The sequence below is a fragment of the Pelophylax lessonae genome (assembly GCF_965119305.1).
Source record: "Pelophylax lessonae genome assembly, chromosome: 12".
Lineage (NCBI taxonomy): Eukaryota > Metazoa > Chordata > Amphibia > Anura > Ranidae > Pelophylax > Pelophylax lessonae.
In genome coordinates this window covers 58,214,801-58,344,004 of record NC_138779.1, presented here as the reverse complement: position 1 = coordinate 58,344,004, position 129,204 = coordinate 58,214,801, and the positions used below count along the sequence as shown (strand labels likewise).

General features: G+C 45.2%; 2 protein-coding genes across 2 annotated transcripts; one reads left to right on the top strand and one right to left on the bottom strand.

Moving 5' to 3' along the window:
* Positions 1–17,802: 17,802 nt before the first annotated feature.
* On the top strand, positions 17,803–99,232 carry CLCN6 (chloride voltage-gated channel 6). Its single transcript, XM_082273550.1, has 23 exons — positions 17,803–17,915; positions 45,785–45,844; positions 45,998–46,063; positions 47,991–48,056; positions 57,892–57,958; positions 60,312–60,418; positions 60,872–60,998; positions 62,891–62,958; positions 64,038–64,096; positions 64,199–64,331; positions 69,745–69,858; positions 72,939–73,105; positions 74,587–74,713; positions 76,067–76,193; positions 76,285–76,438; positions 76,516–76,675; positions 88,738–88,844; positions 89,038–89,224; positions 93,976–94,133; positions 96,803–96,959; positions 97,942–98,049; positions 98,304–98,429; positions 98,802–99,232. The coding sequence occupies exons 1-23, from the start codon at positions 17,838–17,840 to the stop codon at positions 98,880–98,882; spliced, it is 2,604 nt and encodes an 867-aa protein (XP_082129676.1). The 5' UTR covers positions 17,803–17,837; the 3' UTR covers positions 98,883–99,232.
* An 11,972-nt stretch (positions 99,233–111,204) lies between these two features.
* On the bottom strand, positions 111,205–123,890 carry NPPA (natriuretic peptide A). Its single transcript, XM_082274227.1, has 3 exons — positions 123,733–123,890; positions 114,274–114,588; positions 111,205–111,483 (listed from the first exon to the last, which is right to left on the bottom strand). The coding sequence occupies exons 1-3, from the start codon at positions 123,847–123,849 to the stop codon at positions 111,478–111,480; spliced, it is 438 nt and encodes a 145-aa protein (XP_082130353.1). The 5' UTR covers positions 123,850–123,890; the 3' UTR covers positions 111,205–111,477.
* Between the last annotated feature and the right edge of the window lie 5,314 nt (positions 123,891–129,204).

Genomic DNA, 129,204 nt, shown 5'->3' with positions numbered 1-129,204 from the left:
TTCCCGAGCACTCTGCCCTATATTTCTCAATGTATTATAAAGACCGTATGCTGACAGTTTGCACAGGTTAGTGGAGTTAAAGGTACAGTTCAGTCCAACATGGATTGTGCATTTACAGCTGGAGGCCCTTTCATTGAATTGCAAAGAAAAACCCCCCTGGTAGGGAACGGGACTTTTAAGGCCAAAAATAACACCACAAATATAACATAAAATCAATGTAATAGTAGAGATAAATACATATATCACAATATAAAGTTGTAAAAACTTGTCATGGTGGGACAAGGAAAATGGTGGAGCATAGCTTTCCAATGGGCACCGAACACCTACGCGTTGCGGGAATACCCTTCATCAGGGGTGTAAGCAATGGAATTCAATATGCATACAGTATATACATTTGTTTCCTGAAAAGATGACCAAGTCAAGATGGAAAAAGGATCCAAAAGAGATGGATGAGAAGAGGAGTAAGTGGGAAGGAACGTCAAAAGTAGAGATGAGGAGATGGCCGGAAAAATGTCTCCAACACAGGTCCCCTGTATAGGGAAGTTGTTTGTGCTGGATTCTCAAGAGAACTCCATGTGAACTTGTAAGTAGTTCATTTGTAAAATGTCCTTATTAAAGCCCAAATATAGGTGGTGCTATTGGATCTTAGCACTAGTCAATTATTCAGGAAAAACATACAATCCAATCCTGAAAGCCCCAGGTGATGAGTAATGAGCTTTCACAATGAGGATAATAGAAAACTGCCTTCTGAGTCAGTGAGTGACTGGTCTCACAGACCCAGACGACAGTTTTCTATTATCCTCATCGTGAAAGCTCATTTAATTTATATTTGTGGTGTTATTTTCGGCCTTAAAAGTCCCGTTCCCTACCAGGGGGGTTTTTCTTTGCAATGTATTTGGGATGTTGGCCATATAACACCTCGCTCTACCTAGATGAGTGCCCCTTATTTCATTGAATTGGATGGAGGTGATGCCACTTATACACGTATCTCCCAACTTTCTGAGATTAGAAAGAAAAACACCCTTTTACCATAATTACCACACCCCCCGCCTGCTCTCCATTAGATCCAAAAGAATCAATATGCAAAAAATGATTGGGTAAACCCACAAGTCTTTTTTTGTCACTCCTACTTTTACTTTACACTAGCTTTTCCAAAAAATAAGTGCAATAATTTAGAGACTTCAGTAACCTTTTACTGCCACCGACATATGTCATATGTTGGTGGCAGAGGGGTTTTTACACACACTTCCAGATGCTAAAGCAGCCAGGGGTGTGTGTAAATCGTATAGGCCAAGTGTTGGCTTTCCGGTAGAAAGGGATCTGGCAGCTGTTCTGCTTCCACAGACCTGGTATATATGCCCCCCCCCCCCACCATGTTTCCCAAGCTTTGCTATTCTACCTGTGACCTGGCAGATGGCGTGGGTGTTACCAGGTAGAGGGGAGGGAGAGGCCAACATATGTCTGGTACATGCTGTCGATCTGCACTTCATTAGTTTTGGTGAAATGCAGGGGAGACATCAGGGGCTAATAGAAGCCTAATGTTTTCTTACAGTGAAGGTGTCCCATTAACAAACAGGGGGACATTGGTCCTTTATGTACAATGCCTTGAAAAAGTATTCATAACCCTTAAAAATTTCCACATTCTGTCATGTTACAACCAAAAACATAAGTTATTATTATATAGTATTTATATAGCGCCGACAGTTTACGCAGCGCTTTACAACTTGAAGGTAGACAGTACAAATACAATACACTTTAATACAGTAGGAATCAGAGGGCCCTGCTCGTTAGAGCTTACAATCTAAGAGGGACAGTCAAGAGATACAAGAGGTAATAACTGTGGGGGATGGGCTGATGGAGAAAATATGAGTACAGTTGTTAGGTGGTTGCCAGATAGGTTTCTCTGAAGAGATGTGTTTTCGGGGATCGTCTGAAAGTAGACAAAGTTGGAGATAGTCGGACAGATGGGGGTAGAGCATTCCAGAGGATGGGAGAAGCTCGGGAGAAGTCCTGGAGGCGAGTATGGGAAGTGGTTACAAGGGAGCTAGAGAGCAGGAGGTCCTGGGAGGAACGAAGAGAACGAGTTGGTTGGTATTTTGAGACCAGATTAGTGATGTAGCTGGGCGCCAAGTTATGGATGACTTTGTAGGTTATGGTTAGTAACTTGAATTTAATTTGTTGGTTGAGTGGCAGCCAATGGAGGGATTGGCAAAGAGGGGTAGCAGACACAGAGCGGTTTGCAAGGTGGATGAGCCTGGCAGCAGCGTTCATGATGGACTGAAGGGGGGATAGTCTTTTTAAAGGTAAGCCAATGAGAATGGAGTTGCAGTAATCGAGACGAGAGATGACCAGGGAGTGGATTAGAAGCTTTGTGGCATCATTGGTTAGGAAGGGACGTATCTTGGAGCTGTTGCAGAGGTTGAAGCAGCAAGCTTTGGACAGTGATTCAGCGGCTGAAAGGATAGTTCAGAGTCTAGGATTATACCTAGGACCTTGGCATGGGTGGACGGGTTGATAGTTGTGCCGTTGATGTTGACAGAGAAATCAGGGGAAGAGGACCGTGGGGGAGGAAATACCATGAGTTCGGTTTTGGCTACGTTGAGTTTGAGGAAGTGATATGACATCCAGGCTGATATGCCTGTTAGTAAGCTGGTGATGTGTGAGGAGACTGAGGCTCGGTTCACATATATGCGATGCGGGAAGGCTGCGAATTCGCAGCCTGTTCCCGCATCGCACACGCACCCCCGGCAGTTCACACTGCCATATGCGATACGCTGGGGGTGTCAATGTAATCTTAACGACACCCCCAGTTTGATCGCATATCGCAGTGCGATCGTGCAGCTCACACAGGATCGCACAAGTGTGAACCGCTGTGCGATCTGATCCTGATGCGGCTAGAAAAAAGGGTCCTGTGCGTGTTTGGTGCGGCTGCGGTGCGAATTTAGCCATACAAACTGTATGGCTAAACTCGCACCGCACAGCCGATCGCATGTAATGTCGGAGCAGTGCGCTCCGATATTACATGCGAACCCCGCACACGCACAAGTGTGAACCGGGGCTGAAGGAGTGAGCTGAGGGGTGGAGAGATAGATAAATGTATTTTATTGGGATTTTATGTGATAGACCAACACAATGTGGCACATAATTGTGAAGTGGAAGGAAAATGATAAATGGTTTTACAAATAAATATCTGAAAAGTGTGGCATGCATTTGCATTCAGCTCCTGAGTCAATACTTTGTAGCACCACCTCACTGCAATTACAGCTGCAGGTCCTGAACAACTGTAGAGGCCCACCGCTAAATCACCGCTCTGTAAGCTCCAAAAACATGGCTGCCGCTCTATTCAATAAGAAACTTCAAGAAAATGGCCACCGGACTACACAGACATGGCTGCCGACAGATACAGCAGCCATCCACGACAAAATGGCAAGTCCATGCGGCGCCCACGCAGCTCCCAGGACCCCCAGAAAAGAATAAGCAAGAAGTGGGGGCCCTGGCAGGAGCCCCCATCAGGACCCTCAAACTCATAAAAACGCGTCTGTAGCAGCCGGCAGTGCGCCCCCCACCCCTGGCGCTCATCACCTGCTCTCATTCCCAAAACAGCCAGGTCTGCATGGACACCTCTAGGAGGGAAAGAGGGGGAAGCTAGGTGTGGACAAATAGGGGGTGGTCCACATGGGGACCCCGATAAAAGAGGGGGGCGCTCTGTGTGAAGGACGGGAACCATAGGGTCCGACCATCCCAGGGAGGGGCCCATGAACACCCCATCGAGCCACCAATGAAAGGGGGGATGCTACTTATGGCACCATAGAAACTGGGTGGGCACCACTCCAGGCAGACCACCACAAGATCTTGGAATGGGGGTGCTGCGGGCAAGAGGTACGTTGCGACTCAGGCCGTGACCAGGTCTAATCGTCCTCGTGAGACGTTTAACTCACTGGCCAGCCCCCATCCTAGCGCGGAGCTGAGATCGGGTCACGCTCGCTGGCCAGACTGGAGAGACCAAAAGGATCTAGAATATCCAGTGCATTTCCCAGTCCAACAGTTGATTGTAGTTCTCACAGAAACAGAAAATAATAAAAGAGGAAAAAAAAAATCAGTTTAAAAAGGAAAAAATGCTAGGACCAGAGATCCCAGCAAGGAACTAGGTTCTTACTTCTGACTAGGCAGAAAAAACTGAGTGCCTATAGCAGGAAGTGGGAGCATACCCCCTGAGACTGCCCCTTAGGCGTGGTAAAGTTTTTTCCTGCCTAGTGTCCTACTCCTGTAGGGGACACATAACCCAATGATCAAGAAGATCTGGAGTTGTGTCCGTCAATGAACGAAAGAGAAAAAGTATTGAACATGCTAACTGAAATTTATTTGATACTTCATACAAAATCATTTGTTGGTAATAACAGCTTCAAGGAGCCTCCTGTATGGAGGAATTAGTCGCATACATTGCTCACATGTAGTTTTGGCCCATTCTTCCACACAAACAGTCCTAAAATCTTGAAGGTTCCGTGGGCCACTTCTATGAACTCTGATCTTTAGTTCTATTTCTTTATTCTTTATTTCAATTTATATTGGATTCAAGTCAGATTATTCTAGCAGCTTTATTTTCTTTTTCTGAAACCAGTTGAGAGTTTCCTTGGCTTTGTGTTTTGGATCATTGTCTTGCTGAAATATCTATTAGATCTGTAATCCATTTTTGCAAGCTTACAGGTAGATTTCTACCACAAACTACAATGAGGACAGCTCAACTCATGCAAGAAAAAGAATGCAAGAAAAAGTGATAGTATACATTTATATATGAGTGGAAGTCCCAGACTCTTTTCCAAAATTGTGCCGCACCAAACTGCATGGTGCTGCAGCACTATGTGGTTTAGCACGCACATAAACGCAGCATAACTGCAGATGCTTGGGGAGGCCACTAACAATTAATGGCACAGCCACGTGTGTGCTAAACAATTTTGTGCATGTTCCCAAAACGCAAAGGTTAGTCTGACTAACTGAGGCTCCAGAAGAGGATTGCAAAAAAACATCAGGGATACTAGCGAGTGTGGGAATGGAAGATTTCCTGGTTGCTGCGCTCAAATTACACTTTCTTGGAAGTAACATTCCTAGCACACTGCAGAGAGGCCTCGCTGCACAGCCAGGAAAGCTTCCAGATAGTAGTTCTAGGATACCAGAAAACTGCAAAAACTAATTAGCACAATCCAAAATGAATGTATGAGTGAGAAATGATCTATACAATATATTCCGGTGAGCAATTAGTGATAATGACACTACAGTTGACGACCAGCAAATAAGTGATTCCACAACACTTAGGTGTCCTTTTATGAACGGGTGAATTTTTTTCTCCATTGGCTTCTCTACAGTTCTCCGGGGAAAAAGATCACATCTGGCACCCATTTTATGAATCGGAGAACTTCAGTTCGCCCAGGGTGATCAGAGGAGAACGGTTTTCTCGGAGATCTGTGTAGAAGTCAATGGAGCGTCTGTAATCTCGTGAGACAAAGCGAGATTACAGTAGTATGAAAATCCCTCGCGCGCTTTAACAAGCAGAGATAAATTATCACTGCTGAGTACACGAGGTTATAAATAATAGTCCCCTTACATAAATATGTATATATATACACTGAATACACACACACATACATTGTATATATATATACACATTAAATATATATCTACATGTATGTGTGTATATATATATACATGTATATATATACATAAATATGGCAGGGGGACATGATTACTATGTTGGGGGGTCTGAACGAGGAAGAAGGAAGTCGATAATCTTCCTTCTTCCCCCTCAGTTCTCCCCCATTCTGTCTTCACTCCCCGCTTCACAAGCTCCAGGCTGGTGAACCCGCGAGTGTGAATTCTGACCCAGATCGCCAGTGAAGTGCGGGGATCGCAGCTTCATGACCTGGCTGTTTCTGTGTCAGTCAATGACAGATTCCCGTGTGAAGAGATGATCAGCGGAGAACATGTTCTCCCCCGATCATTTCTGTTTCATAAACTGAGAATGATCGGAAATGAGCTGTGATCAGCAGGTTCACTGGTCATCTCCGTTTCATAAAAGGACACCTTAGTGACTAAATATAAATACCAAAAACTAGTGCAGAGCAACTATGTGCAGTATGTATTTGTTTAGTTGTGCTGCACTCATTTTTGGCATTTATATTTATTGGTAGAATACCCTCCACCTAGAAAAGAACTACAAGTTTCAGCCTGTATGCACAGTGATTTGTAAGCAAACAAGCAAGAAATGCATGACATGTTAGTGGTGCCATTCATTGTTGATGGCACCCCAAACTCGGAGAGCGAGGCTTGCTGTTTTATGAGGATAAAAACTAGGATGCGCCGATATCGTTTTTTTACAGGCGAATATGAGTACTGATGCTTTCGGGCAATTACCCACCACTACCAAGTACTGATACCTTTGTAGTGCAATTTGAGCCCAAACAATGGGCTCAAATTGCACTGTAAAGAATTGCATTTGGTTTTCCTGCACCGCTCCTGTGTGAACCCAGGCTGAAGTCACTATGATAAGCCTGGGTTCACACAGGAGCGGTAGAGTAAACCGCATGCGATTCAGGCAGTATCTGCACTGCATTCCTGTTCAAATCACATGTGATTCTTTGCAGTGCGATTTGAGCCCATTACTTTTGTATGGGCTCAAATCGCACTGCAAAGGTATCAGTTTCAGGTATCAGGGCATTTACATGAGTACTCCTGCAAATGCTTAGTGTTGGCACAGATACCGGTATCGGTGCAACCCTAATAAAAACATCCAAAGCTCTAAGCTCAAAAAGATACTTGAGCTTCTTTGCTGCGTGCAGGTCACTGCATTGAAAAGAACTGGGTGCCCTATGCACAAAGTGCACCAACATGCAAAAACGCACCTCTGTGTGACGCATTTAATTGTGCCAAACCATTGATTCAGAAATACTGACAAGCAGTATATGGGCTCTTCCCCACACGGAGTCCGCCAGGTGGACTCTGTTTTTCTCAGCGGGGGATTGATCCGCCGATCCCCCGCTGAGCAGGTGGATAACAGTCGCGGAGACACAGCTGTCAGGTCCCCATTCATCTCTATGGGGAAATCGGATGGGAACGGACCGTCTGTCCATTCTCATCCGATCTGATCCGCCAGACGGATGGAAAATAGGGTTTCCATCCGTCCGTTTTTGACGGATCGGATTGGATGTCAGCTGACATGTCTCCACTGACATCCGATGCCCCATAGAGATGCATGGGGGGTCCGTTCAGATCCGCCACAAAAACTGACAGGCGGATCTGAATGGACTCCATGTGTGAAAGGGGCCTTACAGACAGTCAAGTAGCATTTTCAGAGGTAGGCTAGCAATATGAGTAATTCTGTAATTCATTCTTTACAGATAGCTTTGAATATAGTTAAAGTTACAGTTAAAGGGTAACTCCACATTTATGGGGGGAAAAAATAGCAATATAAATAAATAAATAATAATAATATAGCGTATACAATTGCGACTCAAGTCATATTGTAATTGAATATTTTTAAAAATTACCTTTCTTTTTCAATCTGCAGCATTGTAATTTTCTGTAAAATGCGATGCAATATGGCGTCCTGGAGGTGCTCTGTACACAGAATGCCCCCCCAGAAACATAATTTCCTGCTTGTGTGATTTTCCCAGAAGTCTTCACTAAGATACACAGGGCCGGCCCTACCATGGGTCCCACTGGGTCCACTGAACCCAGGCGGAGCTTTGAGAGGGGCGGCAAATTGACGCCCAAGATTTTTTTCTTTCAGCAGTTTTTTGTGTTATCAGATTGCGGCGCGTTACGGGTTGCATTTCTCCATTTCATACTGCCGCCGGTAGTGCAAACTGATGAGTAAGAGAAGGCTGAGCGTCTCCTTCTGGGAATGTCTCTCGCGTGATCATAGCGTGCGTAATGATATCAGCGCGCTCCATCTCACGCAGGGCAAGCTGGATCTTCTAGGACGGTGCTCACAGCAGATACAGTATTGAAAGGAGGACTGAGGAGAGACAGTGAGTGTTTGGTGGACTGGTCTGGTGGTGAGTTATGAAAGAAAACAGTATATATAATATTTTCTAAATTTTATATTTATATAAAATAATGGATGTGGGGATCTTTTGGTGAGCATGATTTTTTTTTTTGTTTTGGGGGGGGGGGGGGGGGGTTGGAGGGCAGCGTTTCATTCTTGGTCCCAGGCAGCACAATGTCTTGGGCCAGCCCTGAAGATAAAAGTCAGATATCAGGCATCTCCTGCAACAAAAATGTCATGTTTGGTGAGATAGAGTAGGAAATCACATCTAAAAGGTATACAGACCCTGCAATTTTCCTCATTGGAGCCTTGCAGGTGCAGCAGCTTATTGATAATTATGAAACCACTCCCATTAGATTCACTTTCCACAGGTCAGCCAGAGGGGAATGTTTTTTTTCTCAGCAAAAGTGGAGTTACCTTAAGGCCCCTTTCACATTTATGCGACTTAAAAGTCGCGCAATTTTACCACGATTTTGACTGGAATTGAAGCAATGCCTATGGTCCTCAAAAAGCATTAAAATCGGGCCAAAGTACTGCAGGGACTACTTTGAAGTAGTTGCGACTTGAAATCATACAGATATGAACAGCACTCATTGGAAATCATGGAGTACGACTTGTCATGCGACTTTGCAGTCCCAAATCGCAGGACACGTTGCCCAATTGTGAAAGGGGCCTAACTCCACTTTCTTGAAAAGAAAATAGCAATTAAAAGAAAATCATAGCATATGCAATTTCTACACAAGCTATATTGTAATTTCCTGTACAATCTGCAGCGGCTGTAATTTTCTGTAAAATTCTTTGCAATGTGGCAACCTGGAGATGTTTTGTCTGTTGGTCTATTGGTGTACAGAACGCTCCCAAAACAATCATTTCCTACTTCTGTGATTGGCCCACAGATTTTCCCAGAAGTCTGCAAAAAGATACAAGTCACTTTTCAGGCATCCTTGGCAACATAAATGTTATTTTTGGTGGGATACTCCCCAAGGGTTAATTACTTCAAAAGAAATTCAGATACTGCAACTACACTCATTAAAACACTGAGAGTGCACCAGGTATTTATAATAAAACCAGACCCTCCCAACAGCAATCCATTTCTTTAACCACTTGCCGACCGCCGCAAGTACATATACTGCGGCGGTCAGCCGCTCACAGGCAAAGTGACGTATGGGTACGTCGCTAGCATGTGAGGCTCTGGGGAGTGAGCGCGCGCCACCAGAGGCACGCTCACGCTCGCTCACGGACCCCCCCGCGTGTGTGCCCGGTGGACCCGATGTCCGCTGGGCACTTGCGATCGTCCGTTAGAGCGGGAGAAAGGCAGACGGCTAATGTAAACAAGCCGCCTGTCATTCTCCCCTGTGTAAGAACAGTGATCATACGGTTCTACTATGTAGGACCGTTGATCACTATTCCTACACATCAAGCCACAGCCAATCACAGTTAGAATCACACCCCTAGGGACACACATAACCCCTCCCTCTCAAAAAAAGTTAACCCCTTCACTACCAGTGTCATTTTACAGTAACAGTGCATATGTATAGCACTGATTACTGTAGTAATGTTACTGGTAACCCCAAAAGTGTCCGATCTGTCCGCCGCAATGTCGCAGTCCCGCAAAAAAAAAATCGCAGATCGCCGCCATTACGCGTTAAAAAAAAAACAACAAAAATGACAAAAATCTTTCCCTTTGTTAGTAAACGCAATAACTTTTGCGCAAACCAATCAAAATACGCTTTTTGCGATTTTTCTTTACCAAACATAGGTAGCATAGAACAAATTGGCAGAAAATGTTAAAACATTTTGATTTTTACATTTTTTTGGGGGGGAATTTCATATAAAAAAATGTGAAAAATATTGTTATTTTTGCAAAATTGAGGCTCTTTTTTTGTTTATAGCGCATGATCAAAAAATTGCACAGGTGATCAAATACCACCAAAAGAAAGCTCTGTTTGTGGGAAAAAAAGGACGTCAAATTCGTTTAGGTACAGCGTCGCACGACCGCGCAATTGTCCGTTAAAGTCACGCAGTGCCGAATCGCAAAATAGGCCCTGGTCAGGAAGGGGGTAAAATCTTCCGGGGCTTAAGTGGTTAATCATAGGTTCCAAAGACTAAAAACAAATGAATCACATCCAGCCGATAAACATTTGTCCTGCAAAGCGCACGCTGGATCCAGCTGCCTTGCATGCACTTTGCATGAGAAACGGATGCTGGCTAGATTTGTTTTAACTGTTTTTAGCCTTTGGAATCTATAATTAAAGAGTAATTCCAAGTATGGAAGCATTCAGAAGTACTGGAGCATTCAAAATCTGTTGCAACTCTGCATAGTAACCAATCAGCATCCAGGTTTTATTGTCAATGCTTAAATGAACAATCTGAAGCTAGAAACTGATTGGCTACCATGCACAGATGCACCAGATTCTGGGTGCTCCAGTTTTAGTAAAGATATGTCTTTTGGATAGGCCAAAATCCTTTGCTATCAAGATAAAAAGGTCTCGAGGAAGCGGTTAGATATGAAACGCGTCAACCTCTTGGAGTATATAGCTAAGACCTACTAATGTAGTCTGATTGTATGGCTTGGATCATCCAAGGAGAGCACCATTTTTCATGTTTTTTACTTATGTTTTAACTATATTTTGTAATAAACACTACCTTTTTATAACAAATCTGACTGTCTCTTTCTGGTACCAGTAAAGACCGCTAGTTTTTTCTAGTTTTTTTTCAGATTTTAATATAAAACTAATAAAATCTCACCCACATTATTTTATTGCAACACAGCACTATAAAGAACAGCATTTCAAAAGGTTCCCTGTGCTTGTGCCGGGCTTATGCTTACACTTTATGCTCAGAACAATCCTACTCCCTGCATAGACCTCTCCACCTTACTGTCCTCTGCCTCATTGCTTTTTGTCAGAAAACTTTGTGCCCTAATACAGTAGAGCCACTAAAATCAAGTGAATTTCCTGTAAGGCTCCATGTACACGGGACGTTGTAAATGGCCGTTTAGGAGCAGTTGGGCGTTTTTTTCAGAAGCCCCTGAACCCATCTACATTTTATCTTATCTGCCCATGTACACCAGGTCGTTTACAGTCATTTGCAGGCAGTTGCGTTCAGGGACTGTTTTTAGAACGCAATTATTTGCGTTCTAACGTGTGTTTCCCGGCGTTTTAAACGCACAAACGCGTCCGAACGCGTCTGAACGCGATGACCAGCGTTTAGCGTTCGCGTTTTTCCATTTTAAAGGGGAATCATTTTTTTGACCTCTAGGAATGCTTCTAAACGCAAACGCCCGCAAACGCTGCTAAACGCCCGCTAAACGCGGGTACAAACGTCCTAAAAATTCCAGCATTCAAAGGGACTTTTAACAACGTCCCGTGTACATGGAGCCTTATACTTACAGCTATCTAGTGGCTAAATGTGGTATTTTCCATTTTTAATCAATGAAAAACATTCAACCAGCACAGGAAATGGCCTAATTAAAATAAAAGTGATTGTAAAGCCAAAACATTTTATTTTTTAAAAACAACAAACATGTTATATTTACCTACTCTGTGTAATGGATTTGCACAGGCCAGCCCTGTTCCTCCTCTTCTTGGATCCCCTACTGGCACCTCCCCATGACACGTGCCCCCCATTGCAAGCCGCTTCCTCTGGGGACACTATTGTATGCTCGCTCCCAATAAGACACACAGAGAACTGCTTGGCCCCACCCCCTTCACTCCTTATTGGCTGTGATTTACAGCGGCAGGAGCCGATGGCCCCCACTACTGTGTCTGAGCCAGTGAGGAGAAAGACAGCTCCTGCTCTCGTGTACATCAATGGATCGAGATCAGGCTCAGGTAAGTATTAGGGGCTGGAGGGGGGGGGGGAGGGGGTTGAGAGGCTGAATACTGAAGGTTTTTTACCTTCATGCATTAAGTGCCGGTTCACACTAGGGCGACCTGTGAGGCGACCTGGTCGCCTCACAGGTCGCCTCCCATAGGGAAGCTGCGGACCCGTTCTAATAGGAGCGACACAAGTCGCTCCGACCTAGAAAAAGGGTCCGGAGCTTCTTTGGGGCGACCCGGAGGCGACCGCCATAGACTTCAATGTTATGACCTAAAGTAGCGTCGCGGTAGTGTGAACCGGCGCTAAAGGTTCAGCTTTAAAAGAAAAACAAACAAACAAACTAGCTTGTTATACTTACCTGCTCTGTGCAGTGGTTTTGCACAGAGCAGCCCCGATCTTCCTCTTCCAGGGTCCCCCGCCGCAACTTCTGGGTCCTCCCCCTTTATCAGTGCCCCCAAAAGCAAACCGCTTGCTCTGGGGGAACTAGTACTTGCTCATTCCTGAGCCCTGCTCTATGTGTCCATAAGACACTGTGGCTTGGCATCACCCCCAGCTCTCTTCTCACTGGCTATGACTGACAGCAGTGGGAGTCAATGTCTTCCGCTGCTGTCTCAGCCAACGAGAAGAGGGAGTCCTGGGAAAGCCAAGGCGCTCGTACACATTGCTGGATTGGGAGGGGGCTCAGGTGAGTGCTAGGGGGGAGCAGCACATGCAGAAGGTAAAAAACCTTCAGCCTTTACAACCACATTTTTGCCCCATTCACACAGAACATTTACATGCACTTTTACTTGGAGAATTGTATGCTAATATTTTTATTTATTTTTTATTCTTGATTGCTAACCACAACATTGCCAGTGTAGCCAAAGCCAGTGCAGCCAGCAAGTGCTCCTGATCACCACCAGCACAATGTCACCAGAGCCAGTGTAAGCCAGCATCAGTGTCCACCACCTCCGAAAGATGAAAGGGTTTCTACTAAGGGCTTGTTGACTCTTGTGGTTGGGGCAGTAAAACCCTGTGCTTAAGCCACATTTTTACAGCCCCTCAAACACTCTCCCTTTTGCTGCAGAGGCACGACATCCTGTGACCCCAGGTGTCAGTATATCCTTGCGCTGTGACCACTGCTGTATTTAGGTCTAGGCCGACAAGGCCTAGGCCTAGGGCGGCATTTTGTGGGGGGGAGGGGGGGGCGGCAAAAAAGCCACCCCCCCCTGCATGAAACCCCCCCCGATTCTGCCGCTGAAACCTGAAAGAAAAAAAAAATGGCCACGGCCGGCCAATCATGCGAGCTGCGCATGTGCCGCCGCTGCTCGGGAAAACCCGAACATGTTTGGCTATTCCCGGGCAGGCGGCGCGGTGACGTAATGGCGCCATTTTCAAATGGAAGGCGCCTCAAGGTAAGTGAGACTTGGACTCCCCCGCAGCAGATGCCGGTGCTGCTAGCATGGTACAGGAGATTCTCCTGTACCATGCCCGCAGCACCTGCATCGGCTGTACTATGCTTCCCACAGCCCTGCATCTTTTGTATTATGCTGCTCAGTCACAGTGCCCACAGCCCTACTGCATCTCCTGTACCATGCTGCCAGTGCCCACAGCCCTGCATCTCATGTACCATGCTGCCAGTGCCCACAGCCCTGCATCTCATGTACCATGCTGCCAGTGCCCAGTGCCCACAGCCCTGTATCTCATGTACCATGCTGCCAGTGACCACAGCCCTGCATCTCATGTACCATGCTGCCAGTGCCCCCAGCCCTGCATCTCATGTACCATGCTGCCAGTGCCCAGTGCCCACAGCCCTGCATCTCCTGTACCATGCTGCCCAGTGCCCACAGCCCTGTATCTCCTGTACCCTGCTGCCCACAGCCCTGAATCTCCTGTACCATGCCCGCAGCACCGCATCTCCATGTCTGCTGCCTCTGCACTATGCCCGCAACTACTGCATCTCCTGTACCATGTCCGCAGCCCCTGCACCATGCCAGCAACTACTGCATCTCCTGTACCATGTCCGCAGCCCCTGCACCATGCCAGAAACTACTGCATCTCCTGTACCATGTCTGCAGCTCCTGCACCATGCCAGCAACTACTGCATCTCCTGTACCATGTCTGCAGCCCCTGCACCATGCCAGCAACTACTGCATCTCCTGTACCATGTCCGCAGCCCCTGCACCATGCCAGCAAACCCCAGCATCTCCTGTACCATGTCTGCAGCCCCTGCACTATGCCTGCAGCCCTGGAAGATTTTCCCCCTTAATGACCAGGCCATTGCGATTCAGGACTGCATTACTTTAAAGGAAAATTGCGCGGTCGTGCAAAACTGTACCCTACAAAAATGAATGTCCTTTCTTTCCCACAAATAGAGCTTTCTTTTGGTGGTATTTGATCACCTCTGCGATTTTTATTTATTGCGTTATAAACAAAAAAAGATTGACAATTCGGGAAAAAAAAAAAAATATTGTTTTTCACATTCTGCTATATAACATTCCCCCATAAAAATTTAAAAATCAAATTTTGTCAGCCGATTTGTATTCCGCTACATATTTTTGGTAAAAAAAATCCCAATAAGTGTATATTGATTGGTTTGTGCAAAAGAAAGTTATTGCGTCTACAAACTAGGGGAAAGATTTATGTCATTTTTTTTTTTTACTAGTAATAACGTCAATCTGCGATTTTTTAGCGGGACTGCGACATTGCGGTAGACAAATCGGACCCCTAACTGACATTTTTGACACTTTTGGGGGGACCAGTAATCAGTGCTACAAATATGCCCTGTTACTGTAATAATGACACTGGCAGGGAAGGGGTTAACCCGGGGGTGATCAAAGGGTTAAGTGTGAGCCTAGGTGGTGTTTTCTAACTGCATGGGGGAGGGGCTTGTGAAATGACCATAGAGACCTGTGTTCCTATATAGAAGGATCACAGGCGCTCTGTGATAATTTCAGGGAGAACAACGGTCAGCTGTATTTACAACAGCAGGCCGTCGTTCTCTCTCATGGCTGAGCGATCGCGGGTGCCCGGCGGCAATTGCGGCCGCTGGCCCGTGGATTGACATCCCCGCTGCCTAGTGGGGGCCCCCAGGAGCGCTCCCACGAGCCAACGTACCCATACAAAACAACGAAATATACAAGTAGGCACTTTGTACCCACTTTTAATGTACAGAGAGGAAGAGGTGGAGCCTAAAGAGGAAGGGGTGTGGTTTACAGATGATAGGGCGGGTCTGAAACATGAAGGGGTGTGGCCTTGACAGGAAGGGGTGGGTCGTAGGTAAATTAGGGGGTGCACGAGTTTAGTCCGGCCTAGGGCAGCACAAAACCTAAATACACCACTGGCTGTGACCCCAGGTCTAATTATATCACTGTGCTGTGACCTCAGGTGTCAGTATATCACTGTGCTGTGACCTCAGGTGTCAGTATATCACTGTGCTGTGACCCCGGGTGTCAGTATATCATTGTGCTGTGACCCCGGGTGTCAGTATATCACTGTGCTGTGACCTCAGGTGTCAGTATATCACTGTGCTGTGACCTCAGGTGTCAGTATATCACTGTGCTGTGACCCCGGGTGTCAGTATATCACTGTGCTGTGACCCCGGGTGTCAGTATATCACTGTGCTGTGACCCCGGGTGTCCGGATATCACTGTGCTGTGACCCCGGGTGTCAGTATATCACTGTGCTGTGACCCCGGGTGTCTGTATATCACTGCGCTCTGACCCCAGGTGTCAGTATATCACTGCGCTGTGACCCCGGGTGTCCGGATATCACTGTGCTGTGACCCCGGGTGTCAGTATATCACTGTGCTGTGACCCCAGGTGTCTGTATATCACTGCGCTCTGACCCCAGGTGTCAGTATATCACTGTGCTGTGACCCCGGGTGTCTGTATATCACTGCGCTCTGACCCCAGGTGTCAGTATATCACTGTGCTGTGACCCCGGGTGTCAGTATATCACTGCGCTGTGACCCCGGGTGTCAGTATATCACTGCGCTGTGACCCCGGGTGTCAGTATATCACTGTGCTGTGACCCCGGGTGTCAGTATATCACTGTGCTGTGACCCCGGGTGTCAGTATATCACTGTGCTGTGACCTCAGGTGTCAGTATATCACTGTGCTGTGACCCCGGGTGTCAGTATATCACTGCGCTGTGACCCCAGGTGTCAGTATATCACTGTGCTGTGACCCCGGGTGTCAGTATATCACTGCGCTGTGACCCCGGGTGTCAGTATATCACTGTGCTGTGACCCCGGGTGTCAGTATATCACTGTGCTGTGACCCCGGGTGTCAGTATATCACTGTGCTGTGACCCCGGGTGTCTGTATATCACTGCCCTGTGACCCCAGGTGTCAGTATATCACTGTGCTGTGACCCCGGGTGTCAGTATATCACTGCGCTGTGACCCCAGGTGTCAGTATATCACTGTGCTGTGACCCCGGGTGTCAGTATATCACTGTGCTGTGACCCCAGGTGTCAGTATATCACTGTGCTGTGACCCCGGGTGTCAGTATATCACTGCGCTGTGACCCCGGGTGTCAGTATATCACTGTGCTGTGACCCCGGGTGTCAGTATATCACTGTGCTGTGACCCCGGGTGTCAGGATATCACTGTGCTGTGACCCCGGGTGTCAGGATATCACTGTGCTGTGACCCCGGGTGTCAGTATATCACTGTCCTGTGACCCCGGGTGTCAGTATATCACTGTGCTGTGACCTCAGGTGTCAGTATATCACTGTGCTGTGACCCCGGGTGTCAGTATATCACTGCGCTGTGACCCCAGGTGTCAGTATATCACTGTGCTGTGACCCCGGGTGTCAGTATATCACTGTGCTGTGACCCCGGGTGTCAGTATATCACTGCGCTGTGACCCCGGGTGTCAGTATATCACTGTGCTGTGACCCCGGGTGTCAGTATATCACTGTGCTGTGACCCCGGGTGTCAGTATATCACTGTGCTGTGACCCCGGGTGTCTGTATATCACTGCGCTGTGACCCCAGGTGTCAGTATATCACTGCGCTGTGACCCCGGGTGTCAGTATATCACTGCGCTGTGACCCCAGGTGTCAGTATATCACTGTGCTGTGACCCCGGGTGTCAGTATATCACTGCGCTGTGACCCCAGGTGTCAGTATATCACTGTGCTGTGACCCCGGGTGTCAGTATATCACTGTGCTGTGACCCCGGGTGTCAGTATATCACTGTGCTGTGACCCCAGGTGTCAGTATATCACTGTGCTGTGACCCCGGGTGTCAGTATATCACTGCGCTGTGACCCCGGGTGTCAGTATATCACTGTGCTGTGACCCCGGGTGTCAGTATATCACTGTGCTGTGACCCCGGGTGTCAGGATATCACTGTGCTGTGACCCCGGGTGTCAGGATATCACTGTGCTGTGACCCCGGGTGTCAGTATATCACTGTCCTGTGACCCGGGGTGTCAGTATATCACTGTCCTGTGACCCCGGGTGTCAGTATATCACTGCGCTGTGACCCCAGGTGTCAGTATATCACTGTGCTGTGACCCCAGGTGTCAGTATATCACTGTGCTGTGACCCCGGGTGTCAGTATATCACTGTGCTGTGACCCCGGGTGTCAGCGTTCTCCTCGGGCAGAACTACAATTCCCAGCATTATTCCTCTTATCCCAGAAGAGTAGAGTTGGGATTTTTAGCTCTCCCCTATCAGCACACGCTTCATTTCATGTATGGAAAGGAGGTTGTGGAAAGAAATAAAACCTGCACAACCCACAGTGCCGACTCCATCTCACCCCCCTCATCAATACTGACTGACTGAGTACTGACACCGCAGGCTCGCTCCCGTGCGCGCACTAATCTCACGTGATTATCCCGTCCGTACACAGCGACATCTTCAGCTCCTGGCTGGGGCGGTCATGTGACTTGCGGTGGGCGGGCCTTTTCGGATGGTACTCAGGGAAGGGGGCTCGCAGGGAAAAGGCTGCTGGATTCACGTGACAGGCGACTGTCTGAGGGGTGCGGGAAGATGGCGGCCTGCGGGGGAGACGCGTGCTGCTGCTGTTGTTGCTGTGGGGAGAGGGAGAGCCGCACCCCGGAGGAGCTGGTGAGAGAGGTTCACCCATCTCCCATCCCACCCTGTATACAGCCAGCATCTGTCATAACCCTCTATTGTTTACTGTCACACCTGACACCCTGCATACACCCCATTCTATCCCTGCATACACCCCATTCTATCCCACCCTATACCCTGCATACACCCCATTCTATCCCACCATATACCCTGCATACACCCCATTCTATCCCATCATATACCCTGCATACACCCCATTCTATCCCTGCATACACCCCATTCTATCCCACCCTATACCCTGCATACACCCCATTCTATCCCACCATATACCCTGCATACACCCCATTCTATCCCACCATATACCCTGCATACACCCCATTCTATCCCACCATATACCCTGCATACACCCCATTCTATCCCACCATATACCCTGCATACACCCCATTCTATCCCATCATATACCCTGCATACACCCCATTCTATCCCTGCATACACCCCATTCTATCCCACCATATACCCTGCATACACCCCATTCTATCCCTGCATACACCCCATTCTATCCCACCATATACCCTGCATACACCCATGCTATCCCACCATATACCCTGCATACACCCCATTCTATCCCACCATATACCCTGCATACACCCCATTCTATCCCATCATATACCCTGCATACACCCCATTCTATCCCTGCATACACCCTGCATACACCCCATTCTATCCCTGCATACACCCCATTCTATCCCACCATATACCCTGCATACACCCCATTCTATCCCACCATATACCCTGCATACACCCCATTCTATCCCACCCTATACCCTGCATACACCCCATTCTATCCCACCATATACCCTGCATACACCCCATTCTATCCCACCTTATACCCTGCATGCACCCCATTCTATCCCACCATATACCCTGCATACACCCCATTCTATCCCACCATATACCCTGCATACACCCCATTCTATCCCACCATATACCCTGCATACACCCCATTCTATCCCACCCTATACCCTGCATACACCCCATTCTATCCCACCATATACCCTGCATACACCCCATTCTATCCCACCTTATACCCTGCATGCACCCCATTCTATCCCACCATATACCCTGCATACACCCCATTCTATCCCATCATATACCCTGCATACACCCCATTCTATCCCTGCATACACCCCATTCTATCCCACCCTATACCCTGCATACACCCCATTCTATCCCACCCTATACCCTGCATACACCCCATTCTATCCCATCATATACCCTGCATACACCCCATTCTATCCCTGCATACACCCCATGCTATCCCACCATATACCCTGCATACACCCCATGCTATCCCACCATATACCCTGCATACACCCCATTCTATCCCACCATATACCCTGCATACACCCCATTCTATCCCATCATATACCCTGCATACACCCCATTCTATCCCTGCATACACCCCATTCTATCCCACCCTATACCCTGCATACACCCCATTCTATCCCACCATATACCCTGCATACACCCCATTCTATCCCTGCATATACCCTGCATGCACCCCATTCTATCCCACCATATACCCTGCATACACCCCATTATATCCCACCATATACCCTGCATACACCCCATTCTATCCCTGCATATACCCTGCATGCACCCCATTATATCCCACCATATACCCTGCATACACCCCATTCTATCCCTGCATATACCCTGCATACACCCCATTATATCCCACCATATACCCTGCATACACCTCATTCTATCCCCTCCATATAATCTGCATACACCCCGTTCTATTCCACCATATAATCTGCATACACCCCGTTCTATTCCACCATATACCCTGCATACACCCCGTTCTATTCCACCATATACCCTGCATACACCCCGTTCTATTCCACCATATACCCTGCATACACCCCGTTCTATTCCACCATATACCCTGCATACACCCCATTCTATCCCACCATATACCCTGCATACACCCCATTCTATCCCACCATATACCCTGCATACACCCCATTCTATCCCATCATATACCCTGCATACACCTTATTCTATCCCACCTTATACCCTCCATACAACCCTATATATCCCATCATATACCCTGCATACACCCCATTCTATCCCATCATATACCCTGCATACACCCTATTCTATCCCATCATATACCCTGCATACACCCTATTCTATCCCATCATATACCCTGCATGCACCCCATTCTATCCCACCATATACCCTGCATACACCCCATTATATCCCACCATATACCCTGCATACACCCCATTCTATCCCTGCATATACCCTGCATGCACCCCATTATATCCCACCATATACCCTGCATACACCCCATTCTATCCCTGGATACACCCCATTATATCCCACCATATACCCTGCATACACCTCATTCTATCCCACCATATAATCTGCATACACCCCGTTCTATTCCACCATATAATCTGCATACACCCCGTTCTATTCCACCATATACCCTGCATACACCCCGTTCTATTCCACCATATACCCTGCATACACCCCGTTCTATTCCACCATATACCCTGCATACACCCCGTTCTATTCCACCATATACCCTGCATACACCCCATTCTATCCCACCATATACCCTGCATACACCCCATTCTATCCCACCATATACCCTGCATACACCCCATTCTATCCCACCATATACCCTGCATACACCCCATTCTATCCCATCATATACCCTGCATACACCTCATTCTATCCCACCTTATACCCTCCATACAACCCTATATATCCCATCATATACCCTGCATACACCCCATTCTATCCCATCATATACCCTGCATACACCCCATTCTATCCCACCATATACCCTGCATACACCCCATTCTATCCCACCATATACTCTGCATACACCCCGTTCTGTCCTACCATATACTCTGCAAAGTCTGCATACACCCCGTTCTGTCCTACCATATACTCTGCATACACCCCATTCTGTCCTACCATATACTCTGCGTACACCCCATTCTGTCCTACCATATACTCTGCATACACCCCGTTCTGTCCTACCATATATTCTGCATGCTCCCCGTTCTCTCCTACCATATACTCTGCATACACCCCATTCTATCCCACCATATACCCTGCATATACACCTAACCCCTCCACTATACCTGATACCCTACAGATCAATGTATAGGCAATCCCCCCCGCAGAGACCTGACTTCACCCATCATACCCAGCCAGTACCTCTCCTCACCCATCTCACCCTACTGCTCTCTGCATACACCCACCCCACCCTACTGCGCTCTGCTTACACCCACCCCACCCTACTGCGCTCTGCATACACCCACCCTACTCCGCACCCACCTCACCCTACTGCGCTCTGCATACACCCACCCTATTCCGCACCCACCCCACCCTACTGCACTCTGCATACACCCACCCTATTCCGCACCCACCCCACCCTACTGCGCTCTGCTTACACCCACCCCACCCTACTGCGCTCTGCATACACCCACTTTATTCCGCACCCACCCCACCCTACTGCACTCTGCATACACCCACCCTATTCCGCACCCACCCCACCCTACTGCGCTCTGCATACACCCACCCCACCTTACTGCACTCTGCATACACCCACCCCACCCTACTATCTCTGCATACACCCACCCTACTCCGCACCCACCTCACCCTACTGCGCTCTGCATACACCCACCCTATTCCACACCCACCCCACCCTACTGCACTCTGCATACACCCACCCTATTCCACACCCACCCCACCCTACTGCGCTCTGCATACACCCACCCCACCTTACTGCACTCTGCATACACCCACCCCACCCTACTATGCTCTGCATACACCCACCCCACCTTACTGCACTCTGCATACACCCACCCCACCCTACTATGCTCTGCATACACCCACCCCACCCTACTGTGCAACCTACCACCCCCCCCCCCAAATATACATCAATCACACCCTTCACACACCTGTCAATCTCCCATGTCAAATAACCACAATCTGTCATTCAAACCTATTATTTCCTCAGGTTGTCTTGTAAATAACTTATCACATCCTTTCTGTGTTTATACTTCCATCACTTCTTCACACCCCATTATACAGCCTGTTCTCTTCATTCTTCACACCCCATTATACAGCCTGTTTTCTTCATTCTTCACACCCCATTATACAGCCTGTTCTCTTCATTTTCCCTGACCTCCTCTTCCTCCTCCTCATCATTTGTTCCTCCTCCTCATCATTTGTTCCTCCTCCTCATCATTTGTTCCTCCTCCTCATCATTTGTTCCTCCTCCTCATCATTTGTTCCTCCTCCTCATCATTTGTTCCTCCTCGAGCTCCTTCTCATTTGCTCCTCCTCCTTTCCAAGCCCCTCCTCCTTTGCTGCCTCCTTTCCGAGCTCCTCCTCCTTTGCTGCTCCTCCTCCTTTCCGAGCTCCTATCCCACCTTATACCTTGCATACACCCCATTCTATTACACCATATACTCTGTACACCCCATTCTATCCCACCCTAAAACCCTGCATACACCCCATTCTATCCCACCATATACCCTGCATATACACCTAACCCCCCCTCCACTACACCTGATACCCTACAGATCAATGTATAGGCAATCCCCCCCCTGCAGAGACCTGACTCCACCCATCACATCCCATCATACCCAGCCAGCACCTCTCCTCACCCATCTCACCCTACTATGCTCTGCATACTCCCACCCCACCATACTACGCCCTGCATACACCCCATTCTATCCCACCATATGCCCCATTCTATCCCACCATATACCCTGCATATACACCTAACCCCTCCACTACACCTGATACCCTACAGATCAATGTATAGGCAACCCCCCCCCCCCCCCTGCAGAGACCTGACTCCTTCCATCACATCGCATCATACCGGCCAGCACCTCTCATCACCCACCTCACCCTACTATACTCTGCATACTCCCACCCCACCCTACTGCGCTCTGCATACTCCCACCCCACCCTACTGTGCAACCTACCACCCCTCCCCCCAAATATACATCAATCACACCCTTCACACACCTGTCAAGTTCCCATGTCAAATAACCACAATCTGTCATTCAAACCTATTATTTCCTCAGGTTGTCTTGTAAATAACTTATCACATCCTTTCTGTGTTTATACTTCCATCACTTCTTCACACCCCATTATACAGCCTGTTCTCTTCATTCTTCACACCCCATTATACAGCCTGTTCTCTTCATTCTTCACACCCCATTATACAGCCTGTTCTCTTCATTCTTCACACCCCATTATACAGCCTGTTCTCTTCATTTCCCTATCATTTTCCCTCATCTCCATGTCAGTCCTCCATCATTCTTCTTGAGTTCCTTCTTATTTGCTCCTCTTCATTTGTACCTCCTCCTTCTCGACCCCCTCCTCATTTGTTTCTCCTCCTTCTCGACCCCCTCCTCATTTGTTTCTCCTCCTTCTTGACCCCCTCCTCATTTTTCTCCTCGACCTCCTCCTCATTTGCTCCTCCTCCTTTCTGAGCTCCTCCTCATTTGCTTCTCCTCCTTTCCGAGCTCCTCCTCATTTGCTCCTCCTCCTTTCCGAGCTCCTCCTCATTTGTGTCTCCTCCTTTCCGAGCTCCTCCTCCCATAATCATTCCTGTATTCCTCATGTCCTCTTCTTTTTTTTTTTTTTTTTTTTTATCCGGCCCATCACTCTTCCTGTATGCCCCCCTTCTGCGGTAATGATGCTGAGACTGTATCAGATCCATACATTGCCATTCCATCGTGTTGATGTAATCCTGAATCCTTTCTTTGATTTTCACTTCTATTCACCGTCTGCTTTTGTCAATTGAAATCAATTCAAAACTTCAGAGAAGCGGCACTTAGTGTTTGCTAATCCTTTGATCTGTAAACTGCACAGAACTTTATTTGAAGAGAATACTGGGAAAGCTCTACACAAATAGGGGATTAGGGATAGGATTTCCTACTACAGGACTGGAATTACAGATTCACTTTACAGCCGTCTCAATGTCAGTATGTAACAGTACTCCGACTTCCACAACTAGTACATACTGCAGGGAGACTTGGAGGATCTCCAATGTGTTCAGATATACATAGAGCTGTCATTTTTGCTTAAATATCACTGTTCAGTTATTAATCTGATTATAAATCGGTGTATATTCAGTAAGTCTCTATACACATCAATGGGGGTAATCATATCTGCTCATTATATATGAAGGCTCAATATCCTCTTTAGCAGTGCAGCACAGTGATTATAGTTGATGTACTGAAGGTAAGTATACCGTTCAATTGCGCTAGATCTGAGGGGAAGCTCTGAAATGAGGGAGACCTCTGCTGATTTCTATCATCTAATCATGTCCAAGCAATAATGTTTCCCTTTCGTTCATTGATGAACACAGCTCCTGTCATTCTTGAACATTGGGTTATACTGCCCCCTACAGGAGTAGGACACTAGGCAGAAAAAATTCTGGCTACACCCATGGGCAATCCCAGGGGGTATACTCCTCTCTCCTATAGTCAAATTATTTTAGACACTTTTTTCCTCCTGGATTTTTCCTGTGAGATCTACTATCAACTGGTGGACTTGGCGAGGGGCTGCATAATCTAGATCCAGTAATTGCCCCAGTCTGGCCAGCAGACGCATGCGCCTCAGCTCTGCTCTAGGCCGGCCGCGATGTAGCCCCACTGGACGGCGGCTGGCCCTGCGAGTTAATTGTCTCACGAGGTCGCATATGACCTGGCCTGAGGCTCAGCGTTCCTCCTGGTCGACAGCCCCCCATTTCGATGGAGAGGAGGATATGTCTGGAGCGGTGCCCACCTGGTTCATGGTATGGTGAGTAGCTGTCCCCCCCCCCCCCCTCTACTTCTGGAGGATTTTGGGGTGGATGTGGGCTCCTCCTTGGGACGGTCTGACTCCCGGGTTCCCCTCCTTCCCGCAGGCACCCCCCCCCGCCAGGTCTCTCATCATGCCCCCCCTCCACATACACTGGGAATGGTGCTGCCAGCACTGTGGGGGTTGTCCCTTAGCAGTGTTACACTTTTTTGTGGGTTCACCCTGGTGACTTATGGAGTCTTTGGAGCATGTTTCCCCATCTGATCCCCTCTCTGAGGCTTTGGGACCCTGTCGGTCCCAACCATCCATCCATGCACTGACGGCGGTCCTGGAGTCCCTTGTGTTCCGGGTGGAGACGGCTTACGGCCTAGCAAAAAGCGCCCCCTGCCTCATCTGTCTCATCAGATCCTGAATCTGATTTGACCGCCGCGGACGTGGGTCACTCTACTAGTTCTGTCACCACGCGCCTGGAATCCTCTGATAGTGAGGATGATTCCTCCACGTCTGCGACAGCGCATGAAAGGCTGGTAGATGCACTGATTGTATCTGTGCATGAGACCCTAAAGATGGAGGACGCAGCTGAAGCTGCGACGGAGGCTCAGGTACCCTTTGGCATTCACAAGCTATCCAGAACGGCAAAGGTGTTTCCTTTCCCCGCCTATTTTGAGAGAATTGTCACTAAAGAGTGGGGACGACTAAAGCGTCCCCGTGGGGTTCCAAAAGCCCTTTTCTAGGCGTTACCACTATGAGGAGTCCCTCTGTAAGAAGTGCCACTGGTGGTGGACCCTTTGGTTTCCAGATTACATAGTTAGTAAGGTTGAAAAAAGACATCAGTCCATCCAGTTCAACCATGGGGTGTGTGTGTGTTTGTGTGTTTGATGTTAACCGTACATTGTATACCCCTGTATGTTGTGTTCTTTAAGGTGATTGTCTAATATTTTTTTGAAACTATCGATGCTCCCCACTGATACCACTGCTTGTGGAAGAGAATTCCACATCCCCACTGCTCCGACAGTGAAGAACCCCCTACATATTTTAAGGTTAAACCGTTTTTCCTCTAGTTTTAGTGAGTGGCCACGTGTCTTGTTGTATTCCCTTTCTCTGAAAAGTTTGTTCCTTATGCTAGGGTCACCTGTACAATATTTGTACATTGTTATCATATCCCCTCTCAAGCGTCTTTTCTCCAGAGAGAATAAGTTCAATGCTTGTAGTCTTTCCTCATAGCTTAGATACTCCATTCCTCTAATTATTTTTGCTGCCCTTCTCTGGACTCTCTCCAGTTCCAGCACATCCTTTTCTGAGGACCGGTGCCCAGTACTGAACTGAATACTCCAGATGTGGCCGGACCAGAGTCTTGTAGAGTGGGAGAATAAACTCTTTATTTCTGGAATGAATCCCATTTTTTATACGTGCCAGTATTCTATTGGCTTTACTTGCAGCGGCTTAGCATTGCATGCCACTGCCAGGCCTGTTGTCCACTAGGACCCCCAGGTCCTTTTCCATCTTAGATTCACCCAGAGGTTTTACCCTAGTGAGTAGCTTGTGTACGTGTTTCTGACGCCCAAGTGCATTACCTTACATTTTTCAACATTAAACCTCATCTGCCATGTAGTTGCCCACCCCGTTATTTTGTTCAGGTCCGCTTGTAAGGTTTCCACATCCTGTATAGAAGTTATTGTCCTACTTAGCTTAGTATCATCCGCAAATACCGCGATTGTACTAGATATCCCCTCCTCTAGATCATTTATGAATAAATTAAACAAGATTGGTCCCAGGACAGATCCTTGGGGGCCACACTTTCCACACCCACCCAATCCGAGTACTCCACATTTATCACCACCCTCTGGACTCTCCCCTGGAGCCAGTTCTCAATTCAGGTACTCAACTTATGGTCCATACCTATGGACCTTAGTTTGTACAGTAAGCGTTTGTGGGGAAATGTGCCAAATGCCTTTGCAAAGTCCAGATACACCACATCCACAGGCCTTCCTTTATCTAGATGACAACTCACTTCATCGTAGAAGGTTATAGCTTGGCCTGGCAAGAATGATTTTTCATGAATCCATGCTGATTACTACTGATAATACCATTTTCATTACTAAAGTCTTGTATATAGTCCCTTAGCATCCCCTCCAAAATCTTGCAGACTACTGATGTTAGGCTGACCGGCCTATAGTTACCCGGGATATATTTTGGCCCGATTTAAACAAGACATTCATGAGTCCAGTGGAAGAGTCCCAGCCTTTCAGGATCCGGCTGACCGGAAGGCGGAGGATGCGGTCCGCATTATGTACATCTTTGCTGGTTCGGCAACTAGGCCGGTATTTACCATTGCCCTGATATCGCAAACTCTGAACCGGCTCCCCTGATGGCTCGCCTCTGTTTTGACAGTGGTCCTGCGGCGTGCCTTTTGGCTCAGATGCTGGTCTGTGGACCAGACTTCTAAAAAGGCCTTTACTGATGTTCCCTTTCAAGGAGATCGTCTGTTTGGAGCTACCATGGATAACATCATTAAAGGTCTCACAGTGAGGTAAGAGTAACTTTCTTCTTCAGGCTACTAAGGGCAAGGAGCCTCATCGTAGACGTGGACCTTCCTTCTCGGCTCATAAGAAGTTTTTTCGTCCCTCAGGGTCGACTGGCAAGGGCTCGAAGCCTTTCAGGGCCTCCTCTGGCAGATCCAAAGGAACCTGGTCTGGCAAGCTGAGAGGGGGCTTCTCCAGACCCGCAGACAAGGCTCCTTCTGCATGAAGGTGCGCCCTCACCAGTATCGGCTTTGGGGGGGGGATGTCTTTGTTGGTTTCCTGACCCGTGGACTTTCCTGGTGCAAGATAAGTGGGTCCACAAAGTAATTTGGTCTGGCTTCAAGATCGAGTTTTGCTCTTGTTCCCCGGCTTTTCCCCGGCTTTTCAGGTTTTTTTTATTCAAACCTGTTCACAGTCCCCAGGAAGGAAGGCAAAGTGCATCCAATCCTGGACTTCAAGGCGCTAAACTGCTTTGTGCGGGTACAGACGATCAGAATAGAGTCCATTCGAAACGGTGGGGGCATCCCTGCATCAGGGGGATTTCAAGGATATATCCTTGATATATCAAGGATGCCTATCTTAACATTCTAATATGTGCCAGTCGCCAGCATTTTGCCAGCTTTGCTGTGGGAGAGGAGCATTATCAGTTTGTGGCGTTACCCTTTGGTCTCAGGTCTTCACAAAAGTATTGGTTCCGATGCTAGCCTTGCTACGCCAACAGGGATTGCGGTACTCTCCCTCTGCTCTGGTGGACAACCTTGAGATCACAATACAAACTCTGTGGGAGCTCGGCTGGATTCTGAATTTTCAGAAGTCTTCCCTGGTTCTGTCCACAAAGCTGGACTATTTGGGCCTGACTCTGGACTCTGTTATAGCCAGAGCCAGAAATTGCAGGCTACAATTCGCATCCTGCTGTCCAACAAATGGTGCTACCTCTGGACTTGCATGCGGGTGCTGGGCCTGATGGTATCTACCTTCGAGGCGGTTCCGTTTTGCACAGTTCCATACGAGGTCCCTGTAAAGGGAGATTCTGACCAAATGAAGACTCTTCAGTCTCTGGACAATCAGATCCGGCTGAGTCCGGGAACAAAGGAGTCCCTGATGTGGTGGATTTGCTCTCCGTTGCTTCGGCTGGGAAAATCCTTCCTCCCCTTGTATTGGACAGTGGTCACCACGGATGCCAGCCTGTCCGGCTGGGGAGGCGTTCTCGGCAAGCATTGTGCTCTGGGGATCTGGACGATGGAAGAGTACCAGACTACCGATCAATGTCCTGGAACTCCAAGATCAGACTGTGTCTGGATCATTGGATGGATTGTCTTCAGTGATGCCCCGTGCGCATTCAATTGGACAATGCCACAGCCGTGGCTTATGTCAATCCCCAAGGAGACACAAGAAGTGCCCTGACGGCCCTGGAGGTAGCCGGCATTCTAAGGTGGACAGAACAGTTCGTTCCAGCCCTCTCTGACATACACGTTCCCGGGGTGAAAAAAAATGACAAGCGTATTACCTTAGTCGGAAGGTGTTGGACTAAGGGGAGTGGTCCCTTCATCTGGAGGGGTTTCATCAGCTGTGTCTCCAGTGGGACACCCCCGAGTTGGATCTGTTGGCGTCTCGGCTCAACAGAAAGGTGCAGAGGTTTGTGGCTGGGTCCATATCGTCTGATCTACGCCTTCCCTCTTCAGCTTCTGCCCAGACTCCTATGCAGGATCGAGGCCGAAGGGATTCCGGTCATCTTAGTGTCATCGGGCCAGCCTCGCCGGGCCTAGTACGCCGATCTAGTGTGGCTGTTTTGGCAACGTTCCTTGGAAGCTTCCTCTCAGGGAGGATCTCCTGCCCCAAAGACCGATCTTCCATCCTGCTTTACCGTTGTGGGCTTTGACGGTTTGGCTGTTAAACGCCAGGTGCTAAAGGATAGAGGTTTGTCTGAGTCGGTGATTCCTACATTGTTAGCTAGGAGATCTACCATCGTACATGGAAGATGTACATTGCGTGGTGTGAGTCTCTTGGGGTTTATCCTCGCTCCTTCTCGTGGCTCATATCTTAACCTTCCTTTAATGGGGTGTTGAGCAGAATTTGGCCTTGAGTACCATCAAGAGCCAGGTCTTGGACTTGCCGGTCTTTTTCCAACAACCTTTGGCCACACACTCCCCGGTGCGTACCTTTCTTCAGGGTGTTTGACATTTGGTTCCTCCAGTGCGGGCTCCGTTGTCGCCTTGAGATCTTTATTTGGTGCTTTCAGCTGTACAGAAGCCTCCCTTTGAAATTATTCGGTAGATTCCCCTGCTTACGCTGTCCCAGAAGGTGGGCTTTTTGGTGGCTATCACTTTTGCGCGCAAGGTGTCCGGACTGGTGGCTTTATACTGTCGTTTACCTTGTTTGGTGATTCACAAGGATAAAGTGGTGCTTCGCTCCTGTCAGTAATTCCTTCCTAAGGTAGTTTCTGACTTTCAATTGAATGAAGACATTGTGTTGCCTCTGTGTCCCAGGCCTAAACGTCCGAAGGAAATTGCTTTGCATGCCTTTGGTGTGGTCCGGGCAATAAGGGTGTACCTGGTAGCTATGGAGTCTTTCAGGAAGTCAGCCTCTCTATTTGTGTTTGCAGATGGACCTCGCAAAGGGTTGTCTGCTTCCTCTGCGACCATTTCCAGATAGGCGGTGGTTCAGGCCTATTCCATCAGGGGTCAGGATCCTCCTTTCCCTGTCAAGGTGCACTCTTCTAGGGGTGTTTAGTGCCTCCTGGGCTGTTTAGAGCAGTGGTTCTCAAATCCGGTCCTCGGGACCCACTAACAGGCCAGATTTTAAGTATTACCTTGGGGGATGCAGACTAGAATACTGCAATCACTGAGAAGCAAATGAGATCACCTGTGATGTAATTTAGTTATCTTGCAAACCTGGCCTGTTGGTGGGTCCCGAGGACCGGATTTGAGAACCACTGGTTTAGAGGACCTGATCCTCTTTGAGGGTGTATTGTTTTTTTAGGGTGGGCTCCAGTTGTTTTGGTTGAGCCCCTGTCGCCTCGTTGGCTACTGTTTAGCCTTGTAAATTTTCTCGCTGTTTCACACCCCTCATGTTTGACACTGCTTTGGGACATCCCAATGGTTAAGAATGACAGGAACTGTGTCCATCGATAAACGAAAGAGAGAATGGGATTTTTGACTTACCATAAAATCCATTTCGCTGATTTTCATTGACGGACACACCACCCACCCCTCTGTGGAGGTATAATTCTCCTGACACTGCTTGTAGCAAAACTGAGTGACTATAGCAGAGAGAATTATACCTCCTGGGGACTGCCCATGGGTGTTTTTTTTCTGCCTAGTGTCCTACTCCTGTAGGGGGCAGTATAACCCAATGGTCAAGAATGACAGGAGCTATGTCCGTCAAAGAACATCAGAGAAATGGATTTCAAAAATTCCATTTTTATTTTATCTATTTTTTTTTTTTTTCTTGCATGTTCCCGTCAGATCTAGAGCACCTACACTTTGCCTTAAGTAAATCAACCCCAGGGGCCCTATTATGGGATATACTGTGAGAGACACCCTATTATGGGATACACTGACTGAGAGTGGCACAAACCACACAGTACAGGCCCCCTAGCACAAACCCCACAGTACAGGCCCCCTTTCAATGCAGTGACAAGCGTACAGGCCCCCTTTCAATGCAGTGACAAGCGTACAGGCCCCCTTTCAATGCAGCGACAAGCGTACAGGCCCCCTTTCAATGCAGCGACAAGCGTACAGGCCCCCTTTCAATGCAGCGACAAGCGTACAGGCCCCCTTTCAATGCAGCGACAAGCGTACAGGCCCCCTTTCAATGCAGCGACAAGCGTACAGGCCCCCTTTCAATGCAGCGACAAGCGTACAGGCCCCCTTTCAATGCAGCGACAAGCGTACAGGCCCCCTTTCAATGCAGCGACAAGCGTACAGGCCCCCTTTCAATGCAGCGACAAGCGTACAGGCCCCCCTTTCAATGCAGCGACAAGCGTACAGGCCCCCCTTTCAATGCAGCGACAAGCGTACAGGCCCCCTTTCAATGCAGCGACAAGCGTACAGGCCCCCTTTCAATGCAGCGACCAGCGTGCGTGCCCCCTTCAAAGCAGACAGTACTGTACTGGGCTAGTGGGCTGGCAAGTGGCAATGGATGGAGGATGGTGCTGGATGGTAGAGTGCTGTGGGAGGTGCATGCATGGCTGCACTGTGCACAGTGCAGCCATGCATGCACCTCCCGCAGCACTCTACCATCCAGCACCATCCTCCATGGCTCCATCCATTGCCACTTGCCAGCGCTAGTGCAGCCGGTCCCGGTGCCTTCTCTTACCTTCACGGCCGGAGACGAACGTTCCGGTCCTCCGGTCACCTCGCGTCAGACAGTCAGAGGATAGATCACCAGCTCCGGCTGGATCCAGTGGAGTCCGTCCGACTCCTCATGCTGCTCCCCTCTCTCTGTGACGGTGGGTGGGAAGGACGTGACGCCGGGGTGGTGCACCACCCCCACATGTCACGTGACCAAGGACCGTCCATGGATGTCCTGTGATTGGTCCAGGCTGGAGTCTGGACCAATCACAGCCAGGAGTCCAGTAAAGTGGGGACTGTCAGGGCGCATTGCTCTGTGCCCCGACACTCCCCCAGAAGGCCGCCAATTGGCGCCTCTATTCGGCTCATGTGGGGTCAAAAACCCCACCCCCCCCATACCCACCACTAGGTCCGGCGCCCCTAGTGGCTGAAAATGCATATTTTTTTTTTTTTAATCTTTTTTTTTTTTTCTTGGGGGGCCGCCACTGCTGGCTATACATGATTCATTTTTTGGTTTAACGAATAGAAAAGTGAGCCGATTCCCTCATCCCCACACAAGAAATCCTTCCCGCTGTGGTATTGTATTCTGATATCCGGGGGCCTTCACAGCCCTCAGAATACAATGATCAGTGTTGCGGCTATAGTTAGCGGCAATGATCATGTGGGGAAAAACACGACAGGCTGCTAGTACACAAGTCCATCAACAGATCAAGTTGTGTACAACCAGCCTGCCGAGATGTGGATCAAAATTCAGCTGATTTTGCAGTGCCTGACCAGCTTTGAGGCTCATTCATAAATGTGTCGATTTTTGAAGAGCGATCTGTGGTGGATTGCTTTTCAGAAGTCAATTGATTTCTGGTAAATAGGCATTGTCGTCTCCTCATCCCTTGTTTTAACCCCTAAAAAACCCACACTGCAACCACATGTCTAACAGGCTGTTGTGGGTTCGCTCTTATTGACGAAAGCTATAGTGAGGATAATTTATTTATTTTTTGCCACAGCATCTGTATGTTCCCTTTTTTTAGTTTAAGGGGGTGGTAAATGCGCAGAACTGCCTACCCCCAACCATAAGTCAAAAACCTTGCTGATATTTTAGGTCTTGCACAAAAGTAAGTTTAAAAGAAAATGTGTCTTTGTTTGTGAGCTTTGTTACAATATGTGAACGATTTAGTTGGATAGCAGAGGACAGTGTATAGCAGGGGTCTCCTTTAAAGCAAACTTGTCGCCCCTGACCCTCTACAGTTTCACGTGAGGTACTAGTAAGTTTCTAGTCTGTTGCTGCAGGTAACTCCAGAAGCCTGAAATCCGGGGTCACCTTGCATTTTGCCCCTTCCTGGAACAAGATTCCCAGTGCTAATGATTGCCCTCCTCGTGTTCTGCAATGCTGCGTGCAGAGTTTGCTGGAGGGTGTAAGTGTGCACTATGGGTAGGCCCAGGTGACAGGGAGTGGTCCGTGTGACCTGAACATTCAGTTTGCTTCCTGTTTTGATACAGAGGGTGTAAGGGGGTGGGGGTTTAAACATATAATTTAAAGACCTGCCATCATACCCGTGGCCCTAGGGCTGCTATGCTGGTCATGGTCCTATCAGTCAGTAGTGGAAGCTTTGGCTTACAAAGGGGCTAGATTAGGCATTTCTAGCAATCTCGTAACACGTCCCCAGTCACTTATTGTCTCTTTTAGCACGTCCCCAGTCTCCAACCACTCCTGTACCTTGTCTGTTCATGACCTATGTGCCTGGTATGTCTGAAGTCTCTATGGTGGTATGTAGGGATGGACCAATTATTGATCAGGCCGATTATCGGAGGCCGATATTCACTTTTTGTGAAGTATCGGTATCTGTCAGGAAACGTACCTTTGATGGGACAGACGCACAATGTGCTTGTGGGCTTCCGGTAGTATACCACTTCTTCCAGTCTGAAAATAGAAATTAGATATTCTAGCCGCCCTCATACAAAACTAGCCCAAACTTAGCTTGTTATAGAACTGGTACCTTTTTTGAACAAACTCACACCGAATATATATATATACCCCACACAGGAGGACATCCCCCCTCCTGATCAGATTACCCCACTGTCAGGTGCCTGATTACATTAGGTTATGCAGATTAAATTGTGTACAGAAATATAATTAACCTGAACTAAATACCTAGCCATCTGGGCAGAAACGATATGTGAATGGGAATGCAGACCCAGACAATATTATAATTAACATAAATAAAATGGAAGGTGATGGCGCTGCTTATTTTATAAAGTGCAAATAAATATAAGATGTTTAAATATAAATATGATTGAGGAATAAGTAAATAGATAAAAGATGCGGAGGTGAAAAAACCAATAACCAAGTAAAAAGATCAAACGTATGGTGTTATAAGGGATATAAAATAATCTAAAAATATTTTAAAGGTATATAAGAGAAACAACCACCAGAGGGCGTAATAAATTGCAAGATATGACAATAAATATGCTTGTGTATATGCCAAAAAATAAAATAAAAATAAACAATGTAAATATATGACAATACTAAATGAATTGATAAAATTTATAAAAGGTGTTGGTTCCGCAAGTGATAATATAAATAATAGTGGATGAATTAAATAATAAATAAATAGTGAAAAAGTGATAAATGTGCGGGAAACTTTTATGCACGGGATGGGTGTGCAAAAAAACGGTTGGTATACAGTGCAACAAAAGGTGATAACAATAAATATATCAAGGTGAATCAAAAATAAATGTGCCAAAAAATTTTTTTTTATATAAATATGCAGGTGGATACAAAGGTGCGGGAAATCTATTTGTGCAACGTGCAAAAAAAAAAAAAATAATAAAAAAAAAATAAAATTAAAAATTGTGATATTAAATCAGTCCATATTATAAAAATGAGTCCATAAAATAGTGGTGATAACAAAAATATAGGTGTACAGGATGTCTTACGGTGACCCCCAAGGTGGGTGACTGATGAGTGGTAAAGTGGCCCCTGGTAGAAAGACCTACTCACCAGATGTACCCACCCCACACAGGGGTATAGAGCGGGTACTGAAGAGGTATCTTTTAATCCTGGCTTTGTGTAGTAGTTCCCTTCCTAGGGGAGATGTGATATGGAGTCCGGAGTGTCCTAAGTGGGGTCCGGTAGTGAAATACTGTGGTATCCAAAGCCTCGTGGGTAGATCAAGTATGGCCACTCAAGGGTATATGGATGGAAGGAAAAAGAGAGCTCGATAGTGTATTATCGTTTTGCTAAAAAGTTTAATGTTAATTCCAGCAGCAAAATGGGTACTCACATATACAAAATGGGAAAACAGCGAGGTATCGGCGTCCCGGAACGCAGTGCGTTCCAACTAGAGACCGGAACCGGAAGTGACGTGACGGCGCTGTACGCGTTTCATCATGTGACGTCTTCTGCAGGCTGCAGAAGACGTCACATGACGAAACGCGTACAGCGCCGTCACGTCACTTCCGGTTCCGGTCTCTAGTTGGAACGCACTGCGTTCCGGGACGCCGATACCTCGCTGTTTTCCCATTTTGTATATGTGAGTACCCATTTTGCTGCTGGAATTAACATTAAACTTTTTAGCAAAACGATAATACACTATCGAGCTCTCTTTTTCCTTCCATCCATATACCCTTGAGTGGCCATACTTGATCTACCCACGAGGCTTTGGATACCACAGTATTTCACTACCGGACCCCACTTAGGACACTCCGGACTCCATATCACATCTCCCCTAGGAAGGGAACTACTACACAAAGCCAGGATTAAAAGATACCTCTTCAGTACCCGCTCTATACCCCTGTGTGGGGTGGGTACATCTGGTGAGTAGGTCTTTCTACCAGGGGCCACTTTACCACTCATCAGTCACCCACCTTGGGGGTCACCGTAAGACATCCTGTACACCTATATTTTTGTTATCACCACTATTTTATGGACTCATTTTTATAATATGGACTGATTTAATATCACAATTTTTTTTTTTTTTTTTTTTTTTTTTTGCACGTTGCACAAATAGATTTCCCGCACCTTTGTATCCACCTGCATATTTATATAAAAAAAAAATTTTTTGGCACATTTATTTTTGATTCACCTTGATATATTTATTGTTATCACCTTTTGTTGCACTGTATACCAACCGTTTTTTTGCACACCCATCCCGTGCATAAAAGTTTCCCGCACATTTATCACTTTTTCACTATTTATTTATTATTTAATTCATCCACTATTATTTATATTATCACTTGCGGAACCAACACCTTTTATAAATTTTATCAATTCATTTAGTATTGTCATATATTTACATTGTTTATTTTTATTTTATTTTTTGGCATATACACAAGCATATTTATTGTCATATCTTGCAGTTTATTACGCCCTCTGGTGGTTGTTTCTCTTATATACCTTTAAAATATTTTTAGATTATTTTATATCCCTTATAACACCATACGTTTGATCTTTTTACTTGGTTATTGGTTTTTTCACCTCCGCATCTTTTATCTATTTACTTATTCCTCAATCATATTTATATTTAAACATCTTATATTTATTTGCACTTTATAAAATAAGCAGCGCCATCACCTTCCATTTTATTTATCTATCTTTATAGCCTTTGGCTATAGTTTAAGGGAGGCTGCAGCTTATTTGTGCACATACTGTACTAATCCCTTGATATCCTTAGCGCGGATTTATTTATTCACATTATAATTAACATGTTAACTCAGCACTGCTACAAGGCTAAAACAAAATACATTACACATTATCCTAAGTATAAACACAGAACCCACAGTAGACAAAAGACAAGTAAGTCACCATAATCAACAATGTGTGGAAGACAGGTGGTTGAGCTGATGATCTTAGCATCTGCTAGGAGTCTAACTGTGTGAAGCAATCTCTTATTGGCAATAGGCAGCTAGGCCTAGAGTCCCAGAGTCTTCATATATTCCTTGAGATATATTGTTGACAAATATTACTGTCCCTTTTGATTAATCCAAACCATATTCTCAGTGTCCATTAAGTATATCATTTTCTTGGTTGCCCTGTGCCCCTAATAGACACAGGGTGAGACTTGAACTTGAGGGGCCTAGGGCGCTGAGAGAGGGATTTCGCAATCTCTCTAAGGTAAGCTGGGTTCCACGGGCCCCCCAACCAAAGTGACTCCCATCACCGTACCGATCTGACCAATATTGTGCACGGAGCACACAGTGCCATTACGTATGTTGTGCCATGCGACTCTGTGCACTGGGCCTGCACATTCTGACTGAGTCCTGGCTTCTACCTGGATAGGCCGTCTTCCTGTGCCAGCCAGCCACCCACAGCAGGGTTCCAGCCAGCCATTTTTTTATCCTTCTCTTTATTCTATAAACTCTCTTAAAAATTCCAGTGAAGATGGATGCAGCCAGAAAAAGTAAAGGTGTGGTCTGGCACTATTTTTCGTCTCAACCATCCCCTGGAAAAGCAGCAGTGTGCAGCACATGCACAAACAATGTGAGCATGGGATCAGCAACTGCAAAAATATGTCAAATCTTTGGGCCCATCTAGTTCATCATGTTCATCATGTTGAATTATATAATGCAGCACAGAAAAAACTAACTGAATCACAAAGTGAAATACCACTATCCCAGACAACAATAATAGAAATTTTTCAGAAAAAAAAAAAAGGGGTGGCTAAATTCGGATGGAATATCCCAACTGCTGGACAGAGTAATGACAGAGATGATGGTCACTGATAACCAGCCATTTATACTGGTGTCTGACTCTGAATTTAAGTGGTTGAGGTCCATAGCTGAGCCAAGGTACACACTGGAGAGTGAAAAGTATTATCGATCCAAAATGCTAGGAAAGATTCACCAAAAGGTAGTTGAGAAAGTAAAGACTATGCTGCAATCAGAGAATGGCAACTCACTCTCATTTACGACTGACTGCTGGTCAGGATAAACAGTCGCTAATGAGCCTTACATGCCACTTCATTGACAGTGGATGGACAAAAAGGCAATTGGTGTTGAATACAAAAGTGATGCAAGGATCCCACACTGGGGAGTACATTAGAAAAATGTTTCTAGGCATGCTTGAAGGCTAGGGATTAAATAAAGACCGAGTGATTCTTGTGCTTCGAGACAGCGGAGCAAACCTGGACGAAAGGAACGAGGCTTGCTGAAGTGTCAGACCTCCGTTGCATGGCACACACCCTGCAACTTGTGGTAAATGATGGTCTGTCAAGCCAGAGAGCTTTGATCTAATTGGCATGCTGAAGAGGTGCGCAGGCCATTTCCACTATTCAATCCTTGCCAAGCAGCGACTGAGGTGCATTCAGGAAGACCTTGACCTACCCAAAAACAACTTGATTCAGACTGTTCCAACACGATGGAACTCAACTCTTCACATGCTGCAAAGAATGCTGGAACAGAAGCAAGCTCTCGCATCTATTCAGGTGTATATGGAGGATATTCTTGTCCTACAGCTGATCAGTGGGACATTGTAGCCAATGTCATGGAGACCCTCCTCCCCATTGAGATGCTTCTTCATGAGAATGAAGGACCCAGCGTACATGGCATTAAAACATGTTGGCAGGTCATGAGGGACAGCCTCCCCAAACATTTTTAGAACCATAAAGAGAATAAAAATGTGCTGGCATGTCTTTTGATCCTGGATACAAGAATCATGCTTTCTCTTCTGATGTTTCGGCCAAGGCAAAACAATGGCTGACATAAGATATTGAACAGGGGGTACAGGAGGTTCCTGCCGAAATGTTAGTCTAGAAGAGCAGGATGCTGCAAAAACAGACAAACATCCAAAAAGACAATGGACAGAAGAGAATATTCATTGTGGTCGTATTGATGCCATGTTGAGTGTTTTATTGGGGCCTCATACGGAGGATTCTTCTGAATCTACAATAATCAGCTTGGATAATGAACTTCATCTCTCTATATGAAGGAACCAGTAATTGACAGAAAAAGTGGTGATCCTCTTAAGTGGTGGAAAGAAAATGAGGCACGCTACAAAAGACTTGCCTCTCATGCTAGAAGATACCTTTCTGCTCCTCCTTCCTCTGTACTAAGTGAGCGTGTTTTTAGTGAAGTGGCAGCAATATATGAAAAAAAACAGAAGCCGCTTAACATGCTGAAATGTTATGCTTTCTACACTAGAATGGTTCTATTCAAAGCAGAGTTAGGGCCACATTTTACACTTCCCATCATGCATAACTTTTTTACAGGCTAAAAACAATTTGGCTATTTTTTTTTTTCCGTTCCTTTACCTAATTTTTGCTTAAAAATCTCTTTATTTATACGTTATTTCCTGCTTTGCTCCTGGGAGATGAGTGTCATCAATCCCAGAAATCAATGGGCATCGCTGGCTCATAGCAAGCTATGGGATGCACTGCACAATGTGCCAGAATGGGAGGTGCATGGGTAGCCAGCTTGCACGGAATCCTGGCAGAACAGGGCGGCTTCAGATGCCCAGACTGCAGATGGCCGCGCTGCACAGGAGGAGAAAAAAGTAAGTGAGACATGCTGCACAAAAACAAACGGGACAGTTTACAGGATAACTTGGTGTAAATGCACGAGCCCTAACTACACTAGGGGTGTTTTAAAAAAAAAAAAAAAATTCAGCCGGAAATCCGCTTTAACTGGGAGTATTGAAGTAAGTGTAGTGTCCACTGTCTAGCTTTTGCACTGCAGTAGTGATTTAAATGTAATCCTTGCAGTAAGTGCACTGCAGTATTTTCTGCCATTTTTTCTATGTTTTAGGAAGCCCTTTAATAAGTTATTTTCCAAGCACTTTATTTTTCACAGTTGTCTACTTCTAGGCCTCATTCGTTCAGTCACACCATGGTAAAGATAGAGACGTCAGTTTTGCTGCACACGTTATGCAAGTGCACAAAAATCAATGGTTCTTCTCTTTACTCTTCTTCTCTATGTGCCCTGTTATCACCACACAACGTGCATGAAAACTGATGTCTCTGCAAGTGAAATCTGTGTGGTTTTCCCATCAGTTTTCATGCAGGTTTGGTGTGATGAACAAGCCCTTAACGTTAAAAATTTTAGTAAACATTAACATGTTCAGTACCAGATTTGTGTTGAAGATTGTGATTTTTCAGAACTTTAAATGTACAGAATATTGGCACCTAATATCGGCTATCGGCCTGAGAGGGGCACCAGAAAAGTGGTATCAGCCATGAAAAACGTTATCGGTCGACCCCTAGTGTTATGTATTATTACTATCGCTGAATAAGATGTGTTGCTCCTTGGTGATGTCGGGCCACAGTTGAGGTGCTCTCTGCCTTGTAGGGTAAGAACTACTATATAGGGTGCTTGTTGTATGACCATGATTTTGTATTTATTTTATTTGTCATGTAATCTCCATACATTGCTCTACTGTCAGTCATTGTGAGGTTCATAACTTCTCATAAACATGTAAATTATGGTTATGTAGCTTCTAGCAAGGGAAATGTGACATCATATGGGGTGGGGGTAGCCATAAATTGTGGGCAGAGTTACCTGTTCATTGAGCTGTCAGTCTGAGCAAATGTGTGACTACTGTAGATTGCACCTGAGGTTGGCCTAGAGGATTCAATTAAAACTAGATATTTGCTTGTCCTTTCACAAGTCTACTGGGAACAAGGGCCTACTGTATTCTCCACTCCACACTATGGGCAGTACTTGGGAGCCTTCACTCTTGTACACCACTGGGACTTTTTAAAGGATAAGTTCACTTTTAGGAACATGTTGCATCTGTACGTAGGGTGTAAGATGTTCGAGCTCCTGCCCCCCTCTCCCCCTGATCCCTTTCCCCCGTGACAGCAGGTGGGGATCCTCTCCCCTGCAGCCGCTGTCACATTTAAAATGGGCCTGAAGCACGCAAAGTCATGTCATTCACAGAGATCTGTGAATGAGTAAACTACAAGTCCCAACTGCCTCCACGGCAGACTTGTAGCTCTCAATGGACTACAAGTGCACTGGTCAGCACACTCCTAGTCCATTCACTTTTCCTCCACCTTATTAATTGAAAGGCCAGACAGAGGTGCAGCCAGAATCTTGGAGGATGTGTCTGCGATCCATTGATTGTGGCGGCAATGCTTTTCAGGCTACTGTAGAAAAAAAATAATGCACATTTTTTTCAAAAACAGAGTATATTGTGAAAGAAGGAAAAAAAAACCCAACATGGTACAAACAGTAGTACAGTCACAGGTGGAAACATGCTGTGCAATACTAACATAGAGAAATAGGTGAGCAAATAATAATCCTAGAGGGGAGGAATAGCTGGAGCGGTGCAGTGCGACCTGAGGAGGGACACACATATAATATCAGGAGTAGTAGAGCCACTAGATACACGTGGCTGGGTTCTGAAGCAATGCACATACTTTTTTTTTTTTTTTCTCCCTAGAATATGAACTTAGCCTTTAAGACCAGAGACAAGTAAAATCTTTCTTAACCTTCCGGAGTTTCTGGAGGGAGTTAGGGGAGACTTGGTGGCCCTGTAGATGGATAAGTCTGCAGCCGACTTTGTAGCCCTATAGTTAATAGTTTCTGAAGGAGGCTGGGGGTAACTGTAGGGGATGGGATCTCTCCAGGAGGTTGGGGGCTTTGCAGGGGCACTGTGGGAGACTTGTATGGTCCTTGGGGGGGGGGGGGGGCGCAAGGGGACACTGCTGGAGTTCGAGGGTTCTCAGGTGGTCTGGGGGCACTGTGGGAGCTGGGTAGGCCTGTAAGAGTTTATGGAAGTGGATGTCGACTTATAAGCTAAAGGGGGGCCTCAAATGTGGCCCATGATGTCTCCAAATGGTCACGCATAATATTCAATATATGTAATGCTTGAGGTGATGGTTGACCTAAAAAAAGAAATGGCGGTCAGAGAGTGTGGACAGGATACATTGTTGGCTGGGGATATGCTCCAGAAGACAATACCAAACTGGGAACATGTTACATGAGGCTAATGGAGATAAATGCTTTTACCCTAATCAATGTTTGTTGTACAGACTGCTGAGGTCAGAGGGCCGCTGGCTGGGCACGAGGGATTTATGGGATCAGCAGGTGGCTGGATGTCCAGGAGGGAGGCAGCTTGCCAAGACCCAATAGTTGAGAACCACAGTTCTACATCCAGGGTAGTATCCGCTATATATGGAAGTAGGGATGCACCGAAATGAAAATTCTGGGCCGAAACCGAAAATGCAGGATGCCCTTGGCCGAAAACCGAAAATGACTTTTTCCCCAAAAAATTTTTTAAAATGGATAGAACAGGGGCATACACCAAAAACAGGCAGCAACGTACACCTGTCGCTGCCACCCTGTCACAGTATATGTACTGTGACGGGTTGGCAAGAGGTTAATTTAATTACCAATGGTATTAGTATTATGCAGCATGAGGGGGTTAATGTATTGTCACTGCTGGTCACTCGTCTATTAGTGACCGACCAGTGGCAGTTAATTAACCCCTTTGTGCTGCATTAGTGCAACCAGTATTATTAACACTGACACTGGTTGCACTAATGCAGCACAAAGGGGTTAAATAACTGCCACTGGTCAGTCACTAATTCATCAGTGACCTGCAGTGACAATACATTAACCCCCTCATGCTTCATAATACAAATACCATTGGTAAGCTTCCTCAGCTCTCCCCCATCCCCCCCCCCCCCCACTGCCTCAGCGTCTCCCTTGGCAGTACACCCCCCCCCCCCCTTTGGCTCAGCGTCCCTCCTCGGGTGTCCATTCAAAAGAAGCGCCTCTGGCCGGCGGCCCGCCTCCCGGTGATGTTACTACTACGATGTGTGTATGAATGAAGTGACACACCGGGCGAGAGGGTGGGGCGAGCGGCCGCTAATGGATATAACTATGTGATCCTTCCCTGTCAGCGGGACTGTGTGTGAATGAGAACTGACCTGACACCGGGGGGTGGGGCGGGGGGAGCGGCCGCTAATAGCTGTAACTATGTGAGCCTTCACTTCCCTGTCAGCGGAGATACATGCCTGACAGGAAAGTGAAGCTCACATAGTTACAGCTATTAGCGGCCGCTCCCCCCGCCCCACCGCCCGGTGTCAGGTCAGTTCTCATTTCACACACAGTCCCAAAGACAAGGAAGGATCACATAGTTATATCTATTAGCGGCCGCTCGCCCCGCCCTCCCGCCTGGTATGTCCCTTCATTAATGCAGAGATCGTAATAGTAGGGACATCATTGAGAGGCGGGCGGGCGGCCGGCCAGAGGCGGGACTGTTAAAACCTGCCCTGCGCTGCGCCCTCCTCCTTCCTCACGGCGGCCATATTAATTTCGGCAATGTTAACCCATTATCGGCCGAAATGGGATAGGCTCATTTTCTGCCGATTTAATTTCGGTGGCCGAAATTTCGGTGCATCCCTATATGGAAGGATGCTTTACATCAAGATGGAAAATCTCTCCCTGAGCCCCATCAGACAGTTGAAAATACTGGTTTTGACCCTGTAGCACATCAAAATAAACATCTAGGTAGCTGTGAGGCACAGTCCTTACACACCTAATCAATTTCCTGAGTAATTCGATGCTTTACTGAGGCATGAGGTACCTGATTTCTGAAAATTCTCAGTTTTGCAGCTTCTTCTAAAAGTGAGCACAATGTATAGTGCAGCTCGTCTATTATTCCCAGCTTGGCAATGTACAATAGAGGAATGTTCAGCTCTGCTGAGTTAGGATTTCTGAAGGCTTTCTTGGAATCTGGCTGACTTTTTTAGTTAAACAGTAAGAGGTCAGTCTTACAGTTCAGTGCAAGATCAAGTTAGCTTGGCTTTTAAAATGGCTTCCTTCACTTATTATATTTAAAGGCCATTTTCTGCACCAAAATCAACCTTTAGCCTGAAAAAAAATGACTAGAAAATTGTGCTGTTGGGGAAGAATCAAATACCCCATTGGTAACTGGTGAGTTGACAGACTACCTTCTGACGATTAATGGTGAGCCCTACAGTGGTTAGGTAGTGTGTGCATGCTGCTTAGTATCATGTAGGGATGACATGGGAGTTGGCAGGGCTGGTTGGTCTTACATTTTCTTTTTTAGCTATAGACTCCAGCTCTATCTGGAGGATTTTAAGGAGCATTCAGGATCACTGGAAGATATCATTCCCCATCTCCTGAATCTTCCCCAGGACCTCTTCATATCCATATGTTTACTACAACTCCTAAAAGTAGAGGTGCACCGAATGGAAATTTTGGTGCCGAAACTGAAAATGCAGGATGCACTTGGCCGAAAAACCGAAAAAATTTGTTTTTAAAAAATATTTATATTTTAATAAATAATTGTATTTGATTTTTTAAATTCAAATGAATGTGAACTTTTCAGCCTTTGATCGGCACATTTTTAGTGCAAGAAAAGCTTAAGAAAAATGTATCCCTTTAAATTCTATGTGTTTCTTCACACTGGTTCGTTGCGCTTCCGTTATGGTGTTGAACTTCCTGCTTGCTGCATTTCACACCTCCCCTTTGAAATGCATTAAAAACGCAGCAAGAACGCATCATTCACACACCTGTGTTGTGTTTTTTAAAGTCACATGACCTATAAAAAACAAACCATAAGCACAGTAAAATCATGGTAAAATGGGCACAAAATCGTGGCCACGTGCGTTTCCGGCGCCATTATCTGCACTTTTTTCTCTTATCGGCAAAATGCCGATAATACCATTTTTGGCCAATATGTTTCGGCAGCTGTAATTTTGGTGCATCTCTACCTAGAAGCTTCTTAAGAACATTTCTAGATGTCCAAACCACCTTACCCGCCATCTTCCCATTGGTAAAAGCAGAACCTATGCTCTGCTCAAAGATGCTCTATGACTGCTGAATGCTTCATGTGAACACGCAATCCTGAATAGAAGCATTTCACATTCTCAAGTTAGGCAACCCTAAGCTATACACTAGTTGTCGTTTTTTTTTTTTTTTGTATGAAAATTCTCAGCACATTTGAAACTTGGCGAATGTCGTTCAAAAGTTCTGTAACATTTCATTTGCTTTTTATAATTTGTTTTTGGAATAAATGGAATTTCTCCAACGAAAACCACATTTACCGTTAGAGGATTTTACATTCTGCTCCTTCAAATTCTTTTGTCACTGTGGCGAAAACTAACCTCTGTTTTCTAATGCTGGCCATACACTAATAGATGAGAATTTTTATAAGAAAATGTATTATTGTTCATTTGATTGGACGAGTGTCATTTGAAAATTTCCCTTTTTAACAATTTGATTTTTAAATGCAATTCCCAAACGAAAACCACATACCGCTGTACAAAAATTTTGCTTATTCGAGAAATATTTTCCATCCTACACCTTGGAATGTTCTCATCGCTGTGGTCCAAACTGAATGTTGATTTGATCCCTCTAGAAAATCAAAGGAATGTTCCTAAAATGAAAATTTTCAAACAAAAATGTACATGTGTAAGGACTGTATATATAAACAAAGACAGGAGTGTGGGACTTTAAATGAGGTCAACTAGACATAAAAGTTTATTAAATAGATACATATGCATATAAGAATAATGTTACATAGACACATACAGAGATATAGCATTCAGTAGATTAAACCATACATATTGAATCAAAAATTAAAAACAATATTTCTAGGATCAAACATGGATCTCTCAGGAGTATAAAGAATACAATAGGACATCATAATCTCTGTGTGCTCAGTCTTTAACTATATCACAATTCAATAAAACATCGGAGTTATTTGTAGGCTCGATGCGTTTCATGGACCTCCGTCCATTCATCAGGAGCTTGAATATAAGTTATGTCTAAAAATAAAAATATGGGTTGTAGTAATATACTTTTATAAAATAATAAACTATAATGGGGGTATGATGGAATAAACACTACCTTTTAGGCAGTGTCATAGATCCAAAAGCAATCCAGTATTGGAAAAGGAGCCCAAAGCCAATCCATGGAACGCCTGACCCGGGGCTGAGGCATTGATAACATCCAGCACACAGGGGCAGCAGAGAGGAGGGGACCATAGACAGAGTGGAATGCGAATTTAGCAATATCTTAGCGGAGTTCCTGGGTCTGCACACCCACTGTGCCCATTTTTGAGGGGCTCCCACCCATCCTTGCTTTATAGTTCACATTTATGTTATGTATAATGCACACAGTCAGATACGCTGCCCTCCTTTTTCTCAGCACTAGAAACCAGTGTTCGTTTCTGTGGCTGAAAACGGCCACTTTGACGCAAGTATACAGAATAAATTTGTACACTGAAGTTCCTTGCATTGTACTCAGTAGAACTTCATCCTCTATTTTTTTTCAGACTATCCTGGGTGAGACCCGTGAGGAGGATGAGGAGATCCTTCCCCGGAAAGATTATGAGGTGAGTTTCTTGTATTGATTTTCAATGTTCCGGCTCTGGTGAGTCAAGAAGCTTTTATTGGATCTGTATGATTGGATGACGTGTTCACTTTGTGTTGTTGCATCTTTTATCTTTGTACATTTGTCATATTGATCTTTTCTTCCCTTTTTACAGAGTTTGGATTATGACCGCTGCATTAATGACCCCTATCTGGAGGTTCTGGAATGCATCAACCATAAGGTAAATACTTACCAGCGTACTTATCACATCTATGGACTGTCATTTCAGTGTTCAGCACATAGAGGGGCACAGGCAACCTGCTCTGGGCTTTTGTTTCTTCCAGATGTTTAATGACACCTGGACATCCTTCTTTATATAATCCTCTGGTCACCAGTAATCTGGTGTTCTGAGAAAGTAAATCCCTGAGGCTGGATTTCCAGCTCTGCTTATCAGTCATTCTGCAGTCTTGCTACACACACCTAAGGCTCAATTCACACCTGAGCTTATTGTCTTCAGGCGTGTGTGTTTTTTTTTTTTTTTGGGCAGGTGTTCTAAAATTTAGTCGGAACCCATGAAAATTCCGGACCCTCGTCACTTCCAGGTTAGGCTACGTCATAACCCAGGCTGAGGTGGGACGCACACACCGCTGCGGGATAATGTTACAACACCGCCGCGTCATCGAGAAAGGAACATGTTGCAGAGCTGACTTAGAGGAGGCGGGAAGGAAGTGAATACTCATACTATATAGTAATGATAAAAAATATAAAAATAAATGCTAAACTTTTTTTATCATTACTATTTAGTATAAGTATTCACTTCCTTCCCGCCTCCTCTAAGTCCACTCTGCAACATGTTCCTTGCTCTATGAAGCGGCGGTGTTGTAACATTATCCCGCAGCGGTGTGTGCGTCCCACCTCAGCCCCTCCTCCTCTCAGTCAGCTGTTCGTAAGTCTTAGCATTTCATCGGACCTTGAAAATGCATTGTGCGCATGCGCACCGGGGCTCGCAGCAGCTGGTGGTGACGGAGCGTCCCCGGAAGTGACGAGGGTCCGGAATTTTCACAGGTCCGACTAAATTTTAGAACACAGGCATTGCTATCTAACAAAAACGCTTATAATCTGCCAAAAAAGAAGCTCCTGTACATTTTTGCGCTTCAGGCGACAAAACGCTCATGTGAACAGGGGTCATTGAAATGTCATGCAATAGTCAGGGAGATGTGGATCTGATGGGGATTCCTCCATGTGTTCAGCAGATCTTCCTTCATAAGACTGTCACCTTACCATAATTGGACAAAATCTGTTGCTAACCTAACCCCCCTGAACCGCTACCGCATACCCTTGCCACTCTGTTGTTCCATCGGACCTGGGAGTCAAAGCTTACAGAAGGTTCATAACGTCACCCCACTCCTCCATAGGACTGTGTTCGGCCCTGGTGATTGGTGGCTTAGTCCAGAGCGGTGCATCATTTGTGATAGTCACATGCTCCTCCACACCCCAAGTAGTTTAGGAGGGCACTGATTGAAGAAGTAGGGAGAGTGTGGTGCATATACGTGGGGTGGGACTGAACTAGCAAGAGACCAGAACAAGCAGAAACGGAGCAAATATTAAATAGAAGAGTCATGTGTATTCTTGGTGTGCTTTGTGTATTTCTTCCAGATCTTTTCAGTAATTCAATGCAAAACTTTGCCTCTGTGCAGGAGCTTCCTGTAAAAGACTGATCACTGCTGCTCTCTGTGTGCAGGAGGGTGACTTGACTGGTCTTTTATCCCCCCTTCCCACCCCGTAGTTTTCTGCAAAGTCCCTTCCAAAGCTCTGCTCACTGAACATGCTTTGTATAGCACAGTGTTAATGTCACTGCTCAGTTTATATGGTAATATCTGGGTTTGCAAAGGTATTTGGTGTATACAAAATAGATTTATATCTTTTGCAGCAGAAAAAACTGAGTGTTCTCTGCTGGCTTTCAACACCTGCTGATATCAACCTGGGATGGAACAGGTCATGGATTAATTCTATGCAGCCAGCATATGCTCAAAATATCTTCTGTAGTAATAAAATGCATTGGTTAAAAGTGGAGTTGTCTTTTTTATCTTACAAGGTACCATCCCTGGTGACATTGTGCAGAGCTGTGCTTGGATTGGTCACTACTGTGTTTTTTTTTTTTTTTACAGAGAGCCAAGAGGTATGAGGCTGTTCGGTGGATCCTGGTCTTTGCTATTGGCGTGTGCACTGGACTGGTACAGACTATTACATTATCTTCCAGATTATTGCTTTTTAATTTCCTAAATAAATGATATTACAATGGATTATCTAAAAATAAGTTGCCAGCCTAAATGGGAAAGTCATCGGACGTTTAAGAGAAGTATAGTCTTTTAGTCAAAGTAGTTGTTTTTGCTGTTCAGTTATACGGTGAAGTCAGGTGGGTCAGTCGCAGAATTTTCATGGCACTCCAGTGGTGGGTTCTTCCAGCCTTAGTTTAAAGCGGAACTCCACCCAAGAGGGGAAGGTCCACTTTAAGTACTTGTTCCCCGCTCCTCTTAAAACATTTTCACTATTGAGGATCGGGAGCAGGTACCCAATTTTGACAGGTTCCCACTTCCGTTCGGCGCTCAGGCAACAGAAGTTCTCCTTCCTCCCTCCCCCTGCGGTCTTCTGGGACGCTGACAGGTCCCAGAAGACACATCCACCACTCGCGATGCGCAGCACGACTCACGCATGGGCAGTGGGCACCCTGCTGTGAAGCCGCAAGCTGTCACAGCCGGGTGCCCATAGTGATGTCTGGAACGGAAGACAGAGTGAGACCACCTGGGGTGAGCTCACTGCTGGATCCTGGGACAGGTGAGTCCCTGTTTTTTTAGGGCCTCATGCACGCTGGACGTTATCAAAACACCAGTAGGAAGCTGTAGCTGTAGGAGTTTTTCAGCATTTTTTAGCTTTTTTTTTTTTTCTTTTCTTTTCTCTTTCATTCATTGACGGACAAAGCTTATGGTATTCTTGACCATTGGGTTATACTGCCCCCTACAGCAGTAATACACTAGGCAGAAACAAATTCTGGCTACACCCATGGGCAGTCCCAGGGGGTATACTCCCTCTCTCTGCTATAGCCACTCAGTTTTTTTTTTCTTCTGCCTAGTCAGGAGTAAGGACCTAGTCCCTTGCTGGGATCCTCGGTTCTGGCAATTTTTCCTTTTTTAAATATAATTTTTTCCTATCTTTGTTCCTGTGAGAATCTGCAATCAACTGCCTGGACTGGGCGTTGGACTGGATATTTTTTTTACAAAATCCAGAGGGTCCCCCCAGTCTGGCTAGCAAGTGCGCACAGGTCTCAGCTCCGCGCTAGGTCGGCCCCCGACATAGCCCCACTGGACAGGGGCTGGCCTGTGAGTTAAACATCTCACGAGGGCGCATATGACCTGGCCTTGGCCTGAGTTGCAGCGTCCCTCCTGGCCGACAGCCCCCCATTCTGATGGAGAGGTGGTCTGTCTGGAGCGGTGTCCACCCTATTTCCATGGGAAGTAGCTGTCCCCCCCCCCCCCTTTCCCTGGATGGTTTTGGGGTGGAGGTGGCCCCTTCCTGGGACAGTGGGACCCCCGGGTTCTCCACCCCCCCCCCTCCTAAACTTCGGTGGTCACTGTGGGTCAGCCCTCCCCTCCGCTGCCCCTTTGTGGTCGGCTCCACTGGCAATCGTGCCCAAGCGCCTGGGCGTCCTCAAAAATTTAGGCCACGGCTTGCGGCCTACTAGGCCATGCGGCCGAGTCAGACACCTCCGTTTGGGGGTGGCCCCAGTGCGTTTAGCTGAAGCCCCCCGCTCTTCCTTTAGGCATCTGCTTTTTTCCTCCGCTGGCCCTATTGGCTGGGATCCGTGCACTTGCGGCTGGGCCTCCACAAAAACTTACTTACTGGGCCATGCTCCTCCCTTGGAAGGGGTGGTGCTGTGGGGACGTTCAGTTTTTTAATGGCAGCCATGCCAAAGTAGCTTACGACTGGGTGGTGCTGCCAGCGCATGGGGGTGTCCCTTGGCAGTGTTTTTACACTTATCTGTGGGTCCCCCTGGTGGCTAATGGAGAATGCTCAGATAGTGAGGATCATTCCTCCACGTCTGCAACCACGCATGAAAAGGCACTGGTGGACTCCCAGATTGTTTTTGTGCGTGAGCCTCTAAAGATGGGGGATGCAGCTGTGGCTGCGACAGGGGTGCAGGTTCCCTTTGGCGCTCGCAAACCACCCAGAGCGGCAAAAGGTGTCCGCTGCCTAATTCAACAGAATTGTCGTGAAAGACGGAAGCATCTCCTTGGGGTCTCTCTCTTTGCTGAGCTGGCGGACCAGCTGGTCCAGGGGCTGCAGTTTATCTGTGCTGAATCTTTGGATGCGGCTCTCCTAGTGGCTCGGCTCTCTGTTTTGGCAGTGATCCTTCGGCATGTCCTTTGGATAAAATGCTGGTCTGTGGACCAGACTTCTAAAAAAAAGCCCTGGCTGTTCTTCCTTTTCAAGGAGATCGTCTGTTTGGAGCTACCCTGGATGACGTCATTAGGGTCTCACAGGGGAGAAAAGTACCTTTCTTCTACAGGCTACTAAGGGCAAGGACCCTGTTACAGACATGGGTCCTCCTTTTCGGCTCATGAGTTTTTTTTTTTTTTTTTTTTTTTTTTTTCATCCCTCAGGATCCACTGACAAGGGACCCGAAGCCTTGAGCCTTGGCAATTTTTTTCCAACACCCTTTAGCCATTAATTCCTTGGTGCACACCTTCTAGCAGGGGGTTTGCCATTTGGCTCCTCCAGTAAGGATCCCCGGTACTTCTGTGGGAACTTAATCTGGTGCTGTCGGTTCTTCAAAAACCGCTGTTTGAAAAAATTTGTGAGATTCCTCTGCTTACTCTATCACAGAAGGTGACTTTCCTGGTGGCTATTCCTACTGCACGCAGGGTTTCAGAACTGGCTGTGTTGTCCCGTCAGTCACCTTATTTGGTGGTTTACAGGGACGAAGTGGTTCTCCGTCCCTGTCGGTCGTTCCTTCCCAAGGTCGTCTCAGGTTTCCACATGAATGAAGACATTGTGTTACCTTCATTGTGTCCTAATCCAAAAGAACTTGCCTTGCGTTCCCTGGATGTGGTTCGGGCCATCAGGGTGTACTTGGCGGTGACTAAGTCGATTGGCAAATCAGATTCCTTATTTGTCTTTACAGAGGTTTCCCGTAAGGGGCAGGCCGCATCTGCTGCGACCATTTCCAGATGGATCAGGCAGACGATAGTGCAGGCCTATTCCATCAAGCGTCAGGTTCCTCCTTTCCCTATTAAGGCGCATTCTACGAGGGTGCTTAGTGCCTCCTAGGCCTTCCGTCATCAGGCATCAGTGGTCCAGCTTTGCAAGGCGGCCACCTGGTCGTCTGTGCACACATTCACAACGTTTTACAAGATGGATGTCCTGGCATCTGTGGATGCTGCTTTTGGCCGCAAAGTTTTGCAGGCCGCTGTTGCAGATGCTACGACGTCTTGAGGGTGTGTGTTGTTTTTTTTTTTTTTTCCTCCTAGGTGAGCTCCAGTTGTTCATGGTTGAGATCTTTGGTTATCTGGTTTGCTACGTTTTAGCCTTTTTGGGAATTCTGTTTTTCTGCTGTGTTTTTCTGCCCCTCGTGATGACACTGCTTTGGGAAGTCCCAACAGTAATGAAGATATGAAGCGGAGTCCGTCAGTGAATGATAGAGAAAACTGGATTTCTCTTACGTCCTCCGACAGTCGCCGCCTCTTCATATTCGTCACATATGGGGGTATTAGACTTTGCTCCGAAGGAGTAGCTAGGCAACAGAATATGTTAACAATAAAGCTTTAACATATCCCACCCTCAAGGGGTGGTCCCCTCAGTCAATACCCTCCTACTTCCTGCAACCATATCTCAGTTTTAATGTCTAGCTTGTCAGGAGTGGCTGGCTCTCTCTGTGCTGGGACTTTTTGTCCCAGACTCTTTCTTCTTTTTAATATTTTATTTGAGTTTTTTCTCTACCTTTACTTAGCTGTTGTTTTTGTCAGCATTAGTTAGTTCTTCGGACGAAGAGGATCATGCGGACTGGGTCTCGGGCTGATCCCCCTGATCGCAGGTCGTGGGTCAGTGGCTTCCCAGTCTGCCATCGAGCGTTCAGCCAGGTAACGCTCCTGGCACGGTGAACGACCCATCCCTGTTCGGTGCAGGGATGTTTGGTGAGGTGGCTACCTCACCGGACGCTGTGCGGTTTCTTAACCGCCATTGTGTGCGTCTTGAATTGCGACTCTCCCTGCCTCATGTGCAGCGGCTTGTTCGCCTGTGCGGGTTCCCCACGCCATATGAGGTAAGTGTGTCTATGTGGGGACCTGTCTGTCTGGGGGGGGTCTCAGTCTGGGACTGTGTAACCTGCCTTTAAATCACACTGCTTGTCTCCCTATCTCTCGGCTGCATGCTGTGGGCTGCAAGGGGGGGGGGGGAGCTGTATGACACTGTGTGTGTCAGGCTGGGCAGTGTGGAAAGCTGTGTGCTGTGGGGCATGTTTTTAATGGCATGTTGGGGCATATACAGCGATCGCTGCGGCGATCTAACATGTATCCATATAATGGGATGAATTTGTGTGTGTTTTTATGCACTGTGGAGCGGCGGTTTCGGCGCCAAACGACGCCATTTTACCGGCGCCCGCTCCGGCCGCATGGTTTACATGCACGGCGGCCATTTTCTTGTAGCCTCCATAGGCTTACATAGAGCGCCCTGGCAGCATCACTTCCTTTTTCCTGGAACACCGGTCGAGGCAGCAGCAGCAGCGGGGTCTCCTCAGGTTTTATCCTTCTATTCCTGTTGTCCATTGCCTGTATTCAGTCTGTATATTCCCTGTGGGGGTCTCATTGTGCCTGAGTGTGTGCGGTGGGCTGCGCTTACCGCGCTTGCTGAAAGGGGACAGTTAACCCTTGGTTGTCTGGCGTACAGGGGCAATGGATTCTCAGGAGGGCAAGTTTCCCACAGTATTGGTGGAAAGCCAGGGGACCGCTGTTTCCCCCCCAGGGGGGGATTTAGCCACTATTGTGGCTGGCCTTGCTGCCCAGGTGCAAATGCTGGTGGCTGCTCAATCTACTAAACGGCCCAGAGTTACTCTGTCCTCCGATTCTGAGGGTGAAGGTGATGGGGCTGTTCTGGCAGGGACCCCCCTATCGGGGTCCCGCTCCTCTCTTGATCTAGTGGGGTCTGAGGTAGAGGCTGAGGTTGAGGGGGTTGATAATTCTCCCCCTGGCTCGCCTGAAGAGCTTGCAATCATGGATGAGTTGATTGCTTCCATTAAGCAGACGCTACGTTTGCAGGACGAAGTGTGTCCCCCCGCTGCCTTGGCGGCTTATGGGACGCAGAGAAAACGCAGGACGCCGCAGGTTTTTCCCTGCAATGCTGATTTTCAGCGCGCTGTAAAGGATCAATGGCGCGATCTGCGCAAACCTTTTGCGGTACCAAGTAAATTCAAGCTGCGTTATGCTTTCTCCCCTGCCACTGATGAACGGTGGTGTGTGCCTCCACCAGTGGATCATGCAATTGCGGTTTTGAACAAAGCCACTGCGATTCCTGCAGAGGGATCCCCTGTTTTCCGTGATGCCACGGATAGGAGACTGGAGTCTCTTGCCCGTCATACTTATTCTGTTACGGGTTCTATGCTTAAGGCTCTATTTGCTTCTCTCATGGCGGCCCAGGCGATCGCAAGTTGGACGCAGATGCTTAGGCGTGTCCTAGTGGCCGATTCGGCCTCGGCGGCGACCCTGGACATGGTGGATCAGATCCACCAGGGTGTCATGTATCTGTGTGATGCGGACCTGGACCTGATTCCGTTGGCTGCACGTGTGCATAGCGTGGCGGTGTTGTCTCGCCGCCTGGTTTGGTTGAAATGTTGGTCGGTGGACCAATCTTCACGTAAAACCTTAGCCAATCTGCCTTATGATGGGTCTCGCCTTTTTGGGGAGTCCCTGGATGTGTTGATTAAGGGGATCACCGGGGGTAAGAGCACTCTCTTGCCCCATTTCCCCAAGGCTAAGGGGGCTTCTGGGAAGAAGCATGCGAATTTTCGGCCCCCTCAGGGGTCCTTTCGTGCCTTTCGGCCGCACTACAAGGGCAAACCGTTCAAAGGCCAGGGCTCTCAGAAGAAACCCTGGTCTGGGAAACAGAAGTCCGGCCAATCCGGACCTGCGGCCCATAACAGTTCGGCCTGAAGGGGCGCCCTCACCCAGTTTTGGGGTGGGGGGACGCTTGCTCGGTTTTCTTCAGCCCTGGTTGGCCCGTGTGCGGGACAGATGGGTTCTGGAAATCGTTCGATCTGGTTACAAGATCGAGTTTCTCTCTCGGCCAGAGAGCAGATTTTTTTCCCTCAAATCTACAACTGTCTCCAGAGCGCCTGCGGGATCTGCACCTGGCGGTGCGGGACCTGAGGGCTCAGGGAGTGGTGGTTCCGGTGCCTCATCGGGACAGATTTCGGGGGTTTTATTCCAATCTGTTCACCGTGCCCAGACAGGAGGGCAAGGTTCGTCCAATTCTGGACTTGAAAGCTCTGAACCGCTCTGTGCGGGTTCGCAAGTTCCGCATGGAATCCCTGCGCTCGGTGGTGGCTGCCCTGGTTCCGGGGGAATTCATGGCCTCCATCGATTTGAAGGATGCGTATCTTCACATCCCCATATTCGAGGGTCATCAGAGATACCTTCGATTTGCCATTGCGGAGGATCACTACCAGTTCGTGGCGTTGCCCTTTGGGCTCGCCTCGGCTCCGTGGGTCTTCACCAAGGTGCTTGCACCGGTTCTGGCATTATTGAGGGCCCAGGGCATTTCTGTCCTGGGGTATCTGGACGACATTCTGATTCGGTCTGCGACCAGTCAGGGTCTGGAGAAGGACCTGTCTGTCACGATGCAAACTCTGCAGGAGTTCGGTTGGACGATAAATGTTCCAAAGTCGACACTGAGTCCGTCGGTTCGTCTTCCCTATCTGGGAATGATACTGGACTCGGTGCAGGCGAAGGTCTTCCTGCCGGAAGACAAACTCAGGACTCTTCAGGAGGAAGTCAGGTCCCTCAGGGACGTTCCGAACTCGTCTCTGCGGACGTGTATGAGATGTCTGGGATTGATGGTCTCGGCTTTCGAGGCGATTCCTTTCGCGCAGTTTCACACGCGGGGTCTCCAGGCGGAGATCTTGTCCAAGTGGGACGGGCGACCTCAATCTCTGGATCTTCAGATCTCGTTGAGTCATCGCACCAGGGAAAACCTTCTGTGGTGGCTCCAGTCCCCGTTGGTGTCCGGGGGCAAGTCGTTTCGTCCGATCTCGTGGACGATAATCACCACGGATGCCAGCCTGTCGGGCTGGGGTGGTGTTCTGGGCGTTCTGTCCGCCCAGGGGACCTGGTCGGAGGGGGAGTCTTCCCTCCCGATCAACATTCTGGAATTGCGTGCGATAAGGCTCTGTCTTCATCGCTGGACGGACCGGCTGCAGGGCTGCCCGGTTCGGGTGCAGACGGACAATGCCACGGCGGTGGCCTACATCAACCACCAAGGGGGCACCAGGAGTGCCCGAGCGGCTCGAGAAGTGGCCGACATTCTGTCTTGGGCCGAGACTCATGTCCCGGCGATAACGGCGGTTCACATTCCGGGAGTGGAGAACTGGCAGGCGGACTATCTGAGTCGCCAGACCCTGGATCAGGGGGAATGGTCTCTCCATCCGGCTGTCTTCCAGATGTTGTGCGCGAAGTGGGGTCTTCCAGATGTGGACCTGTTCGCGTCTCGCCTCAACTACAAGGTGAAGAGGTTCGTGGCAAGGACGCGCGACCCCCGGGCAGACGCGTCGGACGCGTTAGTGGCCCCGTGGCATCAGTACAGGCTGATGTACGCGTTTCCACCGATTCAGTTGCTGTCCCGGTTCCTTCGCAGGTTACACTCGGAACGCAGCACGGTGATTCTTGTGGCACCGGACTGGCCTCGCCGGTCCTGGTACGCAGACCTCGTGAATCTGGCGGTCGACGCCCCCTGGCGTCTGCCTCTTCGGGACGATCTACTGTCTCAAGGACCGATTTACCATCCTGCTTTACAGTCGCTGGCTTTGACGGCCTGGCTGTTGAGACCGAGGTCCTGAAGGAGAAGGGTCTCTCTCCAGAGGTTGTTCATACCTTGATCAACGCGAGGAAGTCTTCCTCGGGAAAGGTTTATTACCGTACTTGGAAGGCCTATTTTGCCTGGTGTGAGTCCAGGGGGTTTTCACCCCGCACGTACTCGGTTTCCCGTGTGCTGTCTTTCCTTCAGACGGGTGTCGATCAGCGTTTGGCGCTGGCTACGATAAAGGGTCAGGTGTCTGCGCTGGCCGTTCTGTTTCAACGTCCCGTGGCTTCCAACTCCTTGGTTGGCACTTTTATTCAGGGTGTGCGGCATCTGGTTCCTCCTAGGAGGGATCCTTTGCCCCCTTGGGACTTGAATCTAGTCCTATCTGTGTTACAACGTGCTCCTTTTGAACAGATCAGGGAGATCTCGTTGTCTATGTTGTCCAAAAAGGTCGCCTTTTTGGTGGCGATCACTTCGGCTCGCAGAGTGTCGGAACTGGCGGCTTTGTCCTGCCAGTCTCCGTACCTGGTTGTTCATTTGGATAAGGTGGTCTTGCGACCTAATCCTTCTTTTCTGCCGAAACGAGTTTCGGAATTCCATCTTAACGAGGATATTGTTTTGCCTTCGTTGTGCACGAAGCCTAAACATCCAAAGGAGGTGAGATTGCATTCTCTGGATGTTGTTCGGGCGATTAGGGTTTACCTTAAATCGACTGAGTCTTTTCGAAAGACGGACTCCTTGTTTGTTCTTCCAGAGGGTCCTCGGAAGGGCATGGCGGCTTCCGCCTCTACCATTGCCAAATGGATCAGGCAGACCATTGAACAGGCCTATGCCTTGCAGGGGAAGGTTCCCCCTGTGCCTGTGAAGGCGCACTCTACTAGATCTCTGAGTACGTCTTGGGCCTGTCGTCATGGGGCTTCTGTAGCCCAGGTGTGTAAGGCGGCGACTTGGTCGACCATACACACTTTCACAAAATTCTACAAAGTAGATGTTCAGGCATCGGCGGATGCTTCCTTTGGCCGCAAGGTTCTTAGTGCGGCTGTTCCCTAGGGTCCCTTGTTGGGGACTCCTGGCTGTTGGGATAAGTTTTGTATCCCCTGGTTTTTTTGTCTTTTCCTGGGTTGTTGCTCCTGTTGAGCACTTATTTTTGCTGTTGCCCAGCTGGTTTCCTTCCTTTGGTAAGGTTCCTTTCTTTGATGTGGAGACTGCGTTGCCTTTCGGCGCGGATGCGTTTCCCACCCCTCATGTTTGCACTGCTTTGGGACGTCCCCATATGTGACGAATATGAAGAGGCGGCGACTGTCGGAGGACGTAAGAGAAAACGGAATTTTTGTAAAATCTTACCTGTAAAATTCCTTTCTCTGAGTCCTCCGACAGTCGCCGCCCCCGCCCCTCTTTTGGGGTTTGAATGTATACTCTACTGCTATTCCGCTAAAACTGAGATATGGTTGCAGGAAGTAGGAGGGTATTGACTGAGGGGACCACCCCTTGAGGGTGGGATATGTTAAAGCTTTATTGTTAACATATTCTGTTGCCTAGCTACTCCTTCGGAGCAAAGTCTAATACCCCCATATGTGACGAATATGAAGAGGCGGCGACTGTCGGAGGACTCAGAGAAAGGAATTTTACAGGTAAGATTTTACAAAAATTCCGTTTTTTGTCTCCCCTCTGTGGAGTTGGGTTATGTATTCTTCTGACACTGCTTATTACAAAACTGAGATCCTAGAGCAGGAAGTAGGAGTATACCCCCTAGGAATGCCCAAGAGGCGTAGTCAATTTTTTTTCCCACCTAGTGTACTACTCCTGTAGGGGGCAGCATAACCCAATGGTCAATGAAGATATGAAGCTGTGTCCGTCAATGAACATCAAAAGGATTTTACGGTAAGACAAAAATCCAGTTTTTTGTTTGTTTTGGACAGGGTGAAGTGTTGATTAATTTTACTTTTATTTGCATTGCCTTCATATTTGCTGATTTCGTATTGACTGAATCTTTGTGTTCCGGTGCAGGTCGGGCTGTTTGTGGATTACTTTGTGCGTCTTTTCTCCCAGTTTAAGTTCAGAGTGGTGCAGAGCTGTATCCTTTCCCCATGTGTGGCCTACAGCTGCTCTGTTAGCTTATTCTCCACTTACCGGACTTGGTTTTCACGCTCCATATTTTACAAACACAGCCTAATCTTTATACGGTTTACTCTGAAGAACTCTAAGCTCTATATTTCCCCAATCATCAGCAGAGGTTGTTGCCTTAAAATGTTATGAGACTTTTGGGTTGAATGACTTCCTCAAATCTTGGACTCAGTTACACTCGAACCCTTCAGGTTTTTGTCATATTCCCGTGGGATTGACAGCATTTTTTTTGGGGAACTAAGAGCTTACCTCTTTCCAAAAGTCCACCACACATTGAATTGGTGAATCGATCCATTAAAGTTGATGGAAGGCAGATTTTTGTGGCAAGTTTTGTTAGGAAAGCTCTCTTATTCCTTGCCCTTTACAGAAACTCAGCTGATCCAGGTGTAGATGTATTTTGCTAGCCCCTTTGTGGCCCAGGAGAGAACATGGGTTTAGAATCTTCAAACAATGCAAGTCCAGGGTCTTGACCCTTGCCGGACCACCTTCTGCAGAGACCGGTAGTCTATTCCAGATGAGATTTCTTTTAATTGATGGCATGTTTCTTAAGAAGTGGATTCTAAAATGGATAGGCTGTTCATACATTGTTGTGGAACCCTCCTCAAGGGGTAGTCACTAGAAAGTTTTATGCAAAAATATATGGAACGCTTTTTTGTTTGTGGTGCAGAAAGAATAGTCCCTCTCTTCCCTCTCTTCCATACCAGTTATCTTGGACTTCCTTTACAATGGAATAAACCAAGGTTTAGCCCTGAATACCCTTAAGATACAGGTTTCAGCTCTTTCAGTTTTCCTAGACATGAAGATGGCAGGACATCCACTGATTAAGACATTTCTCTTAGCATCATTAATGCACCACTCCATTTACATAAAAGCTATTGCCCCAGTGAGATTTATTTATCAAAGCACTTTTTTGAACAATTCACGATGCTTCTTTAAAGATTTTAACCTTCAAGGTTTTTCTTCCTCTATGGCTAAAATTGTTGGGGACTTGCAAGCTTTACCAGTTAAGGAACCTTATTTAATTATCCTTCCTCGCAAGGAAATAGAAAAGCCAAATCCTACGTATCTACCTAAGGTGACTATGGTATTTCATTAAGCGCAATAAATTATCTTCATTCTATGGTAAATCCTTCAACTGAAAATGAAGATAGCTTTAATTTCTTTAAATGTTGGGACGTGTATTCTTGGCTACCTTGAGGCTACCAGAGAATTTAGAAGGTTGAGTCCTCTCCTGGTCTTTAGTGGTCTTAATAAGGGCTTACAGGCTTCCAAAGCTGGTATAGCTCTCATTTAAAAAGGAGCATAAGTACTGTCTTTTTTATTGAAGGTCCATACAATCAGAACCGTGGCAGCATCTTGTGCAGGGAAATCAGTAGTGCTTGGAGCAAACCATTTTATCTTCACAAAGGGTTGAGGGTGGGAGAAAAGGTTTAACAGCTCTGTACGTTTCCTGGATTGGAGGAACCAATCATGTTGCAGTCCTGGAAGATTCTAAGAAATACCATTACTGGGAAATCTTACTGTGAATTTCCTAAGGACAAGGGAAGATGTGTGTGTTGTGTGTATATTATCATTCAGCTTTAAGGTGTCTTAAGTGCTCCTGCGATTAAATGATTGCCAGCCAGAGCATCCTAAGAAAAATAAACTCAGCAGAATGCCCTGTAATCTACTGATGTGAAAGTGTCATGGTCGCCTATGGCACACCAAACAAGTCTTGATTTTCCAGGAGGAGCTCCACAGTAACATCTAACATTTTTGGTGTCATCGACTCTGAATGTCTTTTTGTCATGACTTACTAACTGAAAAAAGTATAGATGTGATCTTCATTTGTATTGCTTGGCCTTCGTCACCACTCTGTGTGAGTAGTAAAACAACTGCAGGGCAGTATAAGAAACAAACAAAGAGCTGGGGGGGCACACCCTGAACATGCATTTCTAAAGCTGGTGCAGCTATGAACCAAGCAACATGCATATTTACAGAGAATAGCGCACACATGCAAAAGAAATGACTATCAAACATAAAGGCATTCAATAAAAATGGGGATTTAGTCCCACCATATGGCCATATCGTGATCAAGCCCACCACTGTCAAAGTACCCCATTGTCAGTGGGTCCTACACTATCCATAAAAAGAAGGCTTGAGCACGATATGGCCATATGGTGGGACTAAATCCCCATTTTTATTTGATTGCCTTTATATTTGATAGTCATTTCTTTTGCATGAGGGCAGTATAAGGATGAGCCTTTGTAAGAGTTATGCATGCCATTTGGGCACCATTGTCTTTCCTTGACCTGATATCACAGCTGTTGAAGTTTGCACGGATCGAGGATGTCTGGCTTTGTCTCTGCTGGAACTCCTGGGGTTCAACTTGACCTTTGCCTTCATAGCCACACTCTTTGTCCTCATCCAGGTAATGATTGGCGTTAAAAGGATTGTTGCTGTTATGTTACAATGTAAAGCTTTCCCAGTGTTTTCTTGGGTTTATGCAATTCCCTCCTGAACTTATTCAAAGATTAAAGATAGGAATGGCACTACCTGTATAATTCAGGTTTAAATGCTAGCAGTCACCTGAAATAGGCCATCCCTTTGCCTACCCCTTACTATGCAGACAATGTGATCTCCTTATGACATAGATAACCATTCTTTCATGATTTCTGCTAATCGAGGTCTGTAATCTCTCACAGACCTGTAACAAACCTGGGAGTGACTATTCTAGTTTTAGAATGTTCTGTCTTGAGGGCAGCTTTCCAGAATTGCTAAGGCACTCACACTTTAAAAATAAAATAAAATGCTTTAAAAATAGTTTTATCTTTTTTATTTTCTGAAGATGTAATTTTTTTTTTAATTATTTTTACTTGCATAGCCTGTAGCAGCAGGATCTGGGATTCCTGAGATTAAATGTTACTTGAACGGCGTAAAGGTCCCAGGCGTTGTCCGTCTCAGAACGCTCGTCTGCAAGGCTTTGGGGGTTTTGTTTGGTGTTTCCGGAGGTAAGGACAGCGCCACCTAAAGGTATACTGCATAGGAAAAACATTTTCTGGAGTTTGGCTTTAACATAAGTTTGAGCTCTGTGTACAAATAGAAATCACATATTGAATCTTTTTCTTTTGTGTACCAGTGGAATGGAAAAAAGTGGATTTCAAATATATACACTTTAACCACTTGCCGACCGCCGCACGTACATATACTGCGGCGGTCAGCCCCTCACAGGCAGAGTGACGTATCGGTACGTCACTAGCCTGTGAGGCTCTGGGGAGCGAGCGTGCGCCGCCGGAGGCGCGCACCCGCGTGGTCACGAACCCCCCCCCCCCCCCCGCGTGTGTGACCGGCGGACCCGATGCCCGGCGCTCACTCTGCGATCGGTGGGGGAGAGGGAGAAAGTCAGGCAGCTTGTGTAAACAAGCTGCCTGTCATTCTCCCCTGTGTAGGAACCATGATCATACGGTTCTACTATGTAGGACCGTTGATCATTGGTCCTACAGCTCTAGTCACAGCCAATCACAGCTAGAATCACGCCCCTAGGTACACACACAGCCCCTCCCTCTCAAATAAAGTTAACCCCTTCACTGCCAGTGTATTTTTACAGTAACAGTGCATATGTATAGCACTGATTACTGTAGTAATGTCACTGGTAACCCCAAAAGTGTCAAAAATGTCAGTCAAGGGTCCGATCTGTCCGCCGCAATGTCGCAGTACCACAAAAAAAATCGCAGATCGCCGCCATTACGCGTTAAAAAAAAAAAAACAACAAAAATGACAAAAATCTTTCCCTTTGTTAGTAAACGCGATAACTTTTGCGCAAACCAATCAAAATACGCTTTTTGCGATTTTTTTTTTTTTTTTTTTTTTTTTTTTTTTTTTTTTTTTTTTTTTTTTTTTTACCAAACATATGTAGCATAAAACAATTTGGCCGAAAATGTTAAAAAATTTTGATTTTTAGATTTTTTTTTTTTGGGGGAATTTCATATAAAAAAATGTGAAAAATATTGTTATTTTTGCAAAATTTACGCTCTTTTTTTTGTTTATAGCGCAAAAAGTAAAAATCGCACAGGTGATCAAATACCACCAAAAGAAAGCTCTGTTTGTGGGAAAAAAAGGACGTCAAATTCGTTTAGGTACAGCGTCGCACGACTGCGCAATTGTCCGTTAAAGTCACGCAGTGCCGAATCGCAAAATACCCCCTGGTCTTTCAGCAGCCAAATCCTCCGGGGCTTAAGTGGTTAAAGACTATTTCTGGCCTCCACCCCATCCCATTTTGATTCCCCTCATGCTCCACTTCAACATGTTTTGCTTTTTATATATATATATATATATATATATATATATATATATATATATATATATATATATATATATATATATATATATATATATATATATATATTCCCCTTTCCAGGTGTCCTCAGACCAGTCACATGACTGTTCCTCTTCCTCTCTGTGTTCTTTACCCAGTGATGGGAATACTTGTTTGATACAGCGAGCGGCACTGATTTGATGTCTGCGCTGCTCTCTGCATCAATATGCTACAAGTGAAGGGCGCCATGGTGAGATGAGCCCATGGTGCTCTGCACTCACATTATGTCCTCAGCCTTCCAGGTTCAACCCAGTAGACTGAAAATCTTTTAGCAGACAAGAGATACTGCATTGGAGTAAAGTAATGTTTTTTTCCTAAATCTTCAGGGGGACTAAAATTTTAAAAAAAATTAGTTCTAAGTTAAGCTTTGGTCATTGTCTGTCTTCCAGCCTCATAAAATAAAACAAAATAAATAGTTTGTTATTGGAGATCTAATCGGTTACCCAAATATAAATTGTGCACATTTTGGTACTAGTACATTACTTATTCATGAATTAGTCATGTGATTTTCTAATTCTCTATTCACAGGCCTTTTCATTGGGAAGGAGGGACCGATGATTCACAGCGGGGCTGTTGTTGGTGCAGGGCTTCCTCAAGTAGGTCTACGTGGAATTTCCTTCCTCCCCATCATTATCTACCATGCATCTCCCTAACACTACACCCTTGCATATCTAGAAGAGTCATTGACCAAGTTTAAAGGATATATTTCAGAATAATCCTAATTTCCCTCGAATTTTGGTCAGTGCTTTGCTTGCCGAGCTAGCATGGTAGACAACACATCCCCTCCCCACACTTTCGTTTGACCATGCTGCTGAGCAAGAGAAGTTCTAATGAGTTCTGGTTGACAATGTTCGCCTCTAGCAGCAGGCGCACACTCAAGATCTCTTATAACAGAAAGGTATGGCCAATGCTCTTTTGGCCATACTTCTCTTCTGGGTCACGAGAGTGCACTTAGTTCTGCACTCCTGTGACCCAGATTCCGTGGGATCCACCCAGATTCCTGGCTGGCAGCTAGCTTAGCAGGAGGTGAGAGAAAGATTAAATTGACAATGGGGAGGGAGGTTGATGTAAAATGGCAGAGAAGAGAGGACGATAGCTCATCCTTAGTAATGCCCACAAATCGGGCTTCATACAGGGGTGGAGCTTTTATTACTGCTGAGACTTCTTTTAATGGATTAACATGTCTAAAAAAAAAAAAAAAGAACTCTGTGTAGCTGCTATATCCCATAGTTAACATTATTTTTTTTTTTTTTTTTTTACCTTCTGTGCTAGAAGGGCAACTGTGGAATTATGCTTTGTACCAACAGGACTTCCTTGTCCTCTCAACGAAGTCCTCTCAACTATTAGTCAGAATGAGTCCCTCCTACTCTGCCCATCACATGAAAGGTTTGATTGAACAGGGCTCCATCTGATTGGTGCATGTGAGACAGGGCACATCTTTCTATGGACAACTGCCAGCTATCAGAATAGTGGTGGTGGCTTTCAGGAACAGTCGGTTCTTATGCAGCACTTGTAAATGAGGCGAACCGGTTCTTTTAGACCTTTTGATAAATGAATTACTCCATGTATAAGACTCTGTGCAGGCTGGGATTAGTGGTGTATTTGCAACTATTCCAGAATAAGGTTGATTAGATTTTATTCATCCCTAATACTGATCTCTTTATCTCTCTCCCAGTTCCAGAGCATTTCATTCCAGAAGATTCGCTTTGACTTTCCATATTTTCGCAGTGACAGGTATAGACAGCAAAGAATTCGATTTTTTTTTTTTTAAGTATCAATTTTAACATAAAACAAGTATTGGCTTCCTCCTCAATGACTTCTTGCTTTCTCCCTTAGGGACAAGAGGGACTTTGTTTCTGCTGGGGCTGCAGCTGGGGTTGCGGCTGCCTTCGGGGCTCCCATTGGGGGTACGCTGTTTAGTTTGGAGGAAGGGTCCTCGTTCTGGAATCAGGGGCTGACCTGGAAAGTGGTAAGTAGTTAGTGTGGTTCATCTATTCTGACAATCGTGTTGGTTCTGTACAGCGGTTGTGAAAAGGGAGAGATTAGAAGCTTGGTTTCCTGATGCCAGGTAAACCCTGAAACCGCTTCCAAAGTCAACAGACATTCAAGTCGATTTGCAGGCAAAGAAAAGGTTCTCTGTTCAGTGGGGCTGTGCCTGCACTGCACGGGTCAGCTGCTTATTTTGTCTAGGGTGAGGAGAAGGCACTATACTCTGATCCATCGTTTCACTGGAAAGAAGCATTCCCCTAAGGTCCAGCGGTGGACTATTCCTGGTCTATGTAGTCTGCTCTGGGCATGATGACGTCAGGAGCAGTCCACACCTCAAGACCGCCAGAGCGTGGGGGTGCCAGGACGCTCTTGTGCTGATAGGATCGATTGATTAGGTACGTAAATCTCCTTTCCCCTAGACAAAAACGAGTGGTTTACACATGCAGTGCAGGCACAGCCCCACTGCATGGGCAGCACTGTGGCTAACAGACGAATGGGTATTGGCGCAAGACAGATGAACAATAATTCTCAGGAGGTGCGTGGTAAATCAGTTAGAAGGGGGGAAAGGAAAAGGCAAGAAAAGTTCCAATGGGAAATCTGCACACTGTGACAGCTACTGGCGGTGAAGAGAGAAGCGGCACTGTCATCAAAACAAAAGGGAGAGAACCACAAGCGCCAATCTAAGTGTAGCAGTAAAACTTTTGATACAGGATAAAAACATTCTTACTCACCAGAATAGTGTAAATTGAGCGTGGGATGATAGTAATCAATGGTCCTAGGCATTAAGGGGGTCCCTCTGGTTTTGGTCCCTGCTGTGCTAGGGAATGGAGGTCTCCTGTGTACTGGGAGGCAACTTCCCTGGTCCGTAGGCTGAGGTTCCATCCGAAGGCCGTGACGTCACTTCCTAGATGCCGAGCTGTAGACTAACGACAGCGCGTTGCTGAGCATGCACTAGAGACCTCCATTCCCTAGCACAGCAGTGACCGTAACCAGAGGGACCCCCTTGATGCCTGATGCCCAGGACCATTGATTACTATCATTCCACGTTCAATTTACACTTTTCTTGTGAGTAAGAATGCTTTTTATCCTGTGTTTAAGTGTTTTACTGCTACACTTAGATTTGCGCTTGTAGTTCTCTCCCTTTAGCACTGTGGCTAAGTGGTTAGCATTTCTGCTTGGCAGTACTGGGGTTGTTAGTTCAAATCCAAACTACGGCACTACCAGCATTAAGTTTGCACGTTCTCCCAGTGCCTGCGTGACTTCCCTCTGAGTACTCTGGTTTCCTCTCACACTCCAAAGCTATGCTGGTAGATTAATTGGCCCTAGTATACAGTGGGTACGAAAAGTATTCAGACCCCCTTAAATTTTTCACTCTTTGTTATATTGCAGCCATTTGCTAAAATCATTTAAGTTCATTCTTCCTCATGAATGTACACATAGCACCCCATACTGACAGAAAAACACAGAATTGTTGACATTGTTGCAAATTTATTAAAAAAGAAAAACTGAAATATCACATGGTCCTAAGTATTCAGACCCTTTGCTGTGACACTCATATATTTAACTCAGGTGCTTTCCATTTCTTCTGATCATCCTTGAGAAGGTTCTACACCTTCATTTGAGTCCAGCTGTGTTTGATTATACTGATTGGACTTGATTAGGAAAGCCACACACCTGTCTATATAAGACCTTCCAGATCACAATGCATGTCAGAGCAAATGAGAATCATGAGGTCAAAGGAACTGCCTGAAGAGCCCAGAGACAGAATTGTGGCAAGGCCCAGATCTGGCCAAGGTTACAAAAAGATTTCTGCTGCACTTAAGGTTCCTAAGAGCACAGTGGCCTCCATAATCCTCAAATGGAAGACGTTTGGAACGACCAGAACCCTTCCTAGAGCTGGCTGTCCGGCCAAACTGAGCTATCGGGGGAGAAGAGCCTTGGTGAGAGAGGTAAAGAAGAACCCAAAGATCACTGTGGCTGAGCTCCAGAGATGCAGTCAGGAGATGGGAGAAAGTTGTAGAAAGTCAACCATCACTGCAGCCCTCCACCAGTCGGGGCTTTATGGCAGAGTGGCCCGACGGAAGCCTCTCCTCAGTGTAAGACACATGAAAGCCCGCATGGAGTTTGCTAAAAAACACCTCAAGGACCCCAAGATGGTGAGAAATAAGATTCTCTGGTCTGATGAGACCAAGATAGAACTTTTTGGCCTTAATTCTAAGCGGTATGTGTGGAGAAAACCAGACACTGCTCATCACCTGTCCAATACAGTCCCAACAGTGAAGCATGGTGGTGGCAGCATCATGCTGTGGGGGTGTTTTTCAGCTGCAGGGACAGGACGACTGGTTGCAATCGAGGGAAAGATGAATGCGGCCAAGTACAGGGATATCCTGGACAAAAACCTTCTCCAGAGTGCTCTGGACCTCAAAATAGGTAAACCAGTGCAGCGCTCTAAAACTATACTAAACAGCAATCAGATCAAATCACAATAAAAAGTCAATCTTCAAGACAGTCAGATGAAAGATCGGGTATAGAGATCAAATGAAAGGTATCAGAGTTAAAGTCCTTAATATGGTGCAAAGAATCCCAATGAATTCCAGAGGAGCCAGGTGCAGATAGTAGAAAAAACACACACTCCCTCCACCTTCCAGAGTGGCCTCTCACCTCAGTATGGTATTAAAAGGGCATTGCAAACATGTATACAGATCACAGACTCCGACCTCTTGATAATCCTTCCAGTGATTAGTGGTGGAAACCCATCGGCAGTAAGCATAAACCTACACCGCTATATACTGCACACTCCTTGAGGTAAGGCTACAAAGCAGCCTAAGCACAGCAATACTACATTGACACCCTCCAGGCTCTGGACCTCAGACTGGGCCGAAGGTTTACCTTCCAACAAGACAATGACCCTAAGCACACAGCTAAAATAACGAAGGAGTGGCTTCACAACAACTCCGTGACTGTTCTTGAATGGCCCAGCCAGAGCCCTGACTTAAACCCAATTGAGCATCTCTGGAGAGACCTAAAAATGGCTGTCCACCAACATTTACCATCCAACCTGACAGAACTGGAGAGGATCTGCAAGGAGGAATGGCAGAGGATCCCCAAATCCAGGTGTGAAAGACTTGTTGCATCTTTCCCAAAAAGACTCCTGGCTGTATTAGATCAAAAGGGGGCTTCTACTAAATACTGAGCAAAGGGTCTGAATACTTAGGACCATGTGATATTTCAGTTTTTCTTTTTTAATAAATCTGCAACAATGTCAACAATTCTTTGTTTTTCTGTCAGTATGGGGTGCTATGTGTACATTCATGAGGAAGAAGAATGAACTTAAATTATTCTAGCAAATGGCTGCAATATAACAAAGAGTGAAAAATTTAAGGGGGTCTGAATACTTTTCGTACCCACTGTATGTGTATGTATGAATGTGAGTCAGAGACTTTATATATTGTAAGCTCCTTAAGGGTAGGTACTGATGTGAATGTACAATATATACAGTGCTGCGAAAAAGTGTTTGCCCCTTTTCTGATTTTTATTTTTGCAAATTTGTCACACTTAAATGATTCAGATCATTAAACAAATTTAATATTACACAAAGATAACCTGAGTTAGTACAAAATGCAGTTTTTAAATGAGGATTTTATTTAAGGGAGAAAAAGCTGTCCAAGCCTACCTGACCCTATGTAAATGCCCCTAAACCTAAAAACTGATTGTGCCACCCTTGGCGGCAACAACTGCAATCAAGTGTTTGTGATAACTGGCAATGAGTCTTTCACATCGTTGTGGATGAATTTTAGCCCAGTCTTTGCAGAATGGTTTTAATTCAGCAGGCATTGGAGGGTTTTTGAGCATGAACGTCCTGTTTAAGGTCATGCCTCAGGATTTTCTGGCACAGCACAGAAATCATGGTTCCATAAATTATGGCATATAATGTTAAAACTTTTTTTTTTTTTTTGCCTGGAGATGGGCTGTAAGCCAACTGACCCAGTTAGTGAAGCCATTGCTCTGCACGTAGAGGGAGCGTTGTTTTCAGAGTCCAGACCAGCCATTGTCTATCAGGGTTCCTCCGGAGGTTGTTAGGAGTTCTTTGAGCTCTAACTGATTGACCTCCTATTTGATGATACCTACATTGTCCTAGAGCCAATACCATTTGGAAAAGCCAGCAGCAATGACACCAATATTCTTAGTTGTCTCTAAGGGTGCAGTTCTGACCCACACTGTAAGAGGGTATTCTTCCCACCAATCCAAGGGTCATTTTTCCTGACCCTCAATGAATTTTGTTAGTAGGTTTTTCGCTAAAATAAAGTTATCGCAAGGTTTCCCCTGGGGTAAAGTTATTTGAGAGGCTGATTTAGGCTGTACACTGCGGTCACAGTCACTTGTTTACCGTGGTTCAGTCTAACTGGTACTTCAGAGATTCAGCCAGACCAAGTGGCTCTGTTAACAGAATATTGCTTTTAAGCAGAGTTACCTTAAGAGCCCATTCACATTGAGGCGACACGACTTCGGGGGGTGACCTGTGAAGTCGCGTGCACCGCGACTTCGGCGCGACTTGCAGAGACTTCACATAATGGAAGTCTATGCAGGTCGCTCCGAGGTCGCCCCAAAGTAGTACAGGACCCTTTCTCTAAGTCGGAGCGACTTGTGTCGCTCCTATTAGAACGGGTCCTGTACTACTCAATGGACCGCGACATACCGCGACTTGTCAGGCTGACAAGTCGCCTGACAAGTCGCGCTAATGTGAATGGGCTCTTAGTCCAAGAAGCAGCTGTTTTGTTTTTGTTGCTGCTTCTTTGCTGTGCCACCTTTTTTCTTTTCCATTTATTACAAAGCATCCACTCTAATGTACTTCTCTTGAGGATTGATTGCGTGTAGGAACATTGAGCTCAGTGTTAGAGGCTCTTCACTGCATCGGAGCACCACAAACCAAAAACACTATTTAATTCATTAATATTCTAAACAAACTCTTACATCCATCCATCCATGTCTCTATCATTTATTTTGATCAGAAATCACTTTGAAAAAAATTCCCCCTAGCTTTTCTGGCGGTGGCTATCTTGAGTAAGAGCAAGTGGTTTATGTAGCATTTACTTCATGGACTCCATCTTCCCCCTAGCTCAAGCATGCAGGCAGGAGATTGTACTTAGCTGAGAAACCCCTTTTTCTCTCCTGAAGACTCCTGGGATGTATGACATCCATTTGTCTAGGCAAGAAACCAGAAAGTAACTTAAGAAATGTAAAAAAAAAAAGTAAAGTAAATATGATCTACTTTTCTATCTATCTACTAATGCTAGCAGCATGAGGAGTAAAAATAAGCAATGCTGATTGGGAGAGAAGTTACACTTTAAAGCTGTATAACTCTGATTTGATTGGTCTCTCTTGTCCTCCTTCAGCTTTTCTGCTCCATGTCCGCAACATTCACACTGAACTTTTTCCGCTCTGGAATACTGTTTTCAAGCTGGGGTTCATTCCAAGTTCCTGGCCTCCTAAACTTTGGCGAGTTTAAGGTACATATAATAATTGTATTACAATTTTTTTTTTTTTTTTTTTTTGGGGGGGGGGGGGGGGGGGGAGGAGAGAGAACAGGTAAAACTGACCCAGTGTTCCCTTCAGTCTTGTATGGTTATATTGGCTCCTCTCCTGTACTGAAATTGTTTACTCTGCTTTCACTGCAAACTGTCGACTTCTCAGTGTGCATTAGAAGCTGCTGCAAATCAGAGCCCTTTCAACATTTCAAAGCTGAAAGACATCTAGCATCATCTATCTCTTTCCTCCCCAGGCTGACTGCCAGGCCTGCCCTTTTCATTGATTAGATTTCTCCATTCAGCTCTTTCACTCATGGAGGCTCAGCAACATGTGGGCTTTACTTGGGCTAGTCTGCATGTAAATGAAATCAACCTCGGAATGCACACTCTTCCAGACAAATATCCACCCTTCAAGGCATTTCAATATTTTTGCATAACTCTTTCCAAGACCCAGCCCACTGCATTAGGGATAAGGCCTCGAGAGGAGTACTGAGGCAGGATGCTGTGATGTTTTCAGGAAGCTTTGTACAGCATCCTCTCCCACCAGCCTTGATCTACCTGCATTAGTACAGAGAAGTACAGAGTGCAAGTGATAACTTTACAAAGTCTAAAGTAATGCAAATCCATTATGTTAAGGCCAGATTCCAGCCCCCCACGCCATACATTAAAAAATATACAGTATACATTCCATAATTCCAAGTGTTTTCCAGATGGTCCCTTGAGGAACAGGCTCCTTCTTGTCTGATTAAGGCAGGCCATAGAAGGTGGTTGCAGGAATGAAATTTGCACTATTCTCCCATCAACATAGACCGTGTTGACAGGGGAATCTTTCCTGCCGAGCAATTGTTGTCTGCTGGTGGGAGCAGGCAGGGGAAACCATCCCCACCAGGAGAAGACAGTGATTGCTAGCGACTATAGCATCTTGCAGGCTGGTTGTACTCAAGTTGCTTGATCGATCAATTTGGTACATTCAGCCTGCCCACTAATGGTTCCTGCTGAACCAGCCAAGATTCGAACCGTGTATGCACTGCTGTATTTAGGCCTAGGCCGACACTTTGTGGGGGGCGGCAAAAAAGCCGCCCCCCGCATGAAAAGAAACCCCCGATCTGCCGCTAAAACCTAAAAAAAAAAATGGCCGCGGCCGGCCCGACATGTGCACTGCGCATGCGCCGCCTACCCGGAAATAGCCGAGCGTGTTCGGCTTTCCGAGCGGCGGCGGCACATGTGCAGTCCACATGTCGGGCCGGCCGCGGCCATTTTTTTTTTTTTTTTTTAGGTTTTAGCGGACGTAATGGCGCCGGGCGGCGCCATTTTTAAATGGAAGGCGCCTCAAGGTAAGTGAGACTCCTCCACAGCAGGTGCTGCCCACACAGCCCTGCATTGAGTGTACCATGCTGCCCACACAGCCCTGCATTGAGTGTACCATGCTGCCCACACAGCCCTGCATTGAGTGTACCATGCTGCCCACACAGCCCTGCATCTAGTGTACCATGCTGCCCACACAGCCCTGCATCTAGTGTACCATGCTGCTCACACAGCCCTGCATCTAGTGTACCATGCTGCCCACACAGCCCTGCATCGAGTGTACCATGCTGCCCACACAGCCCTGCATCGAGTGTACCATGCTGCCCACACAGCCCTGCATCGAGTGTACCATGCTGCCCACAGCCCTGCATCGAGTGTACCATGCCCGCAGCCCCTGCACTATGCCCACAACCCCTGCATCTCCTATACCATGTCCACAGCCCCTGCACTATGCCCGCAACCCCTGCATCTCCTATACCATGTCTGCAGCCCCTGCATCTCCTGTACCATGTATGCAGCCCCTGCACTATACCTGCATCTCCTGTACCATGTCCGCAGCCCCTGCACCATGCCCGCAACCCCCGCAGCCCCTGCACCATGCCCGCAACCCCCGCAGCCCCTGCACCATGCCCGCAACCCCCGCAGCCCTTGCACCATGCCCGCAACCCCTGCAGCCCCTGCACCATGCCCACAACCCCCGCAGCCCCTGCAGCTCCTGTACCATGCCTGCAGACTTGGAAGATTTTCACCCCTAATGACCAGGCCATTTTTTTGTGATTCAGGACTCCATTACTTTAAAGGACAATTGCATGGTCCTGCGACGCTGTACCCTAAAAAAATGAATGTCCTTTTTTCCCACAAACAGAGCTTTCTTTTGGTGGTATTTGATCACCTGTGTGGTTGTTATTTATTGCGTTATAAACAAAAAAAGAGCAACAATTTGGAAAAAAAAATATTGATTTTTCACATTCTGCTGTATAACATTCCCACTAAAAAATTTAAAAATCAATTTTTTTCATTCTTTTAGGCCAATTTGTATTCTGCTACATATTTTTTGTTAAAAAAAATCAAAATAAGCGTATATTGGTTGGTTTGCGCAAAAGTTATGTCTACAAACTAGGGGAAAGATTTATGTTGTATTTATTTTTTACTATTAATAGCAGTGATCTGCGATTTTTAGCGGGACTGCAACATTGCGGCGGACAGATCGCACCCCTAACTGACATTTTTGACACTTTTGGGGGGATCAGTGACATTAATACAGTAATCAGTGCTAAAAATATGCACTGTTACTGTAATAATGACACTGGCAGGGAAGGGGTTAACCTGGGGGTGATCAAAGGGTTAAGTGTGAGCCTAGGGGGTGTTTTCTAACTGTATGGGGGAGGGGCTTGTGAAATTAACAGAGTAGGCACTTTGTACCCACTTTTAATGTACAGAGAGGAAGAGGTGGGGCCTAAAGAGGAAGGGGTGTGGTTTACAGATGACAGGGCGGGTCTGAAACAGGAAAGTGTGTGGCCTTGACAGGAAGGGGTGGGTCATAGGTAAATTAGGGGGTGCACAAGTTTAGTCCGGCCTAGGGCAGCACAAAACCTAAATACACCACTGCGTGTATGGCCGGCCTAATGCTGTCTGTCTTAATGTCCCTTTATATTTTATATTTTGTGATTTGTATGTGTCTTCGTGTACGTTCTTCACAGCATGATTAAAGCATAAACCTAGTTGTTTTGTCCATTGTCATGTTGATTCTCTTTCAGTGCTCAGATGCGGACAAAAAGTGTCACCTGTGGACTGTAGTGGACTTGGCCTTCTTTATTATCATGGGGGTAGTTGGTGGATTGCTGGGGGCCATGTTCAACTGCCTGAATAAAAGGCTGGCCAAGTATCGCATGAGGAATGTCCACCCAAAGCCAAAACTTGTCAGGTACGTCAACATTTCTGCAACCACAGCATAGGTGACCATTACCCCACACTGTATGTGTATTGCTATCATGTTAACAGTGCTGTACAAAATAAGGGTTACTGGAACAATAACCTTACCTTCCCATAAAAATGTTCTATAGCTCAAACCGAAGGTATTTATGAAGTACATACCAGTTATTAGTGGAGTGTAAATTGAATACATGAAACACTGGGGATACCATTTTAATTAAAAATAACTTATTTAGTAGTAAGGCATGCTGTAAGAAACAAATTGTTTATTTTTTGGACTTGAAAAATAACTTTGGGCACCACTGGCATCTTTTTATCTATTGTGTAGGGCACACACAGATTATTGATCTTTGTTATAATACACTGACCCTTCATGTGCAGATTATCGTTCCCCCAGCGGTCACATGTAAGAGATATCTGAACCTGATTGGATGAAGTAGGGCCTCCTAATACAGCTGCGGCCAAAAGCTTTGAGAAGGACACAACTATTAATTTCCACAAAGTCTGCTGCTTCAGTGTTTTCAGATCTTTTTATCAGATGTCACTATAGTATACGGAATTATAATTACAAGCCTTTCATAAGTGTCAAAGGCTTTTATTGACAATTACATGAAGTTTATGCAAAGAGTCAATATTTGCAATGTTGGCACTTCTTTTTCAAGACCTCTGCAATTCGCCCTGGCATGCTGTCAATCAACTTCTGGGCCACATCCTGACTGATGACATCCCATTCTTGCATAATCAATGCTTTGTTATGCAATGTTCTGCAATTAGTTGCGCTCGGTGGATGTTTTTGTATCATTCTTCATGGTTGTATGCTTAGGAAAAATTGTGAGTGAACCCGTTCCCTTGGCTGAGAAGCAACCACACACATGAATGGTCTCAGGCTGGTTTACTGTTGGTATGACACAGGACTGATGGTAGCGCTCACCTTTTCTTCTCCGGACAATGTTTTTTCTGCATGCCCCAAACAATCGGAGATGGAATTCATCAGAGAAAATGGCTTTACCCCAGTCCTCAGCAGTCCAATCGCTGTACATTTTGCAGAATATCAGTCTGTCCCTGATGTTTTTTTTCCTGGTGAGAAGTGGTTTCTTTGCTGCCCTTCTTGACACAAGGTCACTGTGCGTGCATGAGGAGTAAAAAAATGCCTGCTGCTATTACTGAGCAATCTCTGCACTGGTGGTGCCTCAATCCCGTAGGGGACAGTCCTGGAGCTTTCTGGACTTTCCTGGGCGCCCTGAAGCCTTCTTCACAAATGCAGTGAATTTTTTTTTTTTTTTTTTGGGATTACGTTTATTTTCATGGCAAAGAGGGACTTTGCTATTGCAATACATCTGATTACTCTTCATAACATTCTGGAGTATATGAAAATTTGCATTATAAAAACTGAGGCAGCAGACTTTGTGACAATTAAAATTTGTGTCATTCTTAAAACTTTTGGCCATGGCTATTCACCTTTCTGCCTTCCAGGGTCTGTGAGAGTCTGCTGATTTCTCTGGTCACCACAGTCATCGTCTTTGTGTCATCGATGGTTCTGGGGGAATGCCGGAAACTTTCTCCCTCAACTGACTGGAACAACGGCACCATGTCTATGCAGGTACCTGAACTGTCTCTCTGTTCGTGTATGTTATTTGTGAACATGCTTCTATGTGGCAAAGTTTCACTAGGGGCCTGTATTTATACCAGTACCTGCTCTCCGCTGAACACTTCAACATGATCTACATTTCACCAGCCATTAAAAAAAAAAACAGACCAGTGTCCCTCTGCTTAATTGGTACTAAACACCGCGCAGTTCTTTACCCCTCTTTCTCTTCTCACAGGAGTCTCTGAGAGCAGAGAGCCATTGTCTTTTCCTCCTGCTGTCAGTCACACGCTGTGTGTGTGTTTATGAATGCCCACAACCTGGCTCGGGAGCACACCCGCAGATGTGCACCCATAGTACACGGCTTGTCAAAGGGGCATTTGGAGAAGAGGAGGAGGGGGAAGAGTGTCAGCGGAGACCAAAAAAAAAAAGTAAGCAACTGCTCTGTGCAGTATCCTTGCGCAGAGCAGGCAAATATAAGACGTTTTTTTTAATTTAGAAAAAAGAAAGTGAAACTTTTTAATATCACTAAAATGCTTCAGCGAGCTCTGTGATTGAAATAGAGGCTGGACACATAACTTTGACAACTCGTGTTCTTGGGGGCCCCCCTCCTCATGGAGTTTGTACAGTACAGTAAATCTCTCCTAAACTTGCACCATTTAGGAGATATTTACTTTAGCAGCAGCAGGTGACGTCACCAGCGCATGTGCACTGGGCTCTGAATGGACCGCAGCCATGACTCATGTCGGCTCGCTTATTCGTACGTCTGAAGCCCTCAAACCTAAAATGAAGCCCCGACATTGGTGACAGCATCCCACTGGAGGGCTTCACTTTCAGGCAAGTCTGTCATATTGTGCTAGCATGAGGAGAAGCGGGTGCAATCACGGGGGACATCATATGAAGCCCTCCCAGAACCGGACGACTGGCTATAGCGTGATCAGGAAGTGGTTAAATGATAGGTCACCAAAAACCTCTAGTTTGTTTTATCTGTGACCTGTTTATGTAATGCTTTGTGACTATCTGAGCTACCCTTAGGACATGAAGGGGAATGCCACCCCCAAGAACGGCTTTGTTTTTTTGTGCCTAGCATCCTACTCCTGCAGGCAGCCCAAGAGTCAGATCTTCAAGTTCTTTGTTGTGTCCTTAATGGACTCAGAGAAAGAGATTTTAAGCATGGAACACAGCATGTATTCATTATACTCAAAGCTTGTAGAGGATATCTACATAGGTTATTTCCTAAGAAAACACACAAATGCCCAGGCACATGGACCTAGAACTGCATAGAACTATTCATATCAGTCCCTGCCTCCAGAGAGGCGGCTTGTTTATTGTACCCAACAGTCACCTAGTTTATCCTCTTTCCATCAGTTCTCATCAGATGAAGTTAATTCCAGCATCAGGACCTTCTTCTGTCCCAACAATACATACAATGACATGGCCACCCTCTTCTTCAACCCTCAGGAGTCAGCCATCTTGCAGCTCTTCCATCAAGAAGGTAAATGGTGCTCGTATAGTAGTATTTCTTTTGCCATAAGGCTGTTGGCGATTGTTTGTGTGAAAGGTTCTCCCCATCTCTTATGTTCCAGGCACTTTCAGCCCCATCACTCTGTCTTTCTTCTGCTCTATGTACTTCCTCTTGTCCTGCTGGACGTATGGTGTTTCTGTGCCTAGTGGTCTGTTTGTGCCCTCCTTGCTCTGTGGAGCTGCCTTTGGTCGTTTGGTAGCTAACCTCCTGAAAAGGTAGACTATACATGAGTGGCTGCTCTCCTGGCTGGTTTTTGGTATTTTTAAGACTGACCTCTTATGTCTCTGTTCAGTTACTTGGGATTGACCCATATCTATTCTGGAACCTTTGCCTTGATCGGTGCCGCAGCTTTCCTTGGTGGCGTGGTCCGGATGACCATCAGCCTTACAGTCATCCTCATCGAATCAACAAATGAGATCTCGTATGGCTTGCCCATAATGATCACACTCATGGTGAGTTGCTGTTTAGTGAACAAACCAATAGTTAACGCTAATGACATTTGACAGGGCATGAAATCGGCACTCTAGGTAAGTGCTAAGCACCTTAACGAATACAAAGGGCTGTGTTAGATTCAAATAGAAAAAAATTATACATTTTGGGACTATAGTTGGTGAAATTCCTGAAGTTTGTTGTGGATTCAACCCCTTTCCATTCCATTCCCTTCCCTTCCCTTGATTAGATATGTGCAGCCATCAATGCAGGCGCATACAGTCAGCCCTGTCAGTTCACTGGAAATGTTTATCCTTTTATTCTAAGTTTTTGTTCAAAGGGCCCTTCTGAACTGCTGTGTGTTAACGTGTCTAGATGTAGATTGTATTTAATTCCTAGTAAAAAATTATGAAAACAAAAGGATATGACACTGAGCAGGGATCCTAATATGGTTCTAAACCTAATACCCCCCCCCCCCTCAAAAAAAAAAAAAGTCAAAGCAGCTTCCCCAGCACCCCTATGTAAACACTTACATGAGTCCCATTCTCAATCCAGCGCCATCTTTCTGCAGCAGCTCTTCTCTTCCTGGTCTCACAAGCTTGCTGATAGTAGCAGGAGCCATTGGCTCCTACTACTGTCAATCATATTCTGTGAGGAGGGAGCAGCAGAGTAGATGCACACAGCCCAACTCAGGAATGCACCTGTATGAGTGTCCCCCATAGGAAGCTGCCTCCGATTGCACAAAACAGGCAAGTATAACATAACAGGGTGTTTTTTTTTTTTTTTTTATTGTACTTGCCTGTTTTGTGCAATCGTTTTGCACAGAGAGACCCCGAACGTCCCTTCTCTTCTCGATTCCCCCCCCCCCCCCCCCCCCCCGGAACTCCCTGCTCCTCCTTATCTCAGAGTGCCCCCAAGGAGACAGCTTCCTATGGGGGGGGCACTCATGCAGGTGCATTCCTGAGCTGGGCTGTGTGCGTTTACTCCGCTGCTCCCTCCTTGCAGAATCTGACAGTAGCAAGAGCCAATGGCTCCTGTTACTATCAGCAAAGCTTGTGAGACCAGGAAGAGGAGAGAAGAGTTGCTTCAGACAAGATGGTGCTGGAATGAGAATGGACTCAGGTAAGTGTTTAGGTAGGGGTGTAGGGGGAGCTGCTTTGACAGGGTGTTTGATTTCTTTAAAAAAAAAAATTCTTACATAGGTGCCCCACCATCGGTCCCCCACCAGCTCGAAAACTTGAGAACTGAGCAATCGAACACTGCTGATCACTCAGTTCTCAGTAGAGCTGGTTACTGTCAGTCACCGATGTCTGCTCTGCGATGGCTCTCCTACCCCCCTGCGCTGTTATCTAAAAACTGATCGCAGGAGTGCAGAAGGAACTGCACTCTTGTGGTCCACAGAAGTGGAGCTGTACTCCTCCTTTATAATGCAGAGAATTGCAAAAAAATTGTGACTGTGTGTATGTATATGTGTGTGTCTGTGTATATATAGTATATCCGGAAAGTATTCACAGCACTTCACTTTCACTTTCGTTCATTGACAGACACAGCTCTTCATCTACATAACCGTAGGGTTCTACTGCCTCCTACAGGATTAGAACACTAGGCAGAGAAAAGCTTGAGCACACCTGTGGGGCAGTCCCTGGGGGTAATCTCCCACTTCCTGCTATAGGTGTTCAGTTTTTTTTCTGCCTAGTCAGGAGGTACAGAAATTCCAAATGGAATCCGTTCGCACGTTGGTGGCGTCCCTAGATCAGGGATTTTCCCGCATCAAGGACACTTACCTTCACATCCCTATCTGTGTCGCCCATCATCGCTTCCTCTGCTTTGCTGTGAGCGAGGAGCATTATCAATTTATGGGGTTACCCTTTGGTCTCGCCTCTGCTCCTTGGGTCTTCACAAAAGTGTTTGGACCGGTGCTAGCATTGCTGCGTCAGCAGGGGATAGCAGTACAGGGGTACCTGGACAATCTGTTACTACGAGCAGAGTCTTTGACTGTTATGTTGGCCAGCTTGGAGATCACTCTATAAACGCTGAGGGCATTTGGTTGCATTCTAAATCTTCAGAAGTCTGCTTCAGAAGGCTCTGGTTCTGTCCATGAGCCTGGAATATTTGGGATCGACCGTGTCCGTCGTTCCTTCCAAAGGTCGTCTCAGATTTTAATCTGAATGAAGACATTGTGTTACCCTCCTTGTGTCCTAAGCCTAAGCATCCCAAGGAAGTTGCCTTGCATTCCCTGGATGTGGTTTGGGCAATCGGGGTGTACCTGGCAGCTATGCAGTCGTTTAGGAAGTCAGAATCACGGTTTGTCCTCACGGCTGCCCAAGGGGTTGGCTGCTTCTGCTGCAACCATTTCCAGATGGATGAGACAAACTGTGGTTCAGGCCTATTCCATTAAGGATCAGGTTCCTCCTTTTCCTGGTCAGGGTGCACTCTACTCGGGCACTTAGTCCCTCCTGGGCCTTTTTGTTGTCGGGCGTCAGTGGTGCAAGTTAGCAAGGCAGCCACCTTGTCGTCTGCACAAATTCACAAAGTTTCATAAAGAGGATGTATTGGCATCTGCGGATGCTTCTTTTGGCTGCAAAGTTTTGCAGTCTGCTGTTTAGAGAACTTGTCCTCTTTGTTCTTTTGTTCAGGTGAGCTCCAGTTGATCTCAGTTGAGCTCCATGTTACCTGGTTGGCTATTTTTAGCCTTGGGGAAGTTTTGTTTTTCTGCTGTTCCCACCCCTCATGTTTGACACTGCTTTGGGACGTCCCTACGGTCATGAAGATGAAGAGCTGTGTCCGTCAATGAGCGAAAGAGAAAATGGGATTTTTGACTTACCGTAAAATCCATTTCTCTGATGTTCATTGATGGACACAGCACCCGCCCCTCTTTGGAGTTGGGTTTTTTTTTTTCTTCTGACACTGCTTGTTACAAAACTGAATACCTATAGCAGGAAGTGGGAGTATACCCCCAGGGACTGCCAATAGGCGTGCTCAAACTTTGCTCTGCCTAGTGTCCTGCTCCTTTAGGGGACAGTATAATCCTATGGTCATGAAGATGAAGAGCTGTGTGCATCAATGAACATCAGAGAAATCGATTTTACGGTAAGTCAAAAATCCCATTTTCTCTTTCGCTCATTGACGGACACATCTCCATATTTTCTTTGACCCATGGGTTATGCTGCTCTCCATAGGTGGTAACAAAACTTGACTACGCCCCTAGGGCAGTCCTAGGGGGTATACTTCCCACTTCCTGCTATAGGACTTCAGTTTTTTCTGCCTAGTCAGGACCTGGTTCTCTGCTTGGATTTACGGTCCTGGTGTTTTTTTTTTCCTTTTTTTTTAAATGGAATTTTTTCTTCTTTTATTATTTTCTGTTCCTGTGATTACTACAAATCAACTGCCAGACTGGGCAACGCACTGGATATCCTAGATCCTTACCGTCTTGCCAGCGAGCGCGACTCAACTATTAGCTCTGCGCTAGGTTGGCCGCGGCATAGCCGCACTGGACGGCGAGTTAAATACCACGAGAGGACGCATAGCCCTGGTCACGATAATGATCATGGCCAGAGTCGCAGCGTACGTCTGGTCCACAGCACCCCCATTCCAAGATGATGTGGTGGACTGTCAGGAGTGGTGCCCTTCCTCGGGTTGATAGGCCCCTTCTGTGCCCTTCCTTCCCTCATGGTTCCCCTCCTCACTAGCGGGGTTCCCCTGTACTGGCTGCCTTCACCTACTCTCCTCCCCCCCCCCCCCCCTCTAGTCCGGCTCGGGATGCACGGGCTGTTGTGGTGTATGGAGTGTCATTGGTGATGGGCTGGAGGGAGGTGGGAGCGTGCCGCCGGCGACTCATTTTCTGATGCTCCTGTGGTGAATAGCTCACAGGTCCCCCCGGTGGACTAAAAGTACCTGTGGGGCCAGTCTGGGTCCTGGGTGCCGTGCTGCGCCGCTATTTTGTTGTGGATGGCTGTATAAGCCTCGGTGGCCGTGTTTATGTAGTCCGGCCGCCGTGTTTTTGGAGTTTCCCATTGAAGTCAATGCGGCAGCGGCGGTGGGCCTCTAGTAGCAGTGACTGCGTTTCCTCATCCTTTCTGATAGCAACATGGCAAGCAGCTTGGCGCTTTGTATCCAGCTCTGAATAAGTCGTGGTGAGTCCCTGCGGGTATACAGCTCCTTCTGCTATAGCAGCGCTGCTGGTGCACTTGGTCTTGCAATCCCACAACTGTAGCAGTGTGAGGGGGGATTTTTGTAAACAAAAAAAACCACCACCTGACCCACTCTCAGAAGCTGTGGGACCCTCTGGGTCTCAGTCTACCCTGGCAGCCATGACAGCGGTCACTTGTGTCGACAGCCTAGCAAGAAGCGCCCCCCGCCTTCATCTGTATCCTCTGCCTCCTCAGAATCTAAGGGGGCTTTGGCCACCACGGACGCGAGTCAACCCAATGGGTCTGCGTCCACGCACCCTGAGTGCTCTGACAATGAGGATGGTTCCTCTTCCACTATGGCGGGCATGAAAAAGCGCCTGTAGAGGCACTAATTGTATCAGTGCGGGAAACTTTAAAATTGGAGGACACAGCTGATGCTGCATCGGTTGCGCTGGTGCAATTTTGCTCCTGTAGGTCATCCAAGCTGACTAAGGCGTTTCCTTTTCCTGCCTATTTCGACGACCTTGTCGCTAGTCAGTGGGGGTCCCCAAAACGCATGGTTGGAATACCTAAGCGTTTCGCTAGGGGATATCCCTTTGAGGAGTCTCTTTTGAAGAAGCTGACTGTTCCACCGGCGGTGAACTCTCAGGTTTTCAGATTAAATAAGGCCACGCTTCTTCCGGTGGAGGATTTTTCCGTCTTTAAAGGACCCTGTGGACAAGAGAGCTGAGGCTCTGGTCCAATACCTTTTCACCGCGGCGGGTTCAATTTTGAGGCTGGTGTTTGCTATCGCCTTTGTCTCCCAGACCTTAACGGAGTGGGCAAAACACCTACGCCAGGATCTGGAAGGTGGGTCAACATCCTCCTGAGCTGGCGGATCAGTTGATACAGGGGCTACAGTATATCTGTGACGCATCCTTAGATGCGGCCCCTTTGACTGGCAGAGTGTCTGTGACTGTGGTGATCCTCCGCCGCATGATTTGGTTGAAGTACTGGTCAGCTGATCAGGCTTCCAAAAAGGTGCTGACTGATCTACTGTTTACAGGAGACCGTTTGTTTGGTGCTTCAATGGAAGAGATCATTAAAGGTCGTAAGAGTACTCCACAGGTTGCCAAGAGCAAAGAGCCTCGTCGTAAACATGGTCCTTTCTTCTCGGCTCACAAACGGCCCTCTTGTCCGGCAGGCTCATAGGACAAGGGGCAAAAGTCCACCCGTCACTTAGCAGGGGGTTTCAAGAGGCCCTGGTCTGGTATGTCAAAAGTGGATTGCACTGGTTTCGCAGACGAGCCCTCCTCTGTCTGGAGGGGCGCCCTCACCCATATCTGGGGTGGGGGAATGTCTTTGCTTCTTTCCAAACCCATGGACCTCTGTCATTCAAGACAAATGGATCCACAAGTTGATTCGGTCCGGTTACAAGATCAAGTATCGGTCCTTGCCTCCAGCAAGGTTCTTTCCTTCCAACTGTCCTCGGATCAGCTGCAGGGCCTTTACGGGGCAGTGCAGGATCTACTATCACAGGAACCTGAATCGCTTTGTGCGGGTTCAGAAATTTCAGATGGAGTCCATTCGCATGGTGGGAAAATCCCTTTATCAAAGGGATTTTCTGGCCTCTCTTGATATCAAGGACACTTACCTTCATATCCCAATACATGTAGGGCATCAGCGTTTTCTTCGTTTTGCCGCGGGAGAGGAACATTAGCTCCTCGGGTGTTCACAAAAGTGTTGGCCCCGGTGTTAGCCTTGCTCAGGCAGAGGGGGATTGCAGTACTGGGGTACAGTACCTGGACGATCTCCTTCTGCGAGCAGAGTTTCTGTCTGTCTTAAAAGACGATCTGGACATCACTGTGTGAACTCTGCAAGAGTTCAGCTGGACGCTGAATTTTCAGAAATCGGCTCGGATTACATCCACCAACCTGGACTACCTGGACCTGACTTTGGATTCAGCCTCAGCCAGGGTGTTTCTTCCGGAGGGGAAACTGCTGAAGTTGCAGCACAGCTCCTGTTGTCCAACCGTCGGTCGTCTCTCAGAACTTGCATGCAAGTGCTGGGTTTGATGGTCTCCACCTTCGAGGCGGTTCCGTTTGCGCAGTTTCATACCAGGCCTCTGCAAAAGGAAATTCTTGCCAAATGGGACAAGAATCCTCAATCTCTAGGCAATCTGATCCTGTTGAGCCAAGGTGTGAGGGGATCCTTGTTTTGGTGGCTCCGTTCCCTGGCGCTTTGATAAGGGAAGTGCTTTCTCCCCCTGTACTGGACAGTGGTTACCACCGACGCCAGTCTGTCGGGTGGGGAGGGGGGTCTTGAGCACAGATTCGGTTCAAGGGGTTTGGAATAGGGTCGGGAGGAGTATGGTCTGCCGATCAATATCCTAGAGATTCGAGCGTTCAGGCTTTGCCTGGTCCTGTGAACGGATCGTCTGGGGCGTCCGATAAGAATTCAGTTGGACAATGCCACGGCTGTGGCATATATCAATCATCAAGGGGGCACCAAAAGTGACTAGCTGCCTCAGAAGTAGCTGGCATTCTAAGGTGGGCAGAACAATATGTTCCAGCCCTCTCTGCTGTGCACATTCCAGGGGTGGAAAATTGGCAGGCAGACTACCTCAGTGGTAGTCTGCCTGCCTCAGAGTCCGGGCGAATGGTCTCCTCACCTGGAAGTGTTCAACAACTGTGTCTCTGGTTGGGGACTCTGGATGTGGACCTGTTGGCCTCTTGTCTCAACCGGAAGGTTCAGACAGAAGGTTCAGAGGTTTGTGGCAAGATCTCAGGGTTCTTTGGCCGACGCTCTGGTGGCCCCTTGGAGCCAGTATCGTCTGATTTATGCTTTTCCTACACTACACCTTCTGCCGAGGCTTCTGTGCAGAATCGAGGTAGAAAGGATTCCAGTCATTCTGGTGGCTCCAGACTGGCCTCGCCGGTCTTGGTACGCAGGCCTTGAGGCTGGTAGCCAATGTTCATTGGAGACTCCCTCTCAGAGAAGATCTTTTGTCTCAAGGGCCGATCTTCTATCCTGCTTTACGGTTGCTGGCTTTAACGGCCTGGCTATTGAAAGCCAGGTACTGAAGGATAGAGGGTTGTCCGATTCGGTGGTTCCTACACTGTTAGGGCTCTTTCACACGGGCGTTCCGTATGTCCATTTTTCATCCCATCCGTTTGCGGATGAAAAACGGACATAATGTATCTCTATGTAAATACGGATGTCATCGGATGATCATCCTCTGACATCCGTTTTTTGTCAGTTCAGTTCAGTTTTTTTGAACGGAGAAGAACCCTATTATTTCTTCCTTTCAAAAAACGGAACTGAAGCAAAAACGGATGTCAGTGGTGTCATCCGCAGACATCCGTATTTACATAGACATGCATTATGTCCGTTTTTCATCCGCAAACGGATGGGATGAAAAACGGACATACGGACAGGATGACACAAGTGTCATCCGTGTCCGTTACAAAAAAATAAAAGGACCTGATCGGGCAAAAAAAAAGGAACGCCCGTGTGAAAGAGCCCATAAAAGCTAGAAAATCTACTAGGAAGATTTATCATAGTTTGGAAGGCGTACATTTCTTGTTGTGAGTCTCGGAGGGGTTTTTCTCTGTTCTTTTTCGATGTCCCGTCTGCTGGAGTTTCTACAAGGTGTAGATAAACGTTTATCTCTGGGCACCATCAAGGGCCAAATTTTTGCCTTGGCAATTTTTTTCCCAACTGCCGTTGTCTGCAAATTCTTTGGTTCACACTTTCGTCCACTTGGCTCCTCCCGTAAGGTCTCTGGTACCTCTGTAGGACCTCAATTTTGTACTGTCGGATCTTCAAAGACTGTCTTTTGAAAATATTCGTAAAATTCTTCTGCTTACTCTGTCACAGAAGGTAGCTTTTTTGGTGGCTATTACTTCTGCACGCAGGGTGTCGGAACTGGCTGCATTGTCCTGTCGGCCACCTTACTTGGTGGTTTACGGGGATAAAGTGGTGCTACGTCCCTGTCATTCGTTCCTTCCTAAGGTCGTCTCGGGTTTCCCCTTGAATGAAGACCTTGTGTTGCCTTCCTTGTCCCCTAAGCCAGTGTTTCTCAAATCCGGTCCTCAGGGCACACTAACGGGCCAGATTTTAAGTGTTACCTTGGGGAGATGCAGACTAGAATACTGCAATCACTGAGCAGCAAATGATATCACCTGGGATGTATTTCAGTTTTCTTGCAAACCTGGCCTGTTAGTGTGCCCTGAGGACCGGAGTTGAGAAACACTGCCCTAAGCTGACACATCCTAAAGAAATTGCTTTGCATTCCCTGGATGTGGTTTGGGCAATCAGGGTGTACCTGGCGGCGACTGAGTCGATTTGAAAATCGGAATCTTTGTCCTTACGGATAGATCTCGCAAGGGGCAGGCCTGGTCTACTGCGACCATTTCCAGATGGATCAGGCAGATGGTGGTGCAGGCCTATTCCAAGGTCCTTAGGGATTGAGCAAGATCCTGATGGTCACTCTGACAGAGCTCCAGCTTTTATCTGTGCAGAGAGGAGAACCTTACAGAAGAACAACCATCTCTGCAGCATTACACCAATCAGGCCGTTATGGTAGAGTTGCCAGACTAAAGCCACTCCTCAGTAAAAGGCACAAGACAGCTTGCCTGGAGTTTGCCAAAAGGCACATGAAGGACTCTCAGACCATGAGAAACAAAATTCTCTGGTCTAATGAAACAAAGATTGAACACTTTAGCCTGAATGGAAAACCTCATGTCTGGAGGAAACCAGGCACCGCTCATCACCTGGCAATACCATCCGTACAATGAAACATGGTGGTGGCAGCATTATGCTGTGGGGATGTTTTTCAGTGGCAGGAACTGAGAGATTAGTCAGGATCAAGGGAAAGATCTATGCAGCAATGTACAGAGACATCCTTGATGAAAACCTGCTTGAGAATGCTCTGAGCCACAGATTGGGGCAAAGGTTCATCTTCCAACAGGACAATGACCCTAAGCACACAGCCAAGATAACAAAGAAGTGGCTACGGGACAACTCTGTGAATGTCCTTGAGTGGCCCAGCCAGAGCCCAGACTTAATCCCGATTGAACATCTCTGAAGAGATCTGAAAATGGCTGTGCACCAATGCTCCCCATCCAACCTGATGAAGCTTGATAGGTCCTGCAAAAAAGGGGAGAAACTGCCCAATAATAGGTGTGCCAAGCTTGTAGCATCATACTTAAAAAGACTTGAGGCTGTAATTTGTGCCAAAGGTGCTTCAACAAAGTATTGAGGAAAGGCTGTGAATACTTATGTACATGTGATTTTTATTTCATTTTTTATTTTTTAATAAATTTGCAAAGATTTCAAACAAACTTCTTTCACGTTGTCATTATGGGGTGTTGTTTGTAGAATTTTGAGGAAAATAATGACTTTATTCCATTTTGAAATAAAGCTGAAACATGACAAAATGTGGAAATGGTGAGACGCTGTGAATACTTTCTGGGATGGTGTGTGTGTGTATATGTATATATGTATGTGTGTGTGTGTGTGTGTGTGTGTGTGTGTGTATATGTATATATATATAATCAGAGCTCGAAATTTAGTCCTGAGCTACTAGCCAGGCCTTCAGGGTTATTTGCCACCAGTTGCCCCACCCAACTCCTACCCTGCCCGCCCCTAAACACGCCCTCATAAATTATCTCATAAAATTACACTGTTAAATGTTTTTGCATTAATGCAGAAGTTACAAAAATAAATATTAATAACAATGTTTTCAGTGGCCATCAGTGCAGCCTCATCAGTGCCCATCAAGGGTCTGGAGGGTGGGGGCTGAAGAGCAGTGGGGAGGGCTGGAGGGGGGGGGGGCGCCGAAGAGCACTGGGGGGGGGGGGGCTGAAGAGCACTGGGGGGCTGGAGGGGGGGCTGAAGAGCACTGGGGGGCTGGAGGGGGGGGGCTGAAGAGCACTGGGGGGGCTGAAGAGCACTGGGGAGGGCGGGGGGGGGGCTGAAGAGCACTAGGGAGGGCTGGAGGGGGGCTGAAGAGCACTGGGGGGGAGGGCTGGAGGGGGGGGGGGCTGAAGAGCACTGAGGAGGGCTGAAGAGCACGGGGGGGGGGGGCTGAAGAGCACGGAGGGGCTTGAGGGGGGGCTGAAGAGCACTGGAGAGGGCTGGAGGGGGGGGCTGAAGAGCACTGGGGGGGCTGAAGAGCACTAAGGGGCTGGAGGGGGGGGGGCTGTACAGTACTAGGGGGGCCAGCAAAAAAAAAAGAGTTGGATAGGAGGGGGATGGAACGGCTGCATACAGAGGAATTGAGCAAAGAACACGGCTGAAACCTTTAAATATTTCAAGCGGATGACTAAGCTTCAGGAGGGCAGTATTTTCAATATGAAGCTGAGATCAAAAGCACAAGGACATGACCTCAAACCAGCAGGAGGAAAGTTCAAAACGAAACTTCGAAAGTATTTCACTAAAAAATGGCAGAAAAGAACTCGGCGCTCCAATGTAAAATAAAAAAAAAAAAAAAAAAACAGAAAACCGTTGTATTAATGGTAAATGTAAAAGCTGGACTCAAGCATATGCACACAGTTTTGGGCTAAAGAAAGTACCACAATGTTCAAGAAAGATGCCAAGTTTATTTGAAATAATAAAATCGATCTTACATGGTGACGAGCCGTAATCCCAGGCAGTGATGAAAAGTTAGCTGGATAAGAGCAGATGTAATGTGCCGATCTCCAGTAAAACATCCAGCAAGGACAGGGAGATGGCTGCCAGCCACAATGGGAGACTTCAAGGGACTTTAGCCAGAAAGTGACATCACCAAAAACCTGGACGTCTTCAGCTGACCCGGAACAAACTGAAGGGACACCAAGGAACAGTATGCTAAGCCAGGTTACCAGGATGACCTGTTTGGGGGGCATGCCCCTTACTCAAATCTCCTATTTCACTGAAGAATGTAGTAAGTCAGTCAACAGTAGGTGATTTGGACATGCTTGGGACAAACCTAAATCTATACTTAACCACTTAAGGGCCAAGCCTATTTCTGACACATGTTGTTTACAAGTTAAAATCTGTATTTTTTGCTAGAACATTACTTGGAACCCCAAAACATATATATTATTTTAGCAAAGACTCTGGAGAATAAAATCACAGCTGGCAACCCACTGATACCTTACTAACACCCCACTCCCTGCCATCCTCATCTTCATCACACCTGGCAACCCACTGCAACCTTGCTAAAACCCCACCTCCTGTCATCCTCCTCACACCTGGCACCCTACTTCAACCTTGCTAAAACCCCAACCACTGTCACCCTCCTGTACATCACACCTGGCACCCCACTGCAACCGTGCAAACATCCCACCCCCTGTCATCATCTTCATCACACCTTGCAACCCACTGATACCTTCCTAATACACTACCCCCTGTCATCCTGATTCCCCTCCCCCCTATAACCCACTGCCAGCTTACAAACACCTGCATTGAGAAAGCCGCTTATTCCAAAATTGAGAGTACAAGGGTCTCTTCCCCACAAATGTGTGGTGGTGGGTAAAGTGGTCTGTGGACAGGGGCATATTGAAATTTGAAACACTGTTAACAGTAAAGATGCCATCCCGTGTGAATGATTAGGTGTTACTAAACCCACAACCGTAAAATCAGTCTGTATATACAGTAAAGCGTGCTTATTCTCCTTAGTGTGGATCCTAAGGGGTTACTCCTCTGCATTGTTTAAAAAAGCTGTTTGATCCAGTCCTCTCTGATCATCTCCTTCCTCCACGGACTTTAAAAAATGTATTTATCAGTTTATATTTACAAAATTAATTGCATTTCTATGTTCTGTGTACTTTTTTTTTTTTTTTTTTTTTCTTTAACCTTTTTGTTTAAAGAATAAAATAAAAATGAAGCAGAATTGGACTACTTTTTTTTTTTTCTGCTTGAACTCTTCTGGGTTTCTATAAGCAGGCTGATGGCTGATTTAGGATTTTTTTTTTTTTTTTCTATTTCAGGTTGCGAAATGGACTGGTGATCTCTTCAATAAAGGAATCTATGATGTCCATATTGGACTGAGGGGTGTGCCTCTGCTGGAGTGGGAGACTGAAGAGGAAATGGACAAGTAAGGGGTCGTCTTGAGAAAAAAAAAGTACTATTTCATTAAACCTAATGGGGATACTGAGAGGGTTTGTTCCCCCCCCCCCCCAAATGATATGGGAGGGATTGTTTCATCACCCCAGAATCCAAGATCTTACAGGGTAATTAATATAAGGAGTGGAGCCATACATCTTATTTCGAATATCTTCTTGTCATAGGTTAAGAGCCAGCGATATCATGGAACCCAACCTCACCTATGTATACCCTCATACCCGCATCCAATCCCTGGTCAGCATTCTGCGCACTACCGCCCATCATGCCTTCGCTGTAGTTACTGAGAACCGCGGCAATGAAAAGGAGTTCATGAAAGGAAACCAGCTAATCAGCAACAACATCAAGTTTAAAGTCAGTACCTGGGGTGGGGACAGGCAGATCAAAAACTGAAAATTGATGAACTGAGTTTATTACTTTTTTTTTTTTTTTTTTTTCCCATGCTGTTTAGGCAGATTTGCAGTGGCTTGAAATAGTATTCATACCCCTTGAAATGTTCCACATTTTGTCATGTTGCAGCCAAAAACGTAAATGTATTGTGTTGGGATTTTATGTGATAGACCAACACAAAGTGGCACATAATTGTGAAGTGGAAGGAAAATGATAAATGGTTTTCAAAATTTTTTACAAATATGTGATAAGTGTGGCGTGCATTTGTATTCACTCCCTGAGTTAATACTTTGTAGAACCACCTTTCGCTGAAATTACAGCTGTAAGTCTTTTTACCAGAGTAAAGACATGGTCCTCTTGGCTGCTTCTCTGATTAATGCTCTCCTTGCCCGCCATGTCTTGGTAGGCTTGCAGTTGTGCCATACTCTTTCCATTTTCGGATGGTGGATTGAACAATGCTCCGTGAGATGTTCAAAGCTTGGGACATTTTTCTATACCTAACCCTGCTTTAAACTTCTCCACAACTTTATCCCTAACCTGTCTGGTGTGTTCCTTGGCCTTCATGCTGTTTGTTCACTAAGGTTCTCTAACCTCTGAGGGCTTCCGAGAACAGCTGTATTTATACTGAAATCACATTACACACAGGTGGACTCCATTTACTGATTAGGTGACTTCTGAAGGCAATTGGTTCCACTAGATTTTAGTTAGGGGTATCCAAGTAAAGGGGGCTGAATACAATTACACACCACACTTTTCAGATATTTATTTGTAAAAAAATGGGAAAATCATTTTTATCATTTCTCTTTCTTTCATTGACTGACACAGCTCCTTAGGATTCTTGACCTTTGGGTTATACTGCCTCCTACAGGATTAGGACACTAGGCAGAAAAAATAACTTGACTACGCCTATGGGCAGTCCCAGGTGGTATAATCCCCCCTCTCTGCTATAGTTCCCCAGTTTTTTTTAAAGGTCGCAAAGTTCAAGGGGGCCGAATACTTTCGCAAGGCACTGTATTTGCTGGCTTTGACAGCTTGGCTGTTGAAGCCAGGTGCTAAAAAATAGGTTTGTCGGATTCGCTGATTCCAACGCGGTTAAAAGCTAGGAAAGCTACTTCTAGGAAAATCTTCCATCGCACGTGGAAGACGTACATCGCGTGGTGTGAGTCTCTTGGGGTAATCCTCGCTCTTTTTCGGTGGCTCGTATCTTGACCTTCCTTTAACGGGGGGTTGAGCAGAAACTGGCCTTGAATACTATCAAGGGGCAGGTGTCAGCCTTGGCGGTCTTCTTTCAATGGCCCTTTGCCACACACTCCCTCGTGCTTACTTTTCTTCAGGGAGTTTGGCACTTGGCTCCTCCAGTGTGGTCTCTGTTGCCACCTTGGGACCTCAATTTGGTACTCAGTCCTCCAGAAGCCTCATTTTGAGAATTTTCGGGAGATTCCCCTGCTTACCCTGTCCCAGAAGGTGGCCTTTGGGTGGCTATCACCTCTGCGCGCAGGGTGTCCGAATTGGCGGCGTTATCCATGTCCACCTTATTTGGTGGTTCACAGAGATAAGGTGGTTCTTCGCCCCTGTCCGTCGTTCCTTCCAAAGGTTGTCTCTGATTTTCATTTTAATAAAGACATTGTGTTGCCTTCCCTGTGTCCCAGGCAAAAACATCCAAAGGAAATTGCTTTGCATGCCCAGTGGTCCGGGCGATTAGGGTGTACTTGGAGTCTTTTAGGAAGTCAGACTCACTATTTTGTGCTCACAGATGGGCCTTGGAAAGGGTTGTCTGCTTCCTCTGTGACCATTTCCAGATGGTTCAGACCTATTCCAGCAGGGGTCCGTTTCCTCCTTTCCCTGTCAAGGCGCCCTCTACTCGGGTGCTCAGTGTCTCCTGGGCCTTCTGTCATCAGGCGCCAGTGATGCAGGGTTGCAAGGTGGCCATCTGATCATCGGTTCACACTTTCACAAAGTTCTACAAAGTGGATGTGTTTGCACCTGCAGATGCTTCTTTTGGCCACAATTTTTTTCAGGCTGCTGTTTAGAGGAGGACCTGGTCTTTTTTGAGGGTGTATTGTTTTTTTTTTTTCAGGTGGGCTCCAGTTGTTTTGGTTGAGCTCCTGTTTACTTGGTTGGCTATAGTTAGCCTTGGGAATTTTTTTCGCTGTTCCCACCCCTCATGCTTAACACTGCTTTAGGGCGTCCCAATGGTAAAGAAGATCAGGAGCTGTCTGTCAATAAACGAAAGAGAAAATTTGATTTTTTTTTTTTTTTTTACTTACCGTAAAATCCATTTCTTTCAGTGATGGACACAGCACCCACCCCTCTGTGGAGTTGTAATTCTTCTGACCATGCTTGTAACAAAACTGAGTACCTTTTTAGCAGAGAGAGTGAGTATTCCCCCTGGGATTGCCCATAGGCGTAGCCAGACTTTTTTTCTGCCTAGTGTTCTACTGCTGCAGGGGGCAATATAACCCAATGGTTAAGAAGATCAGAAGTGGTGTTCGTTAATGAATATCAATGAAATGGATTTTAAAGTAAGTCAAGAATCCCATTTTTTGACTTGCTGTAAAATCTATTTCCCTGCGTTCATTGACGGACTCAACACCTACCCCTCTATTGAGTTGTAATACTTCTGACACTGCTTGTAACTAAACTGAGGACCTATAATAGAGAGGGGGAGTATACCACGTTGGACTGCCCATAGGCATAGTAGAGTCCTTTGTTCTGCCTAGTGTCCTACTCCTGTAGGGGGCAGTATAACCCAATGGTCAAGAATCCCAAGGAGCTGTGTCTGCCAATGAATGCAGAGAAATTATTTTTACGGTAAGTCACAACTCCCATTTTTCTTTTTCTTCTACTTCACAATTGTTTGCCTCTTTGTGTTGGTCTATCACATAGAATCCAAATAAAATACATTTACGTTTTACGTGACAAGGGGTATGAATTTTTTCAAGGCACTGCACAAAGCAGCAAAAACTTTAAATGGAGTAATTTATTCCTTAAAAAAAAAAAATGTATTTAATATACAACCTGAATCTATCTTGATGACCGCCTATATATTGTGCACAGCAGCACTCATGCTGGAAGAAGGAGGGGAGTTCCTAGGAGCCAATTGGGCTTCGCTATGTGCTGACAGAAAGTGAGAGCAAAAGGATGACTATTATTGTATCACTGTTGCTTCATTGTGCAGTTTCGCTTTAATTACACAGGTGTATGTATGCATAAAGGTGTTGCGTGCAGGCAGCCCCATTCATGTCTTCTGGGGCACAGCAGCTGATCCGTGCAGTCGCTGCATCCCAATTGACATGACTGGAACTGCCTGCACGCGGATGCATGGAATGTCTGTATGCCTTGTGGGTGAAAATGATCCTTTGCACAGGTGTATGCCTAGAAACCCCTGAAACACCCCTGTGAATGAGGCCTTTATGTGACCATTTAAATTGCATTTTTTTGTTATTAAATGAACTGGGAAATGTTTCTCCTCTTTCTAGTAGTCTCCTATTTGCTAGCAAAAACCTGATCCTGACCCCCCCCCCCCAGAGTATTGTGACCATGTCAAACATGGAAACTGAGCCATGCCGACATGGTCAGTTTGCGTCCCTCGGTTAGCTACATGTAGTTGCATGATGCTGTGCCAATGCATGGCATGCCTGTCATTCTTTAAGCAGCCTTGCCGTCATGCCACTGCTTAGTCCTGTTCTGCCTGAAACACTGCACATGGCAGGCTAGCCATGAGAAATTTTGGGGACCCTTACACAGCTGTAGGTCACCCCCCCGGCCTGACCCCTTTAAGCAGAGTTTACCCCTTTCATTGGGGTTCCCAAAGTTCCCCCCCTTAAATCAGGGTCTCCAGAGTCCCCTTCTTTCATCAGTGTTCCCAGAGTCATCCCCCCTTACATCAGGGTCCCAAGAGTCCCTTCTTATATCAGAGTCCCCAGATCACCCCCCCCCCCTTACATCAGGGTCCCCAGAATTCCCCCTCCTTCCCCCTCAAATTAGGGTCCCAGAGTTCGCCCTTACATGAGACCCCACTTTCATTATTCTCCCCAAAGTCCCCCCTTATGTCATGGTCCCTAGAGCCCATTCCCTTTCAATACGGTCCCAAAAGTTAGAAGGTAAGAGCAGAGTGGCTTAAGGAGAGTGAAGAGGTTTAGAAAAATAGTTGGGGTAGTGGAAGGGGAGGAGGAAGCATTGTGAAGACCCTACAGGACAGGTAGAAGCTGGAAGGCTTGGACACTGGGACCGGATAAATTTGGAGGAGGAACTTCCTCCTCCTCTTAATGCTGGGGCCTGGGAGAGGGGCAAGCATGTGATTGGTTGCGAGGACATGGGTGATCATAGCCACTAAATGCTGTCACTGAGAACAGCAGGTGGCACCGGCGGTGGTTGCTGTCAGCCGCTGTACATTAGGGGACAGCTCTGATTGCTGAACAGCCTGCGCTGTTGCTGAGAGCAGCGCAGCTGTGGCAGCAGGGACACTGACTGGGTATTTGGCAGGATGCTCTGGGGGGGTTTGGACCCAGCAACAACTGGTTGGTGGCGGCCTGGGCCCCCTAAATGTGTATGGACTGCGGCCTGGGCCCCCCCGATGGCAGCCCTGGCACATGGACAGGAAAGTTTTTCTCTGCCGACGGCAACAGCAACACACCCTCTATCCCTGTGAAATGGGCAGTGTTAGCGAAGGTCAGGGACGCTGATGTAGTAATTTTTTTGTCTCCTTTACACAGAAGTCCAGCATCCTGACTAGAGCTGGTGAACAGCGGAAGAGGAGTCAGTCTATGAAGTCTTACCCATCCAGTGAACTGCGTAACATGTGTGATGATAACTTGGTCTCAGAAGAAGCCTCTGAAAAGGAGGACATGCTGCAGCAGATGTTGGAGAGAAGGTATAGACTGAAAATTTAAAAAACTTGTCTAAATGCGAGAGCCCACGTTTTTCTTGAAGTATGGTGCTTTGTGTGTTTCTTTCAGATTCGTGCAGTAATCCAGAGTGTAAAACTAATAAGATTAAAATCGCGCTCCCTCAAAAATATCAAAAATGACAGAAGTACAAAAAGTCCATAATACACCAAAGTGCTCCAAATCGTGCAAATGCAGAGCTGCAGAGATCCTGTGCTCTCTTCCACCACCATTAGACACAATTTCTACTTACCAGATGCAAGCATATAATACGCATATAGGATTATTGAGAGATGATCTCTCGTTTAAATAGATGCTCGCCACTGGTGATAATGACTCCTAAGTGGTATACCGTAAGATCAGGGAAGAACAAAAGACCCTTCATAGTGTAGTAATTTGTGCAGTAATCCAAAATGAAACAATTCCTTTACTTTGCCTCTGTGCAGGAGCTTTCTGTAATAAATACTGGGTCACTGCTGCTCTCTCTGCTTGTGCAGGGGACTGGCCTTTTATCCGCCCCCTCCTGTAGTTCAAGGCGCTGCAATGTCCCTTCCAACATCCCTATTTGCATCTCAGTGATGAATGGATTCAATGCTACTTTTACAAGGTAATGTCTGGGCTTGCTGCCCACACAGTGTATTTACATACATTGTGGCTATTGAGGAATGTAAATTAAAACCTATCTCTGAGCCAATATACACCCTTATGCCCCCGTTTCTCCTGGAACTCATGCAAAGTGTCTGTGTTTTAGGCAGTCCCAGTTCTTATGTACACAATGGGCTTTGCGTATATACAGTGGGTACGGAAAGTATTCAGACCCCCTTAAATTTTTCACTCTTTGTTATATTGCAGCCATTTGCTAAAATCATTTAAGTTCATTCTTCTTCCTCATGTATGTACACATAGCACCCCATACTGACAGAAAAACACAGAATTGTTGAAATTGTTGCAGATTTCTTAAAAAAGAAAAACTGAAATATCACATGGTCCTAAGTATTCAGACCCTTTGCTGTGACACTCATATATTTAACTCAGGTGCTTTGCATTTCTTCTGATCATCCTTGAGATGGTTCTACACCTTCATTTGAGTCCAGCTGTGTTTGATTATACTGATTGGACTTGATTAGGAAAGCCACACACCTGTCTATATAAGACCTTCCAGATCACAATGCATGTCAGAGCAAATGAGAATTGAGAGGTCAAAGGAACTGCCTGAAGAGCTCAGAGACAGAATTGTGGCAAGGCACAGATCTGACCAAGGTTACAAAAAGATTTCTGCTGCACTTAAGGTTCCTAAGAGCACAGTGGCCTCCATAATCCTCAAATGGAAGACGTTTGGGACGACCAGAACCCTTCCTAGAGCTGGCCGTCCGGCCAAACTGAGCTATCGGGGGAGAAGAGCCTTGGTGAGAGAGGTAAAGAAGAACCCAAAGATCACTGTGGCTGAGCTCCAGAGATGCAGTCAGGAGATGGGAGAAAGTTGTAGAAAGTCAACCATCACTGCAGCCCTCCACCAGTCGGGGCTTTATGGCAGAGTGGCCCGACGGAAGCCTCTCCTCAGTGTAAGACACATGAAAGCCCGCATGGAGTTTGCTAAAAAACACCTGAAGGACTCCAAGATGGTGAGAAATAAGATTCTCTGGTCTGATGAGACCAAAATAGAACTTTTTGGCCTTAATTCTAAGCGGTATGTGTGGAGAAAACCAGGCACTGCTCATCACCTGTCCAATACAGTCCCAACAGTGAAGCATGGTGGTGGCAGCATCATGCTGTGGGGGTGTTTTTCAGCTGCAGGGACAGGACGACTGGTTGCAATCGAGGGAAAGATGAATGCGGCCAAGTACAGGGATATCCTGGACAAAAACCTTCTCCAGAGTGCTCTGGACCTCAGACTGGGCCGAAGGTTTACCTTCCAACAAGACAATGACCCTAAGCACACAGCTAAAATAACGAAGGAGTGGCTTCACAACAACTCCGTGACTGTTCTTGAATGGCCCAGCCAGAGCCCTGACTTAAACCCAATTGAGCATCTCTGGAGAGACCTAAAAATGGCTGTCCACCAACGTTTACCATCCAACCTGACAGAACTGGAGAGGATCTGCAAGGAGGAATGGCAGAGGATCCCCAAATCCAGGTGTGAAAGACTTGTTGAATCTTTCCCAAAAAGCCTCCTGGCTGTATTAGATCAAAAGGGGGCTTCTACTAAATACTGAGCAAAGGGTCTGAATACTTAGGACCATGTGATATTTCAGTTTTTTTCTTTTTTAATAAATCTGCAACAATGTCAACAATTCTGTGTTTTTCTGTCAGTATGGGGTGCTATGTGTACATTCATGAGGAAGAAGAATGAACTTAAATGATTTTAGCAAATGGCTGCAATATAACAAAGAGTGAAAAATTTAAGGGGGTCTGAATACTTTCCGTACCCACTGTATCTGTACAGTCATGGTATCATCCAGCCCGTCAATGATTTGTATAGGCTAGCTGTATGATCCGTCTGTCCTTCTTGGGCACAGAAATACGCCTAAACATATGCTTTATGGCCCTCTTTTGGCAGTGTGCAAGAGACCCTGATTTGTGCTTTGTATTCCAGACTAGTATTATGTACCTTGTGTAAGTTTTCTGCTATTGATATGCAACATTGCTCTGTCTCCAGGTACACCCCTTACCCTAACCTGTACCCTGACCAATCCCCCAGTGAGGAGTGGACTATGGAGGAACGATTCCGCCCATTGACTTTCCACGGCCTTATCCTGCGCTCCCAGCTGGTGACGCTACTAGTCCGGGGTGTCTGCTACTCCGAAACCCAATCTGTAAGTGCTGCAAAAACCTCCCATTCGATTTCATGCTCTTTAAATATGTAGCCAACCCTTCTGTCAGTACTTTTAGTTCTGGGTTAATTTGGTCCCTGATGTTTTGGTGCCAAACGTTTTCCAACCAGTAACTTCTACTAGAAAACCTTAAATTCAATATTTCCCAGTAGCAGTAAATTTAGAAATCTTTTTTTTATAAGGGTTTGTTGCCTTCCTTTGGATCAGCTGTGGAGTTAAAGCTGAACTCCAGGAATCTTTCAAAATTTCTTCTAAAATACTCCTGAGCCACATACAGTATATGCCTGTCCTGTTCCCAGAACAAAATCGAGCCAACTTGCGCGTTGCTTAGCCGTTCCCAGGAAACCCTGTATTTTTTTGAATGAATACAAGGCTTCCTCTGATTGGCTGAGGTGGAGATCGTAATGTCATCTTCCTGCCTGTCCACCTCTGCCAATCAAAGGAATCCCACCCCAACCCACTTATGTTTACCAAACGCAGTATAAGTATCATGGAGGATGGTTCTAGAGCTTACATAAGGTTGATGGCGTGTGCCCCCTTTTCCCTCCTGTGACAGTATTATAACCTGGCGACTGGCTGCTGAGTCAGGAGCACTATGTCCTGGCAGGAGGTTACATGCTCTTCCATGCTCAAAAGCTGCAGGGCTCAGACAGGGCAGTGGGGGGATCATTAGAACGGGGAGTGTAGGAGACGCATGCAGATCTAAAGGGATGTGTTTTTATATGAATATGATGACTGTACAGATCAGGAGGATAGAGGACTGATGATGATGTTGGGACAGGAAACCAAGCATTAAAAATAGCTGTTGCAGCTTCAAAATATTATATTGTGGAGATGCAAGTGTGCACGGAATTAAGAGTTATCATTTGCAAACTAAAGGAGAGGACTTGTTACACGTGTAGGGGAAAAAAAAAGGTAAGGTTGAACTTCAGCTTTAATATATTTTAAATTGTTTTTAAATTAGAGTGCCAGCCAGCCCCGTCTGACCCATGCAGAGATGTTGGAAGATTACCCACGTTACCCTGACATTCATGACGTCAATCTAACGCTCCTAAATCCGCGGATGATAGTGGTAAGTAGAAGAGGAATACAGAAGTCTCGTGGGGTTTTTTTTTTCCCTGCACTACTCTGTAAATTTTGTTGATTTCTGCTCATAAGGTAAAGAATATGTGCAATGTTGAGATTTATGCACACCCATGTAAATAATTAAGTGCACCTGTCCTGCTTCTGCAGGGCAACATAGAGCAGATACTTGCAGCTAGGTTGAGTTGCTCAATGTGAATCCCACTACCCCTTTAATTGCTATTTGCTTTCTGTTCATTTCAGGATGTCACTCCCTACATGAACCCAAGTCCTTTTACGGTGTCGCCCAACACACACGTCTCACAGGTCTTTAACCTCTTCAGAACCATGGGGCTCAGACATCTCCCTGTGGTCAATGCTGTAGGAGAGGTAAGCACAGCAATCTCTGATTTTGGTAATGACCACATCATGTGATCAGTTTGTATCATATTGTTGCTGTAAAAGATAAAAATGTACTGCTCCCAAGAATAGTGTTAACCTAGTTATAAACACTTATAATGCTGCTTCTTTATAACCATGAATGGTCCAAAAAAATATTTTACTAGTCCACTAATAATCCACAGTAGCACAAAACCTAGTATTAGTACCGATTTCACCTTTTATGGGCATATTGTAGCTGTACTTTGTTACGTACAGTAGGTGGCAGCAAACACTTGCTTGTATTTTTATAAGCAGTTCAGCGAAAACCTGCTGGGGTTATGTAATAATAGACTTTTTTAATGCTCTGTGTTGTTTTTTTAGATTGTTGGCATAATTACACGACACAACTTAACGCACGAATTCCTCCAAGCCCGCCTCAGGCAGCACTTTATGACCTCCTGATCCTGCCTTCCCTTTAACCTTTGAACTCATCAAGGAGCTTAACCTTGGCAGTTGCCCTGAAATAGAGGATGAAGCTTTCCAAGGCCTCGTAATGGGGTACTACCCTGCTGAAGATGGGTTCCTGGTAATGTCTCCAATGCCGGCCCTCTCCTTTTTCTATATATCAAGTTACCTCCTGAGCTAAGGCTATGCTTTCTTTACCGATATCTGCCGCTATTTGTCTTACGAAGAGGCCGCATGAGAACAAAAGATGGACCAGTCAGACTGTGTAACATTTGCTGTGTGTTGTTTATACGTCCGTCCTAGTCCTACTAGTTTCTTGTCCATCAGGAGGAGCCGCTGGTAGGCCAAGTCTTGAAGCCAGTAAAGACTGATTGATTTTTTTTTTTGTTTATTTAGTTCAAGTGAAGCTGCTGCCCTTTTTGGGAAGCCATCCTATGTTACATTTTAAGAGCTCGTCCTCCAAATTGCAGTCAGTTTGCCTGTCAGCTCTGATCTTAAATCCGAACTCCCAGCAAATATTTTAAATCCGTATTATAAATGTCAGTTTCTACCTTTTTTTTAACAAAAAGCATTAGCCATTGACTAATATCCTGTATGTAAGACCAGTGGCTGCTGTGCCTGCTCCTTATCCCAGCCCGCCTGTCCTCTACCATTCCCATAGTAGTTCATTTTTAACTGTGGCGGCATCATTACTTTGCCGTTGTAGTTTAATGCAGCGGTGCTGAGCAGTTAGGGCTCTGAAGAGTGACCTGTTTTTCGGAGAGGATTGCAGTGAGAAGGTTATAATGCGGCTCAACCACCTGTTTGTACCACACGTGTAAACCAGGCCTTCAAGGCTATGATGTTCGCACTTCATCAATACCTGGGGGGCTGGTTTTTCCCTCCCATAGCATTTTTATAAAAACTGTGAAAAACTCAGAGCAAACGGATTTGTATTTTTGTGGATTTTTGCTCATCCTACAAAATGGCTTCCTCCATCAGGAGTGGTCATCTTTTTGTTTGTTTTTAAATTTTGTCTTTTTATTTGGATGCAGAATTGAAAGTGAGACACAGAACAAACATTCCATCTACTAATGTGAAAAGAAAATGCTGCTTTTATTTGAAGCTTGCAGAGTGCTACTTTAACCACTTCCGGACCACCCACCGCATATATACTGTGGCAGGGTGGCTCGACTGTGCAAAATTACGTATAGGTATGTAATTTAATGCAGTAGTTCCTGGGGTGCGCGCGCAGCTCCTGCTGTGATCAGACACAACAGGAGCCAATCAGCGGTGCGGCCGCCGGCCACACGCGATCGTCTGCTCTGCCGTCTGTTCTGTCAGAGGCAGCAATCTTGTGTTTCAGCTAAGCTGAAAGATCTTTTTCCTCTAGCACATCCATCCCCCACACAGTTGGAAAACATTCCCTAGGAGCACACTTATCCCCTTGTATCACCCCTAGTGTTAATCCCTTCCCTGCCAGTGTAATTTATACAGTAACAGTGCATTTTTTTTTTTTTTTTTAGCACTGATCACTGTATTGGTGTCACTGGTCCCCAAAAAGTGTCTCACTGGTCCCCAAAAAGTGTCGCTTAGTGTCAGAGTTGTCCGCTGCAATGTCACAGTCCTGCTAAAAATTGCTGATAGCTGCTATTACTAGCTAAACAATTAAAAAAAAAAAAAAGTCCATAAATCTATCCCATTGTAGATGCTATAACTTTAGCGCCAATCCATTAAAATACACTTTTTTTTTTTTAACCAAAAATATATAGCAGAATACATCTTAGCTTAAATTAATGAAAAAAACATTTTTTTTTTTTTATAAAGAAAAATTTAATTGGCAATGTTTTATAGCAGAAAGTAAAAAAAAAAAAAACTATATATATATATATATATATATATATATATATATATATAATTTTTTTTTTTTTTTGTTTATAGCACAAACAATAAAAACCGCGGAGGTGATCAAATACCACCAAAAGAAAGCTCTATTTGTGGGGGAAAAAAAGACATAAATTTTGTTTGGGAACAGCGTCGCACGACTGCACAATTGTCAGTTAAAGCAACGCAATGGCCTGGTCATTAAGGGGGGTAGAACCTTTCCGGGGCTAAAGTGGTTAATGTTGCATGAAGTCCATCCCCAAAGAGAGCATTTGGTCTTCCAGACTTCAGTAATTGGATATGACGCAGGGGGTTTGGTCTAAGTTTTCAAACTCATGCCCAGCTCCCAAAACATTGGACTTGGATATAGTCTGGAGGAGTTGGATCATCCTGTCAGGCTTTTTTTTTTTTTTTTTTCTTTTAGCTGTTTGTGATTTCATTGGAGAGTTTTCCCCTCACTTCCTGTCCTTGTGATACCAGTACAAAATGTGATTATCAGAACTGAAAGGCATGGACATAAAAACGTCACTGAGGCTCTGTCTTTCCCCAACCCTTTTGCTACCAGATCGGGTTTGCTGCATTTTTTTGCACACATTAAATTATTTTAGGCCTGAAGATTACATAAACAGTTATATATGTTCTGAAAGACACCCTAGAGCACAGGTGTCAAACACAAGGCCTGCTGGCCGAATCCGGCCCGCCAGGCCATTTCTTTTGGCCCTCGCACCCAGGGTTTCTTTTCAGCTTCTGGGCCAGTTCACACTGTAGTGATGCTAAACATCGCATGTGATTCTCACCGCATTGCTGTGCAGATCACATGCGATATCTGTACGATACAAATTCAGCCATACAAACTTTTTGGCTGAATTCGCATCCCATTCGAACCAAACTCATGCAGAACCCTTTTTTGTCTGCACCCATGCGATCCAATTCCTGTCCAAATTCCCAGTTCACACTGCAATCCGATCTGGGGGTGTCAGTAGCTTTGTATTGACACCCACAGCCATTCGCAGAAGGCAGTGAGAACTGCCTGTGATTCAGGTTCGATGCAAGAACCCGCACCGGATTAGCAGGGTTTCTCACATCGCACCAGTGTGAACCGGCCCTTAGGCCATGCAATCCGATTCTGGTGTAGACAAAAAAAGGGGCCTGCACGAGTTTGGTCCAAATGCGATGCAAATTCAGCCATACAGTTTGTATGGCTGAATTTGAATTGCACAGATATCGCACGTGATCTGCACAGCAATGCAGTGCGAATCGAATGCGCTGTCTGGCATTGTACCAGTGTGAACCAATCCTGGTGGCAGTAGCCACTGTGAATGTGTGTGAAATCCCCCGCTGTTGGGTCCATATGACGTAGGGTTGAAAATAGGATGAGAATTGAGGGGGTAGACTACACCAGAGAGGTTGATTTACTTCAGATGAATAGGCTGTTACCTTTGCAAGAGAATTTTCCACAGAGGTTAATCATGTGCAAGCAAAAATACTGTTCTTATTTTATTTTTTTTTTGCTTGCACGTGATTGGGTATTTTTTGCAAAGTAAATTTTCACTGTAAGAATTCCCTTCAGCTTGGTTGCCTTTAGTAAATCAACCACAGAGGGTCTAACCTACTAATATATATATATATAGGGAAAAAATTGAGTACTAAAGCCAACAGGGTAGTAGTCCTGCCCCTAGGAGGGTGCACACCGAGCAGAAGGGTATGCTCCTCTGCCAGTGAGTTATACAGGTACATCTCCAAAAATGTGAATATCATCAAAAAGTTATTTAAGTTTCAGTAATTCAATATAAAAAGTGAAACTCCTATTATAGAGATTCATTACACACACACACAGTGATCAATTTAAAGGATTTATTTCTTTTAATTTTAATGATTATGGCTCACAGCTAGTGAAAAACCAAAATTCAGTATCTTAGAAAGTTAAAAATATTGTGAACAAGTTCAATATTGTAGACTCATGGTGTCACACTCTAATCCACAAATTAACTCAAAACACCTGTAAAGGTTTCCTGAGCCTTTAAATGGTTTCTAAAGCTGGATACACACTATACAACTTTTGTTGTTAGATTTCCTTTAGATTTACCTTCAACTATGTAGTGCAGGGGCCTGCTTGACTACATACAAAGTGATAGTGTTTAGATTTGACCTCATATTATCTGGTTTTGGTAAATCTAAAGGAAAAAATCTAAAGACAATTGTATAGTGTGTATGGCCCATTAGTCCGGTTCAGTAGGTTGCACACACGGGGAAGACTGCTGACTTGACCGTTGTCCAAAAGACAGATCTTGACACCCTCCGCAAGGATGGTAAGTCACAAAAGGTCATTGCTAAAGAAGCTGGCTGTTCAGAGTGCTGTATCCAAGCATATTAGTGGAAAGTTAAGTGGAAGGAAAAAGTGTAGTAGAAAAAGGTGCACAGGCAACAGGGATAACCGCAGCCTTGAGAGGATTGTGACGCAAAGACCTTTGAAGAATTTGGGGGAGACTCAGGGAGTGGACTACAGCTGGTGTCAGTGCTTCAAGAGCCACCACCCACAGACGTATCCAATGTCAAGCCACTCCTGCACCAGAGACAATGCCAGAAGCATATTACCTGGGCTAAGGAGAAAAAGGACTTGATTGTTGCTCAGTGGTCCAAAGTAAATTTTGCATTTAATTTGGATATCAAGGTCCCAGAGTCTGGGAGAAAGAGTGGAGAGGCACAAAATCCAAATTGCATGAGGTCCAGTGTAAAGTTTCCAGTCAGTGATGATTTAGGGAGCCATGTCATCTGCTGGTGTTGGTCCATTGTGTTTTATCAAGTCCATAGTCAGCGCAGCCCTCCAGCAGGAAATTCTAGAGCACTTCATGGTTCCCTCTGCTGACCAGCTTTATGGAGATTTCATTTTCCAGCAGGACTTGGCACCTTCCCACACTGCCAAAAGTACCAATACCTGGTTTAATGATCATGGTATCACTGTGCTTGATTGGCCAGCAAACTCGCCTGACCTAAACCCCATAGAGAATCTGTGGGATATTGTCAAGCGAAAGATGAGACGCCAAACCCAACATTGCAGATGAGCTGAAAGCCGCTATGAAAGTAACCTGGGCTTTCATAACACCTCAGCAGTGCCCCAGGCTGATCGCCACCATTCCACGCCACATTGATGCAGTAATTCATGCAAAAGGAGCCCCGACCAAGTATTGAGTTAATACTATACTGTACATGGACATACTTTTCAGTAAGCCAACATTTCTATATTAAAAAATCCTTTTTTTTTTTTTTTTAATTGGTTTTATGTAATAATCACATTTTCTGAGATACTGAATTTTGGGTTTTCACTAGCTGTAAGCCATAATCAAATTAAAATAAAGAAATGCTTGAAATAGATCGCTCTATATGTAATGAATCTATAGAATATGAGTTTCACTTTTTGAATTGAATAAATTATCTTTTTGATGAAATTTTAATTTTTTTTTTTTTTTTTTTTAGATGAACCTGTATTCTTTTTGCAGGAACTGAGGAATCGGTTTGAGCTTGGTGTCTAACCCTGTAAGTTTGGGAAAGACCCTTTCTGTAATTAGCAATATAGGTCATCTATTTAGCAACCAACAATAGATCATTATTTGAATGCTTAAACCCCTCCGCAGTGTATAAATCTGTTTAAATGTAGAATAAGCACATTACATATCAAAAATGCTTTTTAGCAATAAAGTTGTATTAGGCATGTACAGTACATACCATAGGTAGAAATATCCAAGGATGTCGTATTATATCAAGCATAATACAGCATAGCTATTCGCTCCACTGTTCAATCCCACCATCAGAAATACATGCATGTGTATAGGTACAATGAGCAACACTTCAATCATATAGCAGCTGATGTTCAGAAATACATACAGGAATTCAGTACCCATCCCAACTACCAAAGACCCATCGTTTTAGGGATGTAAGAACCCCCTTTCTCAAGAACCTCCTACCTGGTACATCAGGATTATCCGCTGCAATATGATTTAAGTGGTGCTCTTTGTATCTATACACATGCATGTATTTTTGGTGGTTGGATTTAACAGTGGCGCGAATACCTATGTTTATGCTTGATGTGATATGACATACTTGGATATATGTACTTATTGTATGTATTTGCCTAATACAACTTTATTGCTAAAGTATTTTTAATATGTGGTGTGCTTACTCAATACAATATATTTAAAATGATTGAAGGCCTGTCTCTGGTCCAGTCTGTGCCCCTGTGTACAAATCAGCTCTATAATGACCAGGTTTTGACCAGTTTGGTGTGGAGAAACTCCAGAGCCCTGACCACAACCCTACTGAACACCTTTGGGATGAAATGGAACTCTAATGGTGAGTTGGGTTTTCTCATTGAACATCACTACCTGACCTCACCTGACCAGACCAAAATCTTGTGGAAAGCCTTCCCAGAAGAGTAGAGCCTTGTGAAGCCACAAACGGGGACCAATTCCATATTAATAAGCAAACATTTGGAAGATAATGTCCAACAAGATTTTCAAACTTTTAACCATGTACTATGAATCCCAGCAAACGACCATTGTTTTAAATCTTTGATTATGTTTGGAGGTTGCATAGTGCAACCAATGAGATCTTTAAAAGTTTGCAGCTCTCTGTATTTATTGGGGATCTTTTCTTGTAGGAATTTCCCTAGTCCTCCTCTCCCTCTCATTACCATCTTTTTCAGTTTTTGATTCATTCCTCAGGGGGCCTGGCTCTTCTACTGGGCCTGATGCTGAACAAGGTTAGTAGTGACCACTTCATGGATCTTGTATGTCTGTTCAAAAGTTTGGCAAAGATGCTAAATATCAATTATGTGGGTTAGATTGGAACCAGATTATGTATCTGAATGTTCAAGGGCCCTGTACATGGCATTATGTGGTTTCTATTAAGTTAGATTGATGCTGCAAGCTACAGTGTAATTTCTGGACCATAGAAAGTCGCATACCACAGAGTTTAAACCAAAAAGTTGGAGTTCTGCTTTAAGGACTCCTGACGCTCTGACATGCCCCCTTTTTTTTGGGGGGGGGGGGGGAGCGGGTACCTAGATTTGACCACTTTCGACGGAAGTTCTCCTCTCCCCTGCACCTGTCACTTGTGGCTAATGTAGGCAGCTGCTTTGAGAGCTTGATCGATATGAACTCACAGCCTATCAGTTTATTAGACACTGATGACATCACTCCACCTGAATTTGAGTTATATACTCCTGGTGTGTTGATAGGTTGACTACTAAACCCAGAAAAGGGTGGCATTTGATGGCAGGTGCACTTTGCTTTTTTAACAGCTGTATGATTTAGTATCCTGCTTGTTGAATGCGTATATTTTGTTGTTCAGGGCTTGTTGGATGTTTTCGAGTTCCCTCAAGGCATTCATGAAATAATATGCAATGAAATGAGGCTGATGCTTTTTTTTATTTTCCCCCTTTATGATGCCAGAAAAATGTATTTTTGCTAAAATGTCATTGAGATCAGTTATCCTGACTTTGTAATCATGCCACGCACGGCACCACCATTTTGTCTTTCACGCCATTCCTGGGAAAGCTGTAAATTTAGCTGATGTTGCAGGGGAAAGTCTACAAAACTTCTCCAGAGCTGCCAGAAAGTTTTCCACAAAATGGATCATCCTTCATCATCCACCTTTTAACAGGAGAGGACAGAGATTACCTAAAGGGTGACCAATCACATTCCGAAACATGCTTCTAATAGTTTACTAAACTTTATACAACTTGAGTTTAAGTGGAAATCTGGGCAAGAACAATTGCATATATGATGCAATCTGTCAACAAGAACACAGCAAATGTTAGCCATGGTCCACCATTGCATTGCGGTAACATGCCTGGGTATGATGCGGTGCCATTGATTCTGAGAGTAGCGGCTGCTCTTTGATATGCAGTTGCCATGGTGTTGCACATGTGATTAGTTAGGACAGCAGCCATTTGATGGCTTGACAGTATGGAAGAGTACAAGCAACTGTGACCGTTCTCATCCACGGCATGCCTTCAATGTAACGGTTTTGGGAAATGGGTAAATTGATGGGTTTACTTTGACTTTAACAGCTGCTAGTGGGGCTAATGGTGTCGCACGTATTGCCCAGTGTTCCACATTTAAAATGGATTTTGCGTGAGAATTCAGAGTGCATTAATGTTGCAGTCCCCTTGTCTTCTAAATAAAGAATGATCAGTCAAAGACCTTAAAAAAAAAAAAAACACATTCATTTAGGCGAAGGTGATGTCAGTCAGGTTTATCAAAAGGAATCTTGTGAAAGCTGAGAATCTCAAATCCTGCGAGAATTTTCTCCTGTACTGTGCTGGAGCTCTTGGTGTTCTCAACTTTCCTGGATCTTGCAGTGAAGCTCTGTGACACCATTGGTGCATACATGGAAGATCAGCATTCCTTCCTGCCTGTGTTCTCTGGTCCACTGAGCTTGAAACGGGTTTACGTTCTGTAAGCTGGTATTAGACTGAATGACTGCTGGTTTTCTATCCTCACTGGACAAGAAGGGGTCTTTTTCTGTATTATAATTGGAGTGAAGCAGTGTTGATATTGGACGGAAGTAGCCACTCATGTAGCTAGCAGTAGTTGGTCAAATTCAACTGGACTTGTCCTCTAATGTTGAAGATCTTTGGCAGCTTCTCAAAGCCTTTTCTTCAGTTCCATTGAATGTCTAGAAGATACCCCTCTATTTATATTCACACGGGTAGCACAAACCCCCGTAATACACTCACCATACTCATCTGTAGATGTTAATTGCCCAATGGGTTGGGAGGTGTGAGTTGTGGAACCACCACTTTAACCCAATCTCCATGGAAAGTGTAGATGTTGATTGTCCAAGAACAGGATAAGAGGTTTTAAAGTTATGGTGTGAGACTTGTAGAACCAGCACCTTAACCCAATCTCTATGGAATTTGTAGAGGTTAAGTGTCTGAGAACAGGATGGGAGGTATGAAAGTTGTGAAATCATCCTGTTCTAGTTTCATATCATCCATGCTATCAAGAAGACTGCAAGGGTGTTAAATGGTTCATTCCACATTACTGAAGGTATGAATAGTCAAATCTCTGGGGAAGAGATGGTAAAAAGGCATTAGAGGTAGAGTATAGATGGTGTTGAAGGCCCCCCACACTTCTATGTTGCTGTAGGTGGCCTCTTCTGTGCCTCTAGTGAGCCATTTGTCCTCCCTTTGCAAAATATGCAGCTTACTTCGCTTGAAAGAATGTCCCTTTTCCTTGGACAATCAACCTCTTCATATTCCATGGTGTGCGGAGATAAATGCTGGTGCATCTTTCCGGCCCCTTATTAAAACGGAAGTGGCTTGGATAAGCTATAAAACCTCTTCAATGTTACAGAACATGTCCAGTTGAATGTGACTAACTACTATGTGTATTCCTTATCCTGCAGCCATGCACACAATTAAGAATCCATGGACACAATGCCAGCTTTTCAGGCAAGGAATTATTACAAAGTTCAGAGTTAAATGCACCTGTTGGATAAAACCATTGAAGGCTAATCACTGTGAACCTGGTGACATCAGGCCTCGCTGGATTGCAACCTTCAAGACATTAAAGAGGAAGTAAACCCTCCTCTACAACTTGTACCTATAGGCAAGCCTATGATAAGGCTTACCTATAGGTACTGTAAATATCTCCTAAACATGTACCGTTTAGGAGATATTTACCTTACATGTCGCCAGTGACGTCACTGGCGCATGCGCTCTGAAGGAACGGCCTATCGTGCCGTTCCTTCAGAGCCCCGTGCCGTGACTGTCGGCTCCCGCGCGCGTGCGCGGGAGTGACGTCACCGCGGCTCCGGCCAATCAGATGGCCGGATGCCGCGATCCCGGAACACGGGCGACTAGACATGTCGCCCGTCATAGAGGTGAGTGAGCGGCACGGCGGGGGCTCGTTCTGAGGTAAGTATTGCATAATGAGCTAATATGCGATGCATACTAGCTCATTATGTGTTTCTCTTACAGGTTGTAAAAAAAAAAAAAAAAACTCAAACGAGTTTACAACCTCTTTAATTGTGCTTGCAAAATGCCTCTGTTGTGTTTTGGTGACCGGTACACTTTATTGGAAATGTCACTTTCTGTATAAATAAAATGTGCAGTGAGGTTATTGGGCATTGAGTCACTTCTCTGGTCACCTTATGTAAAATTCCTTTACTTATCATTTGCACTTTGTATGTTATTTCTCATTGTAAATAAAATGTATGTTTTTGATTAATTTTAATGTATTTAATTTTTGCCTCAGCAGTTTTTAATATTACCACTACGACACATCTCAATAAAATGTAAATATTATTTTTTTGCATTTTTATTTTATTTTTTTGTCTTTTTCTTACTGGTGAATCTTGTCTTCCTTTCTTCAGATGGAGTTAAACTGCATATGTTTTTGCTTTCCTTGGTTCCCCCTCAACAACATGCTGATGAAAGTTAAAAAATGTATATATTTTAGGTCCAGTGATGTCATTGCTGGGTCTCTCTGCTTCAGAGAGGCATTCATGCAATAGAGGCAGATTGTTGCTGGTGGTAGAGGCCAGCAGGGTATTGTAAATGGCTTCCAGAAAACATCACAGCACCCTGCCTTAGCACTCCTCTAGAGCCCTCACCCCTGATAAAAGCAGTTGGCTGGGAGGGGGGAGGAATTATGCAAATATCAAAATGCCATTATGGGTTAATGTCAGTCTGGAGGAGTGGGCGATCTTAGGCAGACTGTATTTGCATGCAGATCACCCTAGGTAACGCCCACATGTGATGCTCATCCTCCATGAAAAGAATTGAAATCCAATAAATGAAAGGAGTGAGCCAGAGACGGTTCTTCTTTTTTTTTTTTTTTTTTTTTTTTTTTTTTTTTTTTTTTTTTTTCTTTCTTTCCTATATAAAGTGTACAAAGTGTCCCTTCATTCATGGGGTGTGATAATTAGGGATGCACTGATGCCTGTATTGGTGCCGTTACCGAAACTGGGGTGTGATAATTAGGGATGCACTGATGCCTGTATTGGTGCCGTTACCGAAACTGATACTATGTGGTGCGATTTCTGTCCATAAAAAATGAATTGGTGCAAATTGCACTGGAAAGAATCACATGCAATTTGAACAGGAATGTGGTGCAATTCCTGTCTGAATCGCATGCAGTTTCCCATGCTTCTCCTGTGAGAACCCAGGTTGAAATCACTAGGACAAGTCTGGATTCAAACAGGAGCAGTGGGGAAACTGCATGCGATTTGGACAGGAATTGTGCCGCATTCCTATTCCAATTGCATGCCATTCTTTGCAGTGCGATTTAAGACTGCTTTCACATTAGCACCAATGCACTGGTGTAGCAATAGCTGAAAGGCATTCAGAAGGCACTGCTGATGTGTGTGGTGTCTTTTTTTTTTTTTTTTTTTTTTTTTTAATCACTGAGTATCCATTTTTTATTATGTGACCACACTGCGGTTACAGACCTGGTTATTTAGCTCGCAGTTGCAGTGTGGCCCTATTGAACGAAGTGGTTTAGTTTGACTGGCAGTGCCATTTTTGACAAGTAGTAGTTGTAAATGCTGCAGCTTTGGAATTTGTACAGCCCTGCCAGGCTGTATTACTAGGATAAGGGTGGGTGGCCAAGGGGTGGTAAAACTGTGGCTCAGCTGCCTGCTTTCACCCCTTGCCTGGCCACCTGTGTAAAACAGCCCTAAATCTCATTGTTAGGATTTGCATCAATTTTAAAGCTGAACTCCAAGATAAATATTGTGTATTCTTCCCTGAATTTTGGGGTACTTTGTGTATTTCTTCCAGATCTGTGCAATAATCCAATGTGAAATGTGAAGCTTTACCTCCAATCAATACTGCTCTCTATGCAGGATGACTGGTCTTGTCTCCACCCCCTTCCTGTAGTGTTCTACACGCAGTCTGTAATGGGTGGTGGCTTCTTCCACAGCTCTGATCTTTGCACAGGCAATGTACATGACAGTGAGGCTGTCACTGCAACTTTTACTAAATAACTATCTGGGTTTGCAAAGGTATTTGGGGCACACAAAGTGACTTTATATCCTTGATGGCTACAGTGGAATATATTTCAAAGTTTTTGTAGCTGGAGTTCACCTTTTTTAAATGCAAAAAAAAATAAAGTTAGTTGTTTAGAGTTTTGCTGGCCCACGCTTTGGCACCCCGAGTGCTCTGTCTTACAGAGGACTTAGAATTTCAGAGCACACTGAGATGAAAGGATACGATCAGTTCCTTCTCCCAGCGTCTGTCTGTTTCCGATACACGGGCGGGAGCAGAGAACTTTGACTGACCTGAAGAGACTTTGGTGCTCAGAGACTTCTTGATGGCCTTCAAAGTCAGAAGTGGATGTTAAAAGCCCCCATCAAAGCTTACACCACCCTCTCCAGCGTGCCGGAGGGGCCCAGATAATGAACTCAACTCCAAGACCACTGACAACAGGAGACTAGGAAAAAACCTCTCACTTTATTCCCATACAAGACAAAACAAAAGAATACGGTGCCCCGGCAAAATCCGCAGCAGTAATCTGATCTATAAACCTGGCAAAGTGTTACTGGAACCACTTGGTGACTATGGTGACGGGAGTTGTTACAATGTAGAAAAATAAATAGGATTTAAATAATGAGGAGGGCTGTGGTTGGTGCAGAGTGTCTGTACGTAGACGACATCCCTAAATAACGGCACAAGATCCCCTCGATGGCGAAGATTAGGTTCTTCTAAAATCCATTGCGTATCCTCCTAGAACTGAGAAAAGGAAAAAGACCTTCAGAATGTTTTTCTCTCTTAATATAAAAGCCCAACTCTTGGAACCTTAAAGAGGAGCTCCAGTCTCCTATGCAAAGACTGTAGCAGTTGACTTTTAACAGCCGCTCACCTGTCCCACGAGTCAGCGTGCTGTCCTCAACCAGTGCTTATTCTTCACTAGCCTTTGGGTACCTGTCATTAGGTCCCTCCTCCCTCCCAAAGGTGCCATTCTTAAAAGAAGAGGGGGGTAGGAGACCACTTAAGCGGAACTTCCCCTTTTGAGAGGAGTTTGGCTTTAAAGATTATCCCTTGCAGTGGAACTGCATCCCCACTGCAACAGATAATTGCTCATTTATGTCTAGGGGACATAGAAAAGAAGGTCTACTTACCGCATCCTCCATGCTGCTAAACCTACACCTACAAGCATCTTCTCCCCCATGCCATAGCCCTATATTGGACATGATGACTAGGGAGAGTCCATAGCTCTAGAGCAGCCTTTCTCAACCTTTTTTTAATACAAAGGAACCCTTGAAATAATTTTCAGGTCTCGGGGAAGCCCTGCTAAAAATGACTATATTTACAACTGATAATACATTAGTGTGATGATCAGTGGGATGAACGCTCCGTACACTTGTGGACACTGGGAAGAATTAGCTTCTTCCAGATAGCTAAAAAGATCAATGGTGTCAGGGGAACTTATCTGAGAGGGAGAAATTGCCAATTGCTCAAGGAACCCCTAGCAACCTCTGGAGTAACCCTAGGGTTCCACAGAACCCTGGTTGAGAAACAATGCTGTAGAGTGTGGGAGAACCCTCTGCTATGGGAGCAGAGGATAAGGTAAGTTCACCTTTTCACAAAAAATTATAAATGCACATTCTTTTGCAGGTCGAAACAATGTAAATTTATGTTTTTTGTTTTTTTTTGTTGTTGCAGGAGCTTGTAAAGCATTGCACCAGCGACTGGAAATCTCCATTTTTTTGATCTGCGTTCGCCCTTCCAGAGCTCCTTACCACTAAGACCAGTTATAGGTGGAGGCGGTGACCACTTTGTGCCGCATTGCACCAGCGACCACCAGATCGCTGGTGCCATGCAGGTCTTCTGCAGATCTGTCACTGTATCGGCTTCCTCGTTCGAGGTAGCTGATACACGCTGACCGGAAGAAAGAATGAACTATCACAGCGCTGTAGTAGTTCATGGAAAACTACAAGCCCACAGCCGTAAAGGCTGCCGCACCTTGTAGTTTTCCATTTACACAGAGCGGTAAATGAGTGAAGGAGCAGTATTTTTATTTTGACAGCTAACAGGAAGGAGATGATTCCCTACTAGCTATCACGGAGTGGGAGTTGCGGGGGCTGGTGCATTCATAACATGTTATGCCCCGAATATAGGTGTAACATGTTATGAAAGGGGAACTTATCCTTTAACCGCCTCCCGCCCACCTTATAGATAAATGATGGCAGGACCACCTCTTGTTCTAAGCCAACATCATATGATGCCGCTCAGTCTCGCTGTGATCACGCTGTCCCTGGAACATGGCGCGACCCTGATCTTTACCCATGTGATCAGCTGTTTCCAATCACAGCTGATCACATGTAAACAAGAAGATCCCGTCTGACAGCTTGTGAGGAAGGGAGAGCCAATCAGCGACATTTCCTTGCAGGGCTGACCTGTATAGGTAATCAGGGCACTCCCTCGATTACATTTCTTTGACTCTCCCCTAGGCTAAACGAGCAGCTTACACTTGTAGTGTGGGTGCAGCCCCACTGAAAGGAATAATCTGTAGGTTTCCTGCGGCTGGGCATTAAAACCGGTCCTTGAGTTGTGTAAGGGCCAACAACCGGTCCCTGCAGCATCTTTTCCTAGACCTTTCAGTGGTCTAAGGTCCAGCTGTCATCAAAACCAGTGCAGGGTCTATAGCTCTGCATTGGATGTGATGACACCACTCAGAATGAGGGAGTGCCATCTGGTGGGGGATCAAGTAAGTTAAAGTGCTTTTACTTTCCCCTAGTTTAAACCTCCAGGTAACCCCTGTAGTGTGGGCACAGCCTCACTACAAGAGGTATTATTTAGATTTCCCAGAGTTAGGCTATAAAACCATTCATTAAATTGTGTAAGGGACGAAAAAAAGTTTCCCTTTCCTGCATTCACAATATCTTCATAGCTTTCTTCAAACGGCTTAACTCTTTTTTCATACTCATTGCAGCTGGTGCTTTATATGGGATCTGATGCCAAGCCCAGTAGGAGGGGCTCCCAATCTTTCCACACTATGACTGGCTGCACTGTTCTGTTGTCATTGGGAGCCTGTCCTACCAACTCCAGGTCATCAGTATGTGTGTGGGAGCTGTCGGTAACAGCTCAGTCACAGTCCTGGAGGTACAGATAGAGTGTGCCCCAGACTATACAATGGTTCACATATACAGCAGCTGGATGTTAAGGCCCCCTCCCACAGCTGCATATATATATGGTCATAAATAGGTTATTCCGGCTATACCTCTGGTTACCTGATGGCACCCCCCCCCCCCCCATCTATGCATAATCATTCATATAATGTAACCATGGGTAGACAGACATGAGTGAAACCACATCACCAGCTTCTTAGAACAGAATTTTAATTCTATCCCGTATCCCAAAAAAAAGGGGGATCATTTCTTTTTTTTCAAGCCACTTTTAGGAATTCAACGGGGTTTTTTTTTTTTTTGTAATATCCATATGCATTTTCCATCACCCCTAAAAGTTTTGAATGTCAGTTACACATGACCCATGTCCCTATCAACCTTTAAGATCACTCACCCTGCGGCCGCACCCCATGCCGCTTTGAGCGCCGATTCTGTCAATTCGAGATCCAAAGCAGTCAGATGATCTCCTCATGCTGCGGGGAGCGTTCAGCAACTCTCGAAGTTTGTTCCTCAGCGGAGACGATTTCTCTTGCTGTGTCCAGGACCCTCTGTTATACGCCATGTCGGCCCCGGGCCGTGCTGCTTCCCCAGTCCAGGATGGTGCGGAGTTCGAAGAGTCAGAGGAATCATAATTTGGAGCAAAGGTGTCTTGAACTGGAGCCTCTGCGTCTTCTACCGGGAGTCTGTCTTCTAAACGTTCTAGGAGCCCCTGAGGAGCAAAAAGGATCACGTGATCAGACAGACTGGAAAAATTCCACAAAGTTATTTTTGGAATTTTACGGTACCATCAATATATATATGATCATCATCATAAACCACACAAAACTTCATATCTTTATTTTTAAAAAACGACCGACTTAAATTAGGTGTCATATTTCTCTGCCTCCTCCCTCTTCCCCCTCTCACAATTTTAGGTCATTTTTTTACATTCAACATATATTTTTTTGTGATGCACTTTCCTGGTTCTTGCCTAGGCAATAATGTTTGAAACCTTCCCCCGCCACCTTTTCTGGAATCTGCATGTGTGTAAGCATTGCGACACAGCTGTACATGAATGGGTTTCCGCCAAACATCTGCCCACGCTCAGGATTTCCCTGCACATGCGCAAAGATGGCAACAGTTTTGGGACTTCCATAATAAGTCTTTTCATATCTGCAGGGAAATTCACACATGCTCAGATGTTCGGCAGGCAGCCCTTCAGTACATCTGCACAAATACCATAATGGCGACGCCAGGAGGATGGGGTGAACCCACTAAAGAGGGGATGGAAGTTTCTCTTTTAACTCTTTTAATTTTATCATATTTAGGGATGAGTGAAATATGTATTCATACCCCTTGAAATTTTCCACATTTTTTCATGTTACAACCAAAAACTTAAATGTATTTTATTCAGATTTATTGTGTTAGACCAACACAAAAGTGGCTCATAATTGTGAAGGAAAACAATAAATGGCTTTCAAAACTTTTTACAAATATCTGAAAAGTGTGCTGTGCATTTGTATTCAGCCCCATTTAGTCTGATAACCCTAACTAAAGTTTAGTGGAACCAATTGCCTTCAGATATATTTTAATTAGTAAATAGTGTCCACCTGTGTCTAATTTATTGTCAGTATAAATACAGCTGTTCCCGGAAGCCCTCACAGGTTTGTTAGAGAACCTTAGTGAACAAACAGCATATTGAAGGCCAGGGAACACACCAGACAGGTTATGGATAAAGTTGTGGAGAAGTTTAAATCCGGGTTAGGAAAAAAAAAATATCCCAAGCTTTGAACATCTCACAGAGCACTGTTCAATCCATCATTTGAAATTTGAAAGAGTATGGCATAGCTGCAAACCTACCAAGACATGACTGTACACCTAAACTGACAGGCCGGGCAAAGAGAACATTAATCAGAGAAGCAGCCAAGAGGCCCATGGTAACTCTGGAGGAGCTGCAGAGATCCACAGCTTATTTGGGAGAATCTGTCCACAGCACAGCTATTAGTCATGTACTCCACAAATCTGGCCTTTATGGAAGAGTGGAAAGAAGAAAGCCATTGTTGAAAGAAAGCCATAAGAAGTCCCGTATGCAGTTTACGAGAAGCCATGTGGGGGACACAGCAAACATGTGGAAGAAGGTGCTTTGGTCAGATGAGACCAAAATTGAACTTTTTGGCCTCCAAGTAAAAAGCTATGTATGGCGGAAAACTAACACTGCACATCACCCTGAACACACCATCCCCACTGTGAAACATAGTGGCAGCAATATCATGTTGTGGGGATGCTTTTCTTCAGCAGGGACAGGGAAGCTGGTCAGAGTTAATGGGAAGATGGATGGAGCCAAATACAGGACAATCTTAGAAGAAAACCTGTTAGAGTCTGCAAAAGAATTGAGACTGGGGCGGAGGTTCACCTTCCAGCCAGACAACGACCCTAAACATACAGCAAGAGCTACAATGGAATGGTTTAGATCAAAGCATATTCATCTGTTAGAATGATCCAAAGTCCAGACCTAAATCCAATTATGAATCTGTGGCAAGACTTGAAAATTGCTGTTCGCAGATGCTCTCAATTCAATCTGACAGAGCTTGAGCTGTTTTGCAAAGAAGAACGGGGAAACATTTCACTCTCTAGATGTACAAAGCTGGTAGACATTCCCAAAAAGACCTGCACCTGTAATTGCTGTGAAAGTGGGTTCTGCGGAGGGGGCAGAATACAAATGCATGCCACACTTTTTAGATATTTAATTGTAAAAAAAAATTAAAAAACATTTATCATTTTCCTTCCACTTCACAATTATGTGCCACTTTGTGTTGGTCTATCACATAAAATAACAATAAAATACATTTACAATTTTGATTGTAACATGACAAAATGTGGAAAATTTCAAAGGGTATGAATACTTTTTCAAGGCACTGTAAATTGATTTACACAACTTTTCACACACCTTTTACCCAGGAATTACACGTTTACCTTTAAATCCAATTAAAAAATGTGTGAACCTTGTGTAATAACAGTTATGAGTGCCCCAACTAAAATAAATTGCCATAAATCTCCCTAAAAAAAACAAAACCTTTAATATCGGCACAAATTTAACCTTGGGAAGGAAATTAAAAATTCCCATTTTTGTGAAATTTGTGGTAATTAAATTTTACTGAAATCATTGAGCTCAACCCTAGTCATGTTTGAAAATACATAATTTTCATTGCACATCTGTCTTTTATACCTTTTGACATCATATAACATTTTGTTGACACGTTTCATGGAACAAAGCTTACTGACTCAGGCAAGATTCTTCATAGGTAAATAATGATTGTTACAAATGAATACAGAAAATATCACTCTGGCACACATGAAAACTCCTATCATTTTTCTAATTTTAAATGAGTGCTTTGATCTGAGGCAGAGAATCGCATTCCTGAAAAATAATAATTAAAAAAGTATTGGATACATTACGCAACGCTTTGGTTGCAAACGTTGGTACTATATACAGTAAATCCTGTATAATAATAATAATATCAACTCAAACCGCCTTGTGCATGCCCTAATAGTTAAAGAATGTGAGCCTTGTGGTCCTCCTGAACATTTTTTGGGCTTATTGACAAAACTGTTTTTCAGTTAAATTAGGCACTATTGGCAAAAACAAAGCAGTTTACTGCCTAGTACAAGAACAAAAAAACAAGTGACCTTTTACATGCATGCATGTATATACAGTGTGTATATACCTGTGTGTGTGTATATATATATATATATATTTAATCAGAGTATAGCATCAAGTCAGTTAAGCTCCTGGGATATTGATCTGGTCAGTTACGTAGCAGAGTGGATTGTTAATCAGTTTTGGCTACTGTGGCGGTAATGAAATTAACAAGAGGTGCACTAGATGGGCAACAATGAGACAACCTCCAAAACAGGAATGGTTTTACAGGTGGAGGCCACTCACGTTTTTTTCCCTACTTTTCTTTTCTGACTTTTTCACCAGTTTTGCATTTGGCTTGCGTCAGTGTCACTACTGGGAGCATGATTCGATACCTGGACCCTACAGAGGTTGCACAAGCAGTCCTACTCCTCCAGGATGGCACATTAATATGTGCCATTGCCAGAAGGTCTTAAGAGCATGGAGGAGATTCCAGGAAACAGGGAGTTACTCTAGGAGAGGTGGACAGGGCAGTAGAAGGTCCTTAACCCATCAGCAGGACCGGTATCTGCTCCTTTGTGCAAGGAGGAACAGGATGAGCACTGCCAGAGCCCTACAAAATGACCTCCAGCAGGCCACTGGTGTAAATGTCTCTGACCAAATAATCGGAAGCAGACTTCATGAGGGTGGCCTGAGGGCCGACGTCCTCTAGTAACCCTGTGCTCACTGCCCGGCGCTGTGGAGCTCGATTGGCACTTGCCATTGGACATCAGAATTGGCAAGTCCACCACTGGCGCCCTGTGCTTTTCAGGTTCACCCTGAGCACATGTGACAGACATGAAAGGGTCTGGAGAAGCCATGGAGAATGTTATGCTGCCTGTAACATCGTTCAGCATGACAGGCTTGGTAGTGGGTCAATGATGGTCTGAGAAGGCATATCCATGGAGGGACGCACAGACCTCTACAAGCTAGACAATGGCACCCTGACTGCCGTTAGGTATCGGGATGAAATCATTGGACCCATTGTCAGAACCTACACAGGTGCAGTGGGTCCTTGGTTCCTCCTGGTGCACAACAATGACCGGCCTCATGTGGCGAAAGTTTGCAGCTAGTTCCTGGAGGATGAAGGAATGGATACCATTGACTGGACCCCACGCACACACGACCTAAATCCAATAGAACACCTCTATAGTCAGCAATGGAACTGTTCAAATTGATGCGACTCCGAGTTAACAGTCCTGTGCCAATTTGGAAAAAAAGGTTCCTGCAGTATTTTTTTGCAATTTCAGGCGTGACTTCATAGACATCTGTGCATGAAGTCGCACAGATGTCAGCCAAGTCACACCTGAAGTCGCACTGACATGCGGCTTTAAAATCATGCGACTTCAAGTGAATTCTCATGATTTCAGTTAGATGCAGTGTGAATGGGGGTCAGTGTCATTTCTGTCTGTTGCCTCATTCCTTTGCTTTTAGTATGAGTCACTTCAGACAAGTTTTCTTGACATCAAGAGGTGAAAAAAAAGTTACAGGGGAGGGAACTCCAGCACACAGCCTGTGATTGACAGCTTCAGCTCTGTTCCTGCATGCTGTGTGAAGGGGAGGGGGTGTCTCTTCCCTCCAATTAGCTCTCACTGAGCTCTGCAAAGTATAACTTCATCTCTCCACCCCCTGCTTTCTGAAAGTTCAGACAAGCTGTATAAATTCTGTTCTTTGAATGGATTCAGAGAAGAGAGTGCTGCAGATAAACAGGTACAACTTATGTAGGAGCATCTGTTTTATCTCTGTGTATCACCCGAGGCCAGTCACCTCACTGGGTATATGTGAGGGCTTACAACTACTTTAATGCTAACAAATTCATATTCCAAATGACATGCATGATTTGAAATGTAATTGTGTTAAACGTTCCCCTATGTATAGGAAGGTGATACGGTAGCTGTGCTGATTTACTGCACCAATGGAAGTTGCAGTACTGTATAAAATGTACATCACATTGAAGATCCAAAAAAAAAAATAGAGCGATTTCCAGGCTATTCTCCTAAATGTGTTCATAGTTCAGATGGCCCCAGACATGATTAGATCATTACCATTGGCGACTGAAGTTGGTAATGAAAATGTCAACATTAATATTTTATGGAGTCTTCTATGAGTCCTTGCCGATGTTTGAATCTTTGAAGAAAATGACATGGATCGAGACGTAATAAGAAGTGCGAAGAGCAGTGATGGAGTGCAGGGGTTAGATATTGGCTACCAAGTCCAATTCTCAAACCATAAAGATTGCAAAAACCGCAACTCTCATAATGCTCTGGAATACAACTCCCAGCATGTACTACCTGTGCAGCAAGCAGGACACAAACCCCTGAAAGTCTCTTATAAATGTCATATGCAACCAAATTAATAAATAAATGTCAATTCTCTAAAATGATAATCTCTGAAACTTTATTTCATCTCCAAATAGTTTTCTAAACAAAAATTCCTTTTACATCAGCAGGCGATCATTGTTTTTTGAATACTTAGTTATTGTGCGCAGGGATGAGCAAAAGTGAGATTTTTTATTTCCCAAAACGTTTGATGAAGTTTTGGTGAATATTCACCATTTTAGCTAAATGCATTTGAGTCAAAGGGGAATTGAAATTATGGTGGTTTTTAAAAGTGTAATGGGTGCAATGGGCGATAACTGGCTACTAAGGGTTGTAGAAGCTCCTTTCAAGTACCCTAGACCTTTTTTGTGCCACATTTTTTTTACAGTGTGTGTGTGTATATATATATATATATATATATATTAGTGCTGTCAAAATTAGCGCGTTAATAACGCATTAACTCAGATTCATTTTAACGGCGATAATTTTTTTAACGCGCGATTAATGCACCGCGCATCACCTGTTTGACCCGTGGCCTACGACGTCCAGACGAAGCTACGCAAGTTAGCCTGGCGGCACACCCCCTCATCGCTCCAAGCAAGCATCGGACGCCAGGAACCACGAGGAAGAGCGGAGACTGATGACAGCACGAGAGCAACAGCGGTAAAGGACAGCGGAAGCGGACGCACTGACCTACAGATTGGCAGAAAGGTACATAAAGCATTCACCACACAGGGGTGAAGAAATGGCTTTAAGCCATCGGAGCACTGTTTCCACTTATATGCGGTACTGAACCGACGTTTATATAATAACGACAATACAGCCATATTCTGCTGTCCCAACCAAGGAAATCTTGAGCGGTAGTTCTTACAGCCCTGTCTATTTGTCCACTCCCATGTTGATTAATGTATTCAAAACTTGAAAAGTATTAATTTAAGGTACATTTAGAACTGATACAAATGTGCGATTAATCGCGAGTTAACTCATGACAATCATGCGATTAATCGCGATTAAATATTTTAATCGATTGACAGCCCTAATATATATATATATATATATATATATATATATATAGACTAAAAAATGTTTTTGAAATATAAAACAACTGCACAAAGAACAAAATATGCACACAAAATACACACACATATTCAGTATACAAAATACAGACACAAGAAAAGAAAAATAACACGAAATAAACTTCTCTTAATACCCCTAGGAGTGCCTTCTTTTTTATGTTTCTGATGTCTTGTATGGGTATTGTGCACTATAAGATGTTTGTTTGTTATTTTATTCTATACACTTTTTTATTTATTATGTTATTTATTGTTAATAATCTGTGCACTTTTATGTGTGTAAACAACTGCTGTTGTAGTGTATTGAATCCCAGAACTTATGTGACAAGTGTATTTTGGATATATTGTAATGTTAGCTGTCAATGGGGTTGGTACTCTAAATGTTTGTACTATATGGTATTTTGTTTAATACAAATGTACATAATTTAAAAAAAAATAAAAAGACCCCTAAAACACCTCCACCTTCCCCCTACAATACACACCCTTACAATTTCACCCTAGCAGTAAATGAGCAGAATTTTTCCCTTTCAGTAAAATGTTGCTGAAAGAATCAAAAATTTTGTAGTGATAAATCAATTTTGCAGAGATCAGTCCGCTCATCCAAAATTGTACACTTTTTCATTTTTCATGAATTTTTGTTTTCTCTCCAATCCAAATTCCCACCATTCAATGGTGTGAAAATCTCTGCAATATTTTGTTTAACCAATACAAAAAATTAAAAAGATAATTTTTATGCAATAAACTCAGCTGCTCAGCTTGATATAAATAAATACAAACACAAAAAATGATATCAGTAATATAGCAATTTTTCTCATGATAGCGCTATGTGCATGTGCTATACTAGATCAGAAATGATAAGATGATTTTTTCTTTCTACCAACAATGAATAATGATCTTGTTCATAAAATTCATTTTTACTCACTTTTTATGGCTAATAATAATTGTAACTGTCTTAAACCGCTTTTCTCAACTATGGTTCCTCCTGGGGTTGCTATGGATTAGCAGCAAGCCATACCTACACTGACCACCAAAGCAAGGAGGCATTTCTACCACTAATGTGGTGAAACCACACATTTTACTGTCTGCATGTCTTTTCTGTTCCGATCATTCATTTCTTTTAACAATTATTACTAAAAATGTTTTTTTTTTACAGATCAAGAAGATGCAAAATAATGATCTGCTCAGGGTGCCAAATATACTAGCTATGCCATATTATTATTTTTTTTTTTATTTAAAATGTTCTAAAATTTAGTGATCATGCGAATGTACAGCAAACTATAGATATAAATATTTAACCAGGCTTCCCCTAGACCTGATGCAGGTTTCTCTGCGTTAAAAAGGTGGAGAAAAGCTGGTCTTAGATACGTATACAGCTGCTGTAGGTAATTTCTGTTAATTTTCTCTGTATTTAACCAAAGCTTTTGTGGATGAATTTTTCCAATGTGTTTTGACCTCTTTTTCTTTTTTTTTTTTTTTTTTTTAACGTTAAGAACATTTTCCATTTTGAAAATTTACACCACCATTGAAAAAAATGTAACATAATTAGGTAAAAATTTAATTTTGAAACCTGCAATGTCATTGACAGTTCCTAATAATTAAAACATATGCTGTCACTGTGTTAGCCTCAAATGGCTAATAACAGAACCTTTGTCTGTCATCTAGCATCATGCAAAGACAATCACCAATGTAATGTATCTCTATTTTAATTTATCTGAAAACATCCGTTTTATTATTTTGGTATGATTTTTAGCTGCTCTTTACACTAAAAACCTGTACTATAAGTTTCCTGTTTTTTCAATGTAATATTGGTATACCTCACCCATGGTGTGATGAGCTGTGGAGATCAGGATCTTGCATGTTTCATAGTGAGAGCATGAAGTCAAATGTACTGCTAATGTTATAACTGAACTAGAATTAAATTGTGTTACTGAAAACTTAAATGCAGAATACCTAGCAGTGACCTATTACCCAAATTGCTTGATTTTTTAATGCCCCTCATTACGTTTTATAAACAAAATAATATGAACAATTTAGAATATGTTTAAAAACTAATGTAAATTTAGGGCTATGATAATAAATTACTATTATTATTATTAGTAGTAGTAGTATAATGTAGGTGAATAGCCAAAACTTTTTCTTTAAGTTTAGGATGTAGTAAGTGAAGGTTAGAACCCCCTGTCAACTTACAATTGTTGTCCTTGTCCTCACTGGGGATATTTACCCTCTTTGTTCCTCCAGGTGACCATTGTCATAGGGGAGAAAGTTAGAAAAAATCCAAAATTTGAACAGAAAGTGAGCTGAAAACGTTCCAAGGGGGACACTTGATGGGGTGACAACACATGAGGAAGGGGATCTTTAATTCATCTCTAATCTTTCCAAAGCTAAAAAAAAGTTTTGGCTTTTTATATACTTTGTTATTAAAAATGTTATTGCAATTCTTGTTTATTCCATTGACTGCCAATTTTAGTGTCCAAAAATAGTATTAAGGCTTTATATGAAGAATTATTGCCTAAACACCCTTGTAAGGGTCTCTGAAACATATCAAAAGAACCATATACCCATACAAGAGATGTATAGATTTATGGTAAGTGTGAGTAACGTGTTAAAGGTTGAAATCTCCCAACTGGAGAATGGAAATGTGACAACAGTTGACAACTCTTCCTAACATGTAGTAAAGCTGGAAAAAAACAATTGCGAACAACACTCCTAGTAATGAGGGACAGTAAAGGACCCTTCACCCCTTGGACCTGGCCACAATTGCCACCTATTCATCCTCAATCGTTTTGCTCAAGCTCCCTTTTTCTTACCTTTAAATCGGACAAGTCTGAAGACAGGGGGGAGTTGTATGCTGGACCACCTCGAACTTTGGTCAATGCCAGAAGAAGCAGTACAAATGTAAAGTACCCAACGAATGAGGTCCCCATTGCCCTTGGTAGATGTTTCCCTTTAGTTTCTTGCACTCGAATCCTTCTCCTATAAGCTCGCTTCTGTCCCTGTTTTATCTGCTGGTCCCAGCAATGTCTGCTTTTATATAGGTGCCACCCTGACACGGGCCTGTCCCAAGCATGAACTCATCTACATTCCAGCACTTCCGAAAAGATAAAGAAGCTGTTTACAGGCCAACAGAAGATTCCCTTTTAAAGTTATCCCAGTCTTGCTATTGCACCACAACCTGCTCAGGAAGCTACTGGCACACTTGACCAGACTGACCCGCTAGTGGACTGACATTCCCTAGTGAAGAGGTTTTCTCACATTCAGGGTCTCTCCCTTCTCACCTTTCTGGGTACCTGAATAGTTTCTAGGTGGCTCATGGAATATAGGAGACAATTCAACCTCTTGCCATCCCATAATGTCTGGACTGGAATGTGAATTGGCCATGCATGTGACTGCACTATGATGAGACTATCTTAACTATTTTTCTTGTGGGACATCTACATGTCACATGCTCCATGCCATTATCAAAACATAACTGAATACCCTTACACCATCATCATAGGACAATTCAAGAACAACCCGAGCCAAGCCAATGAAAAAAACATAAAATCTATTTATTTTCAAACCATTGAATCCAATAAATGAACTGAGAGAATGAAATAGATATTTTCCAGTTTAATGACGATACAGAATTATGTAGAAATTTTAAAAATGTGTAGGAATATTATGTTATGGCAACATGGATGGTTATAGTGGATTTAAACTCAAAATGTAGAGTTGCTATCTTATAGAGAACATCTTTAACTGTTTAACAGTCTGGGCTCCTACAGCTCCCGGAACAGACTTCTCTGACCCCTTGGGAGCATCCATCTACAACATCTTGTATGAAATGACCTTCCCTTGAAATTATGATTTGGGGTGCACTTGGCTCCTGACGAGTGGAATGTATCCACGAAACGCGTCGAGTCTAATATGGATGCACTCCTTACCAATATTAACATGTTACCTGTTTTAATGTTTTTATCAATGATCTATTTTTCTCATTGTGTATTTCTTGAGTTATTATTTGGTATCTACGATGCCTTTTATTACATTGGGATTGTGCCATTTCACACATGTATTGTTGATGTCACCTGTATCAATGTGTTTATGCCATATATGCTATTTCCTCATGATATACATTAAAACCTTTATCTTTATAAAATTGCATTCTTTATTGTGACCACCGACTCCGCACACCTCATTTAAAGTCCCGCTTTTGTCCCCCCCTTTCCCGTTTTACCTCATTAATACCTATATAGGGCATCGGCTTTTCTATAAACTATTTTACATTGATGCCATGTCATGTACTTTTATTTTATATATAATTTATACCACATTATATACATTCTACCAACGTGCCGATCCCCTGCAATATCCTTTTTATCCCCCATTTTATCCTTCATATTCCCCTTCCCCCCTTATACAATGAACAGGGATGGAGGCGGCTAGCCCTGGGCAGGCACCGCCTCATTTAAAGTCCCAACTGTCTTTGTCTTTTTGTCTGTTTTGTCTTTGTTTGTCCTGTGTTTTGTTATACATTTTTTGAATATGCATAGGGATGGAGGTGTGCGGTTGGTTCACGGTTGGTCCATATGCAGGCCCCCTTCCCCCCTTTTGTTTTGGGCTTGCTACTATCTTGGCAATATCCATTTATACATATTTATTTCGAGTATGTCCCTTTTGTCATGGGTAGTAACTTGTTTGTATTCTATAGATTGCTATTACTAGGTTGTATATATCCCATGGTCTGCCGTTTACTTCCGGGAGCTGCGAGGCGCTTCGGCGGCCTCCCTTCTCCCCCCCTTCTGCCCATCCGTTGATTGGGCGCGGGGGTATGGGCGGCTTCCCGTCGCGCCTCGGCGCCACGTCATCCATGCTGTGCGTGTGACGTCTATTGACAGCGTCCTCGCGCCGCCATGTGATTCCACTCTCGCGCTCTTATTTAGGGAGGTGGCGTTTGTCCGGATCCGGGACGGCGCTTTGATCCTGGACATGACAGCGCCTCCTCCACTTTTGAGCGCGGACGTGACGCTAGGAGCCCCATCGCTGCGGACGTTAGGTATTCCTCCTGGCATTCCCTGTTGTCACCTCATTTGCCCCTTGATGCTGCTCTGAGCACCTTTACCCTTTCACATTCTCTATCACTGCCCTTGGTGGTTTGGACACTTTTGCACCCTATTCCTTAATTTTCACTCCCATGGCTTTCCTATTTTTCTTTTGATTGTTACCCAACACTGAAGCACCTCCCCCCCCCCCTTTTTTCCCCCCCTTATTTTTCACCTTTATTCACCCTTTCACTTTTGCTTTCACAATTCGCACCTCACTTTATTCAGTCACCATTATTCACTCAATGTCATTGCTGGGTGTGGCCTTTTACGTATATTCTCCAATATACATATATACACTCTCATATTTTTTTTATATATTTTTACCAATTAGTTTTCTCCTTTTTCAGCATTCCTGAAGTTTTTCAGATGATCCAGCTTATCTCCCTCGATTAATTGAATTTAATTCATCTAGGTATTTATACTTACCTCTAGATTTACCCTTTATATCAACTTGATTACTCCCTACCCGTCACTGTAGTCACAGTGTAAAAAAAAAAAAAAAAAAAAAAAAAAAAAAAAAAAATTTTCTTTATATTAATCGAACATCCTTACCCATAGATATCCTTGGAGATCAACATCTTGATATCATCTCCCAAACACTTTTGTCACCTTCATGACATCGTAGAATGCCTGTGTGGTGTGCCTTTGTCCCCAGTCTGGGCTCCTACAGCTCCCGGAACAGACTTCTCTGACCCCTTGGGAGCATCCATCTACAACATCTTGTATGAAATGACCTTCCCTTGAAATTATGATTTGGGGTGCACTTGGCTCCTGACGAGTGGAATGTATCCACGAAACGCGTCGAGTCTAATATGGATGCACTCCTTACCAATATTAACATGTTACCTGTTTTAATGTTTTTATCAATGATCTATTTTTCTCATTGTGTATTTCTTGAGTTATTATTTGGTATCTACGATGCCTTTTATTACATTGGGATTGTGCCATTTCACACATGTATTGTTGATGTCACCTGTATCAATGTGTTTATGCCATATATGCTATTTCCTCATGATATACATTAAAACCTTTATCTTTATAAAATTGCATTCTTTATTGTGACCACCGACTCCGCACACCTCATTTAAAGTCCCGCTTTTGTCCCCCCCTTTCCCGTTTTACCTCATTAATACCTATATAGGGCATCGGCTTTTCTATAAACTATTTTACATTGATGCCATGTCATGTACTTTTATTTTATATATAATTTATACCACATTATATACATTCTACCAACGTGCCGATCCCCTGCAATATCCTTTTTATCCCCCATTTTATCCTTCATATTCCCCTTCCCCCCTTATACAATGAACAGGGATGGAGGCGGCTAGCCCTGGGCAGGCACCGCCTCATTTAAAGTCCCAACTGTCTTTGTCTTTTTGTCTGTTTTGTCTTTGTTTGTCCTGTGTTTTGTTATACATTTTTTGAATATGCATAGGGATGGAGGTGTGCGGTTGGTTCACGGTTGGTCCATATGCAGGCCCCCTTCCCCCCTTTTGTTTTGGGCTTGCTACTATCTTGGCAATATCCATTTATACATATTTATTTCGAGTATGTCCCTTTTGTCATGGGTAGTAACTTGTTTGTATTCTATAGATTGCTATTACTAGGTTGTATATATCCCATGGTCTGCCGTTTACTTCCGGGAGCTGCGAGGCGCTTCGGCGGCCTCCCTTCTCCCCCCCTTCTGCCCATCCGTTGATTGGGCGCGGGGGTATGGGCGGCTTCCCGTCGCGCCTCGGCGCCACGTCATCCATGCTGTGCGTGTGACGTCTATTGACAGCGTCCTCGCGCCGCCATGTGATTCCACTCTCGCGCTCTTATTTAGGGAGGTGGCGTTTGTCCGGATCCGGGACGGCGCTTTGATCCTGGACATGACAGCGCCTCCTCCACTTTTGAGCGCGGACGTGACGCTAGGAGCCCCATCGCTGCGGACGTTAGGTATTCCTCCTGGCATTCCCTGTTGTCACCTCATTTGCCCCTTGATGCTGCTCTGAGCACCTTTACCCTTTCACATTCTCTATCACTGCCCTTGGTGGTTTGGACACTTTTGCACCCTATTCCTTAATTTTCACTCCCATGGCTTTCCTATTTTTCTTTTGATTGTTACCCAACACTGAAGCACCTCCCCCCCCCCTTTTTTCCCCCCCTTATTTTTCACCTTTATTCACCCTTTCACTTTTGCTTTCACAATTCGCACCTCACTTTATTCAGTCACCATTATTCACTCAATGTCATTGCTGGGTGTGGCCTTTTACGTATATTCTCCAATATACATATATACACTCTCATATTTTTTTTATATATTTTTACCAATTAGTTTTCTCCTTTTTCAGCATTCCTGAAGTTTTTCAGATGATCCAGCTTATCTCCCTCGATTAATTGAATTTAATTCATCTAGGTATTTATACTTACCTCTAGATTTACCCTTTATATCAACTTGATTACTCCCTACCCGTCACTGTAGTCACAGTGTAAAAAAAAAAAAAAATTTTCTTTATATTAATCGAACATCCTTACCCATAGATATCCTTGGAGATCAACATCTTGATATCATCTCCCAAACACTTTTGTCACCTTCATGACATCGTAGAATGCCTGTGTGGTGTGCCTTTGTCCCCAGTCTGGGCTCCTACAGCTCCCGGAACAGACTTCTCTGACCCCTTGGGAGCATCCATCTACAACATCTTGTATGAAATGACCTTCCCTTGAAATTATGATTTGGGGTGCACTTGGCTCCTGACGAGTGGAATGTATCCACGAAACGCGTCGAGTCTAATATGGATGCACTCCTTACCAATATTAACATGTTACCTGTTTTAATGTTTTTATCAATGATCTATTTTTCTCATTGTGTATTTCTTGAGTTATTATTTGGTATCTACGATGCCTTTTATTACATTGGGATTGTGCCATTTCACACATGTATTGTTGATGTCACCTGTATCAATGTGTTTATGCCATATATGCTATTTCCTCATGATATACATTAAAACCTTTATCTTTATAAAATTGCATTCTTTATTGTGACCACCGACTCCGCACACCTCATTTAAAGTCCCGCTTTTGTCCCCCCCTTTCCCGTTTTACCTCATTAATACCTATATAGGGCATCGGCTTTTCTATAAACTATTTTACATTGATGCCATGTCATGTACTTTTATTTTATATATAATTTATACCACATTATATACA

Bases quoted from the DNA above. Each gene is read 5' to 3' on its own strand.
- CLCN6 (XM_082273550.1), top strand. From the start codon at position 17,838: ATGGCGGCCTGCGGGGGAGACGCGTGCTGCTGCTGTTGTTGCTGTGGG. The intron at 45,845-45,997 runs GTGAGTTTCTTG...CCCTTTTTACAG, and splicing joins TTCCCCGGAAAGATTATGAG to AGTTTGGATTATGACCGCTG. The intron at 76,676-88,737 runs GTGAGTTGCTGT...TTTCTATTTCAG, and splicing joins CCATAATGATCACACTCATG to GTTGCGAAATGGACTGGTGA.
- NPPA (XM_082274227.1), bottom strand. From the start codon at position 123,849: ATGGGGACCTCATTCGTTGGGTACTTTACATTTGTACTGCTTCTTCTG. The intron at 114,589-123,732 runs GTAAGAAAAAGG...TTTGCTCCTCAG, and splicing joins CAGACTTGTCCGATTTAAAG to GGGCTCCTAGAACGTTTAGA.